The sequence below is a fragment of the Acanthopagrus latus genome, chromosome 22, assembly GCF_904848185.1.
Source record: "Acanthopagrus latus isolate v.2019 chromosome 22, fAcaLat1.1, whole genome shotgun sequence".
NCBI lineage: Eukaryota > Metazoa > Chordata > Actinopteri > Spariformes > Sparidae > Acanthopagrus > Acanthopagrus latus.
This window is the reverse complement of record NC_051060.1, coordinates 4573420-4695315: the sequence shown is the minus strand read 5'-3', so window position 1 is coordinate 4695315 and position 121896 is coordinate 4573420. Positions and strand designations below refer to the sequence as shown.

The following is a 121896-nucleotide window of genomic DNA, read 5'->3' as shown; positions in this document are numbered from 1 at the left end:
TGAGAGCAAATTTAATAAGAGTCCAATTTCTTGTTTGTGTGCACAGACTTGGGCAATAAAGCTGATTCTGGTTTTAAATCTAAATCTAAATCTAAATCTAATCGTGGTTAAAGGGTTTTTATTTTCCCAATCTTTATTTAAATTCATCAACTTCGTGCAAATTCCCTCTGAGACGCAATCGTGACGTACTGTTGTGAGAACCAATAGCGGTCGTTTAGACTCGCACCGGAAGCGGAAGCACCCCGTTTTTTTCAGTAAGGAAGCAGAAGAAGAAGAAAGAGGAGGAGGAGGCAGTTGTTGTTTTTCGGAGACCTCGGCTGTTTTCTCCTCCTCTCGCTCCTCTCCTCCGGGAGTGCGAGACAAAATGGAGTACAAACTGATAATGGCGGTGTCCGGCTTCCCCAGCCTGTACGACAGCAACTCAGTGACCTACAGAGACCTGAACATGAGGAGCGAAGCCTGGAGGCAGGTCGCTCTGATAGTCGGGGTCCCCGGTGGGTGTCCGCTCCTCGTCCCTATAACACCAGTGTTAACTGTCAGCAGGTTAAATGGACGGTGTTGGGCTTTTTAGTCGCTAAAAAGATGGCATATGGGATTTATTATGGACCCTCCCTGTGTCACTGTCACCTTTCTGTCCTGCCTTTCCAATAACTGAAGAGTTTTTACAGGGTGTTCTTTTGTTTTCTTAAAGTCATTTGAAAGTTACAGAACTACAAATTCCGGTATGTTAGAGGTTATCAAAACTCTATGTGTTTGTGCCCAAACTTTTTACTGCGTGTATTGTAAAGAGGGGGTAAAAAGCTATTATCTAAAACGCCATGAGTGCACTGAAACAGTATACTTTGAATTATTAGTTTATTATTTTAAAATGGTGAAGTTTTCGTATTTGCTCTATATTGGCCAACTCGTATGTCAATAAATCCAGTAAGTCTGACTGATATATCGATCATACTCTGATTTCAGGTGCCACTGGCTTTCTGTTCAAAGTGGAACTCTGCCAGTGGAACTCAGATGCAAATTTAAAGCCTTAAAAAAAAGCAACAACCTGTGATTGAGTTAATGATATTTTAAATTTGTATAATTTTGTTTGCTTTGGGGCGACACTGAACCTTATGGCAGCCCCACTTTGAGCAGCTCTGGAGTGAAGTATTAGAGGACGAAGACTCTTTGTTTAAAAGTCTGTGCTTAATTTGTTGTCACATGATGACAGTTTTCATTCAGAAGTAGCTAGATTAACGACGTCAACTTCAAATGTGTTCATAAATGTTCTTTCACTCCTGTACCTCTGCATCACATCGCAAAAGACGGTTCTCCCATTTGTAAAAGTGAGGAAGGAACATGCGTGCAGCTTTTTTGGCAGCGTGAGAAGTGTTGTTTTGAGTCTGCACGTCGACTTTGTTGAATATTGTCTGACAAAATAAAATGTTGAGGGTGCGCCTTCTGTCTGTCTTCATCAGAGTCTGAGTGCAGGCGGAAGTGGAAGATGCTGAGGGACCAACACCGGAGGGAAAGGCAGCGGGAGAAGGAGAGACGAGAGAGTGGCGTGGGGCTCTTAAACTACAGGCCGTGGAGATATTCCGCCATCTTGTCCTTTTTAAACCCGTTTATCGACGCCAGAGCCGCGGGCACCAATGGCTGGGCTCTGAACCCGCAGCCGCCTCGCTTCGGGACGTCAGACATGGTGGGCTGCAGCACGACCACGGAAATACGGAGCGATGACGACGAAAACTACGGTTTGTAGATCTAGATGACGTGCAGAATTTCCAGGAATATTGGATTGAGGCTACAGGCGCAGGGGGATCCTACAACCTTAAAACCAGCAACTTTAAAGGAACAGTTCACCCCAGACTTTAATTTGGCAGTTATTCCCCTCATGCTGATGGAAAGTCAGGTGAAGTTTCGTAGTCCACAGTACATTTCTGGAGCTTCACAGCAAAGCAGCGTTGCAGCGTTCTCCTAAACAACTAAAGTAACTGGAGACTTAAGGGAAAACAAAAAAACAAAATAATGGCTCCATACAACTCGTCTGGTGTAATCCAAGTCTCCAGAAACCCAGAGATCCCATTTCCCTCCTTCCGACATAGATGCACAAACTCAACCACACGTCCAGGTTGTTTTGTTTTTGGTTATTTCCTACGTTTTAAATCAAGTCTCCAGCTACTTCAGAATGCCTCAGTGCTGTTTTTCCTGTGAACCTGTGAACTTTACTTCAGCCATTCCAAAACTCACATACCCTTCATTTACTGTCAGAAATGACAATGAATCTTTAGACTTATTTTTAGACAGCTAAACACAAGCACATATTTGTATTTGCCACTTTTTTGGATCTTGGGGTGGTGATGTTTTTGGCATAGAAATCAACCTGTAAGTACAGAATACATTTCACAGCTGTAGTAAAGCCCTTATATCGAATATCAAAAGATACTGTGGCTGTAGACACACATAGAGTAGCTGTGTTGTTCCGTAGCTGTGGGCTGAAAATGAAATGTGATTCTTATGTCTGTCCCTGTAGGCATCGCTGTAGCAGACGCCACAACAACAACATTTTCATCATCGTCGTCGTCAGAGTTTGTTCAGAGGAAGCGACCGTCGTCTGCCGACAGAGATGTCATCAGACTGAAAGAAGCAAAGATCGAGGCGCCATCAGAAACTTCCGCTCCAGACTACAGTATTCAAACGCAACAGGCCCAGCAGGTTAACATGAAGGAACTGTTTGAGATGATGATGCAGTCAGTTACATCTCTGGCCACGTCCTTAGCTTCTTCACAATCTTCCTCGCAGCCCTCAGATCAGCTGATGCCTCCAGCGCAGTTGTCCCCCGCAGGCCTGCAGCCGGACCTGCAGATGCAGCCGCCGTCCTGCAACACGTCCAGGCTGAACCACCTGAAAACAGAGGAGCAGGACATCGAGGAGGTGGAGCTGCTGGACCAAACGGACGAAGAGGAGGGGAGTCGTGGCGCGTCCCCACGTCTGGCCCGGGGCTGGAGGAGGAGCACCGACAGTCTGCTGGAGGAGTACCTGAGGAGGATGGAGGCCAGGGAGACTCAGAAGGACCGGGACGTGGACCAGAGAGACGATGTCACGCTGTTTTTGCTCAGCTTGGCTCCGGCCATGAGACGGCTTCCCGCAGAGAAACAGTCGTGGGTCAGAACCAAAATACAGCAGCTTCTACACGAGGCAGAGTTTGGCCCGATCAATTTCCAGTGACTCCAAAACTTTTTTATAAATGCTGTATGAAATACAAAGTGTGGACTTCAGTAATAATTTAATTCACCTCCAGAGGAGTTTCCATCATTTTTATAATGCCGTACTATAATACTTCTGCTTTCCTGTGTTTTTGTGCTGTTTTTTTAATAAAATACTCTCGAAACGGTCACTTTTGTTTTTATACATGACTTATTCATTAAAGGAAGTGACGTAAACATTGAATTAATCTGGCTTAATGTTTAGGACAGGAACACTTGAGGTATCAGATCAGAAACCGTGAAATATATTGATTCATATACAAAACACATCACAGCAGATCTTATATGGGAAACAGTTGTGTTGTTTGCACTGACTCTGACCTGACACTGCCCTTGTTTTCCCCTGAGGCTCTTCAGTGTGTGTTCTATTAGGTGTTAGTCTGCAATAATTGGTTCATTTTGTGTGTGTGCTAAGCTAATGGAGCCCAGGATCGTGTTCGACACAGCGTGGCTACATGTTACAGCCAACTGTGTTACTCTTTGTAACGTGTACGGACGCGATATGCTTTCTGTGTGACTGTAGCATCATGACTGTTACTGAAACAATGTACTAGATGAGTTAGCCTAATTAGCATACACAGATGCTGTAGCTGATCAACCACCGGTGTCTCAAATGTGCCTAAAAAATTCAAACAAAATAAAAACAAAATACTTCTAATTGATTGTGGCCGAGACAATGGACGCTTTTCTCATTTTGTCAAAGTTGTCAGTGATGGAGTTTTCTGTCAAACTCATAAAAGACTTCACATTAAACAAAAGAAAAATGTGTGTAGAGACTGTTATATTTTCAGTAGCAATAAGGTACTATTGTTGGGTCTGCCCTGTCTAGAATCAACTCACTACAGACTATGTTTCGACTGCACCCATACAAACAAACTGAGGGCAGTGAGGAAAGGCCTGCTGATTCACACTTGTTAGACTTTGGTTTCCCCTGGTGGCAGCATCAAGAAGACACTAGATGCTCTGATTGTATCTGATTATAACAAATGCACATCAATCAATCGTCACAACACCATCAATCAGATTTGAAATAGAATACAATTACAAAAAAATTGTCTCTTTTCATACAGCCAATGTATGTAAGAGTCTGTACCCTGTACTTCCCAACTATGAATGAAGCCTATATTAAATGTATCGTCACATCTGAGATAGAGAAACTGTTGCAAATTAGCATTTTTTTTTTTTTTTTTTTTTTTTTTTTTAAATTCATACAACACTGTTCAAAATAGCCCTTCAATGGAGTCTTGAACCCGGCTTGTGGTCAGAAGCGAACCCGTCCCTGTTGGGATGCGAACTGGCTACGTCCGTATTTCAACGGCTGAGCACAAGCACACTGAGGATATTTGAGGTTACAACTACTACAACTGCTTGTAGTTTATTTCTTTGAGCATTGATTACATGGTTTGTAAGAAGGAGGTTGTGGTGCTGGTGACAGTAACCACAGTGGAATTGAAGACGTGTGGTTCCAATCGATCACCCACAGCGGGTCCTTCTTCAAGTGAATCCACCATATGAATAGCAGGGAAGCTACACCTGCCTCACAAGTGGTCATCTCTGAATTTTCATTGTTTGTTGAACTGTTCCTTAAAATTGATGACGTGTGTTTACATTCCACCTCAAGCCAAATTTCTACATGAGGACGCCACTGACCGCCCTGTTTCTGTTGCAGGAAACTAACCTTTGACTGAGGCTTTTCATTAACCTGGACCTTTAAGTAGCTAAGTGCATTCACTCAAGTACTGGGTATAGAACATTTTTGAGATACTTGTTCTATTTTAGTTTTGTTCTGCTACTGTATACTTCCACTTGGAGGCAAATATTGTACTCCACTACATTTATAACTTTGGTTACTAGTTACTTTGAAGATTACCTGCAGCATCATAGCCACAGTAGCACCTTCTCAAACCAATTCATTTTTCTGGCACTCAGACAGTTATATTTTAACACAATATCTTTTATCAATCTTTTAGAATACTTTTGCGTACTTTTTACACCAGTCACCATCATAATACAATGTAAGTAATTAATCAAAGGTTGAACTACAGCACATAATACAAGGCATGTGCAGATTTAGTGAGAGGTTCTGATTATTATCATTCATTTATTTTGTAAAACATTTCAAAAACATGCTGTATGATCATTAAATCAATGTCAGATCAGACACTGGTTCTGTTGGCATGTAGGGGGAAACATCGCCATCTACCGAAACCTCGCGAGACCTACAGCTACACCCGCTTTCATCCGGGTAGTTTGGGTCAGCTGACCAAAACACGGAAGCAGTTGTGTCTGTGGAGCTGTCAGCTGGCTCAATGAGGAGAAACTTGTCGTTTTGTGGATTTAATGAGCTGTTCCTGTTATATTTGACAGTTTGAGAGGTCAAAAAGTGTTCTTCTGTCATCGGTGAGTGCTGAGCGAGTCACCACTGGTTGTCTGTTACAGTTTTTAACGTGCTATATAGATGATTTGATCTGTCTTTTGAGTTATAAACCAACTGGAGGAATATTTCAGTCACCACAGGGGATGTGAAGTATCTTAAGGAAGCATGAATTTATCGCTAAACTCCCCCCGTATAATTCAGCTCACTGTAAGTTGTGTACAGTACAGTGAGGGCTAAAAGACCACATCAAATAAACAGAAAATTTGAGGATGTTTGACTTTAGTAACCTACTTTATTATTATTATTTTTAACTTAAATGTTAATACACTGTCATTGTCATGTATTTTTTGTGCATATTAATTATCATACAGAGTTCAGCTTTGATCATAATAAGCCACAGAGGAAGTATTAAACTGCTTGTACATTCAAGCAGCATTATGTAGAAATTGGCCATTTGTGTGATTTGGCGCCCTCTGCAGTCTCTGAGTGCAGCACCAGGGTCGTCACTGCAGATCCCAGGTCTGTAAAGTACGTGTTAATTATGCAGACTCATAATGTCATAACAACTTTATGTGTTGAAAACGGAAACATGTTTGTAATGCCAAGGGCTGGGTATCGTTCAAATACTCTTGTTACCAATACCTTGACTTGGATACCTGTTTCTTAAAGTTACGTTTTTGGATAGCAATTCTAAAAAAATCATTTTAAGGAAAGATCACAGTACATGTATACGCCTTGAGCCCTGTCTCTGAGCGGAACCTGGTGTTTTCCCTGCATGCCGCGGGACAGCCAATCACCAGCACTATAAGATCTTGATGATAATTGTCTGGGTGATGATTGTGAATTTTAAATGTGAATATTTTTCTGGTTTCGTTCCTCCTCCATCATAGCTGAATACCTTGTGGGCGTCATGTTGAGCTCTGGGAACACTGACGACATCTTTCACTATTGTCTGATGGTTAAATGACAGTGGAAATATTCCTTAGTTGCAGCCTTATTTACCATTTAATTTAATTCTCTTATTATTCATTAATTTGATTATTGAGAGGTGATAGCCTCCAGCAGCAGATTTTTAGAGATGAGATGACTTCCACTGCAGCTTTACGTTTCTCGTTTCTAATCGAATATTTACATTTTTACTCAGTTTTTATAACTTAAACAAAAATGAAATCAATCATACAAAGGTTTTTGTAAATCAATTTCCTACATTTTTCAGAATCAGCACTCATGTTACTACAGCTAGTCTGTTATGGCATTTTCCTCCAGCAGCTGTGTAGTGTTGTTCTCAGCCTGCTTGAAACAGCTTTAGGACTACGGTATATAAGCAAGGCTCGTGATTTATCTGCATGACAGGATTCCCTTTGATATCATCTTTCACAACTTGTTATGTTGAACTCTACTAACTCCTCATGTCTAACACAGTTCTTGGTGTTTCTAGCAGGAAGCCCAGTCGGGCTGCAGGCGGCTGCCGAGGATGGCGAAGGTGTTTCGCTGTCAGGCTCGTCATGGCTACGCTGTGGAAGTGTCTCCGTTCATCCCCAACCGAGTGGCCTGCGCTACCTCTCAGTACTATGGCATAGCTGGTTAGTAGTACATGAAATCCAAAATCACGAATTAATGTGGAAACACTCAGATGAGATGGGAACCTTCTGGCTGTGAGGCGACCCCGCTAACCACTGCACCACTTATCAAATCGGAATCTTATTAAACATGATGAGCTTTAAAGACTCAATTTAGATGGGTATCACCTTTTGTTGGCTGAAACTCAATAGTGTAATTAATGTTCTCCGCCCGGAGCGACAACCTGATATGAGCAGCAGAAGATAAGAAACGATAATTACATTTATCGGACACATTAGAATTATAAGAGTTCCTTGCCTTGGCTACTATATCCCTCTGCATCATTATTAAATGTTGATATTATTTACAAGTTTGACTAGGAAATTCTCGTGAAATTCAATGTGACACAGCAAGAGGAGAGCTGGCGCTCCAGAAACACTGACAAGTTGTGGGTTTTTAGGCTTGGACTTCTAAGTCGACCACAGAACCAACAACATGTCATTATAGGCATCATGGAACTGATGTCAATAAGTGACAAACGTAATAATCTGTCACCAGTGATCTTTGTGACTTTCACTGATGGGGGCAACGAAAATTTACATCCTTCACATGCTTGTTGTCATAAGAGGAACAGTTTAAAGGTTTGATATGAGATTCATTATTACTGGAACTTACTGTATCTGAATATTGTGCCAGCCAGGAACCAGATCTCAAATTCACTGATCTGTGGAGAGATTTCACACTTCATGGTTGTTCCATTCATTTGTCACCTGTTTCTCTGAGATATATTTGGTGAAAAATCTGATAAAATGAACCAAAATAAATACATTTTATGCATATTTGTAGGATGTGGCACCCTCCTGGTCCTAGATGAGACGGAGACAGGAGTTGTTCTTGTGAGAAGGTAAACTTTCTTTTCTTTGGGTTTTGAATGTAATCATTTTTACTTTTACATTGCAGAATCTTGTGTCTCTTTTTATTTATTTGTTTTTTTGGTCTTACCTGTACATTACCTTGACCTGTTTTTCATTTTCTTATTGTTAATTTCACCACTTCATCAAGTTAGTTCAAGGGTTAGAGGTTTAGTGCAGTGTGGTCATGATCGACCATGCCCTTGATTCATTTGTGAATTTAGTCTCTGTGTTTGTGAGTAAATATAACGATTCAGGTGTTTTGTGTGTGTGTGTGTGTCAGCTGGGAGTGGAGTGACGGTCTCTTCGACATATCCTGGAGCGAAACCAACGAGCATGTCCTGGTCACCGGGGCCGGGGATGGCAGCCTGCAGCTGTGGGACACAGCCAATCACGACGCTCCGCTGAGAGTGGCCAAAGAACACACACAGGAGGTAAAACATGCACGCACACTACTCGCTCGCAGAAAAACAAAACTGCGTGAGTTGCCATGCGGATGCTGTATTGTGGCCGCGTATTTTGAAGGTGTATTCTGTGGACTGGAGTCAGACGCGAGGAGAGAACCTCATCGTCTCTGGATCGTGGGATCAAACCGCCAAAGTGGTGAGTTCTGTTTGTTTTTGTACTTTCTTTTCATCGTCTCCTCTCAGTTTCTTTCCTCTCCCCTGACCGCCACGTGTTTTCGCTTCCCACCCGCAGTGGGACCCCGCTCTCAACCGGTCGCTGACCACGCTCAGGGGTCACGATGGGGTCATCTACAGCACCATTTGGTCGCCTCACATCCCGGGGTGCTTTGCTTCAGCCTCAGGTGAGCCCACAAACAAAACCCAGGCTGCAGGGTTTTTGTTTTTAGTGAGTACTGGGGAAAACAGAGGGAGCATGATTAGCAGGATCAATGATTCTTTCTGATGTTTTTTTTTATTCTACTAAATGTAATCCCAACGCTCATTTACTCAGCTGGTTTTGTAGTCTTATCACTAGGTGGCAATGTAGTTCTATTATTGTGACAGTGCCTCTGCTGTTTCTGCAGCACGACTTTGTGGTAATCTATTTATTATGTCTGCATATATGGAGAGATGTGTGTATTTCAGAGTTGGTAGTAGTCATGCTGGAAATATTAACAAGGTATAGTCATTTGTGATCTATCTATATTTGTGAATTATCGTTTTTTGATGAAGGTTTTTTTTTTTGGTATTTAAAGGTACAGACATGCTGCCACAGGCCGAAACTTTTTAAAGGAAACTGACAACTTTTGGAACACGTGCTTTGCATCCGGTGATTTAGAATTTGTTGTCGCTGTTTCATGAGGTTTGTTAGCACTCATAATCAGATGCTCTGGAAAGGGAGTCTGGTGATGGGCTGCTTCTTCTTCTCCTCCTCCTTCTTCTTCTTCTTCTTCCACACAGGAGGTCAGCTGAGTTTGCAGTCCTTCCACATATGCGTACACACACGGCAGAACATGGTCACATATGGTCTGAGTGATCGGATCTCATATATGTCCTCAGTGTGTCCCAGGGGCAATGCATACATTACAGATACAGCTGTCCACTTGTGATCGGGTCCCTAAGGATGCATGTTGATCCGGAGTGTGAAACGGTCTTTGTGTAGGAACTAGTTGGGGCTTTCCAACCTGTTTACATTTAGTGAAGAGCAGTTCTCCTCGTAACACTTTAAGTGTAGGCTAAGTCTGAGCTGAGCTGAGTCCTGGAGCACTCCTCGTGTTTCACACGTAAGAAGACTCATCTATAACCTCACAACATGAAAAATGTCTCCAAGTCCTCTTTTAGAGAAAAAAACAACAGCACCTCAGTGATATAGATTGTAGCAAAGAGGTAAAGAGTCCTGCTAAGATGCAGCTCCTCCTCTTCTTGCTCCATTGAGGAAGCAAGATTTAGAAACGAGCTTCATTCAGAAGACGATTAAGTCAGTGGGTTGGCACCCAGAGGGAGAGCCGGGCTTATCTTATCCGCCTGTGCGGGGAGAGAAAGCTAACTTTATCAGAGGGGTGGAGCCGCGCCGGTGATGGATGTGCGTTTCGTCAGCTCTCAGTTCGGATTGTAGACCGGCTGGAGTCAAACTGCAGCAGCTGTCCTCAGTTCACTTCGTGTTACGTCCTTAAACACGTTGGCTAATGAGTTTCGGGTTAATTGGTTTGCGAGAGCGAGCGGAAATCTGTGATGAGATTTCATAACCAGGAAGATGATAAAGCTCCTGTAGCTCAAGGGGGTTATTCTTAGCTCAGCCGCGTGACCTTTAACGTTTCATCATCACAGAAGTAAAGACAAAAATTACGTTACGGGTTAAGAGAAACAACATGCAAGTCCAGTTTCATCAACCAAATGTACATTCTGTTGATTGCAGAGTAAAATAAAACTTTTAATTGTCTTATTGTTGCAGTAGATTGCAATAACTTAGATTTCAAGGTCCATTTGATTTTGTCCTTATTATCCTCTCAACAAAAAACAGAGTAATCATATTGCATAATTGAAAAAATAATTCCGGTACTTAAGTTTTCAGTTCTGGCTGCAAATGATGATTACTTGCTTAATCAGTCTCTTAGTTTTCACATTTCAGAAAAGTACTCGAAAATATCTCAGGGTATTTATTTTTATGTAAAACAGAGAAAAGCGCCAAATCGTTTGACTGTCTCTGATTAGATTTCTGTGGTAGCGTCTCATGTTGTCGATGCTGTTGTAGAAACTTTAAACACAAGGATCATTTTGTAAGTGAACCACTTGGAGTTTGTTTAAAGGGATTTTCTATAATGTGGGATTGATCCAATTCAAATAAACTGAATAATGGAGTCCAAACAAACTTTACCACGCTTAAGCACAATAATGTGAACACACCGGCGGAAAGCCGTTCCGCTCAGGATTTATTGAAAACAAAATTGAATTGCAGAATTCAGAGGTTTAAGTGTTTTTTCGCTGCGTTTCAGACCAGCCACACAGAGCTCAGTAGATGAGCGAGCGGATCAGATAAGTCCTCTGGTGGAGCTCTGGAGCGCTGCTAAATGATTTACTGAGCGCTGACCTCCATAATGAAACCATTACTGTGGACAGCTGCTTACTTCCATGTTCACGTTTGATCTGATGCATCAACCTGCCAACAGCTCAGCCAGACAGCGCTGCAACAAAACAGCCTGTCACAGTCACAGACAGCTGAAAGCTAAGAATTCACAGACCGTTTCCCTGAGCGTTTACTGTGTATTCGGTACTTATTTAACACCAAACTGGTGTAGTTAAAACAGTCTTAATCATGTAGACAGTGTAGCTTTGGATTTGAAGTCATTTAGGCCCCAGTTGAGTGATACCAGAATATGAGAAGAGACAGAACTTCATTTATCCTGACAGACATGTTTGTGCCAAAGATGGTCAGTAAGTATCCAGAGTAATAATACATGGCCGCAGAGGACATGTAGTGTTTCAATGGTCCATTTTCTGTCTTGTAATCGGGGACGATGGCAGCAGGCCAAGTGAGACATCTTCCATCTCCTCCTGGAGGTTCCTGAAGTTCCCAATCCACATGAGATCTATAATCCCTCCAGTGTGTTCTGGGTCTACCCGGGGTCCCCCACCAGTTTGACGACACACCTAGAAAATCTCAAAAAAGAGGCACCCAGGAGGAAACCTGACAGAGGTGTCAAAGCTCCACATATCCTTTCCTCGAGTAGAAATACAGATTTAACTTATTTAAGTACACATATATATTAATATAATTCAAAGACTATTAGACTTCAAAGTAGAATCAGTGGGATTTGTCCCAGCTGTTCCTAAACACACTACAAAGACGGTTGACTGTTGAGTCTCATTCCCAGGACGTCATGTAGCTGCAAAAAGCGTAAAGCGTCCCGAGCAGCAACAAAATGAGAAACTTTGGCAGAGGTAGGTTGAAATCAGTCTTTTGATGTCGGGAGGGCGGCGTGCAGCGATGAGAAATTTAAATAATCCATGATTTCCCGCAAATGCATCAACTCAAAGTAACAGGCCTGTTTTGAAAAAAAAAAAAAAAAGTGAAGAGGAGAAAGTTCAGATAATTGCGTTCACATGTAGGGAGGAAAAGTCGAAAGGTGTCAGAGAAATAAATACTCAAGTAAAGTACAGATACCTGAAAAATATGCAGTAACAAAGTATTTGTTATATTTGAGAAGGAACGGCAGCTTTACTCCAAACTCTCTCTGGAAGTCTGAGGATGTCTTATTATCATGGACACCAAGTCGCTGTTAAGGTTTGAGGTCAGCTCAATTTTGATTTGTAGTAACCGTCACACGGTGTACAGAGTCAAATTGCTGGCTACCTGATAATAAACTGGTGACCTGTTGCTTTGTCACTGGTAGTGCGAACACGCCGTAATGCTCGGCTCGATCACCCTCCAGAGGGAACTCCTTTTGACTGCTTGTGTCTGAAATCTCATTCTTTCGATCACTACTCAGAGCTCACCAACACAGATTAGGGTTGGAACTTGGTTCGTCTGGTAAATTTAAAGCTTCACCTTCCGGATCAACTTCTTCTGATCTGCCTGATATTGTTGACTTGCTCAGACTTTGTTTATTTCATTGTTTGTCCTTGGTTTGTCTACTTCTACTGTGGTTGAGTAGACTATATAGGTTAATTATTTAGTTATTTGAATTTTGAAAGTGTGTTTATTGTTAATATTTCCTTTTTTTGTTGTGCTGTGGATTCCGAGGCTGCACACAGTATTTTATTTTGAAAATTGAGCAGATGCACTATGCCGTTCTGCTGTCTGACTTCCTGTCTGGCCCGATCTGCTCCATGCAGACTGACGTGGCTGTGGTCGGCTTCCGTCAAAGCGTAATGTGTCTCTGTCTCCGGAGAGCAACTTCCTGGCGGTGCCGATGGAAACGCGAGCACTGTCTAGAACGACCACAATCAGCGGCCGTGACAGGCCTGGTGGAGTCTGGGGGATCCGGTGCGTTTCTCTAGATTGCACATTGCACAATAAGTCAGAGACGAGTTCTTGTAGCAATGATTTCACCTCCGAAACCGCTAAAGGAACCAACCTGGGTCCAGGCTGAATTATTCGGGGGTCGGGTCCGAAAATGAGCTTGAAGATGAGAGACGAGCTGTTTGTGTCAAAGCTTTATTAAGCTGCCCAGTTGACGGGTGGTTTACCGCAGCACCCTGAGGTGATGGTCAGGAGCTCCACTCTGCTTTCTGACCTGCAGCGGGAGTGATACAACACCAGAGCAAATTACCTCCTGTGTTTATCTCCCTCTGCATTGCTGCAGCCTGATTCAATTCCGCGCAATTAACTTGAACCCAGTTCAGTCGTTTATCTTACCTCTGCTCTACTCTCTGTTTGTGTTTCTCTCTCTGTTTCTATTTCGTTTTTCGGCTCTCTTTCTACTTCTCTCTTCCCCAAAGGCTCCATCACTTTCCGTCAGCCCGACAAAATTGTCCTGCGTTCAGAACGAAAAGTGGCGGCTCTGACGAATGTAATCGGGGAAATACAGAGGTGGAGGAGATGCTGTTGGAGCCAGTGAGTCCTCCACTATAGAAAACAGGCACAATAACAAGGAGCTCCAGCTACATGCGGTTGGGAAAGTTGTGATACATGTATAGTGACACTCTTCTCTAGCGTGTAGGACAGCCTTTAGCCTGTCACTGTCGTTACCCTTCCTTCTTTTGAGGTACCCAGCACGCTAATCCAATACAAAAGGTGGCGTTAACACACTGCAGAGCACTGATTAGTTAACTGGGGCAACCAAAGTCGTTTTGTGTATTTTATCAGGGGTCTTTTGTCCTCATACTTGCAGAGAGAGAGAGCGTTCCAGGAAAATGAGACGCTGAATGCGACGCAGCCGATGAAGAACGAGTCTGTACATGATGTCAGCCGGGTTGCGACGTACAGGAAAGGTCTCGGTGCGTCAGTTTATAAATGCAGCGGCTTCTAAAGAGTCAGAACCAAGAAAAGTCTCCCCGTAACCCCCAAAGCCGACCAGTAACAACATTAAGATCTACCGCCCGACCTCTGAGACACAAAACAGATCTAGGGGTTTAACTACTTTAATTATGGGTTACACGCAGGTTCAAAGGGTACTCTGCCGAAAGTACAGGTGGCACCGAGGCTTAAGTGAAGTTCAAGCAGTGGAATTAATTAAATTGCCAGTTGAAGAGTCAGTTAAAGTGCAGAAGTGTAACAAAGTTTGAATAATCAGTGATCCTCCAACAATGTGCACCACCCGAGACAAAAAACCTAATAATCAACAGATAGAATCAGATGATCATGTCTTTAACAATAGATCTTGTAGAACGACTCGGTCATTAATACGAGTCCTCTCCGCTGAATTATTGAATAACTGTCAATAGCCATTGTCCAGTTTGATTTGTTATTGAGTCTTTAACTCGACCACCGAGCGGCTGCTGTGTGTGTCTGATGCTCAGCATCTGTGTGTGTTCTGCCAGAGGGTAAAGTGCTCGTCAGCCAGATGATGTTTTGCAGAGCCCCAAAACGCACGCATGCACACACGCACACACGCACACACACACACACGCACACACACACACACACACACACACACACACACGGACAGCCCTGTGTGGTTTGTTTGTGTTTGTTCAATGATACCAGGTAGAGTCTGGTTAAATAATTGATAGCAAGCATCCATCAGACAGACAGACAGACAGACAGACACACACACACACACACACACACACACACACACACACACACACACACACACACACACACACACACTCTCTAGCCTCGAGGGAAACTTTAGCACAACGTGATCCGTAACTGTAGCACTCAAAAAGAGTGAGACAAAATGATGACGGACAAGAGGATAAAGAACCACTTCCACACACATGCGAACCATATCTGAGGTTTCACAGCTGTGATAACAAATGCACATGCGCGCGCGCGCACACACACACACACACACACACACACACACTCTCACATGGATGAACAGGATGGATTGTGTTGATGGAGGGGTTCTGTCTCACATCAGATTGGTGCTGCTGCTGCTGCTGCAGGCCTGGTCACAGCTGAAATGAGGAGACGGACGATGATCGATAGATGAGGAGAAAGAGAGAGGGGAGCTTCCCGTGATATCACACTTCAGAGTTTTTTTTTCCGAATCAATAAGCTGCGAGGAGAAGTCCGTAACGCACGGTGAACGTATTTACTCTCCATAGCTGTGTCACTTTACATGAGAAAGGAGAAAAGACAGACAGACGGTGGTACTGTGGTTAGAAACGTCGCGGGCTGCTCAAGGGTCAGGCGGTGAAGTGGCATATGTGTTTCTAAATCTGAGGTAGTGTGTCACCTTAGACTTGCTGTAAGGCTGGAGTTGCTCATTAGCTCGCCACTGTAGCAAAGTCCTTTAAAGCAAGTCTTGCCACCCGGCAGCCATCTTGGCAACATCCCTGGGCAGTTCTCTTGGGTTATCAAGACCAGGCTTCTATCTAAATGAATGGAGAGAGAGTCATAACTTCACTTTCAAAGATCACCTTGACTGCATGTTTGAAATTACTAGTCAAATCTTTTTTTTCCACCCAGGTTATCCATCTGTCTGCACCCACACCAAATTGGTTGAAACTGTTGTGAATCAAAAAATGCAACCGGCTGATATCTTTCCCTGTACGGCTGTGATTAAAGTACACAGTTGGCTTTTGGGGAGATGGGCGGGTTATGTGCCTTTACAGCGGCCATCTTCTTTTCAAAATGATTCAAGTAGTTTTTTCTCCTCTCTGTAATGTCTCTGAATGTCTTACCTGACAGTGGAGCAGCCCTGTCGCCAGAATGAATGTAAGCTGAATACATTTCTGAAAAAAACATATAAGGTCGAACTCATCACAGTGCTGCGCTCATGCTCTGGTTAGGTTTAGGCACAAAAAAACACTTGGTTAGGGTTAGGAAAACATGTGAAAGGGTTTGTAGGTCTTTAAAAAAATCAACTGCTTTTCATGACACAAATGCTGCTGGAAATATTCTCAGGTATGAAAAAACTACTGTTTTCTTCACCACATCAAGCAGTCCTTAAAAATATCCAGTGGTGCGACTTGAACTGCAGGCACCCGTTTGCACCACTGTCCCCTCCGCCTCCTGGTGTGACAAATTTCTGATAAGCGTATGATTTGAATGTGACGTGCCATGTTTGTGGCAAATTTCATGCTTGGACATATCTCCGGTTTGCAGGAACGTTAGCTGCTAACATGATATCCCGATGACTGGGCTCCGTAGCTCAACTATGAAAATACAGATAACAATGGCCCGATTAAAAGAAACATGCTAACAGCTGCCTGCAGAAAAATCACAGAGCATATTGAAGAAAACAATGAATGGGACTTGGAGGTTACGGGTTAATATGACAGTCCACTCACATGTTCTGTTTTCTAAATATGTCAGCAGGCATTGAGGGATTGTAGGAGCAACTGAAAAATCAAGCAGCAGTCAGTGAATGTGGACCATTTCTACCTTTGTACCATATTTGTATCATGTTTTTCACAATGGCTTTAATAGCTCCACGATGATGTATTTTGTACAGCCAGCAGACCTTTTTCGCAACACGTCATAACAAGAAAAGCGATGGTGCATTAAGAATGGCTGCATCCCATTTAGTCTTTCAGTCCCAGAGCCCTACTTTATGTGCATGAGCCAACATTAACGTCATTAGATCCACTTTGGCTTTTCCTGGCATAACACGCCACAATATCTGCTGTGAAAAATCTCTGCACATTGTGCGGTAGTATTTGGATTGCATGTATTAGTCTGCTGTACAAATGATGCTCACAGCCAGCAGATCGGGCAGTGAATACAGAAAAAAACGCCTGAGAGGAAGACGCTGGAAAGACTTCTGTAGTGTCCGCTGATGGCCGTAGAGACAGATCTCCCCAAAATTCTCCCAGATGTCTCTCTGACAGCTGAATTACAGAGCGTAATGGTGTAGTTTACAGCGTCATGGCTGGGGACTAACGCGGGTCTCAGTGGGATTGCTTTGTGCAAGGAAATCGACCTTTCCGCAGTATATCTGGAAGTTGCTTGTTCCCTGCAGCGTGTGCTGTCTCAGGGGAGCTGCCCTGTGAACCCTTAAAGGTCTCTGATTTCACTGAAGTGATAAGAGTGAAGGCGGGCAGAGCTGGAACAAACTTCCCATGAAGGGTAGAAACCAAGTGTTTCTGATGTTTGCTGTAGGTTTCCACTGAATGAAGCCTCTGTCTGATGCAGATCGGAAAAAAAAATCACAGTACCAGCAATATAAGTGAGATATTACAAGTTTTTTAACTAAATTTATCTACACAATTGAAGACAGTTTAACATATTGCATCACTCTAGATATGATCTGTGAGGATATATGAAATTCAGGACCACGGATGGGTTTGGGGCAACACAATTCGAATAGTGTTGTTGGACCTCTGACAGCTGTGTGAAATAGATGAAAAACAGTATAATATTTTGTTGAAATGCAGACTTCCCTTCGCATAAACTGAGATGGTTTGACCCAGTATTGTATGTATGTCGCATAGATCATTTGTAATTGGCTGCTTGTTAAGCAGTTTGCCCGCACTCACGTTAAAAGCTTTAACATAACTGAGATTTGTCATCTTAACCTCCAGGAGGGGGCATCCAGCTGTTTTACATAACCACTGTAACAGACGTTCATCCAAAAAGAGAGGTTATGTCACACAGAAATCCTGTTTTTAAATATGAATATCACTGTTTCTGGAAATAAAATGTGATGAGCCTGTATTTAGTAGGAGCTGCACTCGCATTCTGTTACTCTGGTGGGTCTTAAGGATGGATGGATGGATGGATGAATGGGTGGATGATAATGAGTTGTCAAACAGTGCTAGTTAGCATTAGCGCATGGTGGAAAATTGCCGCCTTATCTCCCTGTGGAGGCATCCCCTCTGGTAGCATTTTGCAGTTAACATGAGAGGCCACAGCCACTGTCGGCTTTAAGAAGGCAGTGAGAAACAGAGCGAGAGAGAGAGAGAGAGAGAGAGAGAGAGAAGACAGAGATATGGGAGAAGCAGGGGGCAGATGGCATCTCATTCCAATAAGCTTATCGGGGTTTCCCATGCTCCTCGCTGCCTCTCCTCCTCACATCTTCTCATGGTCCTCCTCCTCTTCTCCTCTCTCCTCTCATCTTCTCTCCATTCCCCCCCCCCCAATTTGCTTCAGTGCCATCGAAGATCACCTCCTCCAGCATCTGCAGGAGAGAAGAGTGTGTGTGTGTGTGTGTGTGTGTGTGTGTGTGTGTGTGTGTGCGTGTGTTGAGCTTCAATCTGCCCTCCAGTTCTCCTCCAGTGTCATTGGCAGTGCCAGCTCCAGTTGCTCTCAGCTCTGCAACAAATCAGCGCTTCAGTAAACAGGAACTTCGCCTTCCAGTTTCTCTTTTTATATCATGGATTGGACTCTACAACAGAAGTAGTGAGAGAACGAGCAGCACTTAAACCGAATAAATAAAAGAAAGTTGGTTTTGAATAAAGACAGTAATTCTGTGTGATTGACAAAGACAACGACCCCCAAATCGACAGCAAAAAATGTTTGAAGCAGGTCTTTTATTCTAATTCGCTAGTACAAAGCCTAGTTGTTCTCTGTTCAGTTGATTAAGCGTTGTTTAATCTAGTGTAATCAGGTTTTTTTTTCTTCTTCTTTTTTTTTTTTTTTCTTTTAAAGATACCTGCTGGAAAGTCCTGCAAATAATTGGATATGAGATCCGGCATGGACCTGTGCCGACATGGAGTTTTAGAAGAAAATAGGTGGAGACTCCTTGAGCTCTCTAACAGTACGAAACCAGGAGCCCTGACAGCTCCAGTTCAGTCTGATCCCGGGATCACCTCGGCCTTATTGAGGTGGCTCACCCAAAGGACTCAGTAAACTCTAATGCAACAGCTTAAAAGACCATGAGCATTTCAGTGGACCGAATCCCTTTATGTCTTAACAAGACTTTTAATTTGAAATATTTGTGGGAATGTGTGACCCGTGCTTCAAATGTTGCTTCTGCCATCTTGTTGCACTTGTACTTTACAACAAAATACAGACATAACACACATAAAGCCGCAGCGACTCAAGAGTGTGTGTGTGTTTGTTGCATGAGCGGAATGTTAAAGTTGCTTCACATCAGTAGCTGCATGTAGTAGAGAAGTGTGTGTGTGTGTGTGTGTGTGTGTGTGTGTGTGTGTGCGCTTGTGTGGGCTGAACCTGCTGATACAGCAGTGATACCAGGTGTAATAGAGCGAGACCCTTTTACAAAAGTCAGCCCCTAATGTGCTGCAGAATACACACACACACACACACACACACACACACACACACACACACACACACACACACACACACACACACACAGCCAGGCGCTCGTTGTTGCTGCTGCTGTACACACAATGTTAAACTGTTTTGATGTTGTAAATGGTGATACACACACACACACACACACACACACTGTCGAGCTGGCATGTTTGTCGCTCGCCGATGCCAGAGCGGCTTCCACGGATGGCTGAGAGAAGTGGAGTGTGTGAGTGAGGATGGGAACAGAGGGAGGAATACGATAAATAAAAGGAAGAAGGATGCAGAGGGTTAAAACAGTTATGGAAGAATCGACAAAGAGCGGGAGGAGGTGATCTGGAAGAGACTGATGCTGGGAGGCTGTGTCGGGTTTTCATACATCGTTGGGATTAAAGAGGAGGAGGTGGACGGAGTGAAGAGGGTGAGGAGGAAATGGTGAAGGGCGGGGGAGGCGGGGGGAGGAAGCAGGATGGGGACGATGAATGTGCTGGTCAGTAAACATGAGGCGTAGCCAGGAAGACGCTCGCTCGCTGCCCTCTTTTAATCTTTTCCCTGCAACAAACAATCAGGATTTGCTCGGAGCTGTTTGTTCAAACTCTGCTCGTTCTCGCCTCTCACGGAGCTCAGATTCCCCGAATATTCCATCCAGTGTTCGGCTCGTGCTCCATTCCTCAGTCCCAGTCACTTAATCCTATTGAGCTAATTAATTTGTTGGAGGTTTCCAGAAAGTTTTATCCTTCCACATTATTTTTTGGACCGCACAAGCATCATCATTAAAGTTCCAATAAAGTCCCTAAGACAAAACAAAGTGTTGTTTTGGCTAAGTCTAACTTTTGTTCTCTTAAGGAGAGCAACAAGATGCCAGTGTATGCCAGGCACACCTTACTGAAATCAAAATGCAGTTAGGCAGCCATGTAGTAAAGCCTTTTCGCTGGAAGACATGCCAAGATTTAGATGGTAGCTGCTCACTATACTCTTTGCTGTAGCAGCTGACGGCCATTAGCAAGTAGCTGAGTTGGCCAAGGGGCTGAGTGGCACTGTCACCTCACAGATCACCAGGGGAGTCACTGGCTCTCAGTAAGTACATCTGAACACAGTCTGAAGACAGGGGATATGGTATGGAGGTGATTTACAGCAGCTCTGACAGGGACTATGACTCTGGGAATGAGAAGAATTAAGGATTTATTTCGACTAAACCAAGGGTGATTGCGAGCTGCAGCCCTCTGCCTGGATTTTCTTATTTTCTCACTTTCTTGCTGCTCGGGACGGTTTACCAGTCCAACATGTTCAACAGTCAGCTGTCTTTGTGATGTGTTTAGGAACAGCTGGGACAAATCCTGCTGATTCTACATTTAAGTTTAATAATCTCTGAACCATATTAATATAATGTGAGCTTCAGTAGTACATTTCAGAGCCTGTACTTCATTACTTTTACTTGAGTAAAGAACAGGTTCCCATTTGTTTTGAATGTTTCTCTTCAAACTCTTTTGCAGTATTCCAACTTTTTACTCTCAAATGTCCCATGTTTGAACTTAAGCAGGTGGAATCAGGTTTTCCCCTCCAGTTGTTATGAAGCAAATTGAGTGCTTCACTCTCACTTTGGCATTAAGACAGAAAGACTGCAGTGTTTGAATAAACCTCTCAGAACCTGCTGGCTGTGAAGTGAAGGAGGAGGAGGAGGAGCAAGTGGGGCTAAGGTGTAAAAGGTTCTGCTGTATGGTTGTCGCAGTGTGTTGGCAGACCCTCAACCTCTGTCCAGGAACACACACACACACACACACACACACACACACACACACACACACACACACACACACACACACACACACACACACACACACACAGAAATCTGAAGGAAGTTAAAACACTGTCAGTCGTGTTCCCCTCTATTAACCTCTTCTTCTTTCCGTCTCTCTTTATCCGCCCTCACCTATAGTTCCCTCTTTTTAAACTATGTCACTTTCCTACTCTCTCTCTCTCTCTCTTTTTCCCTCTCCAGTTGTTTCATTGTCTTTCCATCTTTCTCTTTCCGGGCGGCTGTGGCTCAGGAGGTAAAGTGGGTCGTCTAGCAATCGGACGGTTTCTGGTTCGATTCATGGGCGAATATGATGATGATGAGCAGTTTGGCGCCTTGCATGGCAGCCTCTGCCATCAATGTATGAATGGGTGAAAGGGACAAGTGTTGTGAAGCACTTTGAGAGGGTCAGTGGATTGGAAAAGCGCTATAGAAACGTACATTTACCATTTCCACCTGTCCATTTGTTTAAATTGGTCGCTGCTCAGGTGACTTCTTCATTTAAGTTGCCAAATATTAAAAATAACCATTTATTAATACAAATGCTCTTATATATATTAGATATTAGATATTGCTTAGATATCACTGCCTCACAAAGTCTTGATCTGATATTATTATTATTATTATCATTATTTGAAAATGAATAAATAAAGTTAATTGTGTGCTTACCTACTTAAAAATGTGATAATGTAACTAAGCCACAGAGCTTTACATTATGGGAACCTTCCGTGCATATTTTGTATGTTGCCTTCATCTCTTCACCCTGAACAGAAAACAAAATCTGTTCAAAAACAACAGTAGCATGTAGCACTTTTGGTGGTCGACGTGGAAAGTGTTTTCTGTAAAAGACAGAAAAAGGATTTTTGGTGATATTAGCAGCATTTTGGCGGTTGGTCCACTATTTTGATACTTACTAAAATGTTCATGATGGATTGCCATCAAGTTTACCACCAGGATTTCAGCTTGGGGGAATCTGAGTGTAAAATGGGGGAAATTCTGGTCAACTATAACTTCTGGAATTGAGTCAGAGAGGGAGGAAAGAAGTCAGCAATCAGGTGTAAAAATAACCTGGATAAACTTTAAAACATGAACACCTTTCATCAGCAGTGGTGGCTGTTTAACAGTGATGACTCTCATAATCCCACTCTACTTCATGAGATTATCAAACTACATCTTTTGTTTTCAGCGTTTCCATAAAAAGACCCCTAGTGGCAGAAATATATCCTGTAAGTGTCGCTGAGCAGAGCACTGCAGATGCTCAGAGGTCACCAGTACGGGCTGTGGTTGTGCTGGTCTTGCCGCGTAAGTCTCTACTTTATTTCTACTTTCAGGTGACGGGACGCTCAGAGTTTGGGATGTGAAGAGCGCCGCATGTCGACTGGCCATCCCAGCGCACAAGGCTGAGATCCTTAGCTGTGATTGGTGCAAATATGACCAGGTAACCACCCACCAAAAGCTGCAGCTTTGCCTTTACTAAGATTTTAACTTTTAACTTAAAGTGTAGTTTGGCTAGATGTACCTGAAGTATTAATACATAAATCTGAAATTTTAACAGGTTAGTTTGAAATGTATTCATCCTGCAGTATTTTGGTCTAAATCTAAGATGATTTTTTTAACATTAAGGTCAAAGGTGCTGTACAAATACTGTGAAAGTATCAAAAACACTTAATCCTCTTAGAAATGCCCACAGCTCATATTTAGAGAAGATGCTTTCAAAACGTCAGAACTGTCGTGAAGTTGTGACATCACTAAACTACCACGCCTCCAGCATGGCTGTGGTTGTTAGTTCCCAGGAAGAATGCCAGGCTTTGAGGCCAGTTTTCGTAGAGCCCAAACTGTGTAATTACATCGTTACGTGATGCTTTGTGGCCCAAAAGACATAAGCTATCATAATGAAAGAACTGACTGTAAAACTGTGAATTTTTTAGAGTGTCACAGCTCCTGTAAAATGACTCATTTCACTGCCATAATTTGAGCCATTAGGTCCTATGAAATTGGAAATTCTAGTAAAACTGCACAATCTAATTACTCTTTCCCTATTCAAGTTAGCTGGGCGCTAAGCTGGAAGTTAGCTGGCTTTGTAGGCAGAAGTCTGTAGTGTGCACGCTGTATGTGCCGCACAACATGGAAGATCTGGGTATTTTCATCGCTGGGAAGTCAAACCATTTTGGCTTCGTGCACCACTGAGCAGCTTTCATAGGAATGAATGGGGCTCCATCTCCATGGCTGAGTCCAGGTTTTAATGTAACATCCTTGGTTAAAACAGGGACAAAGCTGATGAAGAAACATGATGGGCGGTGCTTGCTCAGGCCTGGGAGAACCGACCAATAAGGGCAGACTGGGCTTTATGGAAGGGGGGGCTTAAAGAGCATAGAGGTGCTGAGAGAAATAATGTGCTTTTTTGAACATAGTATGAGCATGACCAAAAATGAGCATAATATGTGTTTCTAAGAAGCCATCTTTATTTAATTTAAGACATTTATTGTAAATGGACATCAAATGTAGCCTGTAGCCATTTTATTTTATTTTAATTTCCGTATTAAAGAAACTATACTTTCGATTTGTTATCAGGTATATTCTTTCTTAAAAAGACGTGGTAATTAAGGTCTTTTGACTACATTTGATAAATAATTGTGAGTATATTACTAGTGATTTGTTGTTTGTGTGTGCAGAATATTGTGGCCACGGGCTCAGTCGACTGCAGTGTGTGTGTGTGGGATCTGAGGAACGTCCGGCAGCCTGTCAGTCGGCTGCAGGGCCACACCTACGCCATCCGCCGAGTCAAGGTACACGCACGCACACATGCAGCCTGGTTTCCAAACGCTGTCAAATGTCTCGTTACAACACTTTGTTCTCAGAACTTAGGGCAGAATTAGTGTGTGTGAGGCCGTGCCTGACAGCATCAAAACACCCACTTAAATGGACCTAATAAGACCGCACGCATGCACACACACACACACACACACAAAAGAAGTATGTGCGTATATGAGGAAAGACAGCTGCAGAGGAGTCCCCAAACACATCCCACTTACTCAGATTAGACACATGCCACGTCACACACACACACACACAGACGTCATGGATACGCAAATACAGACGCATGCACACACATGCACAGGCATACACACACACTGTGACACACAAACTCTCACCTGAGTTCACCCAATCAGGGAACTGTCTTACTCAAGCCGTGATTTTCAGGACCGGTGTCACCGATCGATCGATGAAACTCATTCTAGAACTGCGTGTGTGTGTGTGTGTGTGCGCGCGCTTTGTCAGTGTTTGCAAATCTGTCGGCTTGTATCGACGTACTGGAGCGAGCAGAGAGGAGGTGAAGAGATTCTTGATCAGCAGAAGAAAAAAAGCTAAAAATAAACCGAGAGATAAAAGTCGATAAAAGTCTTTTGTTAAACTGTAAAATATCTTCCCACCGAGCAAAGACATATCCAGAAGACCTCTTTTCGCAAGCCGATGCGAAAAAGACATTTGGAGTTTCAGTATTCAGCGTCTTTTTTTGACATCTGTTCAGTGTTTGCTATCGATGTCCAAGTGACACCCTTACACGATTCAAGTCAAGATTTTCACACTGTTAAAAAGACATCTTTACAACTTGAGTCACAGAGGTCTAAAGAAATTATTGTGGCTCAAAATGTCAGGTAATGATAATAAGAATGACAAGAATAAGAAGAATGATAATACATTTTATTTATATAGCACTTTTCACGAGACGCAAGACACTCGTGAACATAAAAGCGATAGACTAGAGAAAAATATCATGAAAGCAACACGCTACAAGCAAATCGAAAAACAGACATCATGCAACAGTTCAGCTTTGGAACATTAGCCTGCCCTGTTGAAGGCTGGGTGACCAAACATGGTATTTAGTGAAGCTGTGACTTTCGCTACATGCTGCTAAACTACACATTTTTTTGTTGAGAGTGTTTTTGAGACATGTTGATTCAACTGGAGGAGTGTTTTGCTCTGTTAGATGTTTTGTTTCACCGAGAGTCGTCAATATTTCATTCACCTCCTATTTATGTCAGTATGTGTGTAACACCCTTTCATGAAGGGAAGATTAATAGTAGGACTGTTGGATTACTTTTAGCTCGGTGTATTTAAATATTTGCGCACCGGAAAGATCTGCCAAGATGATTTTTCAACTGTAAACTTTCCCATTTAGATACGTGTCTGGATCACAAGAAAATGAACAAATTAAAAAAAAACGGACTGTTCATGACTTTATGTTAAAAACCTTTCAAATATCAATGCCAGTATTGGTTTTAAAGCTCCAGAATCAGATCAAAGTCATTCTGCAGACCGAACACAGTTGCGTTTTTTTCCATTAATAAAATCAAAATACATGTTAAAAGTGAACAAATTTAAGCCAGACAGAGATGAACTCAGCACTCCGAGCTAAAATAAAAATGAAAAAAATGAAACTTAAGTCGGTTGAATATTCTCGGAGAGAATGATTAACGGAACAATGCAGTTATTCTCCTTGATTGAATTGTGCTTCGTCACCGCAGCTGCTCAGAGTCTTGTGATGTTTGTTGTTTCTGCGTTGGTAACAAACGACTTCTGCTGATGATACCAATAAAGCTGAAAATATGGTTGATAGACAGAAAGTAAGAGAGATGGCAGAGAGAGAGAGAGAGAGAGAGAGAAAGGGAGGTGTTAAACGAGGCGCGGAGAGAATCTGTCCGATAAGAAACGGTGACACCGTCGGAAGCAGGGAGGGGGAACAAATGAACGAATAAATTAATTTAAGAGTGCTTAGCCGACAGTCAGTGAAATTACTCTCTCCGCGGACTCTACTCGTCTCTCTGTGTCGGCACAATCCTGGAACTGCTGAGCAGAAAAACTCTGCTCAGCCCGCCTGAAGACATTTTTCACTCAGATGGAAAAAATGTGTCGTTTTTTTTTTGTTTTTTTTGAAAAGTCCACACCTTTTTACAAGACGAGGGAAAACCTCCAGCTGCAGCTCTGAAAATGACTTCAGTACAACATAAAAAAAAAAACGCTCCGAACACATGAAAGTGTTACCCAGGAGTCCCCCCGAGGAGCCCAGACGTTTTTTTTCTCACCACAACAAACTGTAAATAGCACAGCAGGTCTTCTGCTTTGTAATTTGTATATTGAACGTTTCGCTAGTTTCTTCTTCAGAGGTTCAAGGCATATTTCTTTTTTTTTTCTTTTTAACTGTCAACATGAGGGAATCGAACACTGAAACTTCTTTGCGCCACCAAATGTCAGTCAGAAATATGAGATAGCTGGAAATGTAACTTTTTTGAGTGATATTCATGATAGTTTTGTGCAAATCAGAATGCCAAGTACGTTTTCTTCTAAACACCAGCTGGCGTGGCAGTTTCCATCTGACACTTCTGTTTAGATACATGGCCATTAGCTGCAGAATAAGGCTGGTTAGCAGCGGCGGACTTGGGGTGTTGGCAAAAAGTCCATCAGTTCAGGTTAGCTTAGCATAAACATGATTAACATTTTCTAGCGAACAACTGATACTGTAATTTTTCATAGATATGTTCTTCCCAGGGGCGGCTGTAGCTCAGCGGGTAGAGCAGGTCAACTAGTGATCGAAAGGTCGCTAGTTCAAATCCCGGCTCAGGGCAAGGCTGAGCTGCATGTCGAAGTGTCTTTGAGCAAGATACTGAACCCCACATTGCTCATTAGTGAGGGCCCTGCGATGAGCTGGCGACTTGTCCAGGGAGTGCCCTGCCCTCGCCCTGAGACAAGGCTGGGATTGGCTCCAGCAGCAACACCCCGTGACCCCATGGAAAGGGATAAGCGGTTACGGACAATGACATGACATGACATGTTCTTCCCATTATTCGACGCCACAGTGCAGGAAGAGCAACAGGTGCGCCGAGGCATAAAAGTCGTGGTGTTAATTCTTGTTTAAAATCTGATCTTCTCGCTTGTTCTTCCTGCAGTTTTCTCCGTTCAGCAAGACCTTGTTGGCGTCCTGCTCGTACGACTTCACTGTCAGGTAAGATCAACTCTGCTTTCATTACTTCCTTCTTCTTTGTATATTTTCATCCTTATCATGAAGCTCTATGTACATTTTTACAAGTTATAAGTTTTCACTGGCTCGCTCGCGGCTGTGTTTCGGTGCGAAACACCAGAAGCGAAGGGGCCGACGTGTCGCGCTCCAGCCGACACTTTGAAGTTTGCGTGTAGCTCATTTCCCATTAATGAGCCGTGGAAAATGAAGGAGCTTTTACAGGTTTAAGTTTAATAGAGTTTGCACAAAGTAATTTATAGTGAACATTAGAGGGAGACACCCCGCGGAGCTTATTGAAGAAGAAAATCAAGATCACACACATGAAAAAAAAAAAAAAATCCTAATATTGATGTTACTCGACAGAACTTCATTTTTCTTGATAGTTTCAAAGGCAGTGCTGCTTGTATTACCTCCCTCTTAGCTTCGTGTGTTATATTAAAATCTTAATTAAATCAGCGTTACACAAGGAAAGGATTAAAGGACAGTTCTCATGCTTTTGCATGTTTTACGCGTTTAAATTCAAAACATTTGACATTTTGGGGTCAAAATACAGTAGCGATGGATGTGGTCGCATTTCTGCTTACGCTCCTTTTCTTTCAATTACCAGCCAAAATGGATGGATGGTGTCATCCTAGAAGCAGAAGATGAGCGAGGACATTGTGATAATGTGTGATAAAGTTAAGTGGTGTGTGAGATGGAGAGAAATATGGAGATGAGACGAGCCGCAGAGGCTCAGTTAATAAAATCTGCAATATCAGGCACGAATGCCTCTGCGTGTGTCCTTGGAGAACATGACACTTCATAGTCTTTCTCGCTCTCTTTCTCTGTTGTAGTGATAGCGCTCACGAGTTACAGCAGTCCGGGATTTAACATACCGTCAGTTCTGTTTTATAAAGCTCCTGATGAATCTATTATGACCCGTCTGGACGTCTGTCGACGACGGACGAATACGCACGGGTCATTCCACACCAAGTCGCCCAGAATTCAGAACTTTTCCAAGTTCATGTCATGGATTTTCTCAAAGAAATTCATGTAAAAAACTGTTTATATCATTCATGGGACATTGCAAATACTCAATTACAAAGTAGTTTGGCCCTTGGCGCTAAATGTAATCATTCTGTGACTCTTTGTATGTGTATTCTCAGCCTCACCAACGTCTTCTTTTGCACTGGATTGGGTTGAAATTGATCCTGAGAGAGACACTAAAGATACTTTACAACATTTAGTCATTTAAAGGTGCCATATGTATGAATTTTTATATATATATATATTTTTATATAGCAAGTTACTTGTGATATACTCCCCCTGTTTGTTTTGAACCCAACAGGTGGCCAATTCTTACATATTACACCTTTAAATTTCCTATATTTCCACTAGTTTAATCTTACTTTAAACCATATTTTGTAGTGTAGTGTTAATATACTCCTATCACATCCATACATCATATCTATGATTATTTGATTACTCATTAAAAGGTAATCATTTAAACTATTCAAATATTTGGCAATAGATCATCATTAAAATAAAAAACACTCAACACTCGTTACAGATGTGGATTTGCTGCTTTTCGCTGCTTTGTGATGTGAGTGTTTGGGGGTTTTCTTGGTGGGTGATATTGATCTGTCAGGATAATCATTATTGCTGCCCTTCTCAATCCAATCGCCAGAAAAATTGTTAGCTAAGTATGTGTCTGCAAAACCACAGATGAGTTCAAACTGACGTTTTGTTATTTTTGTTTAGGTTGAATTTCCTATTTCTTTCTTGTTGCAACCCTGTGCTTATGCTGCAGATATAGATAGGAAAACATCATGGTTTGGCTTAAAATACCTGTTTCAGTCACCACGATGAAGATGGTCCAACTTCCTTTGAAAAATGGCCAGTTTTGTTGCTACAAAAATGTCTGGAAATGGCCTCAGCACTCTTTAAAGATATTGACTGATGTGGCTCGAATTGCGGTCGCCCGTTTGGCAGCCTTGTTGGCTGTAATAACAACATCATCTTACCCTCCACCTCCTGATGTGAAAGGTGGCTGATAAGCATCTAATGTGAAGGTGATATGACACGTGTGGTACAAATGATAACCCTGGTTGTATCTGTGGTTAACAGGAACATTAACTGGCAACATTATATCCTGGAGACAAGGTTGCGAGTAAAACAAGCTGCTCATTGGTTGACATGAATATACAGTGTGTGACATCACAACCAAATTTGTCACCCAGAGGTATTAGAGGGGTGAATACTAAAAACATTATGTCATATTCTTGTCATGCCTCAACAAATCTCCCAATTCTTAAACTCTGAAGCAAAATCAGATGTATCTAAATTATTGAATACAATGTCTGCTGTAGCTGTCACGACTTAAATGAAGATGGAGGGATGTTTGGTGGAGGCGTGATGCTGATATAAATGTCAGATGTTAGTCATGTGAGACTATGGATAGAGAGAGCGAGTGGAATGCTAAAGAGAAAGCAGGAAGGCTGAAAGATAAATGTGGTGAGAGCTGGCTGTGTGCCAAACCTTGTGCTTTATTGATCCGTGCTTTCACTGGCTCAAATACTCTATGCTGAGTACTGATTTCATTAGAGGATGCCCTGACGCACGCACACACACACACTTGCATACACACACACACACAACTCATGACAGTACATTTTTTAATACTTTAGTTTCGCCAGGGTGATTTGCTGAATACAAAATCTACCCCCCTCACATTCAAACCTGCTACCTGTCAGTTACTGAAGCGTCTCCAGCCAGAGGCGGCGGATTAACACCCCGCGTTGACGTTTCTAATTAGGCAGCCATCTCAAATAGCCGTAGTAATTATTACAGCAGCAAAGCAGGCGGTCAGGTCGGGGATAGATAGACATTTTGTAAATATTTTCCTTGAGACCTCTGCCTGAATATGTTTCTACTCACTGTAAAAAGTCATTACAGAATTTAGTGGAATCAGCTTATCTTTTCTACTTAACATACACAAGTTTGATTTATTTCAGATTGACTAAACTTAAAGTTTATAGATTTTTTATTTTCAGACAGCCTCTGAACGTATAAACATGATTTCTTTAATGGAATGTACAGAGTTCAGTCAAATATGTTTCTAAAGAAGCGTGATCATTTTATTGGCAGACCTCCCAGCATGCATTGTTTGAGAGGTAACACTCTCCTGAGACCCTTCTATTTTTATGGTTGGAAGAAAACACGTTTTGGACTTTTTGAACTTGCTGATTGTCTGTGAAACATTTTGAGAAAAGTCATGTTTTGTTTTTTGTTTTTTTGCTAACATGCTAACCATGGTAAAGGTTAGAACTGAATTCACTCTTTACTTTATCAAACTTTTTCATCTACTGTTAACTTTGAATTTAGTTTCAGAAAAAAATAACTCTTTAAAGAAGGTTTTAAACAAAGTATTCAACCTAAATTGAGTTAACTCACTGAACTGTACTTTACTGTACTATTATCTGTCTTAAAACGTAAAATCCCAAACCCAAAAGGTAAAGTGAACCTCACAGAATGGTGCCCCATTCCTATTTTGACCATTTTGGTCCATTGCAGCCTTTATCACTCCAAAACTTACCACATGATGTCCGTGAGAGTTCAGAGCTTAAAGGAGCAGTTGTACAAATGTAAATCCAGTCATTATCTCCTCCCTCCAATACGATGGAAAGTTGGGGGAAAGTTTTGTAGTCCACAAAATCATTTCAGTTGGTGTTGCATGCTAAAGCTTTTAGCTTGGAAGCTACAGTGTAGATTTCAGCTTGTAAAAGGGGGTGTAAATAAAATATTTTCAAATCAGTTTGTGATCTCAGGGTTTTCACTGTATGAGCTGCGTGGAGCCATTTTATGTCTTTTCTTTTCTTCTTTTAGCGGCTTCGGTTATTTAGGAGAATGCGGCAATGCTGTTTTGATGTGAAGCTTCAAAAATGTTGTGTGAACGGCAAAACTTCACCCAAAAATACAGATTCAGTCATAATCTCCTCACCTCCACGCTGAAAGAAAGACAGGTTAACTGTTCTTGTGAAGCCTTCAGGGGGCCTTAGACCCTGCCTGCCTGGAGGAAACTCACATCTTTTGCTCTCCTAACAGACTTTCTGCTCTCTTCCGCTTTCCCCTATGAGTGTGACATTATTAGGTACATTTTTTTTAAAGAATGAATGCACCACCAGAGCAGTGGAACACATTTAACAGCAGTCTTCACCGGCTGAGAAGCAGTCTCTGAATACATTTATATCACATCATTAAGTTTTCCTGACGTGATATATTTTCAGTGGCCAACACAACCTTTGTCCTTGGCAACAAACTTTTTTTCATAAACAAAAAAAAACTGTGTGCCAACACGCTGGCTCACAACAACTTTCTAAGGCCTGAGAGAACACAGACACCAAACTGCCCTGAGGCTGAATGTTAATGATGTGAAACCAGAACAACTTAAGTTTCCCCTCGACGACTTATTCTCAGTGATTTCATCAAAACATCACCATCACGTCAGTACAGAGGACCTTCTTTTTTCCCTAGCAGTATCTTTAATTTAATCTCACGCTCTGTCTTCTCCTTTATTAGTCTGCCTACTGTCCATCCTCTGAGATAATCCTTAATCCATTCATTACTGCTGTGATAACACGGATTCAGTGGGTTTACTTCATCTGATGTTATCTTATTAACATACAGTGTATGGGACAGAGGCCCGGGCTACAAATTATCCTGCAGTTTTTCATGCGTTTGAGTGTGTGTGTGTGTGTGTGTGTGTGTGTGTGTGTGTGTGTGTGTGTGTGTGTGTGTGTGTGTGTGTGTGTGTGTGCATGCATGCTTTCCTGCGTAGCAACAACAATCAACTGTTAAACAATCCAAAGTGTCAAGGGCATTCCGGGAGTTGACCCAGAAGCTGTCCATGGCATGAATCCATAGCAGGAAACTGGGAAAAACAAATGAAGAACGTGATGACGAAGGTACAGCACCTCAAAGTCATCCACGTTTTCACCGTTCGCTGTGCAGCTTGTTTGCTGCTTCTCAACTTGTTTGGTGACGTGATAGATCAACCGGATGAAGGTCCAGTACTACCTGAAATGATGCATATCGCCCTCTACTGTGGTGGAGTTCGACATCTATCAATAAATCGATTCTCCCCTGGTGCTTGGGCACTGGGACAGTGGCAGTTGTCCAGTTAAGTGGCCTAATCGAATTCTGACTGTAGCTTGACTTACGTGTGCATGGATACTGACTGTGTGTGTTCATGTATGTGTCAACACTCGGCACATCGATCGTGACTGACGGCAGGAGGCTCTTCTCACGTCGTTAACACGAGTCTCGTCTCTTCAGATCGTTCGCCGTTCGTTCGGTTGTTACATTCTTTAGTTACACAATGAAAGCTAAATAAAACTTTTGGAGGTTGACAACTTGCGGTACTTGCTGTAGTGCAGGCAGGCATGCTAAACAACCCTTGTAAAACCCACATTTAAGTAAAGCGGGCACAAAATCTTTTCCAGCAGGTTGGAATGTGTCATTTCTCTTATTGGCAACAAAAACAGCCCTTCATGTTCTGACATTCATAACAATATTTACACAACGGTGCAGTAGTGGACACTTTTTTACTTTTTTAGAGGAAGGAATTTGCCTTGGTGTCGGTGCACAATAAATGAAGGCTAATTATTTTAACAGTCTGGAACATACATACAGAATGCAAAAATTACTATAATATAAGGTAATACTACTACCGTTTTTTGCAAACCTCTTTCATCATGGGAGGTTGATGAAGGATCTCAGTCATCCCGGTCATGGTAATTCAAAGTGCTGTATCAAGGGAAACTGGACTTGTTTCACCTCTCATCCAAGAGGCTTCTTCAGTTCTAACTAACTGGATGGAAGCTGCAGGCTTGTGCACTCTGTGATTCTTATCCCATTATTCCATTATTTGGTTGGGCTGTATGCAGCCCGCTTAACCACAACAGCTTGTTCCAGATTTGGTTTTCGACGCTGTTGATACGATGCTCCTGGAGCAACATGGTCATGTCAGATACACAGTTGTTTTACAAGTTCCACGTGTACAAATGTAGCCGTGGATCATCACGTATTAGAAATCTTAAATCTGAGTGCTGGCACATCCACCTGTCAGTGTGTTCAGCACTCGGCCCGCTCACACACACACCTGCTTATACAGGCCTTCCTGTGTGTTTAAACACTGGTTGCAACACGTACAAACACTGATCTAATCCACCTGCACACATGAAGAAAGAAGGCATGAATACGCACACAGCACACTCATACGCAAATACATCTGAGCACACACTCCTCTATGTCCCCATATGAATGTACACACAGAGTATTAATCCTTTTTCATACCTTGTTTCCGCTCACCACCCACTGCTTCTCTCCTCTCTGTTTATTTAGTTGTGACGCCTCCATCTGTCGTGTTGAAGTCGAGGATCACATCATCAGCAGTTCCTCTGATTCATTAATGTCATTTAGATTTTGATTTATCAATGATCATCGACCCAATCTGATCTTTTACGTTACGGGGCAGTGAGCTGCATTTTTCAAAGGAAACTCAAATGTAATGAGCTGGTAAATGTCATGAGCAGCGGCACAAAAAGACAATAAAACAAAGTCAGTTCCTGCCACGAAGTGAGATACAAGCGCACACTGCCGAGGCTGCACAATATAGTACTAGTATTTAAATATTTTCTAAAAAGTTGGGACCAGCACTCAAGACTGAGATATCGCAACTATATTATCGATTTCCATTGAATTTTCTGTGCATTTGTTAATTTGTTAATTGCTAATCTCAATCATTTCGGTAAGGTTGCCCAGTACTCTGATTTGTGACCAAATACCTGCAAAGCTAATGACATTAGCATACGTTTACTGCTAAGTAGCACACTAAATTAAGGCAGTGACAATGGTGGAAATTACCCCTGGTTAGCATCAGCATGTTGGCTTTTTTCACGTTTTTGTTGCAGAACTTAAGTGTAGGCAGCGGTGTGACTAGATATATACTGCATGCTTTGGTAACAGCAGATTGGCTGCACAGACGCTAAAAACATTATTACATCACGTTATTTCTGACTGAATATCATTAATTTTCCACCTGCATCGCTTCAATTTTCATGCCGTTCTGTTAAATAATGCAACTAATTTGTCAGTTTGTGTTTATTTAAGTGTTCTTAGATGTCAAAATTTAAACAACCTATGTTTTACTTACCTAAAAACAAATATCTGTATCAGTGTGATGGTGGGTACAGGTACCAGCATGTCGTACAGATTGCTTTTACATCTACCTAAGATCTGAACACAATGCGAGCAGGACTACCTCCACATGCTCTGATGGCGGTTCTGATCACATTCTGGTCACGATGCATTCACACCTGCGTTAAAATGCGTTTTTCCTGCGGTAGCATTGTAATACCAGGTATAAATGGGGTACCAGTCAATCTTTTCTGCCACTGACATCAGACTGCCCAAAATCTGTTGTAAGACATTGTAAAATAAAAACAGGATTCAGTCATTTGCAAATGAACTGTGTTTACTGACCCCTGACCCCTTGTAGTAATATCATTTATACAATCATGTGTTTCACAGTGCTTAACATCAGCCCATCTTTGATCGCGAACGACTGAGCCTTTTCGAGGATTCAGTCTTTTGTTGCAAGTTGATGAGAGTGCTGTTTTCAAATGAGTATGTCTCAAAAATGATCTGCAAAATATATATTTATTCACGTTCAACACAGCGTCCCAATTACTGTAAGTTTTTCTGCAGACAGAGGCAGCAGACTGGACTCGATTCATTTTCAGACGTTAACTCTAACTCTGCTTTCTTATTAATTTGTGTTTTGTCATACCTGCTTGTGATGGCAGAGCAACATTTTTTCCAGCCTCGACTCTTTAAGAATAAACACTTGGGTGTCTCTTGCTTTTAGGACGCTTGTCAAATGATTAAAGAAATGTCTATTTCTATAGCACCATTAAACGCAGAGTTTCAAAAGGGTACACACATAAGGATTTTATAAATCTTGAGAGATTTTTTATCTGTAGAGCCCCCACACATGAAGATTAAAACATCAGCTTTGATCGTACTGTGTGTGTTGTGCTCCGATATTCTCAGCACAGGACACCACACACATAAAGATTATCTGTCTCACGGCCGATCTAGGATCTAGTCCTCCGAGCCAAAAATATCGCGTGATCAAACGTGATCTACAGTAACCAATGGCAACAACCCCAGCGTCACCGGGCTCCTCATAAACGGAAAAGAGCATAGACTGTATATAAAAAAAGAGTAAATGACCGTTTTAAAACATGGAAGACATAGAAGAGGGAATGTAAGCTTTTCTGACGACACACAATACTTGCATTAACCACCAGTATGACGGTTAACGGTAGTGCATAATGGTTAATGTTAGCGCCGACGCTAAACCCATTAAAAACATAAAATGGCTAATTCAAACACCCCCCATAGGAAAAGTTAGATCTCACCTCTGTTTTTATATTATTTTTGTCATAAATATTGAACAACTTTAACGTTAACGATTGTCGGCCGCGACCTGTTTCCGAGCAAATTATCAGGACAGGTACAATCGTGTAGGATAATCTTATAAGACAGAAGATAATCTTCTGTGGTCGGGAAGGGGTAAAATCGGAGCAATATCAGCCCGATTATCGTCATGTCAGTTTGAGTAATTACAAGTCTATGGAGTAAAAGCAATAAAATGCAAAAAAGCAATGCAAATGAAGAGATAAATGAAAGAATAAAATCAGTGAAAAGCGAAAAGAGGACGACATCACATCAGAGGAATTAAGAACCGAGAAAAAGATTAAGAGCAGTAAAAAGAATAAATGATAATAAAAAGAAATTCAGCAATTAACAAATACATTGCAATAAAGGGAGGTAAGAAAAAGAAGTTTAAGAAGTTATTTTCTTATCATCTCTGTTCATACTCACTCCAAAGAAGTCAGAGTTAGTATTTGGTATAAAACTGAGACTCATGGGTGACGTGGTGTTTTTTTTTTTTAACAGCGGGTCAAACGTGTCATGTTTGCTTGAGATAACATATTCACTGCTTCACAACGCTCGGTGTGTTTGTGTGACCCTTCACGTTAATTTCCTGTTTGGATTAAAAAGCGTCAATGATACGGAATCACTCTCTTTTACATGTCAGTCTTTGTTTTCAGTCACTTCTGTCTTGTTCTAAATGTTTTCTGGCTTTCTTTTGTGTCCTCGTATCCACTCATGCGCCCCCCCACACCTGTCTTTTTCTCTCAGTCCGCTGTGACTTAATGAGTTTCATAGTAATAGTGAGACACACACACACACACACACACACACACTCACACAAAGCCGACAGGTGAATGGAGGCCTCCACAGAATGAAGCACAATAGAAGCTAAATAATTACCTACCATGGAAACTCCGGACAAAAGACGGCGCAAGCCTCATTTATACAACTAACATGGTGTATTTGTCTAACTGGGACAGTCATCTGGTTTAATGCACACACACTCATCCACACACTCACACATGGACGTCATCCAAACCTGTAATCACATCAGTCTGACGCCTGCTTTTGTTGAATCGGAGTCAGGAGACAGACTTTCTCTTCCTCACAGGTGTTTTTTTGAAATTCAGCCACCAAAACACATTTCAATTTGATTTCCTATGAATCGACTGACAATTTTCTCTAATAATGATCCATTGCTTTGTACTTACATTTTCCTGTATAATATTGAGGTGAGGGTGATACAGTGATATTTAACTGAGAGGCTGGAACCTTTGGATGTTTTCCATAGTTGCTTAAGAAATGATTCAACCCATTCATGATATTGTTGCATACAGTTACAAACTGATAGAGAGGCAGAGATTGTGTTTTCTGGCTCTGATCTGAATCTTTTTATACTAAGCAAAGGTGGGAAGTAAGCTGATGAAGTATGAATACTTAGTAAATGTACTAAAGTAGATGTTTCAGGTATCTGTATTTTACTACTTGAATGTTTATTTCTCTGACAACTTTCTACTTCTCCCTTCATTTGAATCCAAATATCAGAACTTTCTCCTCCTCACATTTTTCAACAGGCTCGTTACATTAGTTTGATGAATTTGAGGTGAATTAGGGATTATTTTTAATTGGCGTCATTGCACGCCACCTTCCTAACATCACAAGACCGATTACGACCTATCAGTGCACATCACATGTGGCAGGCGTAGCGAGACGAAACAAAGACTATTGTCTATGCTTTACCAACCCAGAGTGTGGCTATTTCATGTCCTGGGAATAAGACTCAACAATCTCTATGTGGTGTGTTTAGGATCCTACCACAAACCCTACTGAATCTACCTTTAAAGCTGCAATATGTAAGAATTGTTATGTAAGTCCAGGCATACACAAGTCAGCTAATAGGAGCATTAGGCTGACTGAGCTAACTAGCTAAAGGCAACTGTAGTCAGCAGCAGTTAGCGGTTACACTTGTGATGTGCTCCCCTTAATTGTTTTGACCATAAACTTAATCTGTGGCTAATTCTTGCAGACTTTAAACAACATGACCATACTGCCCCCAGGTTTATATAGGCGACCAAGGGAGACATAGAAGGTCTAATTTTTCACATCACATTACGATGTGCTCACCTATGGCAATACAAAAGTGATTATTACTTGTAAATCGCTACAAAACTGATACATAGTGCCCCTGTAAGTATAATAGTTTTTGACTTATACAGAACTCGACACAATATTTAGCGTAGGTCAAGTGTTACGGAAACTTGATGTATTATATTTAACAAATTAAATGAAATAATTCAGTGTGACTTTTGTGTTTGAATCAGGTCTCCTCTCCTGAACATGTGACTTTCAGGTGTCCTGTGTTTGACCCATCTACCCCACCAACTTCCTCCCTACATAGTCTATTCTACATAGTCTACATAGGGTATTTGTACCGCATCAAGTCACTTCCTCCTTCACTCCGGTCATATTCACTGCAGCCACTAGAGGTCACCCTAACATAAACATGTGTGGTTTTAACCCCCTTATGCAATCAACCGGTGTTGTTTTTTTTTGTGAATGCGGGCGGGCCGTTTCACTCTTATGGGCAATGAAATGCTGCACTGCACACTGTCAGAAAAGAAGGTTACCTTTAGGTGTACACTGTCTTGTCACTGGGGCAGCCGTTGTACCCTTGATATTGGGTACTTATTTGTACTTTTGTGGTTTAAACCTTAAAGAGCCCAGTTTTGTTCCTCTGGTGACCATTTTGTATCTTCATTTAACTGACCCCTTATTGTTGTAAATGAGAGCAGCACCACAGCACCAGCAACTATCCGTTTAAAATAAGGACATCTCTACTAATGGATTAATAACCAATCAGTTCAGTTCTACCCTGACCCACTGTTCTGTACATCAGCGGCTCCGAACATGGGAGTATTTAGGGTGAATTCTGCTTCTTCATCTCCTGATTGAACCTCCGCAGCTGCATCTTATTCACAGCGCTGAGATGCGAACTGCAGTCGGCAGTAAATCACCGCCGCTGCTCATTTTACAAAGCTAATCAAGGCTACAGTGGCTCTTAGCTGCTGGATTATTACTCTGGCTCTTAATGCACTGGATGGGAGCGCTGTGACAGAAATGCATTCATTTTAGCTGATTTTTTTTTTTTTTCTATTTCCGTTGCACTTCATTACACTGCAGACGTATCGCTCTGCACTGCGGGTGATGAATGCATTCGGGTTTGACTTCCTGCATATATTTGTGAATGAGTGAGCACATAAACCCTGTTCACTGTTGTTGTTATACATTTACTGTTTTCTCCATATTTATATGTTTTTTGTAGTCGCATTGTGTCTACTCTGCTATCTCCGTGAGGCTTTAGAAATTATTACGCTGCTGAGAAGGCAAAACAAACACTGTTTAAAAACAGGAGAGACGTTTTAACACCATTTGGGCAAGAAATCTAAAGTTCATCCTGAGGGCGACACCGGAGGAAAAGACCATGTTCATGAATGTTCAGCTGCAGCTTTTCAGGTGAGCCAACGTTCATTGGATTAAAGGGACAATTCACCCATCAAATCAAAGATACATATTTTCCCTCTCACCTGTAGTTCTATTCATCCACCTGTTGTTTTGGTGTGAGTTGCCAAGTTTTGAAGATAACAGCCGCAGAGACGCCTGCCTTCGCTCTAATATGATGGAACCATGTTGCACTTTGCAAACGCGAATCTCAAAAGCAGCCTGTCTTTCCAGAAATCATGACCCGGTTGCTAATGATAATCCACAGAGCTTGTTAGCTTGTAGTTACCTTCACCAGCCCGGTCTCATTCCCACCTTGTCAAATATCGTATGATATGCCTGCACGACAGCTCAGCATGGGTTTACTTTTCAAAATAAAATCACGCACATACTATCGTGCTCTTCCATGATGTGAAATATGTCATGAATGACAGCAAATATCACATTTTTGATATTTGATAATGTCTTATATTGGCCCAAGCCTAGTTGAAGGTGCTGCTAATCAAAATGCCAGTAAGTGATTCTTGAGTTTTCTTTTGACACATATGCTAGTTCCAAGTTCATGAATAAACAAATGATTTTCTAAGATGATTACTTAAAAAGAAGCAGGATTCTACAAATGATTTTGTTGGATAGATTTGTGTCGTGGATTTTGTCGTCAGAAAATTGAAAATATACCTGTCAATCACCTGATCAAATTCAACAGATGAAACTGGCTGCACCTGCTGACGAATCCTGTTACCTTTTTGCATCGTTCCTCTCCTCATATGCAACGTCTCGATCCCCCCACGAGGATAAACGACGTGTCAGTCATTTCAGCGCGCTGATGGATTTCGCCGCACTGAAGCCGAACTTCTCTCAGCCAACATCTTGATTTCTCCTCCAACTTTCTGTTTGTTTCTCCAACTGTTTGAGTTATCAATCAGTGCCACAGTCAAGAAAGGAACCCCATTAAGAGGAACGTAGACCCATCTGCACTGCAGTATTTTAGAACACACACACTCACACACACAAGTACAGATGTAAATGTATAAACAGGGAACGTGAGTGTTAGGAGTGATTTACACTAACAGGTCACTCAATATATAATATCTCTCAATGCATGACTCTCCCCAGATGGCCATTGCTCATTGTGTGTGTGTGTGTGTGTGTGTTCCAGTATTAATACAGGCCTAATGGAGCCCAATGGGAGCTGCAGTGTTCCCTCTGAAAATGATTTAATTACATTTGCAAAGTGGATGAGTCTGGAGGGAGTGTTTGCTGTGTCAGGGCTTTGGCGTGCGCACACACACACACACACACGCACACACACACACACACACACACACACACACACACACACACACACACACACACACACACACACACACACACACACACACACACACACACACACACACACACACACACGCCACTCTGTCAAGACCAGGAAGAGAAACAGTCTTTCAATTAGTCTGATTGGCCGCTGCTGCCCGAAGTCTGGAGGCAGTGTTTTATTGGCTCGCTCTTTCTTTCCACTTCTCCTCTCTCTCTCTCTCTCTATCTCTCACTCTCTTCTGTTGCTCTTCCTTTTCTTTGACTTCTTGCTCATCTTTTTTTCATAGTCTAAATTCTCTAGATTGCTGCCTCTTGTACATCCTCTCCTCGCCACGTATCTTAAATCCTCTCTCTCTCTTAGCATATCTCTCCTTCTCCTCTCATGCATAACTGGACAAGATGATTTCTAATGTCGAGTAATAAAGTGATGTGCTTGTTTTGACAGACACCCACACACACCTGGTTACTTAAATATATATATATATTTTTTACATGAGATTCAATCAGTCAATCAGTCAAGTCAACCTTTATTTACACATGAGAGATCATTGCGTGTTAACCCTCATTTAAGCTGATATCTAGTGAAACAAAACAAAGACAAGTATGGAACTGTATTAAGGAGGCATACTGACAAAAGCAAAGAAGATATGCACGATGATATTCAGTTACATAAAACCCCTAAAATGTGGCAGTTATGCCAGATAATTGAATAGATAAAATAAAATGGTTGGAAGTAACATAAAAGTACAGTACTGTAAAATGTATATGATTAACATAATGTGAATGGTGATAAAGTACAGTTACTTAAAACAATTACAACCAGTGGCTGCGAGGTTTAAAAATCCAATTTCTGAAATGGTTATAAGAATATTGATTGTATTTCTTTGTACTGTATCAGGGGCACTAAAATTAAAAGCACTCTTTCTTTCCAAGTCCGAACTGAAGTCATGGAACATGAATCATGAGCCGGCCAGTAGAACTGGTCTGATAGAGCCCATCTGAGGAGTGCTGCAGTTCTGTCAGATAACGTGGTAGCTTTCCAGGCAAGGCTTTGAATATAAAAAGTCAGCAATGATTAAAGAGAAAAGAGAAAAGATAGTGACATTAATGTGCTCTTTTCACTTAAGTCTGTCTGTTAGATGAAAAGATATCTTGTGTGTAATTTTGCTTGTGGGATATATATAATTTTTTCGTGTTACATCTGTTGTGAGATTGTTCAAGGTGTTGTTTTTTTTCGTCCCTCCTGTTTGTGGAAACATCCAATGGACACATCAGGATCAGATCTGGTCATGAACTCATGCACGTTTCATTAATGAGGCCCTCGCCTGGACCCCAAATTTGACGTTGGACATATGATGTAGTCAAGTGACCGTCAGCTACATTACCATCTTCACTGTATCCCAGCTGCTGTGAGAGCCCAAGCTATGTTTTGTCCTTGACTTGGCTGCTGAGACAAAATGAAAATGCTTTTTCTCCCTTTGGGAGCTGGACATCAGCTGAGCCAGAGGATTTCCTACGTTCCGCAGGCTGCAGTCCATTGACATCGAGGACTCTCTGAATATGTTGTATGTTTTATAAAATCGCTGCAGTGAACACTATCCACTGTGCTGTCACACAGCGCACTGGAGACAGCACAACACCACACACACACACACTTCTCCAGTCAGCTTACCTGATACACCCTCTCAACTAGCACATACCTGGTCTCACACAATGTTGCACTCCATATCCTCATTGTGCGCACATTTCCAGGTTGATTTGGGATTTATGAAAGGACGTTGTGCATTGTTGGGCGTATGCCAGGTTGTATAAATCTTAATATCTTGGTGCATGCTGTTTTTGGCTTTTAGTATGGATCCTACGCAGTGTTTTATCAGAGATAGCCCTGAAAGGAACCTTCCTTCCTTCCTTTTTGGAAACTTTATGTCGTGGTAAAGTAACTGTTTATGAAAGAAAGAGACACTTTTGCTTTAATGTAACTTGGACCTTTACCTCTTTTGGAACTTTTGGAATCCAAGTCAGATATCTGTGCTTGCGTTTGCAGGTTCTGGGATTATAGCGGTAACCAGCCTCTGGACACTGTGGAACACCACTCAGAGTTTGTCTGTGGGCTGGACTTCAATCTGCACATCCCAAATAAGGTAACACACACATTTTTCACAACAGTAATGAGTTTTAACTGTAGAAATCCTGATACTGGCTGACCAAATGTGACCAGACATTATAGATGCTAACATCAGGACAAAATATCTATGGATCGGTGGTTTTGCAAATGTCACGAGAAGTCTGCTCTAGCAGAACCTGACCTTAAAGGCAAGGCTTTTGATTAGGCAGATGATTTATGTTCACATAAGTAAAACCAAGATGAGCCAAACCGACCTTGAAAAACTAGCTGCACAATAGACAACAAAGACTGTAGCTCGTAAGTAAAAAATAACTCTGTATCTGTCATTCAAAATGAGGAAGACTCCAGACTGCTGTCATGATAGAGCATTTTTTGACACCACTCTCGTTAATGTAGTCACTTCTAATCAAGAATATGGCTAATAAAGAGCTGTAAACGACACTGGAGAAATGTAAGAAGAAACTGCTTTAAAAGGGTGAAATCCTGGATGCTACAGTGACACTTTCTTTTTCTGTTTATCTTCTCCTACACTGATTCGCTCAGCTAAACAGCCAATGTGAGTGATTTTGCACACAGACAGGCCGTGCTGGCAATATGACATGCTCAGTCTGCCAAAAAGCCGCCGACAGGGGCCGACTAGAGCCAACAGCAACAACAACAACATCGAAATCAAGGATACAGATGCTCACAGATGGCCCAAAAATGGTTGACTGTCTGCCTGGTGTGTCAGGGCACTTCAGGATATGAAGAGGAGTTCATGTATCTGGGATGTAATGAACCTTTTTAGATGGTTCTGGATGCCTTCCTGTGAAGAAACCTGCAGAATTAAGAGAGCGGCATATGGATATGTCCTGCAACAAAAAAAAAAAACAAAAGAGTTTGCATCAGAGCTAGTTTTGTGTGGGCTCTATGAGGTATATACTTTAATAATCCCACATTTACGCTTAAATTAGTGGATACACATGGGTTTTTTAAACTCTTCACACATTGCCAGGAGTTGAGTTTGCCTTTCTTATTAAAATGTGCGTGTTCTGAGATGATATACTGCAGAGTCAATTGACCCGGGAGTGAATGCAGATGGTACACATTCAAATTAAAGACAAAAGCCAGATGTTTGTGGGTGTTAGTGGTTATTTTGACCAGTGTGAACGCAGTAATAGAGAACTGCTTTGTTTCTGTTAATCCAGTCATTTATTTCCATCCCACCGCAGCTCTGTATGCCCACAGTGAAACTCGGGGTCCGTCATTATACACGTAGTTAATACGTTCATCACATGAAGACAGCAGGAGATTTGCTGCCTGCGGAGGGTTACGCTTCGCTAAACATGTCAGAGAAAACAAATTAGACTGAAGAAACATTTTAAAAAAACACGAGAGGTCGCCCTCTAGGCTGCCGTCACCCACAACCAGAGCGGTGGACAGTGGGTGTCTGGAGAATCCCCCATTTTTTCACATGTGCAAGCGACTGCTTTAAATAATGACAGAAAGAGACTATTTGATTGAATGCCAATTTGCATCCCATTCTGAATTAAATGTAATTAACACCCCAAAATATTTGGGTATTGGGTAATATTTGGGTCATGCAGTAGTTGTGCTTTTCAGATATAGGAACATCTCGTCCTCCCTTTGTCTCTCTGACGATTGCGTGGGTAGTCGTCGAATAACTGTTTCCACATCCGGTTTCACCCTGTGTGTGAGCGTCGGCTGTAGTTCTTGAAATAGGGCCATCCATCACTCTGTCTGCGCACGAGCCAGCCGGGGGTTAACCCACACACAGTTAACACAGGGCTGTCAGCGAGGCGTGTGTTCCAATGTGTCGGGGTAAAGAAGCAGTGAGATGAAAAGGCCACTCTTGTCTAATTCAGTTTTTCGGCTAATTTGGAGAGGCGGTATCTCTCACTGCGCTCCCCTCACAGAGAGGGCGATCCAAAGCAAAGTGGTGACGATGACTGCCGACGGAGTTCAGATTCATGTCACCGGATATATGCGTGGGAAATAGTGACAAAAACCATCACAGGGTCGAGGTTGTGATTGGGAAATTGGTGTCCGATTCAGCCACAGCTGTTTGGAGACATGATGCAACCGAGGTCGTGGTTCACGGTTCAAGGAAAGTTTTGCTTTGTTAGCCACACTTCAAAACAGTCCTTCAAACTTTTAAGCCGACTGCTCCCTTGAGAACCGAGAGAGGCTTTGTATGTTTTAGCCCATTAACTGCTAATGGTGCATGCATCTCTGCTGACCATTCTCCAAGGCGTACCATTAGTTTTGAGATTGATATTGTACTGTCAGGGTAACCTTGGATTCTGTTGATTTCAGTTACATTTTAACAATCAACTCTGGGTGTGGTAACCAGCGGGAGATGCTGCCGGTCATCTGAAAACAACAATGGCGAAGGTTAGCATGGCTGCTAGAACATCAGCTATAGCATCAGCTATATCAGAACTGGAGAGTTTATTTAATTGAAAGAGGAGCAAAGGATTGGAGGCTTTTCTTGATTGGAAAGACATTTTCACTCTTCTCTTGACTGGTTTCAGTCAGAGTGTGATTTATCAACAGGCTTCACTGGTGGTAATACACTCCTGCTGTTGAGTTAGCCTGTGATAGACTGCGATAGACAGATGGATTGTTGAGTCACCTTGAGAGTATTAGTTTGCCTTTTCCAACCAGATTTCAAGGATGACTTCCCAAAAGTCAAGAGAGATTTTTACCTGATGATGGTGCTAAAGAAAGGCAGCTTTTGGGGATGGTGGATGTTACATTAAATGACAGTTTGATTTGTTTGCAAGACATCTATCTCCACTGTGTCTCCTGTTGGTTGGTATTTCAATTTCAGTTTTTGCTGCTGATACAGATAGAGCGCTGAATCCATAACCTTGTGTGGTAAGGCGTTTCACCCTATTCTTGTTAATTTCTTAGGCAATAATGCATGGATCTTGAGGTGGCTGGTATCTCTGCGTTACTACAATTTTTTGAGGACTCAAATAAAAATCTGGCTCTAGCTGATTTAAATATGCTTTGTTTGATATTGGATTGATTGAATTAAAGGGGACTGTTGGGCCTCAGTGGAGTAATACGCTCTACTGAGTGTTTTCTGGGATGGATTGACTCAAAAGACCATCTATTGGCTTTTTTGAGTGGAGTGAAAATTAAGGTGACAAAATGTTCCAATACTGGAGCCTGAATCTGCTGCAGGGTAAATCTGAGAGGTTGAGAGATGATTAATTAGATAAGTGGAGTAAAGAACTTAAGCTACTTAAATTGTTTATGTGTCCTGACTTCACCTGTTCAAACAGACAGACATTTGCAGTCTGTGAGCAGTAGACATCACTTTAAGTTGTCATAGGATAAAAAGAGCTGTTAAAATTTAGTGCAGCGCCCCAATGCTGGTTGTGGGTAGATTATCCAGGACACGGTATTTCAGGCTTTTTATCTCGGACAAGAATTGCTCTGGAAATTACAGCAGGAATTGCTGCAATTTGTCCTCCGGGCAAAAAAGTACAAACCAGGGAAATAATATGGAGCTGTCAGTGGTGCTGAAGCTGCTCCTCTTACAGTGGGCGAGTTTTGTTTTAAAGTTTTTGTCATTATCATGAAATCACATAAACGCATAAAAAGCAACAGCGAATTTATGTACAACCAAGTACTGTGTGTGGATCGCAGCCCAATATATCTTCTTCCTCTGTGTCGTAGGAGGCCACTCTTGTCCAAAAACTATTAAAAGCACATCAGTGAGCCACACTGTTGTTCCCTCATTACCATGAACACACACACTAAGGTTTATTATGGCTCAATCCCACACACAGTGCTGTTGCTGGAACTCACCAGACCAGTGGTTCTAACCTTTTCGAGTTTCATGGACCCAGTAACATCAGATACAGACCAACAGGATCGCCAGAGTAAATGTTGCCAGTGTGTCTTTCTTCAACCAACGGACATGTTGAAATTTTATATTTCTGTAGGTTCTATTTTCAATTGTATTTTGTGACAACCATGTGCTTATGGTCTGGTCTGGTTTAGGCACAAAAATCACTTTGATAGGGTTGGGAAAAGATCATATGTAGGTTCGAAATACCTGGTTCTGTTGCCAAAAACACAGCTGGAATTGTCCTGCTGTCACGTTAAATTTATTCAGTGGTTTCACATGCACAAATGCTGAAACGTAGTTCACGAACAGTGGTCTCTCGCTTGCAATCATCTCACCCTCTTTGGAAAGATTTCTTATTAGAAATATCCAGTGGGTTCGTGCTTACAAATGTCGAAACACTATCTCAAGCAGTGGTCTCTCACATGCCAACCGTCTCTCCTATTTCGGCTTGAAAAACCCGGTTCTGTTACCACAAACACAACCGGAAAATGTCCCGACGTCTCAATAAGAATATACAGTGGTTTCATGCTCACAAAAACACTATCTTGAACAGTGGTCTCTTGCATGCAATCGCCGTCTTAAAGTATCCAGTGGTTTCATTCGTACAAATGTAAATACCTGATTCTATCGTCACAAACACAACTGTCAATAAAAATATCCATTGGTTTTTCGGTCACAAATTGTAAGAATGCAGCCTGAACCAGTGGCTTGTTAGTGGTCTCAGCTAGCTGTGACCCCAATGTCAATATGGTACATTAAACACATACACATTGTTTGCAGAAATGTAAAACCCCAGCATTTTATTCTGGTGACTGGGCCACACAGACAGGAAGATAGAAAGTACTGTTTTTTTGTTTTTGGTCTTTTTGATTTGCCAACAGTAACAAAAATATCAGAGAGAACCAGACTTGTTTTTGCTGCTGAATTGCCTTCCCAACTTCCACCCTTATCAAGAGTTTCACTTTGAACCAAAAATAGCGCGCTGGAAAATCTGCGCAAACATTTTTCCAGGATGCCGATAATGACGAGGTGGCGGCGTGTGTACGTGATAGCACCTCACAGACCCGAGCTGGAACCCGTGATGTCACAGTAAACAGCCAGTTCCCCACAGCAACCAATTACAGAGGGCTGTCCCGTCTGCAGAACGAGGTTTCAGTGTGACAGTGTTCGAGATGTGTGTGTGTGTGTGTGTGTCTATAAAGAGAGGCAGTAATGAGCTGTATTGTCCCTCTTGTCAGTGTTGTAGAATGTGTGTGTGTGTGTGTGCATGTGGGTGAGTGGGAGGAAGCAACGACAGTAATGAGCTGTATTGTTAGTGTATGTTGTTATCAGACATGTCATTACAGAGAGGCATGCTGTAAAATAACAAATAGCTGTGACAGTGTTGAGGACCCTCACAATGAGGTCACACAGCAGATCTCCCCTCTGTTTTCACTGTTGCCGGCCTACTTTCTGTCTCTGAACACCCTCTCCATCTTCATTTTCCTCCGGTTCTCCCTGGTTGATATTTTTCACCTCTCTATTTTTTTTTTTTTTACTTCATGTCACCTTCTCAGAGAGTTTCTTGTTTTTTATAATCATATCAGCAAGTAGTTGAAAGCCCCTCTGTGGGGTTTGGAAATCTAACCAAATATAATAATGTAACAGATTCATTGGGATGTCAGAATAATAAAAAAACATGATGATAAAAAAGATCATAACAATATAAATTGTCATGTAATGTGGAATAATTCAAATAGTCAATTCAAGAATCAGCCACAGACACTCAAATCATCAACACTTCGTATGCAAGGGCTTTTCTCAGTAAGCAGTTTTATCAGTGTTGCCTCATTCTGCGATGAATTGTGTATTAACAGACATTTATTCAAATGAAAATCTTTGAGATATGACATTTTAAGGTAGTCCAGCAAAGTTACTTTGCTGTGCATTTAAATAACACATGGGAAACACCCCTTTTTACTCGGACTTGTTTCTGAAATATATGTCAAGCAATGGAGCCTAGCAAAAAAGTCCAAAGAGATTACCAGGCTAACTGTAGCTGTGGTGAATTGGCGCTCAAGTTTATTTCTAAAAAATGTTGACCGAAGTGCTTTGCAAGGAATACAGAAAGAAATTTATTTTTTCCAAAGAATTTCAGTAAAACACAGAAATTGATAAAAAAAAAAAAAAAAACATAACATAAAACTAAAATACAAAGACAATAAAATCCAGAGTGATGAGGCATCTGCATGATGATAATTCATGGGCTAAAGGAAAGAGAAAGGGGTTTTGAATCTGTCGTTGGAAGGGGATGACACTTGGCTGTTTGTGGCAAGCTATTCCACAGTTTAGGGCCAACAACTGAAAATGCTCTTTCATATTTCGTTTTTAGGTTTTCAGAAGAAGCTTGTGCTGACAACTGAGTTCATTTGTTAGTCAAATTTAATATGTAGTATGACATTACTGCAAATAAATGTGGTCAAAGTATGTATGCAAATGTAAAACCTTGCTTAAACCATAGTGGTGTGTGCTTATTTCTCTATTGTGTGTACTTAATAGTAATACACATTTGTTTTTTTCCTTTTTATTTGTTGGATTTTATGTTTTATCAACATGTGAACAAACTCTAAATATAGGCAATAAGCATTATTGATCATATCTGTGTGTGTGTGCATTTGTGTGTGTGTGTGTGTGTGTATGTGTGTGTGTGTGTGTGTGTGACACTGACAGCTGTGATCTACCGTTCCTTCCCTCATCACTGTGATTGGCTGAGTCAGCTCTTTGTTCTCCATGGAGACCACTGACCGGGGTGCCACTTCTGTGTGGGTGGTAACGTGTGTGTGTGTGTGTGTGTGTGTGTGTGTGTGCGTCTTTTCATCCTCATGAAGACATACCTTGACTGTAAAAGCTTCTGCACAATAGAAGATAGGACCGCATGGTGTTTTCTTACAAACAGAACAAACGGAACATGTCAGACATCGTTAGTGTCGTCCATAAGTAACTTACGTTAGGTCGAGTTCTGTCTCTGCGACAACAACCAGAGTATTGTGAAATATAGCAAAGTGTCATCAGCATATTAGTTAATCAGCTGCAGCAGTTGACCAACCAAAAGATTTTCTTTCAAAGGATAATTCCTATTTATTTACAACTTGAGCTTATTTTCATTACTGTGGTCGATATTTATATCTGTAACAACATCAAACCAACCGACGGTTAAAGTTGCGATTTGAATTGTATAGCAAGAATTTTAGTTTAAACCTTAAAAAAATGAACCAACAGAGTGTGAAAAAAACAACAGTGTTGAGTGTTATGTCAAGACTTCCTACTGCTAAATCCCCTGCCTGGCTAACTGAGCTAACGGCAGCTAGACAGCTACGACATACAGTTGCAGATAGCTACAGCAAAGAGTACAGTGAGCAGCAGGTTATTGGTTTGGCTGCCCCCTGTAGTTTTGGAGCTACCTTACAATAATAGCTACAAATTAAACCTTTCCTATGGATCATCTACACGACTTTAATTCAAGGTCAAACTGAAGGATCAAGCACTTGAAATGTCGCTCATAATCCCTAGTTCTACAGCAAAACTGTGTGCACACCTTTGGTATTGAAAAGCAAGGGGGTGATCTTTCTCTGAGTTCTACAGGTTACAATCGAGACCTTTTAAATCAACCAAGCTGTGATTGTACCTTAAAAAAAAACAATCAGCAGTTCTCAGCCATGCTCTCAAGAGCTGAGGTCATCAAACTTGGCCGCCAGAGGACCATCCACAGTTGTGGGTGCAGGTGTGCGAGTGGAAGAACTCAGTATACTGACATAAAGAATCAAAATATTAAAAAAACGTTCCCTGCAGGTGTGCTGAGCATCCAGCTGCACCAAGCCGAGATGCAGAATAAAGATTTTAGGGAAACGTTATGCTGCATTAGCATTTTGTTGCGAGAACTCACAGTGAACTCATCATGGCCGCCAGGTGTAGTAATCCTGACATGGGGCTAATCTGCTGGAAACTCCGACGCTACATTATCTGTCCCACTGTGAGATATCAAAAACCCACTTCTTTTACCTCTACTCGCACCACTTCTCTGTCGTTACTTTCCTTTAGATTCTGCTTCTGCTTACGTTCTTAATTTTCTCCCCCTCACATCGCTGTGAACTGGTTTATCTCCCCTTTCTTCTTTTAATCACTGCCTGTCCTGATCACTCGCTATTTTCTTTCTCTTTCTATCCCCCACTCACACACTCCCTCACCAGTGTGGTCTCTGGTCTTATCCAAGCGTAACCACATGTGTCTGATGGATCACCCTCCTTATGTCTCTGCAGAGAAAATCAGGCATAGAGGTCCCCAGCTGTGTGGGTGGTTATGCGTGTGTGTGTGAGAAAGAGAAAGGGTGGTGATAGATCCTAATGGAACGCAGGGTGACAGCCATTCACAGGTCTGTAATTTGGTCATTTTGTAAAAATCCTGTGATATAGTACTACTTGTAGTATGTCCAAGGTCCCCCCTCATCCTAGAAAACCTGGAAAACCTTGAAAATAGTTGACCAGTTTTCCAGTAATAGAAAACACATGGAAAATGAGAGAACCCTAACCCGAACCCAGGAAAATATTGCACTGTCCTGGAAGTGTATTTCAACATTTTCCTATTTTTCTCTCCTGGCTCCCCAGAACTGAAAGGGCTAAGTTAGTTTACCTGTTAGCACCCGTGGGATGGATGACATTTATGTGTTGTTAATAGTATAAGTCACATTATGCTTGAAATGTAAATATCAGTTACAGCAGTAAGGGGCCATCCACAAGGAAACGCTTCTGTGTGTAAATGCACATTTTTTGGCATCTTTTTGGCCGATCGTCCACGTGGATCCTGTAAACACAGCACCTGTAAACACACTTTTTTGAAACCTGGTCTCAGGGTGGAAAAATCCAAAAACGCTGCCATGCGCTCTCTTGTGGACAGCGAATTGGCATACATTGTGTATCGATGGCGCCGTCGCCCCACCCCTTGACCTCTAGCCTTCGACCTCTTAACCCTGCGTCGTCTCATAACAACAACAACAACAATGGTGGACTACATGCTTGTGTTCTATTGGTTTTGCAAAATTGTACTTGGCTGGATTTGGTTGGAGAAACTTCTGGAATGTCGCCCCTAGAAACTGGGTGCTAACCTCTTGAGGAGCTGCCATTTTTCTTTTTTTTACAAGCGACCTGTCGATTTTCTCGCTTGTTGTCACACCTAAGAAATGTGTGTAGCTGCCAGTAGTTCCTCAGAGGACACTGACTGGTTCAACCATGCTGTGTTTAGCCACAATGAATAGCTTAAAGCCTGAAAAGAGATCCCGTGATCACTAGATCTTGCAAATCCAGATCAGTCGCAAAGTTGATGTCGACAGCTTTTGAGCAGACTGAGCAGACTGGCAACACAACTAACATTTGCAACTTTTTCCAGACGTACACTTGATTAGAAGTGGCGTAATCATAAGCTTTATCATAAATGTCTGTATATCGGTAATTTTGACAGATTACCGCCACCTGGTGTCATGGAGAGGTGCTTCCTCTGCAGGTACAACGTACAAGCTAGTTGGCCGTCAGCTGTAGTCTTTGTGGTGTGTTCAAGTGAAGCTGTTTCATGTCTGTTTGGTGTGTCTGAGCCCTACTATATGTCTTACTGAACAGTAAAGTAGAAATAATTGAAATTCACTGGTTTAAGCTTGCTAACCTGGGCGCCTGATAACCTTTTTTCCTTTTTCATACTGTTTCTGAGGAAGTGTCAATCAAAAGCTCTGTTACCATGACAATTCAACAGTGAAAACGTGCTGCGTGACTGCTGTGTGTCTTTCTCTGTAAGGGTGCATATCTGCCGCGAGCTCATTGGTGTTTTAATTATTGTGTCTTCGTTCACCTTTTTCTCATTTGGAAATATCAGCAATACTTTGAACTTTGTCTTGCTTTTATATTCCCCGTCCCCTGTTTTCCTGGCATTTTCCCTCGCGTTGCTCCTCCTTTCCGCCGCTCCTCCCCTCTTCACTGCACATCTAGTCGCTCCGTCTCTGCTCTTTGTACATTTCTCCCTCACTTTCTTTGTGCTTTGCTGCAGTCTTGGCCGGCGCGTGTGCCTTTCCATTATGGCCCGCTGTTAAAGTTAATTAAAGAAGGGCATTCCTCTTCCCCGTGGCTGACTCACTGCACGACCACTTTGCTTACTCATGCTCTGAAGGCAGTTCAGCTCGTTGACGCACTGAATCAACGATCTGATCAGGTGTTCCGTAGGGCACTGTGATGATGAGGGGAAAGCTGCATTTGAGCGCGTGATGGTGCAGACTAAAGGCATGATGTACAAAAGTGGTGGCCGGTCATACACTACGGAGATGACAACCTGCACGTTCTCCAACTTGAAAAAAAACCCTAAGAAACTTGATTTATCGATTAAGAGCAGAAATGCTTAAATGGGTTGAGAAGGAGGGTAGTAACACACAACATATGTAGTTTGATTTGGAGGTGACATCAGTAGAGCCCGACCGATACTCTTTACTGGGTTGATACCGATATTAGAAAGCAGAAAATCCAAAATTTCTATATCAATATATTGGCCTATATGCACAGAATTTTTGCAATAATCTGTAAAATATGGTCATCAAGCACCTGTGAAATCAATATGTAATGCTGCAGAATATTTCACAGTTTAACAATACATTTAAATGAGTTCCATGCACATAAACAGTAAACATCACTGGGAATTCAATAACAATAAATCACCTCGAGTATAATTTTCTGCATTATAAACTTAAAAAAAAAAAACATTTTAATATCCGTACATATCGGACATTTTAGACACCAACACCAATATATCTGTGAGAGGCCGATAATATCAGAGTTTACTTATCAGTGTTTACAACCTGCTGGTCAGTGGTCAGCAATGAAGCACATTTTTGCTCCTGTCCGTGACTAAGATCCGTCGTACCCTCACAGGCCAGTTGTTGCGGCAGGCTCCATTGCTTTACTCGTTCATACCTTTCATACTTTCAAAAATATCCCAGCTTTTCTGGCAAATGTTTCCTCATTTAAATGACTCGAGTGCCAACACATACTGTGAACTCGGCCGATAGACGACTGTAATTCCAGCACGAATAAACAACAGTCGTGATACAGCCCCGTAGTGCTGTGGGACTGAGGCGGTTTTTATAATTTGCACATACAAAAAAACCCAAAAACCTGTAAACAGGTTTATATAACTCCAGGACACAAATATGACAGGTACAAATATGCCGTGACAGATTTTAAACCACCCCTGCCTGTCACTGTGATGGATTATAATTAATTATAGCCTAACCCCCGCTGACATCTTAATACATTTGACTGCTTATTTCTGATTGGCTGCGCGGCTTGTAAGTTTTTGGGACCTTCTCACCAAAACACCACTGGCGAAGAAGGAAAAACCCTTCAGCGGAATGACAGTAGGGACGAGGATTTCTCTCAGCGTGCGTTCAAACCATCAGTCACGTCTTTGTAATCTCACGTCCCCAACCGGCCGGCTGCTGCTTCCCGTTCTGTTTGACTGTTTAACCGAACACGAAGCGAATCCAAGCACCTGTGAGGGACGCGAGCAGTAAAGTGGTTTCATATCGCTCGAGGCGAAAGTGAAGTGGACCCAGTATTTTTACTTTGAAAGCCTGTGAGCAGAGGCCAGACTCATCAGCCGCCGTGTGTTCTGCAGCCAGGAGGGACGATGGAGAGGCGGTGTGTCATTCAGATGATAGCCACGTCCGCACTGACGCATGTCATTAAGCTGATAGCCATGTTCGGCTTGATTATAGAGTAAAGGGAAGGGGGGCGGGGACCCAGCTGTGTGTTCTCCCCCACTGCACCATCTGAATCGGTGCGGAAAGTAAAAAGGTTAATTTTGCGGGGAACATTTAATTAAGAGTTTTGCCCCATGAGGAATCTATTGACACAGGAGTTTATCTTGACTTGTTTTGTTTTTGAGTTTCTGTCACAGTTATTGTCTAAAGGGGCAGCTGGGAGACACATGCAGTGGCAAGTGTGACCTTTAATAAATGGGCAAAATAAACTCCATAGATCTCAAGAGAGGAGCTGATTTTGCACCTATTTTCTGTATACTGTCTGAATTCACATCTTCAAGTTTAAATGAAGAATTTACTTGCCTTGTTAACCCGGCGTGAAATTCACACTGGACATAACTGAGACAAAACTCAAAAAAAACAGTCTTGGTTTGCCCTTATCAGCACGTCTTGGCTGCTATTTCAGGCAGACAAACCAGGTTCCTATCTAAATGAATGGGGAGAGCGCCAGAACTTCCCTTTTAAAAGTCACCTGGACGTAAAAGCTGAACAGCTTTACAACAACGACTTCTTTGACAAATCAGTACAGCGAGCCGCGACGTCGCCTCCAACCCCAAAAGCGTTCGAAACTGCCACGAATCTCCCTCCTGTCAGTGCAACAACACGATTGGCTGATATCTTATTGGTTCGGCTGCTACGATTGGCTTTCGGAGGGGAAGGGGCGGGATATGTGTCAAGCAACCGCCTCCTCTCGTCCCCAGAGGCATAGTCCTGGTCAGTGCCGCTGTAAATCACCTCGTCCCTGTCCTCAAGCTGACCTCCGTCACTCTCAGAGACTGTGTTCAGCCATGTTCACTCTCAGGCTGCTGATTAGCTGAGCCTCCGTCGCCCACTTTCACTACACCCATGATTTCTGGTCAAGGCAAACTCGATGAGCTAATTAGCTAATGCTTGCTAGCTAAAGCCAAGGATATCCAGCAAAAATCAGCAGTTGTCAGTTACTCTGGTCATATGCTTCCTCTTATGTTTTTGGAGCCAACTTTGAATTCTGGTCTGGTTTTACAAGTTACCCCTCAAGAAAAAAAGTTGTTGACAGATATGGTTTGTTAGAAATTTTGAAAATTGAATAAAACTGTGTGTTTTTATAACGTACTCACAACATTACTCAAACTTAAGTTTCATTGTGTGCGTTACGCATTCTGTGCTTGTGCACTCTCCTCTCATTTTCTCATCTCTTTGTCAGCTTATTTGTGTTTTTTTTTCCTGAAAAAAAAAAAACGGGAGGCGGCGGTTGCACCTGAACCAAAAGCAGCTGTGATTTGTAAAAGTCGGCCGCAAACCCTCGTCCTAATGCGCGTGTGCTGAGGAGCTGGTGGGGAGCCATTATGCTCCGCAATTAGAGGTAAAAACATGCTTTGATTGAGAGAAAAGCTTCAAAATTAGGTGGACTGAATGTTCTCTTTTGGGCAATTACTGACATGAAATCAGGCCAGACCGCTGCATTCGAAGAGAAACATGCACGGAGTTGAAAAAAAACAAAAAACATAAGAACGTAGATAAAATGTAGAATAATAATACCCGTCCTTTTGGATACATTCCTACCAAGATGAATACCCTCCTTCACTTCGATTGGATTTTTTTTCATCTTAAAGGTTACAGTGCATTATTTTTTTTTTACTTTGAGAATAGATGTAGATTAGTGATGAATGATGAAAGCAAGAGGCTGAATTAGACTAAATGAGGATGTCTGTGTAGCCACGGCCGTAGAGTGTGTCCTCTGCCGCTGTGGTCAATCCTGGAAAGAGAAAGAAAGAGGAACAAAAGGGAGGAACTAGACGGTAAAGACTGATGCCTTTGTCCCAGACCTGATAGTGGAAAGTAATTTAGGTGGAACACTTTGATGTAAGTGTGCGCCAGAGGAGGCGGAGAGCTGAACGTCTCGTCTCTCCGTCTGTCCTCGCTGAGTGTCCACACTGCAGCGGAGACGCAGAAAGCGCACAGGAGTTTGGCTTGAGTGCGCAGAGGAACGGAGCGCCGGCGTATATAATGTGCCTCCTCGTGTGTGTGTGTGTGTGTGTGTGTGTGTGTGTGTGTGTGTGTGTTTCCATCCACCTGCTGTCAGTACACTCCAGTGTTCTCTTACAATAAAGAACATCCAGTGCCTATTTTCATAAAGAAGCTTTCGCTGGATTCTGGTGTATTCTTGCATGTTCATCTCCAGCAGCCCATCAGCACACCGTTAGACACTGACGGAGTTAATATGCTTGTGCACAAATTATGTCAGATTTAATATAATCTCTGTTTTTTTTGCTTTCCATCACACAAATACAGCGTGTCATGCATATGTGCGTATGATTGCACAGTCTGCAGGCAAGGGACAGGATTTTGGTTTCGGAAGCTTTTTTTAAAATTTATTTATTTATTTTTATATCATTTGTAGTACGAGTGCAATTGAGCATTCAGTTTTGAGAAAGCTTTGGTTGCATGCAGGTAAACAGTCCGTGTGAGAGAAAGGAGGCACAACCTGGAAAGCAGGTCTAGCAGGCACTTTTCTCTAAAGTGGCTTACAGTAATTCATATATTGATGGTGGTGGCTGCAATGTAGGGTGCCGTCCAGCACATCAGGAGCAGTTAGGGGTTCAGCATCTTGCCCAAGGACGCGTCCACATGCAGACCAGGGGAATCGAACTAGCAACCTTCCGATAACAAGACGCTGGCTCTACCCCTGATCCGCAACCGCCCCCAAAATGATCTGTTTATAGAGAGCAGCCAAAAGTCGTCTCACACATGGACATATATATGGAGACGCCGCACTGGCTGCTGGATCGTACATCAGTGTCGCTGCACTAAAAGAGCACAAATTGTGCTCTCCGCCCCTACTGGTTGCTAAAAGGAGCTTATTTGTTACCTTGAAGGTGACAGTTGTTCTATTATAAGCAAGTAGAGTCGCTGCTTGTTAAGCTCAGAAAACAGACATATGGTTAGCACTAAGATTAAAGTTTGCAGCCCGCTGTTACAATGTGGTATGTCAACAATTCAATTTGCTACTGAGGAACTTAGTACCAAATATTAATTTCAACCTGCTTTAAGGTTGTTTCATATATATGGTTGTTTCTGAGCAAAAACAAACAATCTTTGTTAACTTAAAAATTAATATTATCCATCTCTTAGAGAAACCGAGATTCCGATGAATTCTGCAGATTTTTTCATTATGGATCCAAAAAAAAAAAAAAAGGAATCCACTGACTCTGTTTGGGTTTGCTAACCAGACTGTAAAAAATAATAGGTTCATGGACGATGTAGTCCCAGCCTGAATATCCAGATACCCGCTGGCTGTACCAAAAGCCTGAAACACTGGCTGTTTGCCCCAGAGGCTAAATGCTCGTCACAGTAGATGAAATAAAAAGGCTCATCCAGTGTTTTGAAACGTCTCGTGGAATCTGTGGTTGGAGGTTGTTTAAGTTCCAGATTGAACCTAATGACCTACTACTGTCGGTTGCTTTGTGTGCAGGTGGTGGACTGTTCCTGGGATGAGACAGTGAAGATCTACACGCCCGCCTGTCTGTCGGCTGGAACACACGGGACAGCGCCGTAGAACACACACACACACACACACACACACACACACACACACACACACACACACACACACACACACACACACAGCCACTTTTTCTGCCCGTCTGTTCGTGGATATATTTATTTCATGAACAATAATATGAACAAACACATATGTGCTTTAAAAAACAACAACATTAATCAGAAACTTGTACGTCGTACTGATGCGTTCCAGGATGAACCAGGTTTAAATTTAGGGAATCTGACGCATAGTTATCATTTCACCACTTCCTGGTTGATCAGCGTCTGAAAATAAGGAAATGTAAAGTGAAAAATGTGGAGGGACGTGTGGCCATATTTCAAGGCAAAACAGCATATTTAATAGCTGATTAGCTAACATCAGACAACAGCTAACATGAGCATCCAACCACTTCCTAGCTAACGCTGCAGTTAAATAGTTTTATTTCTTAAATATCACTGCTCATCTTCAACACATTTTTAAAGGCCTGAACTAAAACACTGGATGCTATAAAACCGTAATGTTAGCTAGGAAGTGGTTGAATGCTAACGTTAGCTAACAGGCTTGTTTTGCCTTGAAGTATAGCTCAATGTCCCTCCAGATTTTCACTACACAAACAAAATGTTTCTTAAATGTTATTACAGAAATGTTCCATATCATGTCTTTGATTATCGAGTGGGTTCATGCTTACAAGTGTTGAAGCGGCGTCTCGAACAGCGGTCCCCGGCTCGGACGCCATCTCACCTGGCTGTGACTCCACCTCCTGACATCAGAGTCAGCTCGTGAAAACGTCATGTGAACGTGATGCTACATGTATCGTAGAAACGCTGACACGTATGAAACGCTGAAACACGAAAATGCCTTTATTTTATCCTGCTGAGTTTTCATCGAGCCTCATCGTATTTTCGTATATTTAAGTTTTTGATGATGTGCCAAGGCATCTAAAATAGATTCAGTCCTCAATTTGGAAACAACTGTCTCTGTCCTCAAAATGTAAAAGATAAAATATGTTTTTTTTTTTCCCAATTTTTTTGTTTGAAGAAAGCATGAGTTTTTAAATTTTAATTTAATTTAATTTGATGAAGTACAGTTCGGTAATCTTGTTGTCTGAGTATGTGATGACATTTTATGAGCATCGTACATGTTTCAGTCTTGATTAATACGCCGTGTTGACTTTAATTCCATAACATCCATGTCATTATCTGCTCCGTCTTTGTCTCAGTGATTTTCTGTTAATGTGGAGATAAAAAAAAATGTCAACTGTGACTAATTTCACCGCTGAATTGGCATCAGCGTGGATGATCTGTGTGTGCAGTGCCTTCAATAAAGATGCAAATACCATCGAGAGAGATGCTCTCACCGTGTTTTCATCGCAGATTATCAGTCAGCGCACACTCACTCAGTCTTCTTCTGTCTATACTCCTGCCAACTGTGCAAGAAACGAGGTGTAGAATCAAAACCAGGAGCTGAAAGAGGCTAAACACTTAAACAGCTCTGGGAAACTCTTTCACATTTCACTGTCATTTGGTGAATATAAAACATAAATAAAATGCAGGCTACAGCCTCGCCAACAAACAAAATTAAACTAGTAATCAGCTAAGGGCCTCAGGTGTTTCCATTATTTTGTCCACCCACCTCAGAGAGCCTGGAAGTGGGATGATGATCGAAAGGGATTGTGACAGGTTGTAGTTGTCACTCATGATGATGATGATGATGATGATGATGATGAATCTGTGTCTCCCCCACTCGTCCTGGCCGCAGCCAGTCACGGCTCTCCTGCTGATGATGCGTGAAGGGTTCCTCTCTGCCCCGCAGCCAATCACAGCTCTCCCACTGATGATGCGTGAAGGGTTGTTCCTCTCTGCGGGGAGAACCCAGCCGCTTCCACTGGGACCCAAACAGCATGGAGTCAGATTCTCAACGCTCCTCCTCATCTTCCTCCTCCGCCACTCGTTCACTTCCTCACTGCTTTTTTCTACATTTTATTTCATGTCAACTTCACTTCCTTCCTTTGTTCTCTCCTCTTCCGCTTCATCTCCTTTCCTTAAGTCTTTTTTTCCCATCCTCTCCTTTCCTTTCACCTCTTTACCTTGTTTCTTTCCTTCCCCTTACATCTCTCCCTTCTTGCCCTTTTCCCATTGCTTTCCAATCCATTCTCCTCCATTTAATTTTCTCTCTTCCCCCTCTCCTTCCTTTCCTTTCCTTTTGTTGAACTGTCTCTCTTGTCCTCTCTTTCTCTTCGCTTCCTCTCTTCCTTCTCTCTCTTACAGAAAAATGACTCGGCAAAACACCAAGCTTATGATTCTGGGCACGTGAATATGCAGCTGTCAAACCAGCAAATAAGATCCGTTTCTGCTGGGAGGAAACGTCATTCAATATTTATAATTTGTTAATGAGAGCCAGAGGATTCCTGGATACTCCCAGTACTGACAGTGTGTGAGAAGGTATCAGAGGAGAGGGAGCAAGTTCAATAAAGACTTTGGTAGAAGTAGAAGTTCTCACTCAACTTCTTTATTCCAGTGAAAGTAATGAAGTACAGGCTCTGAAATGTACTCAGAGTACCAAAGTAAGAAATCTCCCTCTGAAGGACATTTCCAGCGGCTGTTTCTTGTCAAAGCTGACTGAAGCTCACGTCATGTTGATAGAATTCAAAGATTATTAAACTTAAAGGTAGCATCAGTAGGATTTGTCCCAGCTGTTCCTAAACGCACCACAAAGACAGTTGACTGTTGAGTCTCATTCCCAGGACGTCAAATAGCCACATGTTGGGTTGGTGAAGCGTCCCGAGCAGCAACAAAGTGAGAAAATAAGAAAATCTAGGCAGAGGACTGCAGGCTCTCTGCTGATACGAGACACTAACACGCCTTTTCTCCCCGTTCCAGTCTCTCCCTCTCTATCCGTTCCTGTCTTCTTACGTCTTTAACGTCTTTGTTTTCGACTGGCTACGCCTCCAATTCGTGATGTGCACCTGTAGGTTGAAATCAGTCATATTATGTTCGGAACTTTATTCCCCTCTAATCTGTCAACTAAAGTAACAAACCTGTTAAGAAAAAAAAAGAAGGAGAGGTATATTTTCGTTCAGATCTAGGGGGAAAGTCAAAAGTTGTCACGAAATTAGCAAAAGTGTATCCCACCTCAGGTTCTATGTATATGTTTTCAGATGCTGTCAGTTTATGATCAGAATTGTTCAGGCTGATTTTCCTGTCAGCGTCTCTCGGTGGTGCATTATGACTCCTCATCTCAGAACAACTTGATTTGTTTCCTGTTCCCAGTTTGTCTATCAAAGTTTGGATTTGCCACACAAAAATGTTCAGTCGTGATTAAAACTGATGGCTGCAAAAATATTTTTTTTTAAACAAAGTCTGGTACGAAGAGTTATGGAGCCACGATCACCAGCACGGACGTGGATACTTCACGTGGCGCGCCATCATTTACAGACTGAGCGCTTCATTAACCGACTCCTCTGAAGACATGACCGTCAAACGACCAAACACTCAACTTCCCCTTTTAACTGTTGTCTGTTAATTAATTTGTGGCATGCATATTAAAACACAGAGGGTTTTTTTTTTAAATGGTCATTAAAATGTTTATTAAGTCTCTTCTCTGAACTAATGAGATGACGGCTGCGGGCCCGTGACGGCTGCAGAGACCCGGAACAAAGACGTGTGTTCACGCCGTCATCTAACGTGAAAATGAGTCGGGACTTCACGTCGTTTGTAAGACTATAAGTTATTTTCATTATCAAATAAATGCGTTTGCCTCGGAAATTCTTCTCCCTGGCTGTTTTCGCGTTCATTCGCTGTGATTGTGTGCTACGCGTCAACGTGGAAGTCCTCATTAAAATGGCTTCGGGCCTGTTCCACTCTGTGTTTAAAGTTAAATTACTCAGCCTAATTTATATTACCTATAGTTTGTGCAATAATAGATGCATACATTCATTTTTTTCCCCCACCCTCCCAGCAGAGCGGAGTCTTGCTCTAAATCCTCAGCTTGGTCTTAATCTCCTCACGTTTGTAAGTCCTCTTCTGTCTCCGCGTGTTAATTGGAAGCTAATGGTCTGTGCTCGATAAGGGCGGATCTTCCTCCCTCGTGGCCTGGAAGCTGATTTTCTGATGAAGTATTTCAATTAAAATATTGTCCAAGCCATTTCCACGCCTGTTATGAGTGATGGTGATGTCTCTGTCTCTGATAAGGAGGAAGAGACTCAGACGTTCCAGAAAAAAAAACGAGACCACGTTCTCTGACACGACGGCAAACAGCCAAACATTTCGCTCGCAGGGAGGAAAGCTGCAGGTGTTTTTTTTTTTATCCTTTTCTTTACTGTTTTACATTTTCTGTGAGGGTTCATCTGTGGTTTTGAGCTCGTCTTCGGTTTGTGTGTCAGCGGTTTGTGTTCGTCTCCTTCCTGTTTCCAACATGACGGTACTCTTCGTAAGGGAACGGTTGTCCCAGATTGAGGAATCGAGTCCAGCTCCTCTCCCCTAGAGTCCCCAGCCTCGAGCCATCCAACACCTTTAGGATGAACTGGAACGCTGACTGAGGGGTTTTTGCTGCATTCACGTGCTCACCGGGTTGGAAAGTCGTTCCTCTGACTTCGGTGTGTTCGTGTGCGTCACGTCGGTGTGTGGGAGCGGCATGGACATCAAACATTTCAGAGCGCTTTAAGCAACTCACTGACAAAGAGCAAAGGAATTGATACAATGACTTTACAATACATGAGTGTGGTATTTCTCTAATAATTCCAACAGTACATGAATATGTCTAATTCATCCATCACATAGTTCCATTATAGGTGATATTTTTTACAGTTTTTGTAACATGTACATGCAATTACTGCATCATACACTTTACAAACTGTATACACTCATCCCCTCCATGTGTATACATTCCATATAATATATTTGTATTTATTTTACATCATTTGTATGTTACTATTTATTTATAGTGTTTGTCATTGGTCATTGGTAAATAAATAAATTGTACACGTACAACTATATTTTCCACTTACTAGTGTAAATAATCACCTTTGCCATTCTTTTTTTCCCTTTATTTGTTCATCTTTGTTTCCCTTGATTTTAGCCATTATGTCTCTTTCTCTATAAGTATACTGAGAACAATGATAAAACTGCCAATTTCTTGTATTTGAGCACAAACCTGGCCAATAAATCCAGAAACGTGGTCCATTCATGAACACAAATGCAGATGTGATGCAGCACTCTGATCACCAGAATAAATGTTAGCTAAGCACTTTTCTGAAAAACCACAGCTCAGTGGGTTCTTTGTGTTGCAATTTTACGTTTGTTTAGGTTGAATTTTCAATTTCTCTCTTGTCGCATTGCTGTGCTTATGCTCTGGTTTGGCCTAGGCACAAAAACCACTTGGTTAGGGTTAGACGAACAGCATGGTTTGGATTAGGTCACAGCGATCACAGATGGAGATGGTCCGACTTCCAGGGAAAAATATCTAGTTTGGTCGCCACAAAAACAGCTGGAAATGTCTCCCGGTGTCCTTTAAAATGAGCCAGTTTGGCACCTTGTTGGTTGTTATTACACAAGCATCTCTCACTCCAGCTCCTGACACCTTGGGATTGAAGGTTGGCCATCCTGTAGCGTCAGTATTTGAGTTATGAATACGCAAATTTGACCTTTGATTATTATTTAATATTTTAGAAAACAACCTAACAACAGGTCCATTTAGTAGCCGAGCAGCTGAGCTTTTGTTTAACATTTTTGTCCACAGTGTTGAACTTGACAGTAGCGTTTTCATTTTTTGTGTTTTATTGTTGCCACCTGCAGTGTAGTCAACTGACGTGAATAAATTGTGCACAAGCCAAGTCTGACTTGATGAACGAGTGAGAATAAACGAGAATATACCAAACATGAAAACATGAAAAACATTCTGTTTCATACGTCTCCAGTGTGATTATTGGCTGTTTTTAAACAACTGGAAAATCAATAACGCAGTTTTTTCTGTTGTTGGTTGAACACAGCAAGACATCTGAAGATTTTGCAGACTTTGTGCACCTTTTCCCCTCATACTGAACATGCTCAGCTGCTTCTACATGTTAATGCGCCTTTTGCAGAATCTGTTGATTATTTAATCTCGTATCAGTTAATTTTCTGATTCATTTCAGACCCACAGAGGCTTTGGTGAGATTTAAATCCTTTATCCGTCACGCCAATAAAGCAGATTTGAACAGAACTTAATTGAACTGTTAGGGGAGCGATGGGAGAGTGCAGTGGAGGTAAAGAGAAGAAGAGCTAGCAGCACCACTGGTGAACCGCAGCTTTAGTTGCACAGTCTTGCATTGAAACAAAGAAACTAACGAACAAAGTTTAGGAAATGACGCAGCAAGACTTTGGTTCTTAGCTTATAATGATTTTATGTTTCCACCTGCAGTCAGTCGGTCCACCACTTTAGACCTGACAGAAGTATTGAAACAGCTATGCCAGCGGTGGCGACACATGAAGCTGCAGCGGCTGGTAGCTCCTTCATAGTTAATCTACATCCTTTTTAGCCATGTTTTTTTTTCCCGGTTTTGATGCTGAAACAGATACAGAAGTACTGTCATCATCATTTGAAAAGAAAGCGTGAGTTTCGGATGAGGAGCAGCAGACTTTGAGAACATCAGGACCCACGGCGTCTTTCAAACATTCCAACCTGACCGGTTGGGCTGTCCAAGGGAGAAATGCTAGTACAGCCTGGTTTAAGGCTGCTCCTGGCTGATGTCTGGTCACAGGAAAAGGAAATGGATAAAATGGGGAAAAAAAACATGAAATCAGAGTCTGTTGTGTCCACAGAGACCTACCAAAATATTTGCAGCAGATCCTCTAATTCGCCTAAACTGTGAGGTGGGGTCTAAATGGACCAAACTTGTTTGTTCAGCACCTCCCACAGATGTTCCATTGGATTGAGATCAGGCCAAGTCAACACCTTAAACTCCTTGTTGTGCTTCTCAAACCATTCCTGAACCATTTTTGCCTTGTGGCGTGGCATATTATCCTGTTGAAAGAGGCCACAGCCATCAAGGAATACCATTTCCACGAAAGCGTGTACACGGTCTGCATCAATGCTTAGGTAGGTGGCACGTGTCAAAGCAACATCCACATGGATGGCAGGACCCAAGGTTTCCCAGTGGAACATTGCCCAAAGCATCACGCTGCCTCTGCCGTCTGGCCTCCTTCCCATAGTGCATCCTGGTGCCATGCGTTCCCCAGCTAAGCGACGCACCCGGCCATCCACATGATGTAAAAGAAAACGTGATTCATCAGACCAGGCACACCTTCCTCTATTGCTCCATGGTCCAGTTCTGATGCTCACGAGCCCATTGTTGGTACTTTTGGCAGTGGGCAGGGGTCAGCATGTGCACCCTGACTGGTCTGCAGCTATGCAGCCCTATACGCAACAAACTGCAATGCACCGTCTTCTGACACTTTTCTATCAGACCCAGCGCTACTTAGCAGCAACAGTAGCTCGTCTGTTTGATCGGACCACACGGGCCACCCTTATGTGCCGGTTCACCTCTGTTCCTTCCTTCTTTGGACCGCTTTTAGATAGATACTGACCGCTGCAGACCGATAACACCCACAAGAGCTGCAGTTTTGGAGATGCACTTACCCAGCTGTCTAGCCATCACAATTTGGCCCTTGTCAATTTTCCCATTTAAACCCTTAGACTTGCCCACTTTTTCCTGCTTCAAACACTCAACTTTGAGAGCAACATGTTCTCTTGCTGCCTAATACGTCTCACCCACTAACAGGTGCCATGACGAAGAGATAATCAGCATTATTCACTTCACCTGTCAGTGGTTATGATGTTATTCCTGATGGGTGTATGTTCTGTAAATGGCGTAGCATGAAGGTGTTTACAGACTTTCATTATGGAGCCCTGTTGTTTAATGAATAAATGATCGTGTTCCTTTTGTGCATTACCTTGAAATATTGTAGAACATTTATTAAAGGGTGGCCGTGACTGTTTAAATATCTTATAATGTTGCGTGCTGTGTTTTTATTTGAACAGGTTTGTTTTATTGCATGGTTTTATTGTTACTAATTGGTTTGTCTGCACTTGTCACTGCTTGATGGCTGCGCTCCCATTTCACTTGCTCGACTGCCTGATAACCTGCACCTGGAGACCTGGAGGGTCAGAAAAAGATAATGTTTTAGCTTTAAATAGCTGTCTGGAAAATGTCCATTACAAATGTATAAACCCTGGCTCGATCAGTGGTCTCTGGCTTGGCAGCCTTCATGAAAGTCAGCTCATATACACGTAATGTGAACGTCGTACATTACATGCATTCGGTTCCTTTTAAAACTGAATTCTCATTCAGTTCCTGATTACCTGATAAGAAATGCAGTCAGCAATGAAATCCCGGCATCACAACTCGAGCTGCAAGTTTGTCTTTGCTTTTTTTTTTGCTGCACAGAGTCATGAAAGAGACTCCAGCACACTGTCCACTTCACTTGCAATTTAATTTTATTGATTGATTGTCTTACAAGACAATGGGGGAAGCTGTCTTAAGTAGGGCTGTGGACCTATCAGGACACAGACGTCCCTCAAAAGGTTATAAAAAAACAAACAAACAAAAAAACCCCCCACAACATATAATAGTCAGTGTGCACATAGACACAATAGATATTGTATAAATGGAATACAAAAGGAGGTTAGGGCATCAAAGAAATGTACTGTGGGGCCTGGTTAGAAAATCAGGTATGTCTCAAAGATTACAGGACAGGCCAGCTCATGACGTCACACTACAGAACAGGTCATCCAGACCTCTGGAAAACCATGGCCTGATATTTGAAAAAAGGAACATTTCACAATAAAATTCACACAGAATATTGGGAATGTCTTTGATTCAGTTGTGTGAATTCTGCACAGAGTAACATTTGATCATCAGAAGAACTTTAATGCTGAACCACAAGAAGTTCTTTAGACGCCTGTGACTGAGGGCTGTGCAGAGTGACAGACCTTGATGTGTTTTGGGGCTGGTGGGATTTTGTAGACACGTTTCTGTAAATGAGGTTAAAAGTCAAAGCCTCTCTCTCTCCCTCTCTCTCTCTCTCTCTCTCTCTCTCTCTCTCTAACCATCCCCCTCTCTCTCACCACACGCTCTCTCTCTCTCTCTCTCTCACCCCCCCTTGGGTACACAGCCAAGCGCTGCGGCAAAATGTCATATTTCACTGGCAGCGCTCTCAGAAGACGACCTCCCCTCTACTGTACAGCTCCTGCGCTTCTACTGTACTCTCCTGCAGCGTGTACTCCAGGGGAATCACTTCTTCTCCCCCCTCTGCGTCTCTCTGATACTTATCGGTTTTCTTTTCTTTTCTTTTTTTTTCTTTTTTTTTTCTTTTTTTTTCTTTCTGGGACAGAAGCGCAAAGAAAAAAAAGTCCCCGATGAAGTCTCCTGCTGCCGGTGAATATGAGTGAGCGTCCACTAATAGAAAAAAAATGACTCAGTTTTTATATATTTTTATTAAACGTGGCTGAAAGTCACTTTTGTGGTTGTCCTGAAAGCTCCTGGATGCACACTCTCACTGTCGGCACTAACGTGGGCTCCTCACAGCCTCACGTCCTTCCTTTGCTCCCGCTCGTCCGTCCGGCAGCAGTGCGCCGCAGTTTCGCGTAAAACCAAACCCTCCCGGGTCCAGTCCTCTCCAAACCCGCTCTGTAGAGGGCACAAACCACCGATCGGACTCTGTGCGCTCCGTCCCGTGCTAGCGCCATGGACGTGTTCAAGAGCCGGCTGTTGGGGATATCCGTGGCCGTGGCGCACGGCGTTTTCTCCGGCTCCCTGAACATCTTGCTGAAGTTCCTCATCAGTAATTATCACTTCAACTTCCTGACGCTCATCCAGCTCCTGACCAGCAGCACCGCGGCGCTCACTCTGGAGACCCTGAGGCGGCTGGGGAAGATCCAGATCCCGGCGTTCAGCGTGCAGCTGTCCAAGGTAAAGAACTGACCGGAGCAGGGACCCTCTCTGCAAAGGATCACGGTGCTGTAGCAACACACTTAGAACTGATACAGGTCCATTTTCAGAAGTGTAGCAGGTCATTAAAATGTTGTGGGAAAAAAAATCCTCCTCAAATGTTGTATTTAATATGCTTACATTTGGTTAGAAAGGCAAATAAAAACCTTCACCCGCTACATTTTTCTTTTTTTAGAAAAAAACAAAACAAACAAATCATAGTTAAAGTAGTCAAAGTCTGTTGCATTACAGCTCCTTGTTGTCAGATTAAAGGAGCAATGTGCAGTTTTGGAGAAGAAATTCAAACTCAGGCTGAAACTTTTAACATCTACAGTGTTGATTAAGTAACGACACAAACTCGGGAATATGTTTTTTTTCTCCATGACTGAATAAACAAGCTGTTCTCAGAGGAGAAAAAGGTCCCTGTTCATATGATCCCTGATACATGTTTTAAAGAGGTCTTACCAGTATTTCCCCCTATCTTGTCTGTATTATCAACTGATCTCTCTCCTCAGGCTGCATCCCAGATTATTTTTAAAACAGCTAGTGCCCTTAACTCACATGACTCTCCCTCGATACCACAGATTTAGTTTAATACAGACCTATTGCCAAGCTTCAGTTTCAGACATTTTCTAAGAATTTTTCCTCAAAAATTAAGATTGAATTAAGAAAGCAGCAGATCCCAGAAATGATCTTAACCTTTAAATGAACACTATGTTGTTAAAAAAAACCCCTTCAAAATCAGAAATGTAATATTCACAATATAAATAATACAAACTCTGAAATATGTATTTTTTACCACGAGTGAAAAAAAACAAGCTGTTCTCAGAGGAAAAATAAGGTCCCAGAACACTGTTTGAAGCTAGAAAAGTGGCAGGGTCCGCCACATACAAAGTAAAGCAATATGATATTTTGTTGCCCTTTAAGGTCAGTTTGTTCATTCTGTTTATTCAGTCATGAAAACAAAGAGAGTTTGTCTGTTTTGTTAGTTAGTTTGTATCGCTCTCTTTCTTCTCCGTAGCTACGGAGTGCACCTTTAAATTTGATCTGAAAGACAAACAAAAACCGGCATCGGCTTAGTTTTTCTTGTTGGACAACGTTCACAGTAGTGTCCTGTCCTCTGCTTGATTATTCTGCTGCGGTCCGCCCCCAATCACTCCAAAATATGCACCAAAGTTAATGAGAGACGCTGGTTGGGAACCATGTGAGGCTCGCTGTTAGATATGTACAGCCCAGTTATGGAAAAGCTGACTCGATACGGAAGAAAATAAGCTGAAGAGAAAGATAAACCAATGACTGGGCCTTGGCCAAGACATATGTGTATTGTTCTGTGATGACTGGATGAAGTATTTCTTAATGATAAAAAAAGATCTGTATGTTGAGAGAGTCTGGTGCTCACTGGGACTGATGCTTTATGGATTTTAGGATGATAAAATGTGAATACGGAACCATGGATTGTGTTACATAATCGAACTAAAAAACAAAGATCTTCATGAGCTCAGCTGACGTCTGGTGTTTTACCACCTATGGGTGGTGTGTCAGTCTGGAAGAAGAAAAGGCGGATTGTTCTGTGTGCTGTTTTGCTGATACAGGAAACAAGTTCCACTGTGTTTTCTGCCTCCCTTTTTTATGGCAATCTGTGCAGAATTATGCTCATTAACATTAAAACAGATACTGATGCAGGAATGTTAAGATGGCTGTTTACATGTGAAACATTTAACCCAGTGTGGGAGGTGTGAATAAAGCTCTTCGTCAAGAAGAACCATAGATTTGTAGAATTTATTCCCACTGTAGAATCCATTTGACATTTCTGATTTTATCTATGTGCTTGACTTTTTTCTCCCTGCAAGAAATTGCTGATGCATTTTTTTGTGGTTTAACTTATTCTATGTATTTACTTATTTTTGCTGATATTGTAAAAATGGAAGATGACACACGTTCTCTGTTAGTTTCGTAATCCCATGAGGCATGGACCAGATGTTGGCATGACAAAGAAATATGAAACTATCGGCTGTAAAATTCAAGCAGTTCACAAGCTAAAACAAAACCTTCAGTTTTAAATAATCTGCAAAAGTGATTTTAGTGTTTCTGATATATGTATCAGAATATAGAATATGTACAAAGCCCAGTTCAGATGGAAGGAAGACTAACGCTTCAGTTTATTAGTTATTTACTGAAGTTGCTCAGCAGCTGGCACCCAGCCAGGCCCCCAGGAAAAGTGTCAGGCTTGAAGCCGGTTTTTGTAGTGGCCAGACTGTGTAATTACAATCCCGTGATGCCCAACGGCCAAAAAGATCTTTTCCCATAAGCTTACATTGTGAAAGAAAGGTCTGTAAAACAGTGGATACATTCTTTTGAACGTCACAACCTCTGCGAAATGACTTGTTTCACTGTCAAAGTTCGAGATAGTTGTTCCAATTGTTTGGAAAATTTCGAAAAGCGATTTAATTATTCTATCTCCATGTCATTTTAGTTCTGGTTTATAGTTTAACCATTAGTGAGGTAGCTGTAACATTTCCTGACCCCAGCTGTTTTATCCCCCATTAAAACACACTCTGCTGGACAAACTATGTCATTACAGCAACTTTTAATTACCCCAAGCATGTTTATCTGCATTATACTTTTTAAATATAAGGTTTTAAAGCCTTATAAAGGTTAATTGATAAGCCAAATACCAATAAATCAGTCGGGCCCTGCTATTTTGCACAATGTTCATTGTGTGTCCTTCAAGGAATTTAGACGGTAAAAATTTCCAAGGGGTCAAGTGAGTCATGTAAATTAAAAGAACCCTGCTTGTAGTGTATTGTGAGAAACATGAGAAAACCCTGCCTGAATAAACTCAGTCCACTGCTACAATTTAGAGGTGTATTAATTACTTTAGTACAGTTATAAAAAGACAACTGTAGTGGGGCGAGAGGGAAGATAACTGGATAAAATGGATTTGTAGAATTAGAAATTTCACAAATATGGTTATGGCGTCCTGCAACAATGTCCTTTGGGAGGTGTACGTGGGTGCGTTGGGGCAGGGTGGTGCTCCCATTGGGCCGTTCCCCCTGTTAAAAATTAACAAATCACCTACTGCTCAAAGTCTTTGAGTTTTATGAATTAGTGTTCAGTTAAATGCCTGAAAAAAAGGTGTGTGGTTACCACAGACTGAAGATATTTACAAGCTTTGTTCTTCAACATGAAATACATCATTGAATGTCCCACAATCTAAGTATGAAGCTCTTTCGAGACTCATCCACTCACTAGTCCGTCTTTACTGGCCGACTTTAGTTACAAGCTATTCTAACTCTAACTTTGTAACTTACAACATGTAAAAAAAAGTTGTGTAGTAAGACGCTTAGTGGTGGTGACGTTTGAGTCATGTGACCATGATGTAGCTTTTTTAGAGCTTAGTAGCTTAGTAGCTTAGTAAATGTAGCTTTTCACTTCCAGAGATCAAATTCATGCTTCAAGTATCACAAAAGTGGTGGTCATCTATGAAGATTTTGATTATTTATTTATTTTTATTTTTTTTTACGAAAAGTGTTAGTATCATTAACTTGTGTTGTCATTCTTTTCTGTAACAATCCAATCCAATTTGACATGTGCTTCAGTTTGCTTTGCACAGAAGTGGCTGGTAGAAATTTGATAGGATAGAATGCACAAACTCTGGCTCCAAATGAAGTCATACACGTCAGCCAAAACTTTGAAATGTGCAAAACAGAAAAAAATGGCGCAGCGCAATCAACAAGCTTTTTACTCTGCGAGAGTGAGCTCAGTGAAAGACCACAGACTGAAAAATATCATTCAACACAGTTTGTTCACAGTCAGATATGACAGATGATCGAGCGTCTGTCCTGAAAGTGCCGCCTCTGGCTATACATCTGCTACATCACCGTCAATCAGATCTCGTGACACAGCTAGCATGCTGGATAAGCATTTATTAGTTTTAGAGCTGCAGTAGCTTGTCGCAAACTGACGTGATGGACAAGAGACAAATTGTTACTTGCTGGATGAAAAATGAGCTGAACAACAAATTCATTGGGATTCTTCTCCAGGAGACCACAACTGTTTAAACAAAATTGAATGGCAATCATAGCAGTTTCACTCTGGATCAAAAAGTTCAACTAATCTTCATCTCATGAGTCTTGTAAGATAAAGTAGGCTACTGCTGTTGCTACATATAAAGGCATCAAGGTTTTCTCGAAAATCAAGCATAAAAATAGCATTAAGGATGAATCAATATGGATCTTTGAACTCTTTCAAGCTCCTTGTTGAATCAAGGTTCTGCAGAATTGAATCAGTCCTAAAGCTAAAAGGTGGCTCCAACTTGGTTGTTGAATCTGCACAGTTAAATTGAGGTTAAAGAGCCAGATTAGGCTCACATAAACCTTCTTTTGAAAAACATACCAATCAAATTTTATCTTTCAACTTGCTTGTTTAATGGAATTTTATCACGCTTACTGTAAAATGCTGTCCTATTCTGATTTTACCAAAGTAAACAGAGATCTGTCTGCCACTCTGGGTTTCACAATCAAAAAAAATTAAGTTTTTATGTTATATTGAGTCACATTGCAATTCTTTCCTCAGTCTTTGACGTATCATTTGATGTTTCTATTGAAGTTGAGAACAACAGGCATCTAAATGAAACACACTGTTAAGGTAGGTACACAACTCAAACAAATATCTAACAAAGGTCCAGTCGTATTCAACATTTTAATATGGAAATGTTTCACTTTTATGTTTAATTTTCCTGCAGTAAGCGGTTGTTTTGGTGTAAACCAACACTGGATTGCAGCCGTTTCAGGTCCTCTTATGATGAAGCCAGCTCAGAATGACTGTAAGATAAGTGATTAGGAGAATAAGAGAAATAGCTGCAGATCCTGAACCATTCTCCCTTTAAGCAAGTACAACTTAAGATAAGATAATCCTTTATTGGTCCCACATTTGCAATATTACAGCAGCAAAGGGCATAGCAAAAGTAGAGATCATAGATGTAAAAACAGTAATAAAAAATATGTAGAAAATATATATTAAAAAGTACTAGTGAATAAAGACAACATACCCCACCAGCCCACCACACACATCATGAAAATAAACTCATAAATTCAGTATGTGTGTACAACTTCTGTGTTCGATGCTTGAAATTAGAATTTTCATCACGCAGTTATGCAAATACATTGGCATATGATCAAATACCAGCAATAGGATTGAGCCTCAGCCAAGGGAGTCACTTTGTGTTGAAAAGTGGTGGGGGCATAAGGGCTAAGAAGAAAACATGACACACGTTAGTCTCCCCAGTGAGCTTAACAACTATTCACACCTGGGCTCACCTAGTTCTAACAATCCACATGAAGGCCAGTTGGATCATGTCCTCAACAACTCTGTAAGGACATTCCAACACAGAGTTTAGAAGCCTGAAATACCCCTCCAGTTGATTAAAACTAAAGAAGCCTCTTGAATACTACATTTTACAAAGAATACTTTGTAAAGTGGTAATGCTAAGAATACTTTGCAAAAGTAAAAAAAAAGGTCTGTCAAGGTTTCCATAACATCAGAGGAGTCCTTAATATATTACATGAAAAAGGTGGTGATAAAGATACAGCGGTACTGTCATTAGACGCCCAACAGGCATTTGATGGAATAAAATGGCGCCATCTTTTTAAATTGCTACCACGATTCATATTTGGAGAGAGATTCCTTAGATGGATTCATGTTCTCTATACAAACCCAGCAGCAGAGATTCTGACTAATAATTTTGTCTCAAAACCATTCAACTTACAGTGTTCAACCCGGCTAGGCTGCCCACTATCACTGATGCTATTCATGTTAGCTATCGAACCTCTCGCTATGGCTGTCAGAGCCCATAATGGCCTCGCGGGCATCAAGACAGGCGAAGAAGAACATAAGATATCTTTGTATGCCGATGACTTCATACTTTTTCTGAACAGGCTTATGGATAGTATTCCAAATCTAATTACATTAAATAAAAAATTTGGAGAGTTCTGTGGATATAAAATACATTTCTCTAAGTCATCACTACTATTTCTAAATAAAACATTAATGACTGACACCAACTATAAAGACACCGTTTACAAACCGTTTACTTATTTAGGTGTTAAAATTACACCTGAAAACAAATCTATTTTATCTCCATATTATGACCTGTTAACAGAAAACATAACAAATACATTAATACTGATACTGATGCCAATTTTAATTATTGGTCGTGTTAATATAATAAAAATAGATATACTGCCAAAATTCCTGTTCAATTCAATCAGTCCCACTTCCACTCCCAAGTGTTTTTTTTTTTTTTTTTTTTGATAAAATGAATAACATTCATGCTAAATTCATTTGGAGCAATAAAAAAGCTAGGCTGGGGTTGAAGTTGCTTTACTTGCCGTATGAGAGAGGTGGCCTTCGTCTTCCAAATCTTCGGTGGTATTACCAGTCTGCTCAGTTACACTCTGCTGCGTTTTATTTTAGCTCAGATATTCTTCCACCTAGGGTAAATATTGAGCAAACAACTACATCAGAACTACCCCTCAAGCCATATCTATATTCAGCAGATCTTAAACCATTGAAAAAAAAGACAATAAATCCTTTTCTTAAAAATGTTATTGCCATTTTGTACCGTGTACACCAAAGTATTGGAGACATCCCTGCTTTATCTCGTTGTTTTCACCTGTATGGTGAAACAATGTAGAGGTGATGGTGGTTTCAAACTTTTGGCAACCAAAGGTGTGCAATGTGTAGGGAAGCTATGCAGAAATGGTAAACTACTTACCTTTGAGCAAACATGTAAGGAGCATGACAGACCAAAAAAAAAAGAAAAAGAAAAAAACAAACATTTTTTTCAGTTATTTATAATTGAAACATTTTATATCATCGACCTAATATCTGAGCCACCTTTGACAAATCTTGAAAATCTAATCATTAAAATCTGGCTAAAAGGGGTCTAGCATCTTTGTTTTATGGGACTTTGATGTCTCATGAAAAGGAATCATCCAAGGACAGATTAGAAGCATGGAAAGTCGATATTAAGTAGGATCTACTCAAAGAAGACTGGGAAGTGGCATGCTTAAAGGCACAGCAAAATACAATTAATACAAGACTGAAATTGCTCAAATATAAATGGCTAATGCAAACTTACAAACTTACTTGCAAAATTTGTTCCTCAATTCTAAACACTCAGTATTGATTGATTTTGGGCTTCTTCAAGCTAGAAGACTGATCACTCTTTTCTGGAAACATACACAGTTGCCCTCTGTTATGGTTGAAGGAGATTGCAACATATCTTGTGTTGGAAAGACTTAAGTATGTTGTTAGAGGGAAAAGAAAACAGTTTGTTAAAGTATGGAAACCTTTTTTGGATTTTTTGGAGGGTGAGAATGTTGTAATAACTTGAGGTCTTCAGGTTACCACTACTGCTGCTTTCAGATATTATTTATTTAGTTTCACTTTTGATCTTTTGATTGTTTTGTTGTATAGCACATCCACATAAACATGACCATATCAATATAGGCTATACTTCTGTTTCATATAGACAAGCCTATAAGTTCTTTGTTAAGTCTCTGTGTGACTGAAATTAGCTGTATTTCGTAGGCCTAATGATGAGCCCTAATCCTCTCAGCGCATTTTTACATTTGCATTCTTGAATCACATATGTAATCACATAAAATTAATTGATTGATTTCAGGCATTGTATGAGGTCAGGGAAAAACTGCATCGTGCTGCATCAAAATTAATTTAATCTCATCAACCATTCTTGCTGCATATTTTTACTTAAGATAATTATGCTTTTATAAAGTTATGGGAACAAAATTAGTGGTTTTGTTTTCTTGTTATCTTGTTTTGATTAGCAATTATTATTATTATTATTATTGTTACTCTGTCAAAAAGTGTTGGGTACATGTCTCAGGCGTCCCCAGTGTAAATGACAAATGTAGCCTCAGGTGTACTTTGTGTTTAGTGCCTCTAATTAGCATTCACACACATTTTAATTCACTACAACCGCTGACTCAATTCTTATCAGTATTTCAATGTGGCACTTTTGTTTCTCACGCTCTCTTTTTTTGTTTGTTTGTTTTACAATAAGCATTACAGCCTCACAAAGTCACAATGTATTTGCATCTACATTTGTTAGTCACATTGCAGGGACACAGCGACACTATGGGGACCTATCTCCCATTTGGTGGAGGTGAGTCCCCATAGAAGCCTGAAGCCGGTCCCCTCAAGGTGAATCAATAAATCTTACTGTTAAAATTCGTATTTTGGCCAGATTGCGGGCTGCAGTCATTAAGATCGGGGCAAGTGTCCAGAGAGCGACTTTAATCTAACACAACCCCCTCTGAAGTGTGTGCGTCTTGTTTGTCTCTGTGCAGGAGTTTGCCTCAGTGTGTATCCTCTCCACGCTGCAGTCCACTCTGACTCTGTGGTCTCTCCGTGGCCTCAGCCTGCCCATGTACGTCGTGTTCAAACGCTGCCTGCCGCTCTTCACGCTGAGCATCGGCGTGTTTGTGCTGAGGAATGGTGTCCCGTCCATCGGCGTGGTGACCGCTGTCATCATCACCACCGCTGGAGCCGCGCTGGCTGGTAAACACACCGCATCCGCACGTAGTACACACACTCCTATGACACTGTCTGTCCATAGTTTTTCTGTGGCGGCTCTGCAGCATAAAATGACGTAGCTTTCCAAAAACTGCCACTATTTTGGAACTGTTGTGATTTAGCTTTGCACTGTCAGATAAAAGTGGTCAGTTGTTTGAAACGATCATAATTCCTACACAGTGTTGGGCACTTTTATTTTTTTGGTTGACAAAGGCATAAGACAGGACAGTTTTTCCAGTTACAGATTACTTTTTTGATAATGCGAAGCATTACGTTACTCTTTACAAGAAAATAATAATCAGAGCGCTATAATGGATTACTTTGTAACTAGTCACCCCCAACACTACAGCTACAATGCAACCCAGCTGCAGACAGAGGGGTTGCAGATTTTGCTTTTGCTATGCCAGCAGGGGCTAATGTAGAAATGAGGAGCAGCGACAGAGGTCTGGTCAGCTCACTTCTTTCTAACTTCCCACAGACACATTTTCATTTTCGAAACATGTCCCTTGAGCCAGGGCATATCTGTGGTTTGCAGGAGCGTTTACTGCTAACAGCACATCCTGCAGCCTGGGCTGAAATAAACAGCCTCTCCTCGTATGTGAAGCTGCTTAACCATCGCAATTCATTTCTGGTCCTGTAAAAATCCTTGAATCATCTTTCCCAGCAGTAAATTTCTCCCTTTCATCACTGTTAATGATCCTGAAGTCACAAACAGAAAACCTACAGATAATTCATTTCCTGAATCAATCTCCACAGCCACTGGGCACAGTGTTTCTCAGGCAGGAGGGGGGTCGAAAATATGAAGTGTGAAATGTGCAGAATATGAATCTAATAGATGTATTCATCATTCCGGGTTTAATCTTTGAGATAATCGCCTTTTCTCTATCTCCTAGACGTCTTTTGAGGATTAATCAAGTGGGATAATGTGATTTTGTCAACATGCAATATGTTCTAGTTAGTAGCTTGGCTTGGGGCTCTTTTTTCTGGGCATGAATTCACAAAAAGAAAAACAGAGAATAGGACTAATTTAAAATGTTATTCCTTGGAGATTCCCTTCCATTCCATTGTAAACTTGTCATCCCCTGCAGTTTGGTCAGGTTTAGGTGGAAAAAACTGCCACTTTTGCTTTTGCTCCTATTTTGCACAAGTTGAAGTAACAGATGTTCTGATACACACAAGAGAACGATTTCTCTCAGATTTTGAGCAGAAATGTGTTTCAATCTGTCAGTGAGCACTTCTCCTTTGACAAGATAATCCATGCACTCCGCAGGTGTGACATATCAAGATGCTGATTAAACAGCATGATCAGTGCGCCCGTGTGTTTGGATTCATTCACAGTTAAAGGTCTTTCTGGAACGCGCAGATCGGGAGTGTAAAGTCTGCATGTTGACTGCAGGAGTGTTTGTGTGCCGTAAAAAAGAAATCCTACATCTTGTACTTAAACTTCAGAAATGGGAGCAAATACAGGTACACTTTCAAGTCTGACACGGATGATCTCCTGTTGTGTATCCTGATTGGACTCTCTGGATATTGTCCGCAGGTTATATGTGATAGGGGCTAAAGGGAAAATAACTGAGTGTTGACTTATGGTATCACACGGGAAAAGAACAGCCGTCTCTTTGGTGATATTCTGCATTCCAGTTCAAGTCAGAGGGTCAAAATTTCCGGGTCGGAATTTCCCTTCCAAGTATTCCAGGTGCACGGCCCGAAAGGTCATAAAGAACCTCGGATCAGCAAAACAAAATGTCTCTCTGACAAGACGTTCACACAAGGGGAGGGAACAAATGCTAAAAACATTTCATTTCACACCTTTTATACCTGGAAACATTCAAATACTCCATTAATTACCCTCATGTGAATACTGTTGTCTATAAATACATGATATCCCAACCTCATCTGCTGCCCTGTCACCAGACTCCCTCCTTTACTTCTCTAAAGTGTCTGTCACAGTCGACCGTATATAAAAGTTTGTTTTGATGAGGATGAGCCAATCACAGTGCCTGATCAGCTGTCTTATTGGATTTGAGTTTGTCTTGTTCACAAGTTAATAACTTAAAGAGTAGTCATACTTTCTAAAATAATAATATGTATATATTTTGCACCGGATGTGGACCCAATGTTGCTTTCGACCAACTTTTATAGAAAAAAAATATATAACCATGTTAAAGTGAAGTGTATTATGGCAAAGGGTCAATCAACATTTTTCAGTCTGAAAAGAAAAGAATGTTGTGTTGCTGCTTTTCGCATATAAATACATCTCTGTTATGTACTTATGGGACTAATCGTGGTTATAATACTGATGTACACGGTGTATTAGAGAGCCAACCTCATCTGATCATGTTTATTGTTTGACTGAGAAGATCGACACTGTTCGCGCATGAGAGATCATTAAAATAATTGATTCTAATTGATTTTATGCAGCGTTTAAATCAGGTGCCACATAAAACATGAGTGAACACTTGTCAATTTTACCGCTGTTGATTTCATTGGAAAGTTGTGGCGCCTCGAGAAGCAGAGACTAGATTCAGAGACATTTCTACTCAGGCTTTTATTGTATGAACCCTTTAAAAAAAATGTTTGCAAATGACAGCTTTAATCCAAACGGGAGCTCAGTTTGGATCTAAACTTTTGTTTTACCCACTTTGAATGTCAAAGGCAGATTTGGTCGAGATTTTCGTGCATTTCTTGGTGAGAGCAGCTGTTTCTTTTTTCTTTCTTTTTTTTTTTTTTTGTGGCTCTCTCAGTTTCAATGCAAGTTTCCAGCCTACACACACACACACCCACACAGGATTAATTCTCTGTCTCGTCCTCCTCCTGCTCCATTTTCTGACTTCTTTCATCATCTCTTCCTCATATTTCCCACCTTAAAACGCCCACACTCCTCCTCTCTTTCTGTCCACTTCTATTTATATTATTCCCTGTTTCGAGAAGACTGATACCGGAACAGATGTAAAGGTCCAATACCTGTACTAATGAAGCCAGCTCGACCCTCATTGGGGCAAATGTTTGACTTATATATTTGTGCTCAAAATCGAACTAACTCACTAAAACTAAATCATTACAGAAACCTTTGTTGATTCCTCATGGTTTGAATGTTCCTCCTCAGGTGCTGGCGATCTCACCGGCGACCCCTTCGGTTACGTCACCGGCGTGCTGGCGGTCATCATCCACGCCTCTTACCTGGTGCTGATCCAGAAGAGCAGCCTGGACAGCGAGTATGGGCCGCTCACTGCGCAGTACGCCATCGCCGTCATGGCCTCACCGGTGAGGACCGATTCCCTCCAAGAAGTTTGCAATAAAGTTCTACTTCTATGCTTTCTTTTTTCGTTTTGCTCGTCTTGCTCCTTTTTGCCTTTTGTCTGTTGTTTTCTTCAACTGTTTAATTTTCCTTCACTGCTCCTTTTTGAGACCTCACTTCTCTTTCACTTCGCTTTTCCTCTTCTGCATGTTTTCTGCATATTTCCTTTAATTTCTCATTGTTTCCATTTTTCTGTTTCTCTTTGCTCCTTGATTTTTCTCCTCCCTGTCTCTCTCCCTACCTCCTCTACCTTTCTTATGCTTTTCCCCATTTTGTCTGTCTCAGGTGCTTCTGGTGTGCTCCCTCATCTCCATGGACACCATCAGCATGTGGTCGTACGAGGGCTGGAAGGACCCCCACATCACGGTCATCTTCGTCTTCTGCGTCTTCATCGGCTGCGCCATGAACTTCACCACGCTGCACTGCACCTACATCAACTCCGCCGTCACCACCAGCTTCGTCGGCGTGGTCAAGAGCATCGCCACCATCACGGTCGGCATGCTGGCCTTCAGCGACGTGGCGCCGACTGGGCTGTTCATCGGCGGCGTGGTGGTCAACACCGTCGGCTCCATCACCTACTGCGTGGTGAAATACTTTGAGATGAAGAAAAAGAGCTTGTACGAGGACCTGGAGGAGGCTGGGAAGGACGGTGCGCTACCCGGGGAGCCGTACCGAGAGAAGCCACCGCTGAGCGGCGACGGAGCTGTGGATGGCGACGGATCTGGTCCCGGAAATCCAGACATGGAGGGGGTGTTGAGCGGTGACGGGAAGGAGGCCGTGCCAGCTGGATTGGCTAACGGAGAGGTGTACTCAGGAGATGGGGGACACAGAGACGGAGATTCAGGCATGAAATCCTGCGTCATGACAGAAAAGGAGGCGCTGGAGATGCAGAGGGAGCACCTCCAAAAGGAAAACACCACCCCCGGTCAGTCGGTTAGTGACAGCTATGTTGGGGTGTGGAGGTCCATCAGACATCTGCAGTTTATGAAGAAAGACCCTTTGATTGACAACATGGAGCAGCAGAGTCCGTAAAGGGTGGGACGGAGACCTGAACTGACTCTAGAAAACAAAACTGGAATGAATTTGAGGATAAAAAAAACCACGAACATGCTGAAGAAACGAGAGCAGAAGGAAAAAAATACAGACGAGAGCTCTGTTTCCACCGGGGACCTCTTTTACTAGCGGTGCTGGGCAAAACTCTTGTTGGAAACACTGCTGTTGTTTCTGTGATACCTCAATGAAAGCCCACGCTTCAGTGCTAAAAGTTCAGTTTCATCACTCAAGGCTTTGATTGCAACAAAACAGCCCTGCAATTTTGTTGTAAGCAGGAAATAGAAAGTCATTTTCTTTGTTCGTCATGTGGTTAAAAAGAGGTTCCTGGTGGAGAGAAGTGGATGAAGAGTTTTGGGCGAAGCTGCCCGTTGGTGATAAATTCTGCCTCTTGTCTTCTTTCAGCTCGGTGGCGTCTGGCGGGGACCAGGCTAAACGCAGTGTAGCATGATCTGGTTTTTGGTTTGCATCCCCAACTGATCAGCCAGCCTCTCAAACAACAGCAAGTCTTGTAAAAAAAAATGTTAAATAAATACATGAAAAAAACAAAAAACAAAATGCATTGGATTGCATCCAATCAGGGAACAGCAAACAAACAGCAGACCACTGAAAGTTACTTTTTGTCACGTTGTCACCAGGGTGAATTCTTGTTTTCCGACAGGCCGGGCGGATGAAGATGCGGACCAGATCAAGTTTGTTCACTTGTAAAAGCATGCTCTGGCCACAAATGCTAACTACTCTAATGCTGTGTCACACTGGGGTTGTTTGTGTCAGTATGACTGAGTCTGACTGTGTCTTTTTTGACCCCGCAGGGTTCAATGTTACACCTGTTTCCTGCTGATTCACTGCATCCGTTTTGCTGTATGAAGGGAAACCAAGTGAAAAAATAATAATGCATATAAGGCATAATGGTGGGTTTTAATGTAACTGTCTGCTCGTACATTGCTTATTTCATCTTTCTTGTTCCCTCCCTAGTGGTGCCACTAATTAAGTTCCCATGACACAAGTCCCTCCATGCGATCTCGTGAAAAAAGGTGGTGCTATTGGTGATGTAACGACGACCCACACGGCTAGATGGCAGACTAGTAAACATGGCGAGATAAATGCAAGCTAGTCAGGCTGGAGCATAGATAAGAGCAGGTGTATGCCAAATTTACATCATCACAACGACCACGCCCCTTTCTGGGTGAAATCAAGTGCTGGTCTGCACTGACATGGATATTTTTTATAAGCAGATATTATCCTCCTCTGTTTAAAAGAAAAACATCCTGTCCACATCACCTCCTTTTACAAAATATGAAAAATAAAGAAGCCCAAAAATAGTTACAAATGCAGAAACTCATGTGGGGCCAGTAGGTGTCAATAAAGTCTACTTCGCGATACGTCAAACACCAGAGAAAAACATGACGAGCATGCATTGGCACCGTTCGAAAACAGTGTCGTGCTCAGCCTGATCTTTCTCGTCGTCACTTCTAACGTCAGACAGAGAGGATTTTTATTTGCTGTGATCATCACGGCTCCAGTCCAACCAAAAGTGACTGCTCATTTATTAATATAATCCAGGCCATGATCATTTCTGAAACCTAACCAGAGGAGAGAAACAAACTGTGACTGAGAAGTGGTTATGAATAAAAATAATAAAGTCACCAAGTCTAACAGTAAAAAGCCAACATTGATATAGTCCAGTCCACCAGTGATAATTACGCATTTTTATACTTTATTACAGAAAGGTTTTCCAGGAGAAATCTTCTCATAAAACCACCCAAATGGTCTTAATATAGAAATGGGCAAATACACAAATTATTAAAAAAACAAAGTGCACTCAGGGCACCAGCTGAGATGGTCACAAAGCTAGCTGAAGTTTGCACTGCTACATCCTGCAAAAGCTATTTTCTACATTCCTGAATTGAAAAAGTGTGAAAGTTGCCCATACACCAACGGGCGTGTACTTATACAAAAGTAAACCTATTCAAATTAGCTTCATAACCTTTTACATTAACCAAATGAAGGGTTAGGGTTACTGCAGTGAACTCTACATCTCTGCTACTTTTCAAAATATGGCACTGTGTCTTTGCAGGAAAAACATCTTGGTAACTGTGAATATTCCATAAATCTGCCTTTTGAACATTTATTACTATATTCTGAACCTCCAGTTTATTTGCCACTAATTCCTGCCCACAGTGAGGTCTGTGCAGAGGCGTCCAACACAAAGCAGAGCGTGGCTGCCTCTTTGTTGGGCAGTTACATTCTCCAGTGCACACCTTGTCGAGGATTATCCCTTCCCTACTCCTCTCATGATTCATTACAGGCATCTTGAGAAAAGGTGGTAGAAGTAGATTGCTGGGCTCAGCTGCTGTTTAATCAGGTCACAGCTCTGGTTAGACCACGTGATCCGAAAACTACTAATGCTGGGGGCAAGCGTGCGTAATCTACGCTGGTTTTATGGAGGATTCGCCATTTTCTCAGCACATCCAATGTGATGCGGCTTAAACATACAGTTAGCACCAAGCCAGGAAAGGTGATATGCATAACATGATGTAAGTCGAAGAGAGAATAGAGGAAAGGAATAAGAAACGTGAGGAAATAAATACGTTTGCCTGATGCATTCTTGCTTAGAGTGAAATGTTCCAAAGGATGCCTCACTCATGACTGCAAAGAGCTGGAGTCGGGACATGGTTAGCTTAGCTTAGCATAAACACTAGAAGCAGGGGGAAACAGCTAGCCTGGCTCTGTTCAATTCAAGTTAAAGAATACCAATCACTGTCATTCCCAAGTCATCAAATACAGATGTTCTGTCTCATACAGACACACAGAGTCGCTAAAGTAAATGTTAGCTCGGTACATTTCTGCACAACCACAGTTTCTTTATGTTTTAACTTAACCTTTGTTTAATTTTCTATTTGTGCCTTATCACAATGTTTAGTTATGCTCTGATTAGGCTTTGGCACAACAAACACTTGGTTAGGGTTAGGAAAACATCACGGTTCGGTTTTGTTCACCAAGAGGAAGATGGTTAGACTTCCCTTGAAAATCACTGTTTGTGGTATTGACAAAAACAGCTGGAAAATGTCTCCAGGTGCCCTTAAAAATAACCAGTGGTGTGATAACTGCCACCACCAACCCCTCCACCTCCTGCTGGACAGGTGGCTAATAATCATATAACATGAACATGACATGCCACATTGGGTACAAAATATCAACCTTGGATGCATCTGTGGTTTGCAGAAATTTTAACAGCTAACTTTATATCCTGGAGCCCTAACCCCAACCAGAACATTGTGAAGTGGTTGCATTTTGGTTTGGGTTAAAATAAGTGAGTAATAACTTGCTTACGTGTCATAATTGAAATTACTTTATATGGGGAAGTTAAGTTAGGACAGATCAAGAGGCTGATTGAACAGTCTGATTGTTGCACATGTGTGATTTTGACTGGTCACAGTTGAAGTCCACTCCAAAATGTGCATTTTCATCCCAGAAGAAGTCTTAAATTATTTACTGCAAACTGCGATAGATGGAAGAAAACCCAAAATTCAGAGAAGGTGATGAAATAATACTCAAACTACTGAGAAATCCCTTCAAGATTTCTGCATCCTCACCAAAAAACTTTCAGCTAAACTTGTTTGAAAATGATGGTGTTTTAAGATTTCCTAGACAGGACAGACAAGATGACATCTCAGTTGAGGGCAGCTTCGGTCTGTTTATGAGCTCATGTAAAACTGTAAGGCGACAGGCGATTCCGCTAAGAGGCCACTTTGTAAAAGAAGCAGCTACGTCTCAGTCAGGTCAAGTAGTAGTCAGGTTACTTTTCTCACAGCTTTTCTCACAGGGCAATGTGGCTCGAAATCACAAAGCATTCTTTGTTTCTTGACAGTTTTTGATTAAAAACCCACGTTTGAGACACACAGTTCGGTGTGTGCGTAGAAGCGTTGACGATTGATCCACAGCACTCTATCTCCTGTGTCTCCGGCCTCTTTGTTTCTGTATTTAACTCCAAACTGGAAACATTAATCTCCTGTCTCCTTCCGCGAAGACGGAGCCACCGGCGCCTTGAATTGTGTGGAGAAAGAAAGCTGTCAACCGGTGATATTGATTGGTATCGATTTCTCTTCTCACAGTCCCCAAACTTCATTTAACGCTACAAAAGATCTGATGTCCCCTCGAGCTGCAGTAAACAGGGAGTGGGCTGTTTGCAGCAGCCTTGTTCAGACGTTGTTTTGGCCATTAACTTTGTAACAAAAAGATAAATATAAATGTGGAAGCATGATGTGTGACTAGTTTGGTGTTTTCGGTGTGTTTCTGAGTGAGTCGGGCGGCACCACCACGATTAACTGATTTGTAATGTTTCAATAAAAGTGTCAAGGTTTGGATGTTGTGACTGAGATGGAGCCTCGCTGAGGGCTGAACATGTACCAATTTAGACTTTTTGTAAATGTGACTCACCAAAAGTGCATGAATGTATTTGCTTTTCTTTCTTAAAGGTGCACTTCGTCAGATTGGCCACTCATACTCCAAACAAATAGGGGGCAGCATTTCACCAGATTAACCACTTACTGCTGCTAACTATACTGACGATAGCTTGTTAGCTCAGTTAGCTTTGCAGCTAGCTGGAGCACTGAGGAAGTCTTGTTTACACTGCTGGCACAGGAGTTTTGGATCCACCATGTAAAAGAGGTTTTCAGCCCCAGGGCTAGCTGGTTAGCATGCTAATTTCACTAGAAACCACTGCAATGCATAGATGTCACGGAGATAATGCCAATACTGTCATTCCATGCCAATACTATCTTACATATCGCACCTAAAACCTGCAGGTCCAAGTCAGATTCTGACAAAGTTTCTTGTGAGGCAGCTGACATTCAATCATTCTTCATGTTCCCCTCTTTAATATGCCTGACACTCTTTTCTTGTCTAAAGTAAGTACAAATGAGCTAGATCAGTTTATTGTAGCCAGCAAAATTAGGATTCGGTTTACACTTCGACAACTTCCTGATAATTTGCTCTCGCGTTTCCTGGGAAGAAAATGAGGAGTTCAATCAACACACCTCCGGTTAATTAATCCCATTGATTTCCTGCCATAACCTTTCTCTTTATGAGTCTTTTAATCAGTGCACAGCGGGCTTGCTGAGCATGGCTTGTGTTTAAAGGATGAATTTAACACAAAAAGTGAAATTCAGTCATCATCCCCCCCCCATGCTGATGAAAAGTCAAGCTAGGTTTCATAGTCCATAGAACATTTATGGAGCTTCACAGCAACACAGCGCTGCAGCATTCTCCTAAGCAACTGAAGTCGCTGGAGATGGAAAAACAACCAAAAAAAACAAAAAACGCCTCCAAACAGCTCATATCTGGACTCCAAGACGTCCCAATATGATTTGAAAAACGTTACTTACACCCCTTTTTTGAGCCAAAATGAACTGGTGTGGAGCTAACACTTGGAGCTTTGCAGCTGCAGTGAAGTTTCAGCTGTAAGAGGGTGTAGAAAAAAAAAAAGTCTTTTCAAACCACTTTGTGATCTCGTCTCATCAGGAGACTTGGATTACACCGGACGGAGCTGTATGGAGCCATATTATTGTCGTTTATGGTTGTGTTGTAGAAGGAAAACAGTATGTGGAGAGTTAAAGTGTAAAATAATGAGTGAATAATGGGTTTTAATCGAGCTTGCAACTCATATTTTCCCAACAATTAATCACAGTTCTTTACAGGAATCCTCCTGGAACATTGCTATGGGAGTTTACTTATTAAGTTTTGTGTTCATTGCAGTTAAATGCAAATTGGTACATCTGTATGTTTGTTTCTCTGTCAGTGTTACTGTTCATTTGTTTCTGTCGCTGTACAAACAATTTGAGCTCAAGTGAATGTACTGTATTCTAACTGTCCCCGACGAAAAAGAATTGAAGTGATGAAAATGTTTTTTTGGTCGCAGCAGCATGTTTGGAAGAGTGACGAGTAAATAAACAGCCTGGTGTCATGAAACTTTGTGAAATGAGCAGATTCCTTTGAATAAAATGGACAAATGTTAGCCGGGTACATTTCTGCAAAACCACAACTTCTGTTGCATCTTTACATCTGTGTAGGTTGAATTGTCTATTTCCCTTTCATCATAATGCATAGTGCTTATGCTCTGGTTAGGTTTAGGCACAAAAAAAAAAAACAACACTTGCCTAGGGTTAACAAAACACAGTTTGGCTTAAAATATCTGTTTGTCACAATCGTGGATGGAGATACTCTGACTTCCTGTGAAAAAAAGCAGGCTTTGTCACCACAAAAACAGCTGGAAATATCTTCAGGTGTCCTAAAAAATGATCCAGTGGCATGACATGAAGTGCTGTGGCCCTTTTGTCAGCCTTGTTGGCTGTAATAACACCACCACCTTCCCCTCCACCCCCTGATGTGAAAGGTGACTAACAAGCCTTAGACGTTGTAGCGGTTTGATTAAATTTAAATTCCATTACTAAAATAAAACCTCACAAAGGACACATGCCCCTGAATGCATTTCACACACACACACACACACACACACACACACACACACACACACACACACACACACACACAGAGTGGAAAATAACAGCAGAGAAGATGAATAACACACTCAGTTTCAATGATGACAGTTCAAGTTCAAATATGTGATACTCTACTTCAGGATTTCCCCACTTAACCAACTTAACATAACCCCAAACAAGTATTCCCCAACACGAGTCAGTCAATTTATAAATGGAAAAAATCCAAGAAGATGTAGAAAGAAAGATTAAAACAAATTGATCACTAGACTCTGCTGCCTGCATTCTGTACATCACCCAAGCCCCCAATTCGAGTCTGCTGGGTGCTTAACTAGTCTCTAGTGCGCATGCTGCACACTGCTAACATTCTATCTTGGACACTGGGCTGGTTTTCTCTGAACACTCTACTGCAACTTGCTGTAACACTGAAGTTAGCCAGGCGCTAAACTGGAACTTGGCCAAGCTCGGTCAGTGGAAGACTGTAATGTGTGGATGATCCTCTTCAGTGTATACCTGGGTAGTTGAACTTTTTTGGCCTCATGCTCCACTGAGCGGCTTTCATCGGAATGAACGGGTTGCCACCTCCAACGCTATATCCAGATTTTTCCTATAAAATGTTTGTAGGTCGCTAATAACATCAATTTAACGTTTTTTCCAGAGGCACAAATAAGAGAGTAAGAGGTTCGCACCTCATTCGTGATATTAGGATGTTTCTGACAAGGTGATATAAGAGGGGTGGTTTTCTTAAAGGCTGATGCATGCCTCAGTGTAGGTAGCTTTAGTGTTAGCAGTTTGTTTTGTTCAATACAAAAATGTCCGAAGTCCGTCTGAAAGTGAAAGTGAACCCCTGTTAATGTGCTTATTTGTTAAAGACAGAGGTTAATGTGTTCTATTGAGCAGTCACTCATATCGACAGCTTGTTATTGATGAGGTCAATAAAGCAGCTCACTGTGTATTCATACTAACAAGGCCCACACACAGAATCCTGTACTGCACCTCTGAGGACCAGAACAGGAGCGTTAACATAATAATTTTCCTGACCTGAAAACATATTCTAGCTTTTACTCAGACTCGAACAAGCTCTGATCGTAGACTGTGCTATAGTTTTAATGCGTGTCAACTTAACACAATTGTTTATTCACTCATACTACATAAAATGCAGAATAATTGAACATTAGAATTTGGCTTATAACATATTTAAATACAATCATCATGTGATCATCAGCTGGGATAAGAACACAACACCTGGTCAGCCGTGGTGCTATGATGCACGCCAACGCTGGTTTAATATAATATCATCAGTCTCTTGTTCAAGCGGCTCGGACATCATTCCGTCGACACTGACTTTAAAAGAAAGACTGAAGTTAAAGATGACATAATGCCTCTGGGGTGATGTATTTTTGTAGGCCAACCTGGAATTTAGCATTGCCTTGGTTCTCTCCACAAAAAGCCTGTGAGGTTTATCAACTGGATTTTGGGTTATTGCAGGAAATAAACACCAAGTGTATGATTCTTTCATGTTCTGTTCAGCAAGATAATCTTCACAGACGAACACCAATTTTATGATTTTTGAATTTTGAATTAAATCTCCTGATTTAAGAGGCTACTTGAACGACACCGCAACTGAGATGATTGTCACTGAGCATGTGCAACTCTCAATCAAGGTATGAGAGCGACGCAAGATGTCTCACTTTTTAGCGCCGTCAGCTCGGGGTGAAATGTTTTTGATTAAGACTTTTAAAGTCTTCTTGATAAAGTCTGATGAGGAAGGTGATCTGAAAGTCTGACTGAAATGGCTGATCTAGTGGCCAAAGGAAGAGCTGCAGAACCTCAAGACCTCAATCATCACTTCAACGCAAACTCAGATGCAATTTGAAATACGGGCCCCTCTTTGCACAAACTTCTCTACAACAGCCTGGCATCTGTTTTCTGGGCAAACAGAAGAAGAGCTGACCGAAAAACAGGATGGAAATCATGTTTTGCAAATGATGTATATGCGTCCAGAGAATTCTTCTAAAATAAGTAAAATGATACCAACATATCCTCCAGTCTGGGCAGCTGTAACTCAGCGGGTAGAGCAGGTCGACTAGTGATCGGAAGGTCGCTGGTTCAAATCCCGGCTCCCTCGAGCTGAGTTGAGCTGCATGTCGAAGTGAACCCCAAAGTGCTCCTGATGTGCCGTTAGCACCTTGCATGCCATCAGTCAGGGCCCTGCGATGAGCTGGCGACTAGGGTGTACCCTGCCCTCGCCCAGAGACAGCTGGAATTAGCTCTAGGAACAATTTTTGTCGGCCAACCTGGAATTTCCCTTGAAAAAGGGATAAAGCGGTTACAGACGATGACAGGACATATCCCCCAGTCTTAGCCAGAGAATCAAACACTCAGTTTAAGGCCTAATTAGGAAAATCCAGATGTGGCGTTTTCATGACCTGTATCCAAATTCAGAACATTTTCATGTTGGTAATGATATTGAAAAAAAAAAAAGTGTGTATGTAACTGAGACAATGCTCACTTTTTTCAGTTGCTCCAAAAAATAATATGTATTTATTATTATTATACATAATAACCTTAGCATTTTCACAAGATCATCTTCAGCTGTTGACAGTGAGACCATGATTACCTCAAGCCAGGAAATATCTGCTTTACAGTCTGTGAAATTTCAATCAGTTCCACTCTACCACAGTAATGGCATCATCGCTAGAGACCATAACAGCATTTGGAATGCGAATGTAACAAATTATTAAATCAGCCAGCCGATAAGACAAATATTTTGCTTTCAAATAAGAAGCTCCAACCAGCAAACTGAATACATGAAAACGATCCAGAAGCAGTTTCCTCCCACATCTTCCTAACTGTGATTTGAAAAGGGAAGCGTGAACTCTCAAACAAACATCTTAAGGATGTGACCACTGAACAAAATGTCTTCACAAAAAAAAACCAAAACACAGCACTGGGGATGGTGTGTTCCCCGGCGTTGGGAGATTTTAATTTATAGGACTTTTTGAAAAAAAAAAAAAAAAAAAAAAAAATATATATAGATATATATATATATATCTATATATATATATATATATATATATATATATATATATATTCATTTGCAGGGTCACTGAATCTGTACAATTACTTTGGAGGAAAAACAAATGTGCCTGTGGTGAAGTGAAAGGACCGTCTGCTCTTCAGTGTCTATGTCCAATACAATTGCGTTTTTGAAATACAAATAAATCTCTCAGTGGGATATTTATTGTTGTGGTGTTGGTGCGGGGGAAGTCCTGTCTGCAGAGGCATTTCCACGGTTCACCACACCAAATACAGACACAAAGATGGACTGTGGAGGCGTGCAGACATGATTACATTATTCCATTTATGATACGGGTCATTATGTCTGTATCTATAAGGAGGTGTGTGTTCATAGGTGAGTGTGTGTGTGTGTGTGTGTGTGTGTGTGTGTGTGTGTGTGTGTGTGTGTGTTAGCAGAGGTGTCCAGAAGTGTTTTTGCTCTCAGAAGCCGAATGTTTCATCATCACGGCAGAGATCGTTAGCATCCTCCAGGGGAAAACAATCACGCTTTAGTCTTGTTTTCTAGGATCTTTGACTCCTCTTGTCGACTAAAATCGACCACTCATTTTTCAAATTCTTTGCGTCGTTATCAGAGTCTTGACTTCAAAACTGATTTCTATTTCTAACGCTAACACAAGGAATTACTTTATTCCTGATCATTGTGCACGTATCTCCAGTGTTTATCGTGATGGAGATTTTAAAAATCAAAACGCTTGTTTTTTAAAAGACAACACTTTTTAAACAATGTAAAAATGAAAACTATGAGAAAGTCTGTTTACAATTTTTGGCAGTTAATCACTGTGATTCTGTGGATTAATGCAGGTAGCAGACTACATTGAATAGACATACAGTATAAACACTATTCTGCAGAATAAATGTTTTGATGTCAGAATGAATGTTTTAATTTCCAGGAATTTTACTTCACAAACTGCGGGATGGAAATACTTCTGCATTTCTATTTTTAACTGCAGGTCTAGTAATAAGTAATAAGTAGCTGAACGCAGGGCTGCCAAGATTCAGAAAATGACAAGAGTGAGCCTTTAGTGTCATGATGCATTCATGATGCGTACCTGTGGTCGTCGGCGAGACAAAATTTTACCCTTTATAACACCGATGTGGCCTGTTTTAACGTCGATTTATACCTTAAGACTGATGTCCTCACCTCCATGCCAGCAGCTCTCCCTGCACTGTGGCCTCGTAATGCCCGTCTTAATTAACCAGGAATTAGAAATGGAAATTCTAATAAGAATGCCCAGAATGGAGGACAAAGGACTGATGGATTGATCTGGGATTTGTTATCTCGGTCAAGTCAATCAGAATTACTTGAACTATGGCAAGCCATGAGGAAGTTTATTATCATGAAAAAAATAAATATAGAGTAGTGAATGGGGAAATATAAGCGTGAGAAATGTCAAGTGTGGCGTGTGGTGTGAGAATGGGTCAAATTGCTTGACTGCCACACTCAAAGCGTGATGCTTGGCAGCACTGTGAACGTATACAGAAGCAGTAGGAGTGTGACGTTTGAAAATTTCAGAATGAATGGGAAAAATCATGCTGAAAAGCTGAAGTATAATAGACAGAAAATCCTTGGTATTTTATTTCACTCTCTGAAAAAATCTTGGACGAGAAGTCTTTACATCTCACCTGTGCAAATGCCATCTGATGAAATCGTGTGTGTGAGTGTGATGTGACTGAATGTGCCAGAAAATGCTACTAAATAGACTTTCTGGTTGTTTTGTAGATCACAGCATTGTATAATATAGACCCTTTACTTACTTTTGACTTCAGGCCTGCATTTTTAACCTTAAAATCCTTAACCTTAAAAACAATGTTGAAGCTGAGTTTACTTCTCTACGTTGCTGTGTAGTATTGTTAGATATTGTGAAACGGGTCATCAATTAGTGCGCATTGCTGATTTTCCTTCACTCCTGTCTGTTGACAGAATACAACCTGCAGCATCACTGCAGGGGGGGTGTTAATGCCTTGCTCTGAGGCACCGCTGCTCTCTACTCTCTCAGGTTAGAGTTTAAAGCCAATCCGGTGCTGCTGGAGGAGGATGAAAGACAAGTGAGGAATGAGGAGAAAATGGTCCCGCTAATAGGCCCGCTCAGCACTTTACTGCTGGAATTCCATCCGAAAACTGTCCTTCAAACTCTTCACACACGCACACACACACACACACACACACACACACACACACACACACACACACACACACACACACACACACACACACGCATTCGCACTTTCACATAATGGCACAATTTGCAGGTTGTCCGCCTGCTGATAACGAGCCATCTGCAGAGAAAGGAGTGGCTGAGACTCGTCTGTAGGGTTGAGGAGGAGGGAGAGAGTGAATGAGAGGATGACAAGGAAAAGAGGAGGAAACGGAGAGAAGCCAGGTGTGGTGAAGTGAAATAGAGAGAGAGAGAGGGAGAGGGGACAGGTTTGACACCATGCTTTTATCTCTTCAGCAAAATTGAATTGAATTTGGCTCCAGCTCAGACAGAGACAGCCTCTATTTTGGACACCAGCAGAGCCGGCTGTGATTTCATTTCTGAAGAGGCTTTTAGGGATTAGATTTTTGGCTCTGTTCTGACTGTCCCTTAAACCAGTTCATAAGAAATGCTTCTTCTTAGTGGATTTTTTTCAAATGTTATTTATTTATATTTTTTTAAAGAGACTGTAGAAGCACATGTTTGCTTGCAGGAATTAAGCAAACCTGTTTGTGTAAGATAGTTGTATCCCAAAAAGTTTCTGTGTTCTTGTTCTGTGTTTTTTGGGGGCATTCCATGTAACTTTAAAGGGAAACTATGAGATGATGAAAAGCTGCGTGTTCTTAGTTGATGTTTTTGGGGAAAGAAGTGCTGGAAGCTACAAGTTCCTCAACGGGAAGAAGGGAAATATCTCACTTCAAACATAATTTCAGTCGTCACACTGCAGCAAGAAAAGGACCTTGAGCACTGCTAGTGAGAAGAAGAATAATGGTGAAATTAACGCAAGGAGGCTTGTCTGGTTTTACGTTCAGTTGTAAAAGAAAATAGACCTTACAATAAAGAGAAAGCTGAGAAAATAAACATGTGGAACATGATGAAAGCATCAACAGATGCTGAAAATGGCATTGTGATGTGTCATCAAGACAACTAAAAACGAGCTCAAAGAGACACGGAAGGACAAAGCAACCCAATCGCCAGAATAAATGTTGCCAATATACGGTTCTACAAATCAGGAATATGTTGAGACTTTACATGGTCTGGTTCGGTTTAGGCTCAAAACATTAGGAAAGGAACATGATGAACATGGCTGAAAATACCTGGTTCTGTCACCTAAAACACAGCTGGCAAATGTCTCAGCATCTCCTCGAAAATATCCAGTGGTTTCACACTTAAAAATGTTAAAAAGCCATCCTCAACAGTGGTCTCTGGCTTGGCAGCACCTCTTTTGGCTTTGTCCTGACATCTTGTCAAAAATATATATAATTTTGTTGCCACAAACACAGCTGTACAATATCCTGATTATATCTTTCAAAGTATTCAGTGGTTTCTCTCTTACAAATGTTGAAAAGCCAGCTTTGAACAGTGGTCTCTGGCTTTGGATTTTGTTACTTTGTCTTTTCGAAAATATCTAGATCTGTTGCCACAAACATGGCAGCACAATATCCGGATGTCACTTTAAAACATTCAGTGATTTCATGCTCACAAATGTTGAAATGCCATCTTGAACAGTGGTGTCAGGCTTGGCAGCCTTCATCTTTTGGCTTTGTCCAGACATCTCGCCAAAAATAGCACAACTAGTCTTTCTTTGTAATTCCATTCATTTTTCATTTTTTAATAAAAGATTTTTTATTTGAAACTGTGGTCGTTTCATCTTAAATCATATTATTTGTCCACCCTATGTTTTGTCCTATTGTGAAATGTTTGGGGACAATGCTGACACTGCATGACGCTTTCAACGCTGATTGATTGGATGGTAACTTAATTTAATTTTTCGAAGTCAGATGATGAAGATCAAGACACCGGGAATGTGTAGAATAAAAAGACAAGGATCGTAACGCTAGTAATCATATTGGTAAATCACAACAGAAAGTAGCTGATGATACCGTTTATATAGAGCAGGTCTAAACTGTAGACTTAATAAATTATAACGTAGATGCACCAATGTCTTCATTTACTTTACATAGGACAGTGTGAGACCTGCTCCTCTCAAACCTCCATGAGGTTTAGTGAAGTATTGATTTGTCAGAGAGCGTTCAAAGTCAAAGTTAAGGTGCGTTAAAGTGTTTCCCAGCCAAGGAGCTGCAGCAGCACTATTCACACTGAGTGGTTCCACATGGTTCGCAGCTCCCGACGTGAAGATGTGGTCATTTAGCTGACTCGACTCTCACCCACAGAACAAGCTTCAGACTGGAGGAGTCAAACATCCAGGAAACAATGAGAATAGGTGTAAGAATTTATTTCTTTAAACGATGGTGTAATTCTTCAGAAAGTTCCGGATGTCTTCATAACTTGTTTAAGCAGTAAATTCACACTCTGTCTGTGTGAATGAAATTTTTTACATTTTCCACACTGGCTTCGGTGATGTTGAATTCATGTCCTTACATCTCTAAATCAGTCAGTTGAGCAAAAATGACCACCTGCTGTGTAGAGCGACTCACGTTCTCCTACTAAGTAGAGAAGTCTGTCACATTTAAAGTGCATTACTTTAGCGTACGTTCGCTCAAATTTAGACAGCCTTTTAAACTCATGTGATTTCTATGATGGATCCCAGGAAGACAGCTAACACCATGATGTTAGCTTATGTGATCCCAATAGACTTGTACACTAAACTACAGTAATACAAAGACAGGTAGGTCAGTAAACTGATTTAATATAGCATCTTTCACAGAGAAGGGTAACAAAATGCTCAACTTCTTAATTCAAAATGACAGACCATAAAAACAGAATAAACAATACAATTATCATTAAAAAAACAAACAAATCCTGCCTTTTTTAATTCCCAGATGTCCACCAGAACCATTTCTGGGAAACATTTAGTTCACAACACAGTAATCCATTCAGAACTGCTGACAAAATAGCGATAAACAGATGCTTTGTAGACTTTCATCTGTCAAAAACTCCAATATATGAAAGCAAAACTCCATTAAACTGCGATACAGAGTAACCTCATTAAACCAGTTGGGTGCTTCTATGCCCACCCTGTGGCCTGCAACAGCCAACCAGTGATTTCATAAACAGGTACCCAGCCATCTTTTCTTTCTCCTCTCTCCTGAGCCCTGTACATACTGGCCTCTGTCTAGATGATTTACACATTGTGTAGCTAATGAGAATTAAAATCTGTAAATATATATTTTTGAGGGTTTTTAAAGCCCTAAGATTGGAAATGATGCAAGTGTATGTCATTTGATGCCATTTTCTCTTCAAATAGGCTGTTTTTCCATTCAATAACTTGTTTTTAATCATCTTAGATGCTTAAAGTTAGTTTAAATAAGAAATTGAATATCTATAATTATGTTAATGCTCCTGTTACTCCCAGATAAGGCTAATGAGATTATAACAGGGTATTTTGCCAGGTGCCTGGATATTTAATAAGATAAATATGCGTTTGGTGTTAATTTTCTGTAATATTGCTATTAAATTGGAATTTGGACCATATAAGATGATGGTCATTGTTTTTTCCATGTAAAAGGAGCAGTTTCAGGTCATCTGCAGGATTGATTCTTTGCATTAAAAATTCAGATAAAAATAAATGAACAAGTCAAACTCCTATAGATCAGTGACAGAAGCATTTACAGAGTCTCTGAAAAAGGTTCAACAGCAACTTCGAATTCACTTTGGGCTAGACTGGGACAGACTTCTACATATGATTTAACATACATTTCCAGGAAGTCACATTATTTCCCATCCAGGCCTTCTGTCTGACACTAAAGTGGACACAGTCAGTGGTCAGATCAAATCGAGATCATTTCAAAGAATAAAATCTCTTGTTTTAAGAAAATGAAAATAATCACTATCTGTGTGCAGGAAACATAACACTTATTCTGTATTTGTTCCCGTAGTGCAAAGCCCATCACACATACACTGCGTATGTACAGTATGTGTGTCTTTGCCCACAGTTGTGTTCATTACGAGCAGCAGCAGCAGCAGCAGCAGCAGCATCCAGCCGACAGTGTCTCCATCAGTCGTGACGCACATGATTGGCTGTGCACTGAGCTGTGGGACGCTCGATAGAACACCATTACACGGTGCATCAATAACAACAGGGACCGCAGATATTCACGAGCACAGGAACCTCCTCCTAACCTGCAAGAGCATAATCCTGGCAACAGTGATCAGCGAGACAAACAAATTGGATATCTGCACTATTAAGTGCTGTCAGTTTCCGTCTAAAGCTCGTTCTGCTCTTCGGGGAGATAGAGGAACTCACTCACACACGACTCCCCCCCCCGGTGTGAGATGGATTACCTCTGAAGTGCAGCAGCTGTCAGACAGCAACATGAGTCTGACAGAGGTGAATGTGTGTGTAACAGCAGCTAATCTCCCACACGCAGCTCCGCTCTCATCCATGGGTCGTGCTGCTGTACAGTAGCACGCAGGATGGAAGAAAGATTAGTGAATGTAAAGCACATGAAACGGCTGCTTCTTCACAAGTTGATGAAGCAGAGTGTTTGGGACCTCAACAGTGCAGGACATTCTCATGAAGTGAGAAAGTCTGAATGCCTCGAGTTGATTTTATTGGGTGGAAGCACGCGCGATGATTTTTAATAAACAAAGGGAGCAGTCAGAGAGAGAAACACCCTGGAGTCTGTTTATGCCGGAACTGTAGTTGAGCTCTGAGCGCTCAGGATGGAAGCTGACAATGAGTCATCCACAGGCCCAAGATTCACTGCTCTGATATCATTCAGTGCTTCTTCCCTTTAGATCTAAAATCCTGACCTCTATAACACATTTAAAAGTAATTAAATACAGAGTCATTTAACTGACTAAATGTTGGTTTAACTTAATTCTTTGTTAAACCCAGTGGCCAGAATGATTGTTTCTGGAAACCGCAGATATTTTGAAAAACGTTACGTTTCATGATGCTTAGTTTTTCATTTTCTAGATGTGACACCACTGTGCTCATGGCCAAATGTTCTTGCCACAGACACTGCTGCTCATGTTCGGTTTCAGGCTTACAAATGTTGAAACACTTTCTTGGACAGTGGTCTCTGGCTTGGCAGTCACCTCACTTGTTACGTTCAGGCACCAAGTAAATTCAGCTTGGCTGGTTTTTGACCCCACAGGCACGGCTGGAAAGGTCCTGACGTTTAGTTCAAAATACCCAGTGGTGTCACGCTTTCTAGTGTTGAAACGCTGTCTTGGCAGCCATCTTATTTGACACACCTGGTTTTGTCACTACAAACATGGATGGAAATGCTCTGACGTCTCACGTAAATATCCAGTGGTTTCACGCCTACGATGTAATAAAGCCGCCTCAAACAATGTTTTCTGGTCGGATTGAGGCACCAGACCAAATGCTGAAACATAATCAAACAGTGGTCTCTGGCTTGGCAGCTATCTTCCTAAAAAAAGCACCTGGTTTTGTCCCAAAAACAAGCTGGAAATGTCCTGATGTCTTGTCAAACTAATCCAATGGTTTCACACTTACAATGTGTTGAACAGTGGTCTCTGGCTTGGCAGCTATCTCACTTTTCTCTTCTTCAATCCCCTCCCCCTCATGACATAGAGGTCAGCTCTGTTGTACAAATGTTGATTTGATATGTATCTTTATTTATTGATACCAAACCTTGAAAAATATCGATTTTCCATGTTTGATGCTACAGGGAACATTTACTAAACTGTACCTCTGCCAAGGAGGTTGTTTGTTGGTTTGTCAGCAAGACTACACAAAAGCCACCTCACAGATTTCCACCAAACTTGGATGAAGGACAGGTCTCGGCCCAGAAGTGAACGCATTAACTCTTGGTGCAGATCGAGATAAAGGGACAGATCTAGGAACCTTTTCTCACTTTCTTGAACACTGCAAGATCGGCCATTTCTCAACATGTTGCCTAATTTCTCAGGGATTTAAGCATGGAATCTTGATGAAAAAAAAATCTTTGCATATTTTGGTGGCTGTTATCTATACATGAGCAAAAGGTAAGTGCCACCAGTTTTATCTTTGGATTAGGCCTTTAAAATAGTGTATGTGTCAGTTGTATTGGTAGATCAATATAGCAGGAAATGAGTGGAAACCATTTCAAATATTCTAAATTGTTATGTATGGATACATCAATGTTTCTGACAACTCTAATTCGCACAGTGATTTAGCTTCCAGCAAGTTATCCCTAGTTGAGTAGGAGTGCTCGTTCAGACACGATGTTTTGATGTGCTGGGTTTATTAAAGCTGGTTATTTTTAGGGATAGAGGACGGTTTGTCGATGGCCGCCTTCACCAGCGGACGAGTTTTAAATGTGTGTGTCAGTGTAAGACTTTGATGCCTGGGTGGATTAAAGAGAGGTTAGCAGGTAGAACTTTAATGTCTCCATCTGTCACTGTAATTTCCAATGTGCACATGTTTCATGCTCATGACGGCGAAAAATGCAGCTCGGCTTGGTTTAATCACATGCACCGAAGAGAAGCGTTCCCCCTGCATGGAGGCAGGCGTCATGCATGTTTCCTGCAGATAGCCAGGAGTGTGTTTGAAATTCGGGCCTGCTTTACTTTTCCCACCGGCCGTTTTTGAAGCTCAAACCACTCGATGCGTCTGAATAATCGTTCTCCAAATGAGCTGCAGCTGTAACTGCTGCAAAAGTTGTTTTTTAGTTCACCAAATTGCGATTGAGAGTTTTGATAGTTGATGTCCAATGGCTATATTTTCTGGGAATATCCCTTTAACAAATGAAACTGGGCTGCACAGTGGCCCAGTGGCTAGCACTGCTGCCTCACAGCTAGAAGATCGCCGGTTCGCGTCCCGGGTGGGACGCCTGGGATCTTTCTGTGTGGAGTTTGTATGTTCTCCCTGTGCAAGCGTGGGTTTTCACCGGGTACTCCGGCTTCCTCCCACAGTCCAAAAACATACTGAGGTTAATTGATCATTCTAAATTGTCCGTAGGTGTGAATGAGTGTGGTTGTTTGTCTCTATGTGTAGCCCTGCGATAGACTGGCGACCTGTCCAGGGTGTCCCCTGCCTTCGCCCTAAGTCAGCTGGGATAGGCTCCAGCCCCCCCGCGACCCTGCAGAGGATTAAGCGGCGTACATATAATGTGTACAGATGATGGATGGATGGACAAATGAAACTCACAAAATGTCAACAAAGTAAATACTTGGCTAACTGAGCTAACTAGCTAACAGTAGCTAAAGAAAGCAGCTGTTATACTTTTGATATGCTGCCCTGTATTTGTTTGACAATATGCCAATTCTTACATATTGCACCTTTGAACATCAACATGGCAAACTTTAGTTAAGTTTATTCCTTAACTAACCTCTAACATGGAAATCAGAGTGTCTCTGCTCAGATGCCTCATAGATCTACACCGGCTCATTAAGTCAACTCTTATCTTCTGTCACAAGGTTGAAACACTTTAAAAAAACTCGTCACTTCTGCCTCGAATCAAATCCCCCTCTCATATCTCTGTCCCCCTTTCCTCCTCCCTCTGTTAGGCGCTTATCTTACATTTTTAAAACCTCTGTACTTCCTCTCTCAACTGTTTCTTGAAATACTTTCTTTTTCTCACTCAAAATGTCTAAAAAAAACCCCTCCCTTCTTTTTCTCCTGTGTGAGAAAAACCTCTGACCCCTTCACAGTTATTATTATGAAATTAAAGATTTTGCCGCTGTTAAACTCATTTTAATCACTCTGGATCAGATCTGCATCTAAGTGTCTGAAATAAAAAAAAAAACACACTAGAGGCCCTCAATGAACACTTGACCTATTTAAAAATGCAATAATAACTTTATATATACAGTATATACATTCATTCTTTGAAAGCTAAATTGTGCTTCTGTATTAGTTTGATTGGCAGCACATTCATTATTTAAATGTCCAGTGTTCCACCTGAAAAATCTAAGTATGACCAGTGGAAAAGAGACTTACTGACACACAAAAAATTGTATACTAAGCTGCAGACAGGAAAAAATAATAATCCAGCAAATTTATTTGGAATCTCACCAAAATTAGGATTGTTCTAATACTGACAACAGCATCTCAAATCCATCCACTGCTCAGTGAATCGCACACACAAGTCTTCGCATTGGCTCCATCCACATAACTTATCTATCAGAAAAGGCGCAGCTCTCCAGCTTAAAGTTACACAGCATCCATACAGGGTAAGTAGCATACAGCTGTTGAAAATACATATAAATCTGAGGCACTCAAGAAGGTAGTGAGTAAAAAACAACAACTTTAATTTATCATCACTGCTGATTCACAACAGCAGTAAAAATTTCAGCCATTAAGGCCTTCATCAGGGCCGTACAAAATGACTACCTTTGGGCATCTGTTTTAAGCCACTTTAGTAATTTTCAAGCTAAGATGTCGAGCGTTTGCTGTTTCCAGCTTCTTGAATGTGTTTTTGTTTTTGCTGTTGTTCCTCATGTCGTTTATGACCGTAAATGAAGAGACTTTAGGTTTTGGACTGACATTTTGATGTTGAGCTCTGGGAATTTGTAAAGAAAAAAAAAAAAAAAAAAAAAAAGATAAAAATGTTTGCAAACCATCTTGAGTTATTAATGAGGTAATTGTAGTTTTGAGCAACATATCAGGCAAATATTACTGTTCCAATCAGAGTATTTTTATTTTCTCTTTATTTGAATACACCTGTGTGATGCACCAGTAGGGTGCTTTGGCGCATTCTACCAGTGTTACATCTATAAGCATCATATAGCTTTTAGACCTTTACCACATTCCTAATCAAAGTCATCAGTGCAGATACATGCGTCTAATTTAAGATCTCTTTGTAAGTTATTCCCTGGCCAAGGTGCTAAGCATGAAAATGCGCCTCATCTGAGGTTCATTCAGCAGCTGTAGTGGAGCCGTTGATGGAATCATAAGATCTTCATCAGCAGAGGCAGTCATCCGGAGAAGACCTTCAAATGAAAATTGGAGCATCTGCATTAAATAACAACAGCCTCGATGTCGCCTGCTGTTGAAGGTCATGGGATACGCTAGCAGCGAAACCGCTTTTCTATTAAGATCTGCAAAATAACACAATGCAGTTTATTAACCAACAGCACAGAGGTGTTAGTACAGAATATGTGTTTGGAAGTTACAGATATTCATAGATATTCACAATATGACTGAATAGAACCATGGTGGCTGTTTCAGTTCCTGTAACTTCTTGATAAGAATAAAGCTGATTCAGCATTCAACGTGTCCAAAAGCTTGAAATTGTCCAGAAATTCCCCGAAAATCAGTGGGAAACCTCCAGACCTGCATCACTTAGAACAGATGTGATATGAAGAATACTGTCTCCATCTAGTGGCTGTGAGATTGTACTGCAGTCTGACTGTAATAACGGACAGGTGGAAAACCATTCACCTGTACGTGCAAACAGCTCCATCTAGTGGAGATAATGTTGTACTGGATCATCAGGAATATATTGCCAAGCTTTTGACAGTACAGATCTTAAGACTTAAATCATGATACAGGTCTAAATACTTAATTATTATTGTATTTAAGTGCCGACAGGTTACTGATCCTGACACCTTTAGGGTAACAGGCCATGCTGGTAGAACACACTGAAATCTGTGTCCTTGTGAGGACAAACCTGACTTTATACCTTACAAGTGAGGACATCCTGGGAAAGTAGAGACATTTTGTCTGATCCTCATGACAACTGTTTTTAGGGTTAATACTTAACTTTATGGTATCCATGGATGTTGTGCCTGTGCTGTTTCTATGGAAGCCCTAAAGTGAGGATTTTCTTTCTTTCTGGTGATCCATTTTCTAAGTCTGATCTAAGTTATCCTATATCTATGAAAAAAAGCTCCCTCCAAGTTCTTTCATTTTTTTTAACATGTGAAAAAAACAAAACAAAACACAATTTTATTGTCTTGTGAAATCAAGTGAGAGAGATCTTGTTCTTTTTTTTTTTTTCCCAGGAGATTTTTATTATTTTTTTTTCAGGAGAGACGGTCATCTTAATAAAAACCTTTCAGTTTTAAAACTGAATGTACACAATGATTTACAATGATTCTACATGATTACATGCGGCTGAAAGGTGTGTTTTGCAAATCATAGCGCTAGAAGGTTACAAAAACGCGACTGTTGAGTTGCAGTGACGGTCGTGGAGCAACACTGATTATGCGCAACAAAGCGAGATGAGATCGTGCATCATTAAGGGTCCTCAGTGTGGCACTAAGTGACATGTTCATATAGTATATCATTCTTTTATAATCAACATGAAATAACAAATGCCAAAAACGTAAAATTGTCGAAATCTCTTTATTGGAGTTACTGTAATGCATCATGGGTTGACTCCATAGATACAACCAATGATTAGTTTTTCAGTGTTTTGGACACTTTTACTCTGTATGGCACTTTTGTTGAAACAAGAGTTTTCTGGCAGAAACAGACTTTATTGTACTTCAGTAAGACGTTTCATTCCCACCCTGAGACCAAACCTCGCCTTCATTCAGAAGTTTAAACTGGAAAATACAGTTGCTTTATTTGTCCGTCCTCATCTGGCAACGCCGAATCTTGAGGAAACAATATTGCAAACTTCAGCTGTGCCGTTTGGGACAAACTAAAGATTTAAACCGTTACAAAAGGCACAAAACCTCCACAAAGTTTCAGCTACACAACCACACGCACTATTCTCAAGTAACACCACACACAGCCTCCTGCACGTCGTCAGCTTTAGCTCGCGTTCTTGGCGGTCCTCTTCTTCTTCTTCTTTGGTGTTTGCTTCTTAGAAGAGCTGGCATTGGAGGAGGCAGTCGCTTCGGGTGATTTTTCCGACTTTGTCTTGGTTGATGCTTCTTCTGGCACTTGTGCTGGTTCAGCCTGGACCTTCTCCTCTTCCACTGGGACCACTGGTTTGACCTCGCCGGTCTCGACTGACATCTCAGCCTCTACGGCTTCTGTCTTCAGGTCAGCTGGTGGATTGGTCTCGACTCTCTCAGGATCTGACGTCGCTTCAGCGGGCTTCTGCTGGATCTCCTCAGCCGGTTTCACTGGTTCCGCCTCTTTCTCCTCCACCTGGGGACGAACTTGTGCTGCTTCTTGTTTTGTGTTTGCGGGCGTCGTTTCAGAAGCGTTCTCCACAGGTGTTAGAGCTTCTGGTGGCGACACGGCTGGCTTTGGGATCACTTCCGCGACCTGCTCAGGGACCGAAACCACCTCCTTCTTGACCTTAGTTTTGGTTGTGAACTGGCCGAATGCAGAAGCCATCAAATCCTCTTCAGTGTCCAAATCATCCTTCTCCTTTTCATCGTCGTTGTCACTGGTGGAAGCCAACAAGGAGTCGGCAAACTCCTGCAGCTTGGTCTGCTGCTCCCGCAGACGGCTCATGTCCTCTGTTAGGACCGGGTCGTCCTCCTGGATCTCCTGGAGCTCCACAGGGGTCAGCGGGGCGGATTTATCAGCATCTTCAACATCAGGGACATCATCAGGGTTAGAGCTGCCAAACACCCTCGCTGGGATGTTGGAGTTGGCGGTGCGGACTTGCTTGATCTTGGCATAGAGGACGACCCTCTCCTGCTGGAGGATATTACACAACTTCTCCAGCTTCTGAATCTTCAGGACGAACAGGTCGTACTCTCTGGCTTTTTCTGCTCTCTGGAGGAGACGGAGGAGGGACGGAGAACGTGAGAATAAAACGAGAAGAGTTAAGACAAATGTTGGTATTAGTCTTTCAAACACGATAATGTACATTTATGATCTTCTCCAAAAGCAACAAACAGGAATAACTATGCTAAGAATCCACCTGGGACCTCCTGGTGCATTCAAGTGCACGCCTTAAAATCAGAACTTTTGACACCAAGTTTTTCAAATTAGTGATCTTTTCAATTTTTTTCCTCGAATTACTTGGTTGAAATGCATAACCCCGCACTATTACTTTCTTAAAGAAGCCCTGAGAGGAGAGTTAGAATTTTTCTTTTCTGGTAAATGTTTTCTGTTACTTACACACAGAAAACATTTCATTGGCTTAGTTACACAGATGAAAGTGTGTTTTCTCCTTTTTACAAATGATATAAATGTGAAAAAAAATAAAAATTCACAAATAAAAAAAAAAAATGAAGAAACATATAAAGATTATCCGACAAAACTTTTTTCCCAAGCATTTTAAATAGATATTATCATTATGTGTATTTGCTGCCCTAATTGGAATCGTTTTGTGTCATGCAGAGCAACTGCATCACCGTTTAGTTCAGTGGTGCGTTCAGTGTGTTGCTGGTTCAAACTGTTACTTTCACTTCGGTATAAGCAGGTTAATCTCAACTCAGCCGCCGACAGCCGCCAACGTACCTCCTCAATCATGTCCGTCAGAGCCTTGTTGCAGTTCTCAAACCTCTGCTTCCACAGATTTGACTCTTTATCCATTTTCTTCATCTTATCTGACATCTAAGGGGGGGAACAGTTTAAAATCAACATCAGAGAACCTTTTACATTTGCAAAGTAAAACCAAACGAGTGCTGCTGGAACTAGAAACATGGATTGCTCGTACTGATAGAAAACAAAACCGAAAAATGATTTTGCAAAAAGGTGTGTTTCATTTTTCATTAAACCGTTAAGCCCATGCTCAAGCCACGTATTTTGATTCGGAGAGTTGTTTTCTCTGAAATATAAAGACAACATGGTCTGGCTGATAGCCGTGTACACAGTGTTCGCCACCTACATTGTCCATCTCCTTCTTGAAGCGGGTGTAGATTTCGTTGCTTTTCGCCAGAGTCGCCTGAAACTCGTCGAACTTCTGAGCGTACAGCGTCAGCTGTGAACAGACGAAAAGACGAGGAAGTCAGACTGAACCAACAGACAGATGTGGAGGTGATATTCAAGACAGACATCAACCTTCTGGATTGCAGAAAACAGCAGAATATCCTCTGCGCACACACTGTTTTGAGTTGATCAATCTTGGTTTTCACAATTTTTCTCATTCTTTATGTACTCTATTTATTGAAATAATCCTTTAAAACGTCATCGATCAAGGAGACAAAACTATGATTCCTAAAAGACAGGCCGTAATTACACATTTAGAGAAGCAGAACATGGTTTTGGCGCTGACTCATGGGAAACATAAGGCACTAGGTAATGACAGGGTCACCAAGTGATGAATTACAAATTGCACCCGTCATTAATTACGAGCCTTTCACACTGCTGGAGGCCATTCATCATTCATACCTGCAGGATTTTGCATTAACGTTACAAAAGAGCGAGTCCAACCTAATATTTACTTCATCCTCAGCAGTCATCGCAAAAATGAACTAATTCTACAGAAAGAAAAGGAGGAAATAGCTGCTTTTTCAAGTCAAGTCATTCAGTCTGGATACAAGGCTGTTTCATCCTGAGGTGAACAGACATTGATCACATGCTCAAAACAGTTTATCTTTATCTGATCGAGAAAGAACTTATAATAAGTTGGTGTGTTTAAGTCTTTGAAGGCAGGTTTCAATAAATTCCGAGTCAGTGCAAATTGAGACTCCTGGGTGTTTTCATCTTGTGGTTTTTGGACATTTTAACTGATAAAAACATTGAAACTGAAACGTTTTTCAAATTCAAACCTCAACACAATCGTCTACAGTTTGCCAAGTCTCACATCGTTCAAGTCCAATTCCTTGTTTCTGTGTCCTGCCTTCAGCGGTGGGATTTCACTCGAGTACTCAACAGTTACCCTCCACCAATTTTCCAAATTAAAGTGTGCCAACAGTTCTTTGAGTTCTTTGAAAACAAAAAAGAAAGACAAAGAGTGGTATAAAGCCTTTTGTGGCTCCAGAGGAAGCTTCATGTAATCTGATAAAATTCCTCGAGTGATGGCACCCTGGTTAATTTGCATTGTGGGTAGGGGCGGGGTTTGTACTGCAGTCCACCAGTGTGAGTCTTCATGGACAATGTTCAGAATCGATGCAGCAGAGCCAGACATGTCGCCTTCTCAGTTCCACACATCCTTCATCCCTTTCACTACCCGCAGCCTACATTACCCACAATGCAACTTAGCCACTGAGCGACATCGCTGGTCAGTTGGGAGTATGTTTTTTAGAATGTATTTATTCTTTTGAATGAAATGGCTTTTTGTTGTCGCGCGACTCCTTTTGAATGCAGCCATTTTTTTTTCCTTTAGTATTTTTATGTTTTTAACCATTGTTATTTATTTGTATTTTATTATCTTACTTTGTGTTTTTATTATTGTTTGTTGTGAAGCACTGTGTGACTCAGGTTACAGGGAATAAACCCATTATCATCATCATTAGTATTAATATAATGTATTACTGGATTAAAGATTCAGTGTTTTCCCATGTTGAATCAGGACGTACAAAAAAGTGTAAGTTTCTTTTCAACTGAATATATCAACACTCTTCCCAGGTGGTATGTTGCTGCAGACTGGGCACGTGTTTTGTGAGTAATGTCAGTATTCCCGCCGTTGCTAACCATGCTAACGTTCTCCTCGGCCCTGCCGCCGCGCCGCCGCCACCAGGTGTGTGCTACCTGTCGCCGTTCGTCAGCATGTTAGTTTTGTCAGTGAAGTATTCACCTGTGCCTGCATCACAGTCTCCTGCTCTCTGAGTGTCTGAGCCTGCAGTTTCCACTCAGCAGCCTGAACCAGTAACTGGTTAGAAGAGAACAGACAGAGACACATTACAGACGTTTCTTTACCTTCTTCTTCATGGCCAGCTCCTGCTCCTTCATAGCGAAGCATTTCTTTGTTTTGTCAATAGCCTCCCTAAGCAACTACGGCAACAGAGACAATACACAGTCAATCTGGGTGACCTTCACAAATAAAGCACGACAAATGTGTTAATGAAAAAAACCCCCAAAAAAACAAGACTACAACTGCTACTATTAAACAAGCATAAACAGAATAATCAAATTGCATTTTCAGTGGATGTTAATTAACCTCAAGTCAAGACTCTAATTCAAACATCAAATCACAGATAATTGATTTAAAGGAACAGTGCGGTTCAAAAACGTGAATTCATTCATTATAGCTGGGGACTTGTTTTAAAATGTAAAAAACAAATAGAAAAACCTAAAATGGCTCCGTCCAGCTCCGCTCAAAGTGTCCAAAAGCCCAGAGATCATTTAAAAAGACGTTATCTACTACAACCTTATTTAAGCTGAAATCTTTTCTGTAGCTGCAGAGCTGAAAGTGTTTGGGTGCACCCCGTCCGAAGTGGGTTTCTTTGGCTGTTTTTTAAAAAAAATTTTTTAAAAACATTTTGAAACAAGTCACCTGCTACTTCAGTTGTTTAGGAGAATGCTGCAACGCTGTTTTGCTGTGAAGCTCCAGAAATGAGATAATGACTGGATCTACATTTTTAGGTGAACTGTTCCTTTGAGGCATATTCATACAACAAAATAAAAACAATCATGTATCAAATATCAAACAACAGGGCGTGACGATGGCAGCATAAAAACAGCTGAAAACAGAATTCTGAAATAGGAAATCTAATGCATGTAAATATTCTAATAGGGCTGTCAAAGTTAATGCAGTAATAATGGGTTAATTCTAATTTTTGAGCATGCAGCACCTTTGAGGTTATTCTGGGGAATATTCTGTGCAATACTTTTCATTGTTTTGGATTGTTAATAATAATAAACATAGATTTGCGTTATATTTGTTATAAATTATATTTGTCCACTTCCATGTTGAGTATTAAAAACTTGAAAAATATCCCTTTCACAGAACATTTAGAACAGATAAAAACTGGAAACGTTTGCAAGTCGGTATGCAGGTGATTTCTGCTGCAAACATGCAAATGCACAATCATTTCCGTCTTTTCTGTAGTGTCGTGGTCATCTAGTTCGCCTAACACAGTCCAGTTCAAAACCAGGCAGAAACACACTTGTTTCATTTTTGTGTATTACTGATGAGTCTGCCAAATCATCCCACGATCCCACAATGTGTAGCACTGGAACCACGATAGTCGAGTCCAGGTTCTTCCTGTTAACTGGGAGGGTAATCATTTGGCACGAGGACATGTCTGATGCTGCTGCTTTACAGTTTTGGTCAATCATCAACTGCTGGTAGAAAAGCATCTCTCCCCATTGGGGAATCGAACCCTGGTCTATGGCATGACTGGCATTTCACACGGGATTGTGATAGGCACCATCGACTGCAGTGTAACAACATCCAAAGTATTCTTCTCTGTGGTTCTGGCATTTCAGAAACTGTCCGTATGTGGAGCATGGATTCTATCCCCTTTTTTTTTATTGCAATTAAACCTTTTTAATCTATTGACAGCCCTAATTTTAAAATATGGAGGACGTAATCTGAATTTTCAGAAGATTATCATCAATTTACTTCAAGCTCTTTGTATTAAGTCTTCTTAATTTGGGGTCATTTTCGCACAGGCTGTATGACGACTCAAATAAAAACATCTCGTAGATTTTAAGCTCCAACTCACGTATTCTTTCTCTCTCTTGTGTTTCTCCTCGGCCTCGGCCAGCAGAGCGTTGGCCTGCTGCAGTTTGGCGTCGGTCAGTTTTTGCTGCAGGTCGCGGCGGTCGTTGATCTTCTCCAAACTCTGCGGAGACAAAGAATCCCAGTCTCAAACGGTGGCTTTCTTTATCCAGTCATCTGCTGACAACGTTGTCGGTGAATAGCTTGTTTGTAATGTTTTTGAAAACTGTAAAAATAATAAAATATTCATTTGAAATGAAATGCCCTAATGCATATTCAAATCAGTTGATTTTGACAGCCGAAATATTCAGTTTATTGTCATAGACCAAAAGAACCAGCAAATATTCACATCTGATGGTTGCAATCATGCATCTGTTTAACAATATTTAAAGGTGCTATATGTAAAAACTGGTCACCTTTCTGAATTTAACATGTCAGCAGAGAAACTGCTAACTGTTCTTTTCTGTAGCTGCCATTAGCTCCTCTTCCTCTTAACTCCAGAATTCACACGGAGCTCTAAAACGTAAGGCTCATCACGATCTGTGAAGGCTTCACCGCTGTTGACCTTTGACCTTTGCCCCTCTTACCTCCTCCCTCAGCTCGCACTGGTTCATGAGACCCTCCAGTTTGTTGGTCAGGTTGGTGTTTTCGTGGCACAGCTTGTCGTTTCTGACGCTGTGCTGCTCGATCTGGGCCTGGATTTCCGTCAGCTTCGCCTGGAAGTGGCTGGCCATCTCTTGTCTCTTCTCCTCATCCTCCCTGCAGCGCTGAAGGGTCTCTTCCTGGAAAGGGGGGCAGCAGAGAGGGACCAACGGATGGTAAAAGAATAACAGGTTCCAACTGTGGCTTTATCTTGCACTTTATTTTGAAGCGACAGACTGGCTTTTTTAAGAAATTCTCCCCAGAAATCATGGAAGCGAACGACCAGCATTTGTCTCAAATATGTAATTCATTTGGCCCATTTTACGCAGCACATACAGCAGCTACTGGGGCACCTCCGGCTCCACCTACATACCCTCAGTGTGTCGTAGTGTCCCTGCAGCTCTCGGCACAGAGTCTCCAGCTTGCTGCGGGCTGTGATGCTGCGCTGACTTTCAGCCTGCAGTTGCTGCAGGACACACAGCTTCTTCTCATCACTGTGCCGCAAGGCTGCCTGCACATGCACACACACACACACACACACAGAGGTGGAAGATGAGAAGCGTGTTTTTGCTGCCTCGTTATGTCTGTAATTATATCACACGACAAATATTATGTCAACTGGATAAAACACTGTGAATGTCGGAGCTGTAGACGTCTCCATATGTGAGGGAAAATCCATTCTCACCAGTTCAGCGTATTTCCTGACCAGCTCCTTCAGTTTCTTTTCTGGAGAAGAGATATTTTTCAGACTCTGCATGATGAGAGACTCTTCTGTACGGAGACAAAGATGAAGAGGCAGAGCAACACGTTTATTTTATCACAGATTAACAGTGGTGGAACACAGTGCTCAGATCATAGTACACCAAAGTAGCACACAGTAAAATGACTCATTAAGCCTTATTTATTGACACTGTTGATGAGTGCTGCTTGTCAAAAATGACTTCTTGTCATGTCATCAGATAATTTTTTAGCATATGGTTTGATGCTGAATGATACGTTTAAAATGATGCGCAGTTCTTTAAGTTCTGGTAAATTAGTTAGTTAATTTCTCTTTTGAGCATTAGCATCTTGTTGTCTCACCTTTCTCCATGGCAACCGCGATGTCAGCCTTTGCCTCCGTCTTCGTCTTTTCTGACTCCACCTCCATCAGACTCTGAGACATCACACATTTGAAGCATTGTTTACATTCCCTCATGTCCACAGAAGTGAAGCATTATTTTATTTTACATAATGTTTTTTATGTGTAAATGAGGTGGACGTCACCTGTTTGTCCAGCGCGCTGGCTGCAGATCCGTAGGTGCTGATGATGTCCTCCAGCCGCCTGTTGAACTCCTCCATCGGGTTGACGGAGGAGGAGCCGCAGGCTGCAGGAGGAGCTGCCGCCTCACCAACAGTGTCCGGAGAGGAGGAGGAGGAGGAGGAAGCCATGTCCGACTGGGGCGGCACCAACACCTCAGTTGCTTTCACTGATGTCTCCATCCTCAGAGCTCTGGGAGGAACAGAGGGACAGATCTGACTTACAGATTTAATACAGATGCAAAGTCTGACATATTTACAGTCATTTAAATGTGCTGACCCTGAGAAATTCACTGGATAAATAAATGAGAATAAATAAGCTAAATAAATAAAGAGTCAAATGGCCATGATTTGGAAAATGTAACGCCATCACTACACCTGCCACCAGTCTACTGTCTCTGAAAGGTTGTCAGCTCATCTGCTTCAAGGTTGCTGGTAGTATGTTTTGTGTCTTTGAGTTATCTCTCTGGACATCTTTCTCCCTTGTTATTACTTATCAATTCTCGTGCTCTTGTATATTTTTTAAACCTCTTGTTCTGTTCTGAGTGGAAGGAAAAGGAAGAAATCATCTGAACGCCTCGCTCTCTTTTTGTTATGAGAGAAAAATGCACAAACATTGAAGTAGTCATTTAACTAAAGAGAAAAGAAGATGATATAATATTTCAAAGGAGCACTAAGTAGTTTTGGAAAAGAAAAAGATCTTCATTGACATATATTTTTTTTATGTGTAAACTACAGTGTTAGTGTTGGGGCCAGGGTGGATAAAGTTAAAATACAATTTAATTAATCAAGTTGAAAAGTAACAAACACATTATTTCTCTTCTGGCTCATCAACACGGTGTAGTTGTCAGGATAAGAACTTGCATAAACTGTGTAGAGGGAGAAACCACACAAGCATGGAAGAGGTGGCCGCATTCCTGCAAGCTGAAGTTGATGGTGATGGACAAATGCAACGATATTGATGCGTGCAATACAGAGGGGATATGTTGTGTCGTATTTTAACTTTATTCTTGACATTTTGACCTTTTTCTTGAAGTACATGATAATAATATTAATGAAAAACACATATTTTTCAGCCTGAATAAACAAGCTCTCTTTGTTTTCACGACTGAATAAACTGAATAAACATACTGACCTTAAGGGACGACACGATTTAAGCTGTGTGTACTTTGAATCTAGAAATTTGTCAGGGTCCGCCACATATAAACAAACAGTGTTCTGGAACTTTATTTTCCTCTGAGAACAGTTTGTTTATTCTCTAATAGAAAAAAAATACATATTTCTGAGTTTGTATCACTACCTCATTGTAATGAGTATGTAAGTAATCAAAAGGGCTTTTCAGACAGAGATTCCTCAGAAACTCTGAAACGAAGGCTAGCCTCTATGCCACCTTTGGACTTTTGGGCACGGCTTAAAAGATTAAGCCCGGCTTTATTTATCCCAAAACAGGGAAATTTGTTTGTTACAACAGCTCAGGATAATTGCAACAGTACAGGAAAAGTAAAAATAGAAAATAGATAGAAAAACAAGATATTTACAAAAAAACAATACGATATGTACAAAAACAAAACAAGCGAGTGGAAAGTGATTGTTCAGGTCACATACTGCTACGGGGCTGAGAGGTGTTGTCCATGATTGACATCCTCCTCTCACTCACCACCTCTATACAACATGCCGGGTGCTGTGGAGCCAGACAGGTGTGACTGCACACATCATACTGTTGAGATCTGTGTGTTTATTCAATGTACCTCCACCTGTTAAATGTCTCAGCAAACTGTTTCTGATCATATGGATGCTGTTATAAAGTGTTGTCATTGAGATCCTGACACACCAGGCATCGTGGAAAGTGACAAAGAGAAGAATTTTGCTCTAAACGACATCACATAATCACCGTCAGTAACTGGTGGACCCTGTCTGACTCTCACTCCTGGAGAGGGAGGCTGTTTTCCAGGGGGAAGTCGCTCTCTGTGATTTTTCCTCATTAAATTTGGTGATTTTTTTTTTTTTATATATAAGTTGCGAGAGACAGTAACAGCCTTGCTCTTGCTGTTTCCGGGCAGATAGGTGATAGGTGATGAAGAGTAGGTAAAACAGGACAGGATGACAGACACTTTTTTTTTATAAATTCAGTATTTTTTTCTCATAAAATATGCTGAAGACACGACCTGCTACCATATTACTGTTGTTTGGTCCTGCAACGTTGCTCTGTGGGTTGATGTGTGTGGACGTTTCTCTTTCATTTGATGAATGACGGATCTGTTTAGCCGTCATACAACATCAGACCAACACAGTCATGTCTTGATGTCATGAGGCAGAACGACAGTGCGATATTGCCTCCTTTGGGAGGCAGTGTGCAAGGGGCTAATAAACTCTCTCACAAAACCACCTGTGAGTGAAACTTATTCTTTTGAATACCGACGACACAAGTGCGATGACCGTTATAGTTTCTCTGGGTCCCTGACTTCTGACATTTGATCTTGTTTCTCTTGTCTCTCTGTGTGTGTGTGAGTGTGTGTCCTGTGGAATATATCCAGTAAGTGTCCAGTGGCTGTTTATCCTCACAGCTCTCTGTCATGACGGCTGTTGATATTTTTGTATCTGGTGAGTTAAAATTAGCCGTCTAAGGCAGCACTCTGCCCCCCCCCCACTCTGTCACACACACACACACACACACACACACACACACACACACACACACACACACACACGCACACACGCCAGACCCCACCTGTTAGAGTCTCCTCTATTTTGAGAGTGTCCAAATATGGTCAAACTGCCCCCCCCCCACCGCACACACACATACTGCAGGAAACATGGGAATTTGTGTTTTTTCACCAACTACTTTGTCTGTCTACTTTGCACTTCCCATAATAAACCCTTCCCCCTCCCCTGCTGTAATAAGCTCGTAAAGAAAAATCTGGCTCCACCCACTGAGTTAAGCAGCCAATCACAGTCCCTCCCCCCTGGCCCTCAAGCTGTCAGCGCATTCGTAATAAACAACTTGTCATGATATCTCTAACCGGTTGGATCCAAACTCAGAATGTGTGTTCGAACCATGAATCATAATAATGGTCACAAAATAATGGAACCACCACGTGAAAAGGACACACAACAAAGGGAGTCCTGTTGGGCGAAAAGCTAAGCTAATGTAGCTTAGCTACTTTGTTGTCTTGTTGTCACTTGTTAACGTCTGTATTATTGTGAGGAATGTTATTATTATTGGAGATTTGCCACTCGCTCTGCGCAACTTGCAAAAATACACGAGTTTTCGATGTTTTGATACGAAGCCTTCATCAGGCAAATCAGGCAACTTTTGATCTACTCGTCCTCCTCCTACATACTTATCGTTTGTCTTATGAAACAGATGTGTGAAGGATATTTTTGTTTTGCTTCCAGAGCAAAAGACAATGAGATATAGTTAAGATGACCAACAGACAATCAGAAATCACTTTATCCACCTGTCAGAAGGAGGTGGAATCAAGAAAAACAAAGGCTGTTAGTATTTGTAAAACCAGGAAATGAACATGAACCTTTACACCAAAAAGATGTTCAACTAACAGCACAAAAGAGCAAGAAGAACCTACAAATTCTCTGGTAACAATAATCTATGCTATGTCAGAAGGTCAAAAACAGCAGCAAAATAACATTTATGTGCCATATTTTTGAGATATTTGGTAAAATATAAACTAATCTAAAACACTCCTTCAGTTTTAGTATATCACACATGTATATCAGTTTATGGCCACAATACATCAAATTTAGATTTATACAGTCTTTAAGTGTGAGTACTAGAATTCTGATAATATCACATGAAAGTGTGACTTCAAGCTTTTCAAGCAGGACAGTGACACAGCAACTTGTTGTGTCATGGCGGCCATAATGGACTTTCGCCATGTGTTGCTCTTCATGTCAGTACATTACACTAACCACATTAGTAGAACAGAAGCATTCCTAAAACAACCAGCAGGTCATTTTGTTGCCTATGAGGAAAAACATTTTTTCTTTTCTTTTCTTTTTTTTTTTTTTGCCAGACAAATCTGCTCAAGGAAGAAGCACAAAAGTAGCCTCTGACGGAGACAAGAGGTTTTCAAAATGCAGAAAAGAGTCTTACCAGGATCAGTGGTGTGAAGGAGAGGACGTGAAGAAGAGACGGACGGAGGCAGAGGAAGGAGAGAGGGGGGGGAGGGAGGTGGAGGAGGGTCCTGCTGACGAGCCAAACGACAGCTGACCCCCAAAATAACCTGAGAGGCTTCAACTCACAGTGTGTGCGTGTGTGTGAGTGAGTGTGTGTGAGTGTTCTAGCAGCGAATAGAGGACGGATTGTAGGAAAGCTTCCAAACCAAAAAAAAAAAAAAACTGAATAAGACAGCAAAACAGACAGTGCAAAACAGACGATTAACAGAACTCATTAACAGAGCGTTTCGCTGGAGGCAGGTGTTGTGCTGGATGTGGTGCCGCTGCTGCTTGTTGCCTGACCTGCCGCTCCATTCAAACATACAGTACATCCATACTGTTCCAGCCCTGCATTAAGTATGTGGCGTCATTCATATTAAGTGGGCACTGCAAAAATAAGCTTTATTCAATTCGACTAAGACCTGCAATGAATTAGTAACACGGTTTAACTGTAACATTCAGCAATAATAAAGATGACAACAAACAATAAAATAATAATATTACAATCAGAGACCACAAATCAGTTTCTGAGCGTACAGGTTTCATAGAGTGGTGTACATGGCAGATTAGAAGGCCTGTTGGAAGGCTTCTGCAAAAATGACCTGAGTACATCTGGACAGTTGTTGAGTAATGTGGTAGAATGTAGCACCCTGGTAGCTGTCAAACTGTATGTGTGGGTTTGTAAATGCTGGGGTGCGGGAGAGGTCACAGGTCACAGTGGCCAATGACCAGGGTCCTCCTCTTTCGCACCTCCAGCGACCATTACTGTAACTTTCTAAAAGTGCACGGGTCTGGGTGTGAGTTTGAGGTGGATGAGATCAGTTGATCACTTTCCATTTATCCATCCATCATCATCATCATCATCCTCATCCTCATCATTTTATCAGCTAACTCGTTAAAGGATTCTGTGCCGAACAGCTCTGGCTCCCTCTGCTGTTGGTGTGGCGTACCTGACAGTGGAGAGGATGAGGTGGTGTTACTGCAGGGTAGAGCTAAATGGCTGGCTGTCCAGCACTCCCATCACCAAAATCACTGAGACTGAACAATGCATTTATTAAATCAATGGGGGACAATAAGAAATCTTAAACTGCTATACTCGCGTTATGAAAGGGGAATTTTAGGACTACCAAATCTGAAGTGGTGCTACCGGTCCTCTCAGGTAGGCTCCACAATATTTTATTTGTCTTTCTCTGCCTGGGCGAATATTGAGCAGATGTCGGTATCAAACCTTCCATTAAAACTGCATTCATATTCTGCAGACCACAAAACTTTGAAAAGAACAACAGAAAACCCTTTTTCTCCAAAAAAAAAAAAAAAAAAAAAAATTGACATTTGGCACAAAGCACATCAACATATTAAAGATACCCCTCCCACACTTTTCATAGGAAGTAATGTCTTCTTAAAGGCAGGAAATGGAGAAAAGGTGTACAAAAATTAGAGGACATGGATGGTTACCCTCTTACATTTGATCAACAGTACCAGACATACTGTATTCCTAAAAAACATAGCCGGTTTGACGAATGACCCACAATCGGCCCTAGCGACCCCGAAACACCCACACAGAGTTTAAACGCCTCAATCTGCCCTCCAGTGAGATAGAACTGAGGAAGCCTCTTGGATTAGAACTAGATTTACCATGACCTGGATGACTGAGAACCTTCTTTAACACTCAATCAATATTTACAACTGAAGCATTTCAAATCATCAAAATACAAGCATATGTCTGAACCATTTCAGTCACATCTTGAGCATGTCACAGTTCTCAATCTGCATGGGAGGAGATTTTTGAGATTTTATACATAGGAGATACTGAATGGGAAATGGCACTGGAAAGCTGTTGTTCACCAAAACCCATAAATAAGGAGGCCTCGCTCACCTAAAAAACGTTTAAGAAAGGAAGAGAATATCAAATCTTTATTTGTAAAATAAGATTAAAAATGATCCACTTCTAAAATCATACAATCTATGACCAGAAGTATGAACACACAAATATTTCATCCATATGTGTTTGCTGAGCAACCCATCAAAAAGACACGGGCATTAATATGGCTTTGTTGGTCCCCAAAATAGGCCTCATGGTGAAGGGAAGTCTGGGTGCAACTTGGCCATCAGTCCAAGCAGAGATGGCATCTGTGTTGGAAATAGGGAGAGATAGAAAAAAGAGAATGAACAAAAGAGGAAGAAGAGAGAAAAAAAAACATAGATGAGAAAATTATTATGGAAATTATGGACTACAAAATACATAATGATTTACCAGAGAGCCTCACCAAACACCAGAGGTACATCATTAAAAGATGCACACAAGAATCGATCTACCAATATTAGGATTCCAGTTTTCTTATGTTCTTTGCTGCCTGTTTTATTTTGAAATTGTGCCCTTGTGTGGCGCGTCTTGCTTTTCAGCTCCTACTTCCATTGTTTTTCCAATTCTTCCCTCACCTTCCCCTTTCCCTCCTCACTCCACCTGTACCTGATCCCCTCTTTAGTGTGTCTGCACACAGTCTTTGTTCTCCCTCATGTCTTTGTCAGTTGGTTCTGTCTTTTCTTGTGACGCCACCCTGTGTCCTTCTCCAGGATGGCGGCTAGCTACTGCTAACGTGAGTTGTTCAAAAACTTCCTTTTTAGTAAACTCTGTGTACAAAACAATGTTCTCAATGCTCATGTTCATGTGTGGAGACCCTGGTGACACTACGAGCAAAGTTTCATGTTGTGTTGAGCCTTCTTAGTCTTTTAAAAACAGCCATTTTGATGTTATTGCTAAAGTGCCCGTGGCGCTTCCATTGAAAATAAGTTTGAAATGAAATCGAAAATATGGTAAATATCATAAGTATGATATAAATATTATAATACAAGTGCCCCTTTCCTTATAATTCTGCTTCCATACAAAAGGTTTGACACATACATTCACAAAAACAGCCTAGGTTGCATTTTGGCGAGAGTCTCACTTTAACAAAACAATCTGTCAAACTGATGCAATAATACATTGGATTGAATTGATAAAATGTGATATTTCCTTTACTCAGTTTTGTTTTGTTCTTTAAACCCAAGGCCTAGGATCTACAATAATTTGAATGCTCTTTGGCTTCAGGTCGCTCAGTGTCCCGACTGCCAGGCAAAGCAGACCAGCCTGGAGGAAAAGATTCAGTACAAACCCAATAGATGTGAGGTTACCTGTGCAACTGACTCGCATGCAACCAAATGTGCTTACCTACTAACTAGTTCTTGTACACTTGTCTAATTGTCCTATGCTGTTTTCAGGTGTCTGACATTTGTGTATTGGCTGATCATTTCACAAGGTGGGCAGTCGCCTAACCTCTGAAGAGCAAGTCTGCAGTCGAGGTTACGAGGTGATCAATTGTATTCTTGATTTTGTGTGCAAATTTGCTGTGCCTGCAAGCCTGCTTACAGACCAGGGCACAGCATTAAGGAAGAAAAAGGTACAAATATCATGTGAAACATTCATATAATACTCAGGTAAACAGCAAATGCTGAATTGTTTTCAAAATCTGAATAGAAGGTGCATCTCAGACTCTGAATCTCTGGGAATTCTGCACACCCCATCACCCTCAGACAAATGGCTTGGTGGAGAAACTTGATGGCAACATTCAGAGGTCAGATGCATATTGTTATATGGCAGGTAAGTGGCTGCAGTTTTTTTTTTTTTTTGCACACAGGTCTGTCAACAAGCTGGCTCGTAAGTGCCCCAAAACATGGGACCAGTCCTGTGACCCTCCCGCAGCCACGTTGCCGGAGACTGAACACATCCACAATGTTACATCCTGTTCGGCAATGTGACATGGTATAGTAATGCTATATGTGCCTAGAACCCGGGAGGAAATTGGTGAGTTTTTGTAAGTTTTAGATTTTTCCTCCTTGATATGCAAGTTAATTTTAAAGTTGATTTTAAATATTGCTTGTGCAAATTTTGATGGATACCTCGAAGTCCAAAACTCTTCCTGCAAATATCAGTCATTGACTCGTATGAAATGACATCAATTTGGGATGAGAACGGTGAGAATAATGGTTGTTTTTCAAAGGTGTTCACTACAATTACACGTCTTAAATCTGAAATTCTCACTTGCAGCTTCCACACATCACCTTTGTGATTAAAACATGCATCTAGTTTAAAGTGTAATCAAATCAGACATTGAAGTGACTCAAGTAACTCAGTAAGTGAGTATATTCTAGTTCATCAGTTGGCAATTGGCCAGTGATGAACTTGATTTATGGATGGGTTAAAATATTTGATTTATTTTGCAGTTACCCTCTGTACTATGCATTATTTTAGCTGCTGTCCGTGTCCTTGGACTTTCTGTGCTTGGCGTATTTTTCTTATTGCCTGTGTGTTTCCTGGAGGGCTGGAGTTTTATGTCTCTCACATCTGCAGCGACTCTCAACTCTCGCTTAAATGCTCTGTGCTGCATTGACATTTGTTGCCCGATTGTTTTGTCTCATTCGAGACCTTTTTAGAGAATTTGTGGGCTTCTGTTTCCTACAGACCTTACCCTGTCTCTCCTCGTCTTCTCCGGTGTGGACATCCATTTAGAGCTCCAGCCTCCAGCCTAGGCACGTCTGCCGCCCATCCCGCCAAGTCTCCGAGCTGGCCTACTTGAGCTCCATGCTGTACATCAGTACAGGAGGCCAACGATCTGCCACCAAGTCAGCAAGCCACCTGTCCAGCACTCACCTGAGCCTGATGTCAAGTAACCCCTGTGCTCACGAAGCCCCCCTGCACTCAGCTACTGCCAGCTATTCACCTGCACTATTACCTGACTCCTTTTCATCAATAAATTCCATTAAACCTTCCCCCACCCACCAACCATCGGTGTGTTTATATGTTCAGCTGTTTCTGTCTCCAGTCCATCCACCCAGCTGCTGATTGGCTCCCTGCAGCAGCTTTCTTGTCTCTAGTTGGTGGGTTTCAGTGTCTATTGTGGAGGGCAGATCTCGGCAGGTGCAGGAAATTCAGGTCAATTTGTCATTATCACAGGCAGAAATGAACATAAGACACCAACAGGAACCAGCAATAATAAAGTATGGAATAAAAACACCTATAAAACAAAATGTACACAAAAACCAACACCACATACTTGGGTAAAGTAGTTGGCACTAAATTTATATATCTTTAGAAACAAGATGCAACAAGATACAGTTCATTCAAATTAGTTCCTCCAAAACTCATTAAAAGTCAAACAAATGTCTCAGGACCTTGTCAAATGTCACTATTCTCGATGAAATGACCAAATATTAACATAGTTCTCGTCAGATTTGATTCAGAAATTTGCTGAAAGAACAAAAGCTTGTATGGGTAATTTTGCAAGGCAATCACAGTATCTATGTAGTAGTTTGTTGAACAGGACCATGAGATGCTTTGGCTGTATTTGAGAATTAGAAACAATGAACTAAAATGAGCAGAGAGGAGAGGAGAGGAGAGAGGAGCTGCTGAGTTGGGTTGGTGTTTCCTGAACTTCACTGGACCCTTTTTAACCAATAGCAATTGAACCCATTGTTTAAAAAAAATTGACCAGAGCAGCTTAGTGAAACATGCAATGCTTAAGGCTGGATAAATATTGAGCAGTTTTTAAATTTTTATTTTTATTTTTTTTACATAGTACAGTATACATTTTTTTCTGCAGTGTTTCCCACATTCATTTATTTGTGGCGGTCTGCCACAGTATCAACATTAGCCGCCACATACTGATTTTCTGTTTTTGGAGCTGCGTCACTTTCTCACTCAAGACAGCACACGCGTCAGTGAACAGCATGATGTTACATACCTCCATACAGTGGACTGCGGTGTGGATTTTAGTCTGCCAGTAAAACCAACGAAGAAGAGGATGAGACCTATTTAACGCACCTGGCTTGAACATAACTTCCTTTCCAACGAGGACGGCTGGCCTTATCGCCAAGATCAAGTCTCCACAAAGAGCGCCAGGCCTTGAAGTCAGGTTTTGTTGTGGTGAAATTACATCATCATGTGACGCCCTGGGGCCTAACATTGTGAAAGACGCACCTGTAAAAACCTGTGCAATGACTCGTTTTACTGTCAGAATTCGGGCAAATTGGTCGAATAAAATTTGGAGTCTAGACGAGCCGCTCGATTACATTTTACCCGCAACTTCCACCCAATCGGAAGTTAGCCGACTCAGCCGGTGGAAGTCTCGAGCGTTGCGTGCTGCATGGCACCCCAGCCTGACAGCCGCCGCCACAATCAAAGTCTGATTCTGTGGGGAAACTCTGCTCTGTCATACATCACACCTGCTCTGAATATATATATCAGACACATGGGACAGTTAGAGGCAGCTCTGCAATTATCACATCACCCTCCAAGGACAGGGTAAACTGTCAATTTGTTTCCATGACAATGCACATCGACCATTTCACTCACACACACACACACACACACACAAAGAGAGAGCTACTGATCGCTGCACGGAGCTAACGGAGATAACTTTGTTTGTGCATTAAGAACGCTAAATTATTCCGCAAAGGTCAGCGCGGGTCTCATTATGCAACACAATAGTCACTTTAATCAAACATCAAAGAAAAGCTGTGCTGCCACCGAGTCCGACTGTTTGTGCTTTATCAAAATATTCAGGTTAAGGTCTGTGAATATATTATTGTTGGGGATGGAGGGGGGGGGGAAAGTGTGGTTCTGACGAGGCTAATTGATTTTAGAGTCCCTTTGAAGTCAGGAGTGTGTGAAGCATAAAATAGCTTGGTGATTTATTTTTCTGTACTCGCACACACACTTACATACACACTCCACTCCAAGCTCAGCCCAGTTCTCCCCGCGTCCATTCCTTCAGTTTGTTCTCCGCTCTCAGAAGCATCTTGCTTCATCAAAACACAAAGCGTTCACATATTACCGTCAAATCATTGACAAGATGGTGTGTTTTCCCTCGGGCCCATAAGCAGATTACGAACAGGCTACTGCTGTGTACAGTATAACGTATCACTGGTGTGTTTATTGAACACGACTGACTAAC

At 41.6% G+C, this 121896-nt stretch overlaps 4 protein-coding genes and 3 long non-coding RNA genes across 12 annotated transcripts; 4 read left to right on the top strand and 3 right to left on the bottom strand.

Annotated features, from left to right (window-relative positions):
* The first annotated feature begins 247 nt into the window (after window positions 1–247).
* Window positions 248–3376, top strand: LOC119013043. 2 transcript variants are annotated; one of them, XM_037087370.1, is made up of 4 exons: window positions 248–494; window positions 1458–1733; window positions 2513–2694; window positions 2782–3376. In XM_037087370.1, the coding sequence occupies exons 1-4, from the start codon at window positions 365–367 to the stop codon at window positions 3205–3207; spliced, it is 1014 nt and encodes a 337-aa protein (XP_036943265.1). In that variant the 5' UTR covers window positions 248–364; the 3' UTR covers window positions 3208–3376. The 2 variants fall into 2 exon arrangements, with proteins under 2 accessions (XP_036943265.1, XP_036943264.1); XM_037087369.1 differs by having other exon boundaries at window positions 249–494; window positions 2513–3376.
* Window positions 3377–5510: 2134 nt separating this feature from the next.
* pex7 (peroxisomal biogenesis factor 7) lies at window positions 5511–59138 on the top strand. Of its 4 annotated transcripts, none has more exons than XM_037087414.1 (11): window positions 5511–5645; window positions 7061–7205; window positions 8029–8086; window positions 8377–8527; window positions 8619–8696; window positions 8793–8901; window positions 22476–22582; window positions 23817–23930; window positions 27090–27145; window positions 42501–42597; window positions 57726–59138. In XM_037087414.1, the coding sequence occupies exons 2-11, from the start codon at window positions 7097–7099 to the stop codon at window positions 57807–57809; spliced, it is 963 nt and encodes a 320-aa protein (XP_036943309.1). In that variant the 5' UTR covers window positions 5511–5645; window positions 7061–7096; the 3' UTR covers window positions 57810–59138. The 4 variants fall into 4 exon arrangements, with proteins under 4 accessions (XP_036943309.1, XP_036943311.1, XP_036943312.1 ...); XM_037087416.1 differs by lacking the exon at window positions 57726–59138 and adding an exon at window positions 43125–43692; XM_037087415.1 differs by having other exon boundaries at window positions 5515–5645; window positions 7064–7205.
* A 7858-nt stretch (window positions 59139–66996) lies between these two features.
* Window positions 66997–86706, top strand: LOC119012005 (solute carrier family 35 member D3). Its single transcript, XM_037085444.1, has 4 exons — window positions 66997–67740; window positions 76131–76341; window positions 79463–79620; window positions 79940–86706. The coding sequence occupies exons 1-4, from the start codon at window positions 67516–67518 to the stop codon at window positions 80684–80686; spliced, it is 1341 nt and encodes a 446-aa protein (XP_036941339.1). The 5' UTR covers window positions 66997–67515; the 3' UTR covers window positions 80687–86706.
* Window positions 86707–101025: 14319 nt separating this feature from the next.
* LOC119012896 lies at window positions 101026–101653 on the bottom strand. Its single transcript, XR_005072627.1, has 2 exons — window positions 101528–101653; window positions 101026–101432 (listed from the first exon to the last, which is right to left on the bottom strand). It is a non-coding gene; the product is annotated as an uncharacterized LOC119012896 (long non-coding RNA).
* A 1009-nt stretch (window positions 101654–102662) lies between these two features.
* LOC119013131 (beta-taxilin-like) lies at window positions 102663–114956 on the bottom strand. 2 transcript variants are annotated; one of them, XM_037087532.1, is made up of 11 exons: window positions 114846–114956; window positions 110702–110927; window positions 110519–110591; window positions 110124–110209; window positions 109812–109949; window positions 109384–109578; window positions 108801–108920; window positions 107050–107124; window positions 105077–105169; window positions 104707–104802; window positions 102663–104016 (listed from the first exon to the last, which is right to left on the bottom strand). In XM_037087532.1, exons 2-11 carry the CDS (start codon window positions 110915–110917, stop codon window positions 103096–103098), a joined length of 2013 nt encoding a protein of 670 aa, XP_036943427.1. In that variant the 5' UTR covers window positions 110918–110927; window positions 114846–114956; the 3' UTR covers window positions 102663–103095. The 2 variants fall into 2 exon arrangements, with proteins under 2 accessions (XP_036943427.1, XP_036943426.1); XM_037087531.1 differs by lacking the exon at window positions 107050–107124 and adding an exon at window positions 106928–107002.
* A 1833-nt stretch (window positions 114957–116789) lies between these two features.
* Window positions 116790–119737, bottom strand: LOC119012629. The gene is made up of 2 exons (XR_005072538.1): window positions 119413–119737; window positions 116790–117037 (listed from the first exon to the last, which is right to left on the bottom strand). It is a non-coding gene; the product is annotated as an uncharacterized LOC119012629 (long non-coding RNA).
* On the top strand, window positions 118192–118740 carry LOC119012630. Its single transcript, XR_005072539.1, has 3 exons — window positions 118192–118344; window positions 118422–118518; window positions 118582–118740. It is a non-coding gene; the product is annotated as an uncharacterized LOC119012630 (long non-coding RNA).
* Window positions 119738–121896: the final 2159 nt, after the last annotated feature.

Coding starts and splice junctions, on each gene's coding strand:
- LOC119013131 (XM_037087532.1), bottom strand. CDS start 110,917: ATGGAGACATCAGTGAAAGCAACTGAGGTGTTGGTGCCGCCCCAGTCG. Junction 109,950..110,123: donor TCAGGAAATACGCTGAACTG/GTGAGAATGGAT, acceptor GTGCATGTGCAG/GCAGCCTTGCGGCACAGTGA. Junction 108,921..109,383: donor AGTGCGAGCTGAGGGAGGAG/GTAAGAGGGGCA, acceptor TTGTCTCCGCAG/AGTTTGGAGAAGATCAACGA.
- pex7 (XM_037087414.1), top strand. CDS start 7,097: ATGGCGAAGGTGTTTCGCTGTCAGGCTCGTCATGGCTACGCTGTGGAA. Junction 8,087..8,376: donor GGAGTTGTTCTTGTGAGAAG/GTAAACTTTCTT, acceptor TGTGTGTGTCAG/CTGGGAGTGGAGTGACGGTC. Junction 8,697..8,792: donor GGGATCAAACCGCCAAAGTG/GTGAGTTCTGTT, acceptor TCCCACCCGCAG/TGGGACCCCGCTCTCAACCG.
- LOC119013043 (XM_037087369.1), top strand. CDS start 365: ATGGAGTACAAACTGATAATGGCGGTGTCCGGCTTCCCCAGCCTGTAC. Junction 495..1,457: donor TCTGATAGTCGGGGTCCCCG/GTGGGTGTCCGC, acceptor TGTCTTCATCAG/AGTCTGAGTGCAGGCGGAAG. Junction 1,734..2,512: donor CGATGACGACGAAAACTACG/GTTTGTAGATCT, acceptor CTGTCCCTGTAG/GCATCGCTGTAGCAGACGCC.
- LOC119012005 (XM_037085444.1), top strand. CDS start 67,516: ATGGACGTGTTCAAGAGCCGGCTGTTGGGGATATCCGTGGCCGTGGCG. Junction 76,342..79,462: donor CGCTGGAGCCGCGCTGGCTG/GTAAACACACCG, acceptor GTTCCTCCTCAG/GTGCTGGCGATCTCACCGGC. Junction 79,621..79,939: donor TCGCCGTCATGGCCTCACCG/GTGAGGACCGAT, acceptor TGTCTGTCTCAG/GTGCTTCTGGTGTGCTCCCT.